Source organism: Sturnira hondurensis, unplaced genomic scaffold, assembly GCF_014824575.4.
Source record: "Sturnira hondurensis isolate 20B ecotype Veracruz unplaced genomic scaffold, ASM1482457v3 Scaffold0011568, whole genome shotgun sequence".
In the NCBI taxonomy this organism is placed as follows: Eukaryota; Metazoa; Chordata; class Mammalia; order Chiroptera; family Phyllostomidae; genus Sturnira; species Sturnira hondurensis.
The window spans coordinates 1-130,737 of record NW_028084199.1 but is presented as its reverse complement, the minus strand read 5'-3'; the positions used below and the strand labels follow the sequence as shown (position 1 = coordinate 130,737).

Genomic DNA, 130,737 nt, shown 5'->3' with positions numbered 1-130,737 from the left:
GGGGAGGGCTGGGGTCACATCAGTGGGGAAATGTCACAGCTTTGTTCGGGGGCCAAAAGGCCCTCTGCTTAGTGAGCATCAGCTGACCAAGGCAGGTTCTAGACCCCTGTGGTCATAGCGGGTCCTTTACAAAAGTTATATCCTCTGCCTTCTACCCCGGGCTCCAAAATGCTGCTTTAAATAGCACCAGATGAGTCTGGAGAGGGGCCCCACCTCCTTGGCGGTGAAATGCTGACATTTCCCCAAAGGTACACACAATAGGAGATGCCTGCTGCAGCAGAGAGGTTGGTTTGACAGAGCAAGGGCCAAGTTAGCAGCAGAGAACTGAGTCAGGACTATGGCAAGGAAAAGCTGGCCTGCCAGCTCCTGGTGACCCCAGAAAGCATTAACCACTCAGGAGAAAATGGTGGGAGGTGAGCCCAGTGGATACTGCAGTGTGCAGCACGGGGTGGCAGTCACCCCTACAGCTTTCTGAAGAAAGGAGGTGTGCTCAGATCACATGTTTATGACATGGTTGATTTTATTGCAACTTGTGGGGAGAAGCCCGAAGAAGTGCTGTCTCACCCTGGCAGGTGTGGCTCAGTAGATTGGGTGCTGGCCTATGAACCAAAGGGTTGCTGGTTTAATTCACAATTAGGGCACCTGCCTGGGTTTGGGGCCAGATGCCCAGTAGGGGGCGCGTGAGAGGCAACCATACATTGATGTTTCTCTCCCTCTCTTTCTCCCTCCCTTCCCCTCTCTCTAAAAAATAAATAAATACATTTTTTAAAAGAATTTTTTTTTAAAAGTGCTGTCTTGCCCTGGCTGGCGTAGCTCAGTGGATTGAGCGTGGGCCTGCGAACCACACGATCGCGGTTTGATTCCCAGTCAGGGCACATGCCTGGGTTGCAGGCCAGGTCCCAGCAGGGGACGCACAAGAGGCAACCACACATTGATATTTCTCTCCCTCTCTCCTTCTCTTCCCCTCTAAAGATAAATAAATAAAATCTTTTTAAAAAAGTGCTGTCTTAATTAAAGTCAAGAGCAATGAGTGAATGAGCTATCCCGATGTGTATGGGCTGGACCACACCAAAGACGATGAGCCTTACCAGGTTGTGGTGCTTTACAGTTGGCAGCGCACTTCCTTTCACACATTCTGTTCACTGGAAGGCAGCCTGTCCGAAGGGAGGCTCCCGAGTGCTCTGTGGGCTCGAGGGAAATCCTGCCAAAGGGGCGAAGAGCTGGCCTGTAGCCACGCTATGTTGAGATCCTCCACAGCTGCTGTCCCTCCTAGAGGCGGTGCAGCTGAAGGAAATCCAGCCCCCAGCAACTTGGGAACATAGAGGTGGGACACCCCCTGACCCTAAGCTCTGCTGTGACCTCATGTCTGGAGCCCTGTCCCCACCCGTGGTCAACACTGGGCTCTGTCCCAGTTCTGCTGCTGAGAACACAGCTCACAGCACCTTGGCTTCTTCACCTATAATGAACCTTAAGTTATTAATGAAACATTCATACGGTGATGCTTGTGACTATATAAAATATTTGTTCACGTACAAATGACCAACTTTATCTTAAGATGAAAGTACTTCTAGAAATGAGCTAACAAAAGCTAACTCTTTGAGCCCTGACTGGTGTGGCTCAGTTGGGTATTGTCCCGCAGAGCAAAAGCTCACCAGGTCATCGGGACACATACCTGGCTGGGTTGCGGGCCAGGTCCCCAGGAGGGGGTGCTTGAAAAGCAACCACATATTGATGTTTCTCTTCCTTCCCCTCTTTCTAAGAATAAAATAAATAAATAAAATCTTTTTATTAAAGAACCAAAACCTTTTGTGTGGAAGTAGTGCTCAAGAACGAGCCTAATAATGGCCGTAGAGGAAAGTAGGAGTTGAGCTGCAGGCCTGGGAAGAGACTAGAACAAAAAAGGGTGGGGGTTGCAAAGGGCCCAGGCTCCAGCACAGGTGTCAGTACTAAAGGCCAACGGAGCCTGTTCCAACAGGGACGATGAACCACCAGAAGGCCAAGGTGTGAGAAAACCGTGTAGGAATTAGCTGAGTGGGTGTTCAGAGAACCCTTAGGTTTCTCAAGGCCTTTGACAAAAGTGCTGGTTTACTCCCTGGCCACAATGCTCGGTTGGTTGGAGCGTTGTCCCGGAGTCCAAAAGGTTGTGGGTTCAATTCCTGTTCAGGGCACACGCCTGGGCTGCAGGTTTGTTTCCTGGTTGGGGCATGTACGGGAAGCAACTAATTGATGTTTCTCTCTCTGTGTCTGGAATCAACAAATTTAAAAAATAATTTTAAAAAAAAGGAATGCTGGGGTTTGCAGTGCACCTAGGTGCCTGTTGAACCACCTGGGGCTTGGCAGTATTCAGTCAGCCTCAGTCTCCCCAAGTTTTATCCTCTGTCCTTGTTCCCACATAGGATTTTATAGCCTCAATTCCATTAATCCTTTTTATCCATGCAGTCAGTTCCTTGTCTCCTCTCAGCTATTTTATCACCGCAAATAACTTTCTGAAGCTCAAAATCCAATTTCCTCAAAAGCCTCTCTCTTCCCTCATCACTTCCTAGAAATAGCTGAACAGGCTGCTGTGCACTCAGTCCCGCCGCCCCAGTGAACAGAGTGTGGGCGTGCGTGCCCTGTCAGAGCACAGAAGGGCTTCAGCGGACCGCAGCAGGACTAGGTCGGCAGAGCTGGGCCGAGTCAGCATGACGCCCACCAGTGCTTTCTGCATTCGGCCTGGTGAACTAGCAGCGTGTCCTAGACCTTCCATCTCCCTGGCACTCTAACCAGAAGGATCCAGCACAATTCCAGGGACCAGAAAGGGGGTGGTTTGAGAAGAACGATTCACACCTGTTAGCTTGCAGTGAAGAGTTCGTACAATAGGATATTCTTCTGACTGGCCTTCCTGTGCCACAATCATCCTGATTTCATCCTGATTAGCTGCTGATTAGCCGACAGAACTTGCCATCTAAAGCTCTGTTCCCCTCCCGTGGGGCCCTGTTACCTACAAAAGTCCAATCTCCTTATCCTGTCCTGCATCATCTTTGGCTGTGACCCCACTGTGGTTCTCTGACTGTTTTTGTGTTTTGTTTTGTTTTGTTTTTTTAGAGAAAGAGGAAGGGAGGGAGAAGGAAAGAAACATTCACTGGTTGCCTCTCCTACATACCCCAACCGGGGGGCCAAACCCACAACCTGGGCATGTGCCCTGACTGGGATTTGAACCCGTGACCTTTCACTTTGTGGGCCAACACCCAACCCACTGAGCCACGGCTGCTCACACTTCTTTTTCTGCCCATAAAATGCCGTTGTTGTTCATGGACGGAACTGGAAAGCATTATGCTGAGGAAAATAAGCCAGGCGGTGAAAGACAAATACCATATGATCTCACCTTTAACAGGAATCTAAACAACAAAACAAGCAAGCAAAATATGACCAAAGACACTGAAATACAGAACAGGCTGACAGGGACCAGAGGGGAGAGGGGAGAGAATCACAGGGGAAAAGGGGAAGGACTCACATGAACAAGTATAAAGGACACATGGACAATAACTAAGGTGGGGGGCGGAAATGGGAGGGAGGTGGGGAGCACTGAGGGGGCAGGGCTGGGCATATAAGACAGAAAACTGTACTTGAACAAGAATTAAATTTTAAAAATTATAAAAAATAAAAAATAAAATGCCGTTGTTGCCACCCTATCTTGCTTACCTGGAAGACTACTTAATATTTTAACACTCAATTCAAGAATTCCCCTCTTTCTATTCTGCCTTTCCTGAAGCACCTCCTCTTCTTCCCTCCCATCTCTGGGTCGAACTGGCGGTTCTGTTCTTTGTGCTCTATTAGACCATAGAAGAACACTTGTACCCCAGCTGCTGTAGCTCAGTGGAGTGAGCGCGGGCCTACAAACCAAGGGGTTGCTGGTTTGATTCCCAGTCAGGGCACATGCCTGGGCTGCAAGCTAGATCCCCAGTAGGGGGCACTCGAGAGGCAATCTCACATGGATGTTTCCCTCTCTTTTTTCCTCTCTCTCTAAAAATTAAATAAATAAAATCTTAAAAAGAAAAAAGAACGCTTGTCATTGTAACGTGCTTACCACATTGACAGGCAATACTAAGTGCTTCATGCATTTTAATTTTCTTGACAAAACAGTCAAGTAAACAGTCCTATGAGGTAAGTGCTCTTATCCTCATGTTCCAGATGAAGAAACTGAGGCACAAAGGGGTCCCACAGCTAACAGCAGGCTCTCCGTCAAACACATGCTGTTTGGCTGCAGTAGCTGTGCTCCTAATGGCTACCCTGTGCTGTCTGTCACTTTGCCACACTTGGAACATTTTATTGCTGCCATCTCTTTACGTGTCTTCTCCTTGACTCCAGCCTTTAGCACAATATCTGTCCCATAGTAGGTGCCCAGGAAAAGGGAACGGATGCACTAGTCCTGGGCACCAGCTTGGACGGCAGAGATTGGACTAGGCCCAAACCCATGGGAAATATGACTTTTTGTTGCTTTTATGAAGAGCTTCCAGTCTGGAGTCCTCCGGGAGCTCTCCATCAATGAGGACTCCTCATCGCCACCCACGTCCACACCTTTAGCTCCTCTCCCTTCTTCTCACTCTGCTGTCTTCTCACCAAGAACTGCTCTCTAGCCACACTCACTGACCATCCATGGACATGTTTATTCAACACAAGTTCACTGACTGCCCACAGCTCTCAGGGGCAGCCCCGCCCTCCCACAGATGGCATTCCCAGAGCCCTCTCTCAGCCTTAATGGCACAAACACATGAAAAGGCCATGTCCCCGCTCTCAGCTGTGACTTCTCTTTGGGCCACTTCCGCTTTTCCTTGACTCCTTCCTTCCCTCTTCCACCTCCCAAGTGCCACCATTTTCCTAGTCACCCAGGCCCCAAACCTGATTCCTCTCCTTTGATCATCATATCCAATCTCTTGCCAAAACTTGTTGATTCTTTCTAAGGGCTCTGCACCTTCATCCTTTGTTTTCCTTATCACCGCCCCTACCCACAGGTAGGTGAGCACTTGGCAATGGGCATTGTGCTTGGTGCACATCTGGTGAAGACAGTGCTGCTCTCGGGGACCTTCCAGTCTAGTGGCGGGGTGGGGCAACAGACAAATAAAGCACTGAGGATGTAGTTACACATTCTACTACCCTCTGTGAAGGAAAAAATAGGAGGCAATGACAGAGGGTGACACAGTGAGAGGTCCTGCTTGCAGAAGGTGTCCAGAGAAGGCTGCTGTGAGGAGTGGACATTCAGGATGAGACCTGGAAGGTCAGTGAGATCAGCCTGGTGGCGGGGGGGGGGGGGGCAGCAAGGGCCGTGGAAGAGGGAAAGGGAGATCACCCTCTGCCGGCCCCACTCTCCTTTTCAGGACTTCTTGCCTTTTCAGCTCTGGCCGAGGCCTCTGGCAGGAACGTTGCAGGCCTCGTCTCTGTGAGCCACTTCAAGCTCCAGCTCAAATGCCACTTTCCATGATGTCACTGGTCATTGCCTTCCCTTCTTATGTACCACTCCAGCAGGTCAGACTGCACTTTCTCTGTTCTTGTTTTCTTGCATAGATGCTATTTGCTCGAAATGTACTTCTTCAACTGAAGAAAAACTTCTACAAGCCTGTGACTGCATCCAGTGCACCTTGGAATCCCTCAAAGCAGCTAATACATGCCAGATGCTCACTAAGTGATTGTTGAAATGACCTTCCCCTTCCTGGATTTCACAGTCTTTTTTTAAAAGATTTTATTTATTTATTTTTAGAGAGAGGGGAAGGGAGGGAGAAAGAGAGGGAGAGAAACATCCGTGTGTGGTTGCCTCTTGCATGCCCCCTACTGGGGACCTGGCCCACAACCCAGGCGTGTGTCCAGACTGAGAATCGAGCCTTTGGTTTGCAGGCCCGAGCTCAATCCACTGAGTCGCACCAGCCAGGGCTGGATTTCACAGTCTTAACCTAAAACATGAGGAACTTGCACAGAATGTCTAAGACCTCTCTGATGACAAAACTGATGATAAAATAGAATTCTAAAGGACATGTATGCTGTCAATGCCCTGCCCGAGACAGCTCATGCCTTTTGCAGACTTTACACTCAAGACAACACATAAACAGTGACGCCGATGATATAAAAGGCTTAAACACAGCTGTCAGAGAACACGGCATGTGAGCACATGCAGTTGATACACAATGAAACATTACAGACACACAGGGGCTAGGCACGTGATGTGCAGAAGCACAGGATCCACAGGACATGGGTGGAAGAGGCCAGTTGGGCAGACAAGTAGAATTCTATGAGAGTTTGTTTGAAAAACAGAAAATGCCCTGGCTGGTGTAGCTCAGTGGATTGAGCACTGGCCTGCAAACTGAAAGGTCACCGGTTCAATTCCCAGTCAGGGCACATGCCTGGGTTGTGGGCCAGGCCCCCAGTTGGGGATGTGTGAGAGGCAATCACACATTGATGTTTCTCTGTTTCTCTTTCCCCTCCCTTTCCCTCTCTCTAAAAATAAGTAAATAAAATCTTTAAAAAAAAACAGAAAATTTTCTAATAGAAAAGGGTGCTGATCCTGATGACTTACATTTGAACAAAGACAGTGCTAGGGAAATATGGGAACGGACATGGGAAACGTACCACCAGATGCTCTCAGAAGGAGGGTCCAGGGGCAAATAGTAATTCCTGGTGGTAGTTCCCAGCAAGAGCTATTTGAGGAGACTGTGAGGGCAGAGGGGCCACAGAATGGCAGCCAGCAGTGGGGACACAAACCGGGAAGCAGCAAGCTGTCCTCGCGCCCTGCAGGGCACGATGTACCAGGTTTGTCCTGTAGTCAAAGCAATTGCTAGCTTTGTGTTTGTTAAATGAAATTCAAGCTTTTTGACCTTTTCAAATTTTTCTTGAGGAAGTACAAAGGTTCTTGAAGTACCTCTTTATTCTGGTTCATCAGAGATATTGAGGTATTATTCCTAAGCAGAATAAGGGGGGAAATGAAAGAAAAATAAAGACAAAAGAAAGCAGGAGAGAAAAGAATCCTTAAAAGGTCAAAGGGGAAAGCTGGCTGCTGTTAAGTACAGCAATGTCAAAGGAGGAGACAAAAAGGCCCCCTCCCTGTACGCGCTGCCAGACTGCAGTCCAGTAGTGGTGACTGGGTCACTGCAGAGAAGAAATAACAAGAAACAACAGGGAAGGTGAAAGGGAATAAAAACTAGGCTCATGACTGTGATGAGTAGAAGAACGCACGACAGCAACAAAAATGGTAGAAAGCCCTGCTTCTCTGTAGCTACCCTATAACAGGAACCTTTCTGGGGGAAATCCAGATCTCAAGGAGGATGACAACATGAGTCAAGACTTTGCATGCCTGGCTGGTGTGGCTCAGTGGGTTGGGTGTTGGCCTACAAAGCGAAAGGTCACCGGTTCAAATCCTGATCAGGGCCCATGCCTGGGTTACAGGTTTGATCCCTGTCAGGGCACATATGAGAGGTAATCAATAGATGTATCTCTCACACATTGTTGTTTCTTTCCCTTTTTGTCTCTTCTCTCTAAAACTAAATAAATAAAATATGACAAAGAAAAAGGAAAAAATATTAAAACAAAAAGACTCAGTGCATGCAGGAAGGAAACATATAACTCTCCTGGAGAGCAGGAGCTGAATAATAACAGACTTTCCAAAAGCCCTTACAACGTGTCAGACATCGCTCTCAGAGCTTTGCATGTATTTACTTGTTTACTCTTTACATCTCTGTGACTGTTGTTCCTAGCATTTTGTAGATGAAGAAACCAAAGCAGGGAGAGGTTAAATACCTTAGCCAAAGTTGTACAGCTCAGTGAAAAGAGCAAATACTTGAATCCAGGCCATTTGGCTCCAGGGTGTTTGTCACCGTGCTGCACTGCCTCCCTTAGTTCCCAATTCCCTCCGGGGGCATTGCTTTGCAGCCTGGCTTTTGCCATGGGTACTCCATTGAAACTGTGCTCTCAGTATGGCTTCCAATTCACCAGACTTGATACTTTCACAGACGTCAGCCTCAGCAACCTGTCAGCCACATCTGACACTGTTAAAACACCTCCCCACCGAGGCTTGAAACCTGTGCATCATCTTGGATTATGTCTCTACAATGATCCTCATTTTCACCATCACTGTTTTCACTGCTATTATCCTAATTCAGTTCTTTGTTATTTTCATTCATTTGACAAACACACACAGTATTCTCTGTGTCAGCCCCTGGGCATATAATAGTGGGCAAAAACAGATCTCTGCCCTTATGAAGCTGACTATTGAGGAAATAGTCATTAAACACATAATTACACAAATAAGTATAGCTTTACAAACTGATAAGTGTTGTAGATAAAAATGTAGGGCCTTATAAAAGGGCGAAATACGGAAATTATAATGGCCTCCAAATTACTCTTCTTTCTTCTAGACTCTCCCTTCTTACCCGCTGCTGTGTAGATTAAAGTTCCTGGAGTCTGTCTTCTGACCTCACCACTCCCCACCTCAAATTCCTTCAATGCTTTACAGATTGAAGCAAAACTTCTTAGCCAGATGTCTGAGATCCTCTGGGATCTGATTCCAACCAACCATTTCCAGCTCCCACGCCCCCCTTCCCTTCAAGCACTCTATCTGCAAATTGGCTGAACTGATCAGTCACACTGATCCTTGTCCTCAGAGACAGTGTGACTTTGTCTTGCTGATTTATTATTATTATTATTATTACTTTCAGCCTGGAATACCCTTTTCTTCGTACTTTATGTTTAGATCCTACACACTGTGAAAATCCAACCCTCCCTGCACAGCATGCCCAGATCCCCTGCTCTGGCATCTCAGCACTCCCTCCCCTTTTATAGCCTTCATGTTCTATCTTTAATATTGTAATCACTCTAACACAATCCATGTAAACCTCACCTCTTCCTTTTTAGATTATAAATTCATTGAGGATAGGATCTGGGTTAACCAGTTATTCACTGGCTGGCTGGCTGGCTGGATGAATGAATGAATGAATGAATGAACAACATGCATAAAGATGAATGGATGGTTGGTAGCTTTGTAACTGACGACATGGAGGGGACCTCAGTACGCAGATGTAATATGAGTGCATTAATCATGGATTTTCATGGCAGTTTAACAGAGAGCCATTGGAAAGCTATCAAAACAAACAAAGGCTGCCCATTTCCACCTTCCCCCACCTCTCTTTCTACCAGATGTATCTCTGTAGGGATGATGTCCTTCACCCCAAGAGACATGGAAGTCATCTCCAAGGACTGTGACTTTATGGGCAGAAAATTAGAGGACTTGGGGGACCAGTTGGTGTTTTCTTCTTACAGAAGAAAGCTGGTGCTGTGGAAGAGAAAGTAATGGGAAAGATGAAATGGTTGCCTATAGACATGGGATTTCTGAATAGATTTTGTCTGTCTGGACTGTAGTTTCAAATCATGGATTGCTGGGCCCTAGGCTAGGGACAGAGTTCTCTCTGATAACTGGGGAAAGTGTGTTTCCTCCCAGAGTCTTGCTGATCCAATAAAGAGACCTTTAAATTGGAAGTGGAAGGGAAAGGGGAAAATGCCTTGATAATATTATAAAATCAATTACTATGGGTGGGATCAGATATGACAACAAGAACGGCCCTTGAAGAGGTGCTCATTCAGTCATAGAAGAATACATCTGGGGAAAGAGTCAGAAATAGAACTCATGGCCCTGGCTGGTGTGGCTCAGTGGATTGAGTGCTGGCTTGTGAACTGAAGGGTTGCCAGATCGATTTCCAGTCAGGGCACGTGCCTGGGTTGTGGGTCAGGTCCCCAGCAGGGGACGCTTGAGAGGCAACCATACATTGATGTTTGTCTCCCTCTTTTTCTTCTTCCTTTTCCCTCTCTCTAAAAATAAATAGTTGAAATCTTTTAGAAAAACAGAAATAGAACTTATGGCTTAAGCTGCTTCTACATCAATGTACAGCACATGCATTGTGTTGAATCATACAAAATTGCAATATTCAACTATTTTGGTGCAAAAAAAATAGCAACTTCACTTGGTTCAACCTAATATTATGGGGCAAACTGGAAATCTTAGCTCAAGGTAATAAATCGGCCCAAGGGATCATTAAGATCAGAAGAAATGAAACTTAGAACTAGAATTTGGCATCGGGAAGAGCACATGGTGAAGAAGAAAGGTGCTCTTGAGAATGGGAGGGGACATTGAGCTATGGGATAGAAATGCACAAGTGTGAGGATGGAGCCCCCTGCAGAGTTCTGGCGAAGTGGAAAGGAGAAAGAAACGGGAGCGATGGAGCACCAGTACATCACACAGCACCCACACGAGGGGGGTGATGGGCAGCATATTCCTGATGCAGATCACAGAAGCAGCACAGGGCAGCTGGAGCCGTAGGGAAGGGCTGACTCTGTGCAGGGCTCAGTTTCATTTGCCTAAAAGCAGAATATTTAGAAATGCTTTACTTGTCTGGCGGACAGTATTACCCCTCAGCAAGTAAAGAAATCAACAAGAGGGACTGTTGGCTCTTTGTGACCTAATTCCAACCAATAGTGAAGAACAGATTGGTCAAGTGGAAACTTGAAGAGGCACCCTATTAGCTCAGAGTTTCTGAGAGCTTAAGGCCCTAGAGTTCAAGAAAGCGCACTTCAAATGGTCTAGAGAAAAGAGATATAAGCATGAGGACAATGAAAAAAGAGGGGTTGCATAGATGTAGCTTTATTTTTTTTTAATTTTTCAATTATGGTTTACAGTCAGTAGTATTTTGTATTGGTTTCAGGTGTACAGCATAGTGGTCAGACAATCATACACTTTGGGAAATATTCCTCCTGATAATTCCAGTACCCACCTGGCACCATACAGAGTTATTATGATATCATTGGCCGTATTCCCTATGCTGTGCTTTACATCCCCGTGACTTATGTAACTGACATTTGTACTTCTCAATCCCTTCATATACAGCTTTAAATCATGGCTCCGCCACTTTCCAGCTGGGTGGCCTTGTTTAAGTTACTTAAACTCTCTGAGCGTCAGTTTCTCACAGAAATGACAAGAGAAAAGAAGGAGAAAGAAGGAAGGGAAGGAGTGGGGAGGAAGAAAGGAAGGAAAGGCAGACAATAGAATGATACCACCTACTTCCCGGGTTTGTCAAGACAATTAAATGAGAGCGCACATGTGAACTGCTTAGCACTTAGTAGGTGTGTATTAATTATTAATTTTCTGCCCTGGCTGGTGTAGCTCAGTGGATTGAGTGCCAGCCTGCAAACCAAAGGGTCAGTGGTTTGATTCTGTCATGGCACATACCTGGGTTGTGGACCGGGTCCCCAGTAGGGGGCGTGCGAGAGGCAACCACACATTGATATTTCTCTCCCTCTCTCTTCCCCTTCCTTCTCCTCTCTCTAAAAATAAATAAATAAAATCTCTTAAAATTACTGGTTTTCTTGCACTTTGTATTTGACCATCCTCCCAAAGGATTGAAAGGCTCTTAGAAACTAAATTCTGATCATTTAATTGTGAAGTGCTGTAATGAAGTAAAAGGAAATTTATCTAAAGAAAGTGATATAAATACACAGAGTTCTTTGACAACAAGACATTAAAAAGGTGGAAATAAGGGCACCTGACCAAGGGTGAATATAAAATAGTAACATGGAATGGCCAGAAGCCTATCAGGAAGGCCTGACCCCAAATGAGCTAATTCTAGGGGTAAAAAAATAAAGGCTTTCAGTTTTGTTTGTATCAAGAAACAAATGAAGGAAGTCCTAATGTCTGCATGTTGGGGCAGATAGTTTTCTTTAAATTAAAATTAGTTTTCAAGCCCTGACTGGTATAGCTCAGTGGATTGAGCGCAGGCTGCCAACCAAAGTGTCACTGGTTCGATTCCCAGTCAGGACACATGCCTGGGTAGCAGGCCAGGTCCCCAGTAGAGGCACGCAAGAGGCAACCACACATTGATGTTTCTCTCCTTCCCTTCCTCTCTCTCTAAATATAAATTTAAAAAAATTAAAAATAATTAAAAATAAAAAAATAAAAAATAACATTAAAAAATTACTTTTCAGCCTTGGCTGGTGTGGCTTAGTGTATTGAGTGCCGGCCTGTGAACTAAAGGGTCGCCAGTTTGATTCTCAGTCAGGGCACATGCCTGGGTTGTGGACCGGGTTCCCAGTTGCGGGTGCGCAAGAGGCAACCACACATTGATGTTTCTCTCCTCTCTTTCCCTTGCCCTCTGTAAAAATAAATAAATAAAATCTTTTTAAAAATAATTTTCAAACATAATATAAGTGCATGTAAAAAGAATTCCAGTAGTACTACAATATATAAAAGGAAAGATGAAATGAGATAATTGCAGGACAATGAAGATAAAAAGGACCTCTTTAATTTCTTACTTTGTTTTAGTCTTCTCTGCTATCACACTGTAATGGGCCAAGCAAGCTAGATGGAACTGAGGGTCATAGTAAATAAGAAGTTATAAGAAATCATCAAGGTGCTTTGAATGATTTTGTCTCCTGACTCAAATTATATTTCTGGATGTTGGGAGAAGCTGTAGATGAGGTCTCTGCACTGTTGTCTGTAGTCTTTGGGGAACCACAGGGAATAAGAGACATGCTGGAAGCCTAGAGAAAGACATATGCTCCTTTTTATTTATTTCTTTTTATTGTTTTTCAAAAACATTTTATGTATTCATTTTTTAAAGATTTTATGTTATTTATTTTAGACAGAAGGGAAAGGGGTGATGAATAGAGGGAGAGAAACATCAATGTGTGGTTGCTTCTCACACACCCCTTGCTAGGGACCTGGCCCGCAACCTAGGTATGTGCCATGACTGAGAATCGAACCGATATCCTTTGGTTCACAGCCCACACCCCATCTACTGAGGCACACCAGCCAGAGAGCTATTTATTTATTTTTAGAGAGAGGGGAAGGGAGGGAGACAGAGAGAAACATCGATGTGAGAGAGAAACATTGATCAGTTGCCTATGGTATGCATCCCAACTAGGGACCACATCCAGAACCCAGGCATGTGCCCTGAGGGCAAACTGATCCTGTGCCCTTTTGTTTTGCAGAACAGTGACCAACCAACTGAGCCACAGCAGTTTGGGCCAGATGCTCCTTTTGAAAGGGAAGATGATAGGTATCACACGATTCAGACAGGTAGACCTCATCTTACTTACGGGCAACCTTCCTGAATACGTTATGGGATGAAATGGTTTGCATGAGACCTAAAAGGGAAGTAGTGATCACAAAGGGTTTATAAAACCCTTTACCTAAGAATAGTTTGAGACAACCTAAGCTCATTTTCATTTGTGAAATAACCTTAGTAAATGTACATGGGTAAAGCAAGAAAATGGATTCCAAGAAGGTATTGACAAAGACAAGTATGCTGTCCTTGTGAAAAAGTTGGAAAAATAGATAGTACAGTTACTGAATGGGTGAATGAATGATTGGCCCCAAATCTGCTATGTAAAGGATCATGCTCAATTTATCTGTGTTGTTGTTTATTATTGTCACCGTCACTCAACTGTAAGCTCTTCAAAAGAGACTTTGTCCTCTGTTTTGCTCATGACTTTATCCCCAGTGTGTATAACAGTGTCCAGTACATAATAGAAAGCACTCAAGAATTTTCTGTTGCATGAATGAATGAATTTGGAGGTAGAACTTGGCATGTTACCAAGCTTTTTTTCAGGCTTCTTTTATTCAGTGTGTTTTATCATTTATTTGGATAGAGACATGACTTGGCATGCTGACCAAATATGCAGATAATGAGGGTCTGAGAGGGATAACAACATAATAGAGTCTATCTAAAAAGAACAACTGTCAAGAGCAACTTAATGGTGATAAATGCACTTAGATGAGAAAAAATGGAGTCTGGCCATGCAGAATGGAGTGGCCAATGGCCTGCGGAGAAGCATGCCAGAGTTTTATTGTACTACTGCGATGCATCCCTCCCCCATGACTCTCTGTTGGCGAGACAGCGGTAGGAAACACAAAGAGGATGGGAAAGACCGGTACCAGAAGTGGATGGAAGAGCAGGCTCGGAGCCTGACTGGCACCACAACACTAGCATTACAAGAAATGTTAAAGGGATTTCTTTAAGAAGAAGAAAAGAAAAAAGATAGCTCTAAAGAATAAGATGGCAAGAAATACGTACCTATCAATACTCACTTTAAATGGAAATGGCTTAAATACTCCCTCCAATCAGAAGGCATAGGGTAAAGATGGAGGCGTAGGTAGACACACTGCGCCTCTTCACACAACCAAAAGGAGGAAAACAACAAGTTTAAAAACCAAAAACAACCAGAACTGACAGAAAATTGAGCTGTATGGAAGTCTGACAACCAAGGAGTTAAAGAAGAAACATTCATCCAAACTGGTAGGAGGGGTGGAGATGGGCAGCCAGGTGGAGAGGACTCAAGGCAAGGTGGTGGCTGGCAGAGTGGGCAGTCCCACATCTGTGTGCAAATACATCAGGAGAAACATCTGGGGAGCAGGACAGACCATGCAACCCAAGGTCCCAGTGCCGGGAAATAAAGCCTCATAACCTCTGACTGAAAACGCCCGTGAGGGTTCAAGCAGAAGAAAAAACTCCCAGTCTCACATTTTGTTTGTTGGAGAGTTTGTTGGAGAGTTTGTTGGAGAGACCCACAGGCTCCTAGAAGGTAAACAAACCCACCCACCCAAGAATCAGCACCAGAAGAGCACAGTTTGCTTGTGGGCAGTGGGGGAGTGACTGAAAACCAGTAAGAGCTGGACAAGCAGCACTGTTCCCTCTTGGACTCCTTCCCCACATACAGCATCACAACACAGCAATATGGGTTGCCCTGCCCTGGTGAACACCTAAGGCTCTGCCCCTCACTATGTAACAGGCGCATCGAGATAAAAAGATGCCCCAAGTTAAAGGACAGATCAAAGCTCCAGAAAAAAAATACAACTAACTGATGAGGAGATAGCCACTTTATCAGATGCAGAGTTCAAAACACTAGTAATCAGGATGCTCACAGAATTGGTTGACTATGGTCATAGAATAGAGAAAAACCTGGAAGCTATGAAAAGTAAAATAAAGGGAACCAACAGTGACAGGAAGAAAACTGGGACCCAAATCAACAGTTTGGAGCAGAAGGAAGAAATAAGCATTAAATGAGAACAAAATGAAGAAATAATAATTCAAAGAAATGAAGAGAGGTTTAGAAACCTCCAGGACAACTTTAAATGTTCCAACATCTGAATCATAGGGCTGTCAGAAGAAGAAGAGGAAGAGCAAGGAATGGAAAACTTATTTGAAAAAATAATGAAGGAGAACTTCCCCAATCTGTCAAAGGACTTCCTGGACTTCCTGGAAGTCCAGGAAGCTCAGAGAGTCCCAAAGAAGGTAGACCCAAGGAGGAACACACCACACCTAGGCACATCATAATTACATTAGCCAAGACTAAAATGAAGGAGAGAATCCTAGAAGCAGCAAGAGAAAAGGAGACAATTACATACAAAGGAGTTCCCATCAGACTGTCAGCTGATTCCTAAAAAGAGACCTTGCAGGCAAGAAGGGGCTGGAAAGAAGTATTCCAAGTCATGCAAGGCAAGGACCTATATCCAAAATTGCTCTATCCGGCAAAGCTTCCATTTAGAATGGAAGGGCAGATAAAGTGCTTCTCAGATAAGGTCAAGTTGAAGGAGTTCATCATAACCCAGCCTTTATTATATGAAATGTTAAAGGTACTTATCTAAAAAAGATCAAAAGTATGAACAGTAAAATGACAACAAACTTACAACTATTACCAACCTAACCTAGAAAAAACACAGAAAAACCAAAAAGGGTTTTCAGGAACATGTATGAAGAACACACGGGCAAAATTGAAGGGGTACAGGATCAAGTATGGGAAGTGGAGATAGCTAGGGTTTGGGGGAGAGCGGTGGGGAAATGGAGACAACTATACTTGAACAACAATAAAATAACTAAGCAAACAACTAGAACAGGAACAGAATCACAGAAATGGAGGTCACATGGGGGCTTATCAGTAGGGAAGGGGGAGGAGGAGAAAGGGGAAAAATGTACAGAGAATAAGTAGCATAAATGGTAGGTAGAAAATAGGTTAGGGGAGGTTAAGAATAGTATAGTATAGAAAACATAGAAGCCAAAGAACGTATATGTACAAGCCATGGACATGAACTAAAGTGGGAGGAATGTGGATGGGAGGGGGGTGCATGGCAGAGGGGAATAGTGGGGAAAATGGGGCAACTGTAATAGCATAATCAATAAAATATATTAAAATAATTAAAAAGAAATAAACAAAAGGCATAGGGTACATGAATGCATAAAAAACAAAGACCCATATTTATGGTATGTACACAAGACTTCTCAGGATGGAAGACAGACACAGACTGAAAGTAAAGGGATAGAAAAAGATATTTAATGCAAATGGAAATAAAAATAAATGATGGATAGCAATACTTATATCAGATGAAACAGACTTTAAAACAAAGCCTATAGTAAGAGACAAAGAGGAACACTACAAAATCCAACAAGAGGATATAAGCTTTGTAAATATTTATGCACCCAACATAAGAGTACCTATATGTGTAAACCAAATCTTTTTAAAATATTTATTTATTTATTTATTTATTTATTTATTTATTTAGAGGGGAAGGGAAGGAGAAAGAGTGGGAGAGAAACATCAATGTGTGGTTGCCTCTCATGTATCCCCTACTGGGGACCTGACCCGCAACCCAGGCATGTGCCCTGACTGGGAATTGAACCGGTGACCCTTTGCCCCACAGGCCCGTGCTCAATCCACTGAGCTACACCAGTCAGGGCGCAAATCTTAAATGACATAAAGGGAGAGACTGAGAGACTACCAATAATACAGTCAGTAAAAGATTTTTAATACCCCATCAATGTTGATAGATAGATTTTCTATACAGAGAATTAATGAGGAAACAGCAGCCTTAAATAACACACCAGACCAGATGGATTTAATTGATATTTTCAGATCATTTCACTCCCTAGCTGCTGAGTATACAAGTTCTGTCCAGCAAGTCCAGCCATTGTTAATATAATGACATTTTCCATGACGTCAATGTAACCAAGCAGCCAAGGAGAGTGGACTGGAATGTGCATGTGTGAACAATGACAACTTCACTGTACTGGTCAGTGGGAGCAGTAGATGTTGTTGAGTTAGTATGTATACTGTGTGGCTGTCGCATTCAAAATGACTCAGTAAGTAGAGCAACAGATCTGCATCAAATTTCACATGAAGCTTGAACATTTCTCTGTGGAAACTATTCAGATGATTCAGAAGGCTGCAGCTGTGGGCAACTGGTGACTCGCACCTTCATCTCAACAACATGCTATTCATGCCTCATGTCTCATGCAGAGATTTTTTTTAGATGTTATGTATTTACTTTTGGAGCAAAGAAGAGGAAAAGAGAAAGAAAAAGAAAGAAAGAGGCCCTGGCTGGTGTAGCTCAGTGGATTGAGCACGGGCCTGCGAACCATGCGATCGCGGTTCAATTCCCAGTCAGGGCACATGCCTGGGTTGCAGGCCAGTTCCCAGTGGGTGACGCACGAGAGGAAACCATGCACTGATATTTCTCTCCTTCTCTCCTTCCCTTCCCCTCTAAAGATAAATAAATAAAATCTTAAAAAAAGAGAGAGAAGGAAAGCAGGAAAGAAATGAAGGAAGGAAGAAAGAAAAAGAACAACACCGATGTGTGAGAGACACATTGATCAGTTGCCTCTTGCACGCCCCAACTGGGGACATGGCCTGCGACCCAGGCGTATGCCCTGACCAAGAATCAAACTGGCGACACTTCCATTAGCAGGCTGGCACTGAATCCACTGAGCCACACCTGCCAGGGTTCGCGCAGGTTCTTTTAATGTTAACATTTTTAAAAAATGGTTTTTATTTACTTAGTTTTTTAGAGAGAGGGGAAGGGAGGGAGAAAAAGGACACAGGGTGTGAGAGATATGTTGATCAGTTGCCTCTCACACGCCCCCAAGACAAGCGGTGACCTTTCAGATTTCAGTCTGGCACTCAATCCACTGAGCCACACCAGCCAGGGCCCCTGCAGAGCTGTTTTTTTTTTTTTGTTGCTGTTGTTTTGTTTGTTTGGGGTTTTTTTGCAAAACATCAAATCACCCAGGTGACTCAACCCCCTACATCCCTTATTTGGTGCCCTGTGACTTCTGGTTTTCCCCAAACTAAAATCACCTTTGAAAAGGAAGAGGTTTCAGGCCTTTAATGAGATTCAGTAAAATACGACGGCAGCTGATGGTGATTGGAGAACTGTGTGAAGTCTCAAAGTGCCTACTATGAAGGGGACTGAGGTGTCATTGTCCTCTGTACAATGTTTCTTGTATCTTGCATCTGTTTCAGTAAATGTCCCTATTTTTCAGTTATATGGCTGGATACCTTCTGGACAGGCCTTGTGTGTGTGTGTGTGTGTGTGTGTGTGTACATACATACATGTATTTCCTAGTTCTGTCCACTGAGAGGACCTAGAAACAATGGCACTCCTATAACAATGAGGATCCCTAGCACTCAGACCTTGGGCACTACCATTTTCCATTAAAAGGATTCCAGTGCTGGGGCAGGGAAAATACATTTTTGTTTTTTTCAAGATTGTATTTATTTATTTTTAGAGAGAGGGGTAGGGAGAGAGGGAGAGAAATGTCACTGTGTGGTTGCCTCTTGGGCGCCCCCGACTGGGGACCTGGCCCACAACCCACTCACGTGCTCTGACTGGGAATCAAACTGGTGACCCTTTTGTTCGCAGGCTGGCACTCAATCCACTGAGCCACACCAGCCAGGGCAGAAAATACATCTTATTGTGTCACAAAGGAAGAGTTCAAAGAGTGAGGGAAGCATGTGTAAAAGGACGTAAGAGCCAGCTTTGAGAAATAAAATAATGATAATAGTAGATAACTCATTAAATAAAATAGAAATCCATGAGTCTGTACTGAAATATTTTAAAAACAAATAATTAAGTGGGAGAGTAGAAATTGCTGTAGCTAACGTGCCAACCAATAAATAAAAAGGGAATGACAGAAATTTGAGGCCAAGATGGAGGCATAGGTGGAAACACTGTGCCTTCTCCCACAACCAAGTTTGAATAGAACAAAGGTTTGGAGAAACAAAGACACAACCAAAGGACAGAAAATTGAATTATACAGAAGTCCGACTACATCTAACCGTTCAACGGGGACGGTAAGAGGGGCGGAGCCAGCAGCGAGCNCTCTGAAGGCGGAACCCAGAATTTAAATAAGCTCTCCTGGTGGTTCTGAGGCATGCTCATATTCGAAGACTATTGTTCTGGAGATTACGGCATCAGAATAGATCTTGAAACTTGTGCACATTAGTAAATGGCTCAGTGCTCCCAATTCTGACATTCTGATATATTCTTCAGGTATATTAACAAATATTGGAGAAACACATTGGAACAAAGATATTACCGACACTTTGCTTCAAAGCAGAATCAAGTTGAGAAAACGAAGGCTGGCATGAGGTTCAGTGCATCAGATATGCTTAGTGACCTGGGTGATCCCAACCCTGTGCACAGCCTAGTTTTGACCAGGAGGATGGGTTAGTTAGAGGATTTGTGCGGGGTTGGAAAAGATAGGATAGTTCAGGCATTATATAGAGAACAGCCTTTTCCTAGAGCATAGTTAAAGGAGCTGAGACTCCTCCCAGAACCTTAAGGCTTAGGAAAGTTTTGCAGCATTTCCCAGCAGCACCCTGAATGTTCAGGGGAAGCGGATTCAGCCCTGGGGTACGCGGTCCTATTAACACGGGAGCCTAGAAGCCCACATGGTCAGCTTCTCATTTGACCAAGAGCCACCCTTTCATTCTTAAATCAAAAGAACTGTAAGGAATAAATGCTGTGCAGCCCCTGCTTTTCCCTGGGGCACAGCAGGAGACCCTCATGAAAGTGCTTAATCCCCAGGGCAGATTCTTACTTACCTGGATGAAAATAAGAAAGGAAAGCCTATGCGGTTTGAATTCTCTTGTCTGACCCTTCTGTCGGCACTTTCTTGCACCCAGAGTGTGCGGCTCATAAATAACCCCACCCTCCAGGATGGCCCCTATTTGCGTCCTATCAAGGGAGGAAAGTTGAGATTTCATGGATCAGCTGGGAAAATCTGAAGGCCTAACCTCTAGGTCAGGTAGATTGCAAATGTGTTTTCCTGCTTGCCTTGTGTTTCGTGCTTAGTTCGAAGAGCTGCTCTCTCTTGGGTAAAATGATCTCTCACTTTCTGTCGTCTGCACGGACTGAGACCAGGTGGGCAGCCATTTAGAGAGATGTTGGCACGAGGGCCCACACAGCCTGAGAGGAAAAGATAGGGGGAGGGCGAGAATAGTGGGGGAAATATAGAACCTAAAGAAATTGAGACACGTGGTTATAAACTAAGGGGGGGAGAATAGTGGGGGAGGGAGTGTGCGGGTGGAGGGGATTGAAGGGGGGGAATAGAACAACTGTAATGGTATAATCAATAAAATATATTTTAAAAAAAAAGAAATTTGAAAGTCAACATTTAGCAACCCATCACAGTAAAAATTAATTCAGGCAAGAATCATCAATGGATGCTAAAACTAGCGAGTGCAAGTTTATTAAGAGACAGAATATTTGGTCTCAAATATGTTCCAGAAAGTAGTTCATATTTACTTATCAATTGCTAGATACATGGCAGACACCATGTTTCCTTTAATCAGTGGTGGAACACATTGGCCTCGTGTGTCTGTTGGTATGTTGCACTGAGAATATATCTCTTCTGTGGTATGCTTACCCAAAATGCATCAACTCAGTCTAATCATTAGGGAACATCAGACACATCCAAGTTGCGGTTCATGCTACAAAGTGGTTCGTTAGCCTGTGCTCTTCAAAAATCTCATGGTCGTGTGTAGGGTAAGGAAAGACTGAGGAACTTTTGTTTTGCAGCAGATAAGACATGACAACTAAATGCAACTTAGGAAGGTCATTAGGACAAGCAGTGAACTTTGAATGAGGTATATGGATGAGTGGTATACCTGTATTGTTTATTTCCTAATTTTGATGGTTGCACTGTGGTCACATAGAAGACTACCCCTGTTTTTTGGAAATAAACACTGAGGTATTAAAGGGTAATGGGAAAAATGACTCCATGGTGGTTCTGAAAGAAACACACAAAGAGAATGATAAAATGTTAACAACAAGGGAAGCTGAGGGAAGGATGTATGGCAATTTTTGGTGCTTACTTGCAACTTCTCTGTAAATGTGAAAGTATTTCAAAAATCAAAAATTTGAAAATGTTAATACAAGTGGACTAGCGGGGGGGTGGGGGAAGCCAATGTGATCTCACAGTGCAAATCTAGCCAGAGTGAGGCTCTGAACTGTGTGTGGGTCAAACCTCACTGGAACGTGGGATTTAGCTCTTAGATGGTGAGGTGACTACATCATATGAGGAACAGCTGAAGGGTCCGACTTCTGTCTTCAGTTCTCCAAAGGGCACCTGGGACGGGGAAGCAGACTTGGTAGAGGGAGACAGATTTTTGTTCAGTATGAGGAAGGGCTTTTTGCCAAGGAGACAGGCAGTAAGGTGGATTGAGCCATCTTGGGAGTTCCCTGTCATAGGACATGTTCTAACAGACTGGACAATCAATTCTCAAGAGCGTCATGAAGACATTTCATGAATCCAGTCAATGCTGGGCCCAGGAACCACTAAGGGCTTTCCAATGAAAGAGTGGTTCTCTTTCGTCTTCATGTATTGGGAATAGAGCACTTCTGGGATAAAAATGCAACTTGTGTTGGACTGGGATGAACATTCTTTTTTGTTCACATGGGGCAAGAGTCTCCTAACTTTTTAAAAACTATTTTGTTTATTTATTTTCAGGGAGAGAAGAAGGGAGGGAGAAAGAGAGGGAGAGAAACATCAGTGTGTGGTTGCCTCTCTCGTGCCCCCTAGTGGGGACCTGGCCAGCAACCCAGGCTTGTGCCCTGACTGGGAATCCAACCAGCGACCTTTTGGTTCACAGGACGGCACTCAATCCACTGAGCCACACCAGCCAGCTGAGAGCCCCCTAACTCTTGCAGTTCTATGGAACTACTGAGAGGACCAATGTGCAAGGTCCTTTCCTAGACAATCATCTTGCTTTCCCATGGGGACTTCCATAAATAATTCTTAGCACTTTGGAAAATGAGCTGGTCACAACAGTAAGTTATTTTTGATGCTTTTATTCTAGAACATGCAATTTAACTACATGAAAATGGGGCCTGAGAAAACAGATACAAAAACTGAAAAGAAAGTTTAACTATAATTGAAACATTGAACGTCTCAGGCCATGCTCCTCCTTCCAGCAGTCCTCAGTTCTTCTTCATGAAATAGTGAGACCTTTTCTTTTTCTCCAGTGCTTGCACCAGCTCACCATACAGAACATGAATCTGGGAAAGAGATTAGCAAATAGATTTCTTCAGGGGAAAGGATATGTGGGAAAGCCTCCCCAACCCATGGTGATGGCACAGGAGTCTAACCTATACCCAAGCCACACTGGGACGAAAATACAGTACTCTCTCAGGGAAGGGCGGTCCCATCACACTAGGTCCATTTTTTAGGGACAGGCAGCTATCACATGGGAGAAGGTACTTAAAGTATAAATGATTCTTTTTTTAAAAGATTTTATTTATTTATTTTTAGAGAAAGGGGAAGGGAGGAAGAAAGGGAGAGAAACATTGATGTGTGGATGTCTCTCCTGTGCCCCTAACTGGGGACCTGGCCCAAAACCCAGGCATACGCCCTGACTGGGAATGAAACCAGTGACCCTTTGGTTGCCAGGCCAGTGCTCAATTCACTGAGCTACACCAGTCAAGGTGCATAACCGATCCTTTGCTCCTACTTGGCAACAAGTCTTTTTCTCCACCAGGCCTCTCCTGGTTAGCTTAATGGCCCAAGGAGCCTACAACTCAGAAAAGCTCCTGGAGAAAATACCTTTCCAGACAGTCACAGAGACCAGCACTGCCCCGAATGCACTGGCACGGAGAGGGATGCATCTTTCCGGTGCTCACTCTGGGCATTCGTCTTAATTAGACTCCACCCACTGTCCCTAAGTTTCTGACCATTCTTCATCCTTCCTGGTTTTCACTCTAAGAAATGACTGGCTACAGTCCCCCAACTCTTGCAGTCCCATGGAACCAATGACAGGAACAAAGATCAAGATCCTTTTCCAGCCTAGGAAGGTAGCACCAAGGCCTTACTGAGAGGCCAGAGAGAAGCTCTCTGCCCTGGGTCACGCTGCCCCCGCCCCAGCCCTCTCCTTCCTTACCTGAGTTTCATAGACTCTCTTGAGGGAGCCAAGGTGGTCAACAAAACGCAGTGACAGGCCACACCACTTTTCAGCAGACAGATACTTTTCGTTGCTGAACATGAATATTCCAGTATTCCAGGATATGATCATCAGCCAGAGAACTTCCATTTCCGGGTAGCCTTTCTGAAATCCAAGAAAAGTGTCTTTACTGTCACGATCAGGGACTGTATGGGTGCTGCATCCCACTGTTGGGAAATAATGGGTGCTCTGCTAACACCAAGGAGGGAGGCACAACCTCCACAAGCAATCCTGTGCTCCTGGAGCACAGGAAAAGAGCACTTAGGAGCTTTGTCAGCTGTAGAATGGTCTGGATCAGACCTCATGAAGCAACATAAACTGAAGATGCAATGAGGCCTTCTTGGACTGAGCCCTGCTCTCCCTGAGCAGGAGAAAAACCTGAGTCCTGTTTGGGGCTTCCCTTGGTGCTGTCCTCAGTCAATGATCTCCCTAGTACCTTACCTCTGATTTTCAAAGAAGGCTGTCAAGAGGTACTTTTATTGAATCTCTTAATTTCCTTGACCTGAATCAGTCTATGTTTGGAGTAGGAATTATATTAATGTTTATTTTTACCCTTTTTAGAGAGAGGGAAGCAGAAGGAGAGACAGCGGAAGAGAAATATTCATGTGCAAGAGAAACGTTGATAGGTTGCCCTCCTACACACCCAATAGACCCACAGCCCAGGCCTGTGCCCTGACCAGGAATCAAACCTGTGACCTTTTGCTTTGCAGGATGACAACCAACCCACTGAGCCATGCTGGTCAGGTTTTAATGTTTATTTTTTGAACAGAGAGAGAGAGAGAAAGAGACACAGAGAGAGATTTATTTTAAGGAATTGGTTCACACAATTGTAGGGGCTGGCAAGTTTGAAATTTGTAGGGTAGGCCAACAGACTGGAAATTTAGCTCTCTGTTATAATCTTTTTTAAAAAAATAAGTTATTTATTTTAGGGGAAGGGAGGGAGAAAGAGAGGGAGAAGGAAAGAGAGAAAAACATGGATGGGCTGCCTCTTGCATGTAGCCCAAGCAAGGACCAAACCCACAACGCAACCTTGTACCATGATTGAGAGACCCTTCACCTTGTGGAATGATGCCCAACCAATTGAGCCACACTGGCTGGGGCTCTACATTACAGTCTTGAGGCAGATTTCCTCTCCAGGAAACTCAGTTCTTGCCATAACCAAGGCAAAAATTGGTTATGAAGGGTGATCTACTTTGCTAATATCAACGGATTGTAATTTTTAAAAAGATTTTATTTATTTTAGACAGAGAGGAAGGGATAAAAGAGAAACATCAATGCGTGGTTGTGTCTCGTGCATGACCCCTACAGGGAACCTGGATGTGCCCTGACTGGGAATCAAACTGGCAGTCCTTTGGTTCACAGGCTGGTGCTCAATCCACTGAGCCACACCAGCCAGAGCTGATTGTACATTTTAATAAATATTAATCTTTGGTATTGATAAAATATACCTGGCTATGAACAAAGGGTACATTTCTAATATGGTCCCTTTGCCTTATGAGTGTCTTTAATATGGCTGGTGAAAAGATTTTGCACTAGTGAAAAGGATTAGTTTAGAGAGTAACTTTCTCAGTTCTTGTATAGGAAATACACACAAAGGGAACATCCATGTGCTCATTCCATGTTAAGGCCTTCATCTACACTCTGGGTCTCAGGTCCCTGGAAAGGGGAAATGCAATAGATAGGTGACTTGGCATCTCAGCTGTAATTCACTCATTGGGATGTATAAAAAAATTCCTATGCAGAAAACACTATGAGAATGAGGGAGCTGAGAGGAACAAGACAAAGCTCTTATCCTAAAGGACACATAGTACCTTTGGGCGGGGGAGACAAGACATCCACGTGTGATGAGGACTACAAAGCAGTGTGTGACTAAGGGCTAATCAGAGCAACACAGGCATTAGGTGTTTCCGTTCAGTAAAAGAAATGAGCATTAGGTCAGCACGGTCAGAAGAGGTCTAGTTTCTCTACTTGAAATGCCACCCCCATACCTATTCACTTGGTAAACTTCTATTTTTTTCTTCGACTTACAAGCAGAGTTAATTACTCTTGTCTCTGTTCCCATAGCAAGTGTTACATTCTTCTAACACAACTTAGCAGGGTTGTTTTTTATCCTAATCAGAGGCCGTGCTTTACTGATTTTAGAGACAGAGGAAGGGAGGCAGAGAGGGAGAGAAAACATCAATTGTGAGGGAGAAACATTGATCAGTTGCCTCTCCTATGTGCTGCAACCAGGGTAGGAACCCACAACTGAGGTATGTACCCGGACCAGAAATCCAACCCGCAGCCTTTTGTTGAACAGGATGACACTCCAACTGGTCACACCGGCCAGAGCACAACTGATCAGGTTGTTCTGAAACTGTTTATATATTTATCTCCTGCAGACTGTTGATCTCCTCGAGGTGCAGAAATTTTGTGTGTCCATCTTTGTATCCTCAGAACCTAACACTGTTCGTGGCACATGACAGGGGCACAGTAGTTGTTTGCTGAATGCATGCATCAATGAATGAACAAATGAATCGATAGCTAGTCACATGCAACCTATTCTGTGAGGCTTTCCCCGACTCTCTGCAATTTATCATTCCCACCACTTCGTTCCTCTGGCACTTTGTTCACGGTACTACAGTACAACAGCACTTATAACTCGATGTGGTCTGTCTCCTCCACTAGGCTGAGAGTTCCTTCACGGCACAGTGTCATCTACCTTTCTATACTCACAGGCTGGCACAGGGTCCAACAATGAGATTTTAAAGGAATGAACAAATGACTGAACACACAAACATGGTCTTTGGGTAAATAAGATCTAGATATACAGAGGTTGTAGGAAATGTCCAGAATAGGCAGATAGAGATAGAAAGCAGATTGGTGGTTGCCAGGGGTTTGGGGAGGGAGTAATGGAGAATCACTACTAATGGTTATGGGCTTTCTTTCTGGGCTGATGAAAATGTTCTGGAGTTAGATACTGGCGATAGTTGCACAATTTTGTGAATGTGAATGGACTTGTATACTTTAAAATGGTAAATTTTATAGTATATGAATTCTTTGGTATTGAAAGAATACCAAAGAATTAGAATAAAAATTACATTTTTGTAATTTTACATATTACATATTTGTAATTTTTAGTCAATAAAAATTACAAATATATAGACACACAGAGCAAGAGAAGGGCATTCCATATAGGCAGAACAGAATAAATTAAAACTTGGATTGTGCCTGAGACTGAGCATATCTCAGGGAGACTAATAGCTATTTGGCCTAAGCAGACAATTATGTAGGGAAGTTAATTGGAAATAGGACTAGAAATGTAAGAGGGGGTGACTTCAGCATTTCCTAAATGCTTTTTCTCACAACATGAGCATTATGTAAAATGCTAACAGATGGTCATAAAATTAGGGTTCTTGAGTCAAATTATGTTTTAGAAATATTGCATTCTGTATATACCCCTTTGGAGCACTGTAATGCATGTTAGTTCATTAAAAGTTTTGGGAAATATTACAGCAAAGCAACTATATAACTTTGTTTAATCCAGAGTACTGACATCTTTAATATAATTTGTGAAATATTGGGCTGGAATATAAAGGGTTTTGTATTATAAGTCACAGATCTTGGAATTTCTTCTGCTGGTAATGAGAAGTCACTGAAACTTTATGAGAAGGTAAGCGATACGATGAAACTGAAGCTTTAATGAGATTGAAATGCCAGTGGTGTTTAGAATACACGCAGGTGAGAGAAAACACAGGCAGCAAGATCTGCTTAAATGTTATAAGTCTAAAGATGAAGTGATGAGGTTCAGAGCTAAAACAATGACCATGGAAAGTGAAACATGCAGGAAACAAGACAACCTGGTAACTTACTTGATAGGAAGAATGTGAGTTTAGATCAATGACAAACACCATATAATCTCACTTATATGTAGAGTCTCATGAACAACATAAACTGACAAACAAATAGAAACAGGCATGGACACATGGAACAGACTGACAGCTGTCAGAGGGGAGGGGAGGGGATGGGGGACTGGATGAAAGAAGGGGAAAGGATCAGCCAAACAACATACATGCATGACCCATAGACATAGACAGCAGTGTGGGGATGGCCAGGGGGAAGGGGGTGGGGCTGGGCAAAGGGGAGGGATGGGGACATCTGTAATAGCATGAACAATGAAACAATAAAAAAGAAAATGGCTTTAAAGTACATAGTTTGAATGGCTGAGAGAATGCTCATACTGGTGAAGAAGAAACTGGAAATCAATGTTTCTGGGGATCGGGCTCTTCTTAGGGTTCCTTAAGTGAATATTGTGTACATCAGCTTTACTGAGATATAATTCACATACCACATACTTTACCTAGTTAAAGTGTACAATTCAGTGTGTTTTTTTTTATATTCACACAGTTCTGCAACCATCACCACAATCAGTTCTAGAACATTAACATCCCCTGAAAGGAAACCCTGGGACCATTAGCAGTCACTCTTTACTTCTCCCAGAAATAAAGAATGCAAAATCTGAGATAAATAATACACTGGAAGGAATAAACAGAAGGCTACATGAAGCATAGGATTGAATCAGTGTTTTGGAAGACAAGGTAGAAAAAAATCAATCAGGCAGAGCAGCAAAAAGAAAAAAAGAATTAGAAAAAATGAGGAGAGCTTAAGAAACATCTTGGACAACATGAAGTGTAACAACCTCCATATCATGGGAATACCAAGAGAAGATAGAGAGCAAGGGATCAAGATCATCCATTAAGTGAGTGGATAAAACAACTATGGGACATTTACACATTGGAATTCTACTCTGTGGTAAAAAAGAAGAAAATTTTACCCTTTGCAACAGTATGCATGGAGCTGGAGAACATTGTGCTAAATGAAACAAGCCAGTCAGAGAAAGAGAAACACCGTAGGATCTCACTCATATATGGAATCTAACGAACAAACTGAACTAACAAGTGAAACTGAGACAGACTCATAGATGGAGAGCAGATGACAGCTATTTGTTAAGGGAGAGGGAAGGGGGTGGAGGGATTGAGCAAGAAAGAAAAAGGATTCATGGACATGGACAACAGGGGAGTGACTGCTGGGAGGAGAGTATTATAAGGGGACAAATGGCAATAGAAAAAATATAATAACATTATATATTAAAAAGAAAAAGTATAAATGACCCATGGAAAACAGGGTGGGGATTGACTGTGGGGGTGGAGGGTGGGTGGGGCAGGGAAGAGCAATGGGGAGAAATTGGGACAAATCTAATAGAACAATAAAAATTTTTAAAAATAAAACTACAAAATAACCCCAAATGCCAGGTAGTACTGCCATTTTGACCTAATCCATAGTATACCTATATGTATTAGAAAATTTCTACTATCAACTATTTACATTTCATAAACCCAGGAAAATTTGGTAATGTATAATTTAATTTATTTACCTTAAAAGTCATATCAGAAAGCACTATTCTATGTAACTTCTTTTTAAAGTATATTGTATTGATTATGTTATTACAGCTGTCCCAAATTTTCACCCTGTGCTCCCCTCTGCCTAGTACCTGTCCTCCCTCTGGCATTCCTCCCCCACTTGGTTCATATCCATAGTAGGTATACAAGTTTTCTGGCTTCTCCATTTCCTGTACTATTCTTAATGCCCCCCTGTCTATTCTATACCTACCAATTATGCTTTTTAATCCCTGCATCTTTTCCCCCATTTTCCCTCTCCCTCCTCCCAGCTGATAACCCTCCCAATGATCACCATACCTATGATTCTGTTCCTGTGCTGGTCATTTGCTTATTTTTTTAAAAAATTTAGTTGTTGATAGTTGTGAATTTGTTACCTTTTTAACTTTAACTCCCTGTCTTAGTAGTATGGCCTAATGTAGAAAAGGCGTCTGAAAATTATCTGGGGTGGAGCCTTAGGTAATCTCCAGGGTAGGGCAACCCACTTCAATGCTTTGTCGCTTTGTGTGTGTGTGGGGAGGGCTCAAAAAAGGGACAGTGACCCTGCCTGGCTGCCGAAGGTTGGCCTGGCATTTGCCCTTGTTTCCAGTCACTTCACCCACTCCCCGTATGGGACTGACGCTTTTGCAGCTGTTGCCCTGGTGTTGAATCCCAGAGTGGGTGGGTTTTTGTCTGTTTTAAGACCATGTGGGCCCTTTAAATGGTTTCCTGAAAATCCAGCAGTTTCTTCCACCACTCCAACCCCCACTGGTTTTCACAGCCAGAGTTATAGGGATTTATCTTCCTGGCACTGGCCCCTGGGCCGTGTGGTCTGGCCTGGGGCTGGGATCGCTTGTTCCCAAGGCATCCCTCCTGATTTTTATCTACCACATGTGGATGTGGGACCACCCACGCCCGTTTTACCACCGCTGCCACCTCTCCGTGCCACACCCTGTGCCCTCGCCTCTCCACCTGTTTCCATGTCTCTGCTCTTCCTATCCATCTGCGATGTTTGTGGCTTCCTTAAATCTTTGGTTGTCGGACTTCCATACAGTTAGGTTTTCTAACAGTTCTGGGTGTTATTTGTTTTGAGATTTAGTTGTAATTCTTTTTGTGGATGTACAAGAAGGTGAAGTGCGTCTATTTATGCCTCCATCTTGACCCTGTAGCCTCTTTGTAATTTCTAATATATAACACAGTTCATATCCTTAAAATTAGCGGGAAGTGTAATATCACTGCTTGACTTACGGTGTAGCTAAGAAAGCTCAAAGTGTCATCAAAAAAGCTCCAGAGTTCTTCTATGGGACAGATATCTTCCTTTGGCACCCCTTCTGGCACCAGCAGGTTAACCAACTTGCGCATGCAGTTGCTGAAATCAAAAAGAGAAAATTCATCCCATAAGGAAAGAAATCATTGGTTCCATGGCTAAGGGAAGAAAAATCTGGATCCCATCCCAGACTAAGAGCTTCAAAACATGTCTGATCTTCACCCAATTTGATCTGGCCTCCAACCTCAGAAGATAGATTTTTGAAGCTGTCAAAGGGGCTGGCCAACCCTTCCTTTTGTTATGGTTGTCCTTCACTTTTTTTGGAGTTTGCTACACTATGGAGTTGTGGCTGTTTATTTTATGAGCTGGTTGAATCTATAAGTACTTTAAAGTATCTTGTTACATTTTCAAATAGGCAAGGCCACTGGGATTGAAATTGGAAATAATTCCAGGAGCACTGTCTCGCAAATCTCAGAAGAGGAAGAAGACTTGAATGATATTTTCCAGAGAAAAATCAAATACAATCTATTTTCTTCCCCATTCCTAAGCATAGAAAACACAAAATCTCCAATAAATAACAGGTCATATTATGCGTAGCATTTACTGGCCCTTAAAGAAAAGTGCTTTAAAAATTCTGTGGCAAAGAAAGCAAAATGTTCGTGAACATTTGTTAAACTTTGGCGGGGATGCATTGGTGTCTGTTATATTAATCTCTGTCTGCATTTGGCATATTTTAAGTAATTTTAGTATATGCATACTCATACAAAGAAGCAACTTTCTGTCTCTTTTTCTCCTTGGGAAAAACCAGACTCCTTGCCTTGGCTAATTAAGTCTTAGTCCATAACACAGCCCTGAATATGGAGCTGTTCTGAAGGCTTTTCAGTTCAGGAGTTACAGGAGCGCCCCAGTCCTCTTTTTACATGGACCAGTGGAGTATGATCGATGATCCCTGCTCATTTGGCTATCAGAAGGCCTGCATGCAGTGCTGAATTACAATTACTAACCTGTATTTCATAACATCCAGTGTTTCCTTCTTTCTGTATATCCACAAAGCCCGCTTCAAGGCATTTACAGCGATGGAAGGATAGTAGGCAGGTGTTTCCAATGCTAAAGCTACAGGAAGGGAAGAAAAAAGGTTGTGAATACAATAATCCCATCCATTACAGTTTCCGTCCCAGGCTACAACTTCCTTTGTCTAACAGAGAAACAAATTCTCACACACACACACACACACACACACACACACACACACACACATCTTATAAAATGATGAGTCCATGGTGGCTTTCAGAAATAGCTTCTACTTTCTAGACAGAGTAACATAGTAGAATGACCAGGTTATATCTTTTATTCAGCAAACACCACCAGAAAATCTACTGTTTCTCTGACCCTGCCCATAGTAATACAGGTGAAGCAATAATCTCATGAACCAGAGTCAAGGAGGGACACAGTATGACAGAAACAGAAGGCACATCAGTAAAAGGGCACTAATCAAAAATGGATTTATACTACAATCTACTGCTCTTTGTCTGATACTAAAAACAGGAAACAGCCCTGGCTGGCGTAGCTCAGTGGATTGAGCACAAGCCTGCGAACCAGAGGATCGCGGTTCGATTCCCAGTCAGGGCACATGCCTGGGTTGCAGGCTGGTTCCCTGCAGGCCAACTCCCAGCAGGGGATGCACTAAAGGCAACCATACGCTGATGTTTCTCTCCCTCTCCCCTACCCCTCTAAAGATAAATAAATTTTAAAAAAATAAAAATAAAAACAGGAAACAGTTGACGTGAGAGTGACTATCCAAGATAACAGACCCTAAAACTTCCAGATGCATTTACCAGGCCTCTGGAATTGGAATTCCTTTATACAATGAGCACTGGCAACCATCACATGACCCATAAAGAATATACCATCCGCCCCATGTCTCTAGGACTTCTGCCTTCGGAAGATAAGGAAAGGCAAATGTGACTCTTGCTCATTCAGAGCTACCTATGAACCACACATGGGCTCCCATGGAGGATGAGAGATAAAAAGGAGATAATTAGGCCGTTTCTTGCAGTATATCCCTATAGAGGTTTGAGGCCCCCAAATACCACTTACGGCCCAATCAGAAATTTGGGAGTGGCAATTGTGTTAACAATATTACCAATATTCCTCAGTATACTTTAATAAATTGCTTCAATTCCAATACCTTTGATTAATGAAGCAGTCATTTATCATTTCTAGCTAGCTGAGTGGAATTAAGTTTGAGCCCCCTCCCTTTGTATAGTTATAGACATCAATTCCACATGTAGAATAAATAGGAGCACCTATTATAAGCAATGCACTTAGTAAGGGTTTATAATAAGTATTGTACAACAAATCTAAGTAATTATTCTTTATGATTCTAAGGAGCTTATAATCTTATATAAAGAACAAGGTAATGCTCAAATGATTATAATACAAAATGGTTCAAGAATGCCATTAGAGGAAGAAAAGCAGAGTGCTATAAGGAAATGTAGAGCGAACAGAGAAGAGAAATAAAAATTTAGTGCAATTTAAAGGGGCACTAGCCTTCCAAAAATCATAACTATAGCTCTTACCTGCAATTGTTTCTAGGGTTCTGCTTCCCAAATGAGGCAATTCCCACACTGGTTCCAGGAAGCTTTCCAGTGATGGATCATTCCTTTTGGCTTTAATTTCAAACTCATATAGCAGAAGCAATGTCTCACATGGATCATTGGAGAAGTCCCCTATGAAAGAGGCAAAAATGCATTTCATTATTCTCTCCTATTCTAATCTCTCTTCTGGGGAGATTTCCTTGTTGAGGAAAATGAATTTTACTCACAATTTGAAGGTTATTCCAACTTCTGTGGACATATTTTTTTTTTACATTTTTAAGTCTGTAAACTCATCAATATTTTACACACCCTGTATTGTGATCATTAGCACTGCCCATATTTTCCCAAAAGATTGCCGTGATATTCTTAAGCAGCCTGAAAATGTCCTGCTGTTGTCTAATTCAAATCCATTGTTAACTTGTCTCACTTTAATGACTTAAGTAACCAGAAGATACAGGGTTGTACAAACTAACTGTGGTTTTATTTAAAGCAAAGGAAAGCTTGCAAATTGTTCCATTTAGTCAGTCAACGATATTTCCTGGGTATCACCATGGATAGAATTTTGTATCAGGGGGCATGTACCATACTATGTAGGATGGTTTTCATTCACCCTGTTACACTGAACTTTTTAAAAAAGCATTGAGGTCTAGCATACATATGATAAACTGAATGAGGCACATTGATCTGAAACAGCCTGATAAATTTTTATATATGTTCCAGTCCATATAACCGCTACCCAGATCGTGATATAGAGAGTACTTCAAAACTTGTGTTTCTTTCCAGTCAATACTACCTTAGTAGAAGAAACAACTATTTTGACAGTATGGAATGGCTATAATCCAAAAGACAATTATGTGGCAAGTGTGGAAGGAGGTGGAGAAATGAGAACTCTCATTCAGTGCCTTGGGAATGTAAAACGGTGCAGCTACTGTGGAAAACAGTGCACATTTCTGCAATAAATGAAATGTATAATTATTGTATGACCCAATAATTCTATTCCTAGATATAGACCCCCAAAATTGAAAGCAGGGGCTCTTGTACACCAATATTCACAGCAGTGTTATTCACAATAGCAAAAAGATGGAAGCAGACCAAGTGTCTATCAACAGATGAATCGATGAGCAAAATGTGGTATATACAATGAAATATTATTCAGCCATAAAAAAGAATGAGGTACTGATACGTCACCACATGGATACACCTTGAGAACATTATGCTAAGTGAAATAAGCCAGTCACCCAAGGACTAATATTGTGTGGTTCCACTTAAATGAAATTATCTAGAAGAGGCAAAATCATAGAGACAAAAAAGTACATTAGAGGTTAATAGGGGCGAGAAAGGGAAAGGGAGAAAGGGAACGAGAAGTCACTTTCTTAAAAAAACTTATTGCTGACACTATTACAGCTGTCTCCATTTCCCACCCCTGTTTGCCCACTTCTACCCAGGCCCCGCTGCCCCTTCCTTGTGGCCATCCCTACACTGCTGTCTGTGTCTATGGGTCATTATGCATGTAAGTTATTTGGCTGATCCCTTCACCTCCTTTCATCCCCACTCCCCTCTTCCCACTGAGATCTGTCACTCTGTTCCAAGTATTCATGCCTCTGTTTTTATTTTGTTCATTAGATTCCACATATAAGTGAGATCATATGGCATTTGTCTTTCACCATCTGGCTTACTTCACTTAGCATAATCATCTCCAGGTCCATCCATGCTGTGGCAAAAGAAAAGATTTTCTTCCTTTTTATGGCTGTGTAGTATTGTATTGTGTAAACATACCATAGCCTTTTTATCTACTCATCTACTAATGGGTACTTGGGCTATTTCCAGGTCCTGGTGGCTATTGTAAATAAAGCTACTGAAAGGGGTTAATCTCCAAAATATATAAAGAACTTACACAACTCCACACCAGGAAAACCAACAATCCAATTTAAAAAATGGGCAAAGGATCTGAATAGACACTCTCCAAAGAGGACATACAGACGAAAAGATGCTCAATGTCACTAATCATTACAGGGACACAAATTAAAAGCACAAAGAGATACCATCTTACAGCTGTCAGAATGCCTGCCATGAATAAATCAACAAGTGCTGGCGAGGTTGTGGAGAAAAGGGAAGGCACCCTGATGCACTGCTGATGGGGATGCAGACTGGTGCAGCCACTGTGGAACACAGTATGGAATTTCCTCAGAAAACTAAAAATGGAACTGCTTTTTGACCCAGTGATCTCACTTCTGGAAATTTATCCAAAGAAACCCGAAACATTAATTCAAAAGAATGTATGCACCCCTATGTTCATTGCAGTGTTATTTACAACAGCCAAGATATGGAAGCAGCCCAAGTGTCTATCAATAGATGAGCAGATATAAAAGCTGTGGTACATTTACCCAAAGTAATCCTATTTGGCTGTAAAAAAGAAGAAAACGTTATCCTTTTTGACAGCATAGATGAACCCGGGGAAAATTATGCTAGGAGAAATAAGCTAGTCAGAGAAAGACTAATACCATATGACTTCACTCATATGTGAAATCTCATGAACAAATTGAACTAACAAGCAAAATAGAGACAGACTCAGAGGGAGCAAGCTGACAGCTCTGGATGGTGGCAGGGGCTGAAAGGATGGAGGGATTGAGCAAAAATGAAAAAGAGCTCATGGACACAGACAACAGTGTGCTGACTGTGGTGGGGAGGGGTGGAGGTAGAAGAGGGTATAAGAGAGATAAATGGTAATGAAAAAACAATAAAAATGAACTATTTTAAAAAAAGAAAATGACAGACCAATAATTTTAAATTATTAGGAAACAAAATGCATCAACATTTAAAAAATAAAAACACTATGACTAAATAGGGTTTGTTCAAGAAATGCAATGATGACTTAATTTTAGGAAATCTACTATAATTCAAAATATTAATCCTTAAAGAGAAAAACATATGATCATAGAATCTGAAAAGACATGTAATTCATTATCTATTGATTGTTTTAAATTCTAACTAAAACAGGAACAGATGGACACAATATCAAAAAATCTACCTAAACCTAATAGCCATACCATCCTCAGTGAAGAAACAAGAATAAACTACTATGTAGCTTCAAAATGTTTACTACTATTTTGATTACTATTCTATAACAAAATGTTAGCAGTATCTGATGTCAGGATTGTGGTTTGGAAAACTGTTTAGCCTATATTTAGTCGGCATTAAAAGTTGATTGAATTAGACAATTAGAGCAATAATGTCATATAGATATTCAATACCATATTTGTATAAAGAGCAAAGTAAAAAATATTTCTACTCCAAGCAGTGTGCCAGGGAGTCAAAATACAGACATACAGTGGGGGGAAATTAGTTCTAAAGAATAATTTTGACTGTTTATCAAGTTCTGCAGTGGCACAAATTTCTGCTGATAAGAGACTAAGTTCTTCAGGTTTCAAACACCCTTTATATAACTGCATTACCACACTCCCGGTTCCCACTATACCTTTTTGTTTCAGGATAGTCCAGATGTCTCTGCATTCATGGATCTGTTCAAGTGCACGATTCAGAAATCTGGCCTATTTGGCAAAAATGAACAACAAAATCAGTTTCAACAAAACTGAACTTTAACCAAATTAATATAATCTTGACATCATTTTCATGAAAAACAGTTAAAAATAGAATGATAGTTTAAACTGAACATTTTAGAATTTCTATAGAAACATTAGCCTCTATTTGTACTTTTTCTTAATGTCCCAAGAAAATGAGGATTAAATAGAAAATCTGAGCATTGTCAATTTTTTTAAATAATCTAGGAGAGAAGAGAAGCACTTCCGGGATGGTGGTGTGAGGAGCTCCATGAAGCCTCTCCCCAACAAAACAACTATAACTGAAAATTACAAAACACGATCGTGTAAAGTCTCAGGAAGTTGGCCTAAGGGCATATAGCAAATCTATTCCAAGAATCTACTAAGTCTCAGTAAGAACAGTGAGCACCTGTGGCAGTTTAGTCATGATCTGCTCACCAGCACCCCCCTCAGTGTGATGTAAGTACTACGGCAAGTGGGTGTGGCCAAGAAGATGGGGCTCTCTCTATCCTCAGTCTCTACGCTAAGGAGCATGCTGTCATTACTTCTCATCTCTCTTTCTCAGGTGTGTACTGCAGAAGCTCTATTATAAAACAAGCCCAACTGAGAGCCTGGAGCTCTGTTCCTCTACCCAGTGCCTACTGCAGGCATAGCATCCTGAGAATACTAGGTCTCAACTTCCCTTTACCTCAGCTTGCTTATAGGATAGGGTTTCCATGCTGGAGAGGTAAGCCAAGAATGTCAGGGACTATGACTCCTGCCCAGCCTTCCACTCACAGAGCTGGATTGTCACTTTGATAGAAATGAGCCACTGTCCCTGCCTCCAATGACAAAGTAAGAGGTACAGTTTCTTCTCAGGAGGCAGGCCAGGCCATTAGAAGAGTGAGCTTTGTAGTTCTCCCTAAAAAGATTGACTTTAATTGGAACAGAGCATGGAAATGTTCCAGTCTAAGGGCACTATTAAAAAAACCATAGAGATCTTAGTTTTGAACATTTAAGAGGTGGCTGATAGCTCTATGATATCAACAAGCAAAACAGTAGACCAGCTCACAGTTTACAGAGAGAACCAGGGGAAGAAAAAAAGCTAAGAAGATCCCTTCTTCAATTTCTGCTGAAGAGCATTTTCAAACACACAGACAAAGTCAGGACTAATATCTGGGCGTGCTACCAATGGAAGAAGGACATTTAGAAGCTTAACAGGCCCTGGCTGGTGTGGCTCAGTGGATTGAGCACGGGCCTGCGAACCACACACGATCGCGGTTTGATTCCCAGTCGGGGCACACGCCTGGGTTGCAGGCCAGTTCCCAGCAGGGGACTCACAGGAGGCAACCGTACATTGATATTTCTCTCCTTCTCTTCTTCCCTTTTTCTCTAAAGATAGATAAATAAATAAAATCTTTTAAAAAGAAGCTTAATAGGTGGGTTAGGGAAAGAGATAGTAAAAAATGTCCTCGCTAAAAACCACTTTCATCCCTTTGGGGAAGAGGGGCAAGGGCAACTATGCAGGCAGAGACTGCGCCCTCTGAGGAGTGATACAGCTGCAGGGAAAACAGACTTCAATGGATTAGCTCACACAAGTCACGAAACAAGTTAACAAGCACATATTAACAACGACAAGCCCCAGAGGGGAATCAGTGTTCAAAGATGCTCCAATATATCATCTAAAATGTCCACTTTTCTACAAAAATGATGAGATATGCAAAGACAGGAACGTGTGACTCATATGCAGGAAAAGAAAACCAGGCAACAGGAACTTACTTTGAAAAGGTGCAGATGTTGAACATAGCAGACACCGATTTCAAAGAATCTATTTTATTTTTTTCAAAGAATGTATTTGAAATATGTTCAGACAACTAAAGGAAACCACACAAAGAAAGAAGGTCTGATGACACTGCCTCAGCAAATATACTGTCTCAGTAAAGAAGGCAATGGGATAACACATTTAATGTGATTAAAGAAAATAACAGTAAGCAAGAATCTAATGTCCAGCAAAGCTATCTTTCAGAACTGAAAGCAAAATAAGGAAATTCCCAGATAAACAAAAGCTGAGAGAATTTGTTGTTAGCAGAACCATTAAAAAAAAAAAAACTAAGAGAAGTTCTTCAGGCTGAAAGCAAGTGACATCAGATAGTAATTTGAATTTTTAAAAAGTCCACCAGTAAAAGTAATTGTTTAACTCTAAAAGATAATATAAATACATATTTCTTCTGTCCTCTCTTAACTTTTATTTTTTTAAAGATTTTATTCATTTATTTTTAGAGAGAGGAGAAGGGAGAGAGAAAGAGAGGGAGAGAAACATCAGTGTGTGGTTGCCTCTCCTGGGGTCCTTACTCTGGGGACCTGGACCACAACCCAGGCACATGTCTTGACTGGGAATCGAAACAGCGACCCTTTGCTTTGCGGGCCAGTGCTCAATCCACTGAGCCACACCAGACAGGACTGTCCTCTCTTAACTTTTAAAAGGCAATTGTATAAAACTATATAGAAGGTTTTACACCTAGGAGATATCCATAGACTCCCACCAACCCAAGAAGAATACACATTCTTCCAAAGCACATAGAGCACTTTCTTCAGGATAGACCATATGCTAGGCCACCAAAGACACTTCAAGTAAACTTAAAATATCACGAAGTATGTACTCTAACTACAGGGGGAAAAGATTAGAACAAGAAGAGAATAAACAATAGATTCTTAAATAAACAACAAGTCAAACAATCAAAATTAAAAGTATAAAATATTTTGAGATGAATAAAATGAAAAATGCAACATGCCAAAACTAACGAGTGCTGCTTACGCACTGTGCTATGGTCTGAATGTGTCCCTCCCAAATGGATATGTTAAAATCATAGCCCCCAAAGGTGAAGGTATTGGTAGGTCACAAATTAGGTTAGTGGATTTTATAAGAGATCTCTATGCCCTGGCTGGTGTGACTCAGTGGGTTGGGCGTAGTCCAACTGGTTCGATTCCTGGCCAGGGCACATGCCTGGGTTGTGGGCTAGGTCCCTGGTTGGGGGAGTGTGAGAGGCCACTGATCTCTGTTTCTCTTGCACATTGGTGTATCTCTCCCTCCCTTCCCCTCTCTCTAAAGTAAATAAATATTTTTTTTAAATCCAAATAGACATTTCCCAAAGATATATAAATGGCAAGTGAGCACACGAAGAGATGCTCAGCATACTTTTGTCATTAGTCACGCAGCATTATTCATAATATCTGAACACTGGGAAAACCTCAATATTCATCAATGAATAAATAGCTAAACAAACTGTGATATATTCATACCATGGAATATTATTCGGTCATAAAAAAGAAATGATGTATTGATTCAACTTACAACACAGAGAACCTAAAAAAATTACTGAAAAATTATAAAAGTAGCCAATTATAAAAGACTATAAATAGTATGATGACATTTACATGAGATATCCCAAACAGGCAAATCTATAGACAGAAAGTAGATGGTTGCTTACAGCTGGTGGTAGGGATGGAAAGTCACTGCTAATTGGTTAGGGATTTTTTATAGTGAAGGAAAAGTTCTAAAATTAGATTGTGTTAACAGCTGCACAACTCTGTCAGTATTCTGAAAAACATTAAATTGTATACTTTAAATAAGTGAATTATAAGGTATGTGAATTTTACCACAAAAAGTCTGTTAAAAAATATTCTAGGACAGGGGGTCAGGATAGTTTTCTGTAAAAGGCTATACAGTAAATATTTTAGGCTTTGCCAGACACATAAACTCTCATATATTTTTCTGTATTTTAATTTATAACCTTTTCCAAATGTAAAAACCATTCTTAACTCGCAGGGTATAGAAAAGCAGTCCACAGGCCTGATTTAGCCAGTTAGCAGTACTTTATCTACCCCTGTCCTAGGGAAAAAATGTAGTTCCTTGATAAATTACAATTACTCTACTTGTATATTTTTTAAAGCACCCTTTACTTCCCCTGACCTCATGCTCAAGAGAGTAGAGACAATGTTGATAAGATTATGAAGGATATCGGTAGTCCTTCATCATCCATTTATTTAAAAAATATTCCAATTTATGAGGACTTAAGAGAACAAAGAGTGGATGTATTTGTAGAATTCAACAAGTCCTCATTAGAGAGATAGAGCATCATTCATAGGGACTGAATGTAGATGGGAAAAGGCAGAAGTGCATCTTCAATTACCTGAATAGACATCCTTTCAAAAGCAAAGAAAGTTACATAAGGGTTACTAAGTGAGAGAGTTCTTATGGAACATAAGGATGTGTAAGAGAAAGAACAGGAAGAAAAAAGAATAGCTGTTAGAAACAAAGAAAATCATTAAGAATAGTACTTAAGAGTTTGTGAAATTGCTCTCAGGTCAATTTGGTCTCTATTCGCTGAGATACAAAATTTAACAAAGTTAGGACTACTGGCTTAAAAGGAAAACTTTAAAAAAGTTAAAAGCACAATGCAAAAACAAGATGCTATCGTTACTCTCAAGTAAGGCATAAAAATATTATCAAAAATAAAATTACATCTGCCCTTCCTTGTTAAGAAGCAAAAATGGTTTTTTGTTATTGTTGTTTTGTTTTGCTCTGGAGCATGCAGATACTTTTCTCATTTTGTACGATGTAAAGATTTTTAAAAAGAGGACACTTTGCTCCTTATGGATGAGGACTTTGTCTTCTTAACGTCCAGGATTTAGCAGAGTACTTGGTACTCATGATTTTTTTAAGTTGTACTCAGTAAGGGAAGAGAAAGGAAGGAAAATGTATCAGCAGAGATCTGTTAAGAGTTTGTTGCAGATCTGAAGAACCCTATTAAAAAAAAAAGATTAACAGAAGGAAGTGAATAGCCAGCAAGAAGCATGTACATCAAGTAGAAAAAAAAAGAAGCTGGTAAATATAGGAAATTGGGAAGGCTTCTTCTCCCCCTAGATAAGAGGAAAATGGTAGGTATCAAGACCTTAAAATCATACAAAAATGATAGTGGTCCAACTCGGAGAGAATTTTCATAGCTTGAGAGGAGGGTAAGAAACTACAGGCAAAGGGAGACTGAGATGTACGGGAGACTGAGATGTTGATGCTGGTATCTCCCCAAGAGGGTAAAGTTTAAGAAGGTCAGAGTGGAACTCAGGCAAAGGTAGGAATTCTGTCTTTCTGTTAAAATTGAGTTAATGATAAAATATTTAAAGACGTGGGCCAAATGCAACTGAGTGAAGAACAACAGGCCATGTAAATAATTTCAGATGGCTTATCAAAGCTGTGGGGGTAGTAAAATATGTGATCCTATTTTCCTTAGAAAATATGTAAAATGAAACAAAAGAGAAAAAACTCCTATGGACCACATATGATCACAGGGAGATGATGAAGACAGAGAATATTTAAAAAGAGATTCAGAAAGAGTGGTCCATGGGAAGGGGCATTTTAGACATTCAATCTTTTTGAAAGAAGAAGCCAAGCCAAAGGTAACCTTTCCTTAGGAAGGAATTAGCCATTAAAAACCTTTGCAAATCAAGATGCTTGCTGGAAGGGAGGAAAGAATTTTCTAAAGAGAATCAAAAGAACTGCATCAGGGAAGGCAAACGTATCAAACAGTACAACTGGACGCTTTTGTCTTATTTGAAGGTTACGCATTACCTGTTCAAAAGGCGTTAGAGCTCTTCTCGCTTGCTCAAGATCAACTGAAGTTGCCATCAGTAAACATGTTTTCTGTGCAATCATAACCACTTCATCAGAAGGACAAAACAGGGACAGCTGATAAGAAATAACCAAAACATCAATGAATAGTGAGAATTCTGCCAGGTGAACACCAACAATCAGAATGAAAATCAGCAATATTCTGCCTGAATGAGAAAACTCAGCTGGAAAAGCACATCCCACCTTACAAATGATATAGACTATAACATTAATTTATGGTTTCAATTTTATATTACTTTCCATTGTTTTTAAGCACCTTACTAGACATAAAATGCTTCGTTTCTTCACAGTTTTCCTAGCCTTCCCCATATAAGTACTGTCATTTGGCCCTGTATTTCTATCTAGTGATCTCCTTCTTGGTTTATGTTGTAATTTCTACGCTTTTTTCCCTCCCAGCAAATAGATTTCCCCTTTGCACTGAATACAGCTGAAATTAATACATATATTGTCATGGCTGAAAAAGACAATGCCAAATCTTGACAGGCATTAGACATAACCTCATCATTAAAATTTGTTCTCTAGTTTTGGGGGGAAAAAGTCCCTGCTTTATATTAAAATAAAACTTTGGGCCATTTGGGATTACCACATGGAATCCTACTTGTGCTATCAAAAATGTCGAAACAAAAAGTAATTTATTTCACTTAATTAATTAAAATTATACCTCAACTTCCAAAGACTATTTCTTAATCTTTCCAAATGTTTAGTAATTATAACCATCACCACCACTGAATTAATAGCATTTCAAGATACCCAGTCTCTCTCGGTATCAGGTTACTTGTATACAAGATGAGGCAGTGGTGCTAGATTATCTCTATAGTTCTTTTCAGTTTGAAAACTCTTGCCATTTAATCTATCTCACTATATCAAACTGTATTCTCCTGAATGTGTGAGCAATATTCTTTAGCACTTCCTTTATTTTTCATGAATACTATACTGGCTTTCTTTCTGGATTTAACCTCTACCTTGGAGGCCAATGACCATGTACAAATGCTTATAATTACAAAACAAGCTCACAAATCTTTACACACAGAACACGCTCTAGGAAAAATTATGAAGTTGGCCCAGGCTTCTTAGCATCCTTTTTACTCCCTGTTGTCCCCATATTACTATTCTATATTCCTCTAGACTTACACCCATAAACCTTCCTAATGTTAGTAACTGATAATTTTTTAGAGGATCCCCCCTCTTAAAGGTGGTTACATGTTGGCCCTGGCTGGCGTAGCTCAGTGGATTGAGCACGGGCCTGCGAACCAGAGGATCTCGGTTCGATTCTCAGTCAGGGCACATGCCTGGGTTGCAGGCCGGTTCCCTGCAGGCCAACTCCCAGCAGGGGATGCACAAAAGGCAACCATACATTGATGTTTCTCTCCCTCTCTCCTTCCCCTCTAAAGATAAATAAATAAATAAATAAATAAATAAATCTTAAAAAAAAAAAAAAAAGATGGTTACATGTTAATATAGGCCTCTGGGAGACTGAAATTCCTTCAAAGGCAAGGAAGTCAGTCTCTTATGGTAGAACTTCAAGCTCCATGAAAGTTGTTAGTGATGGAGAAACCTGCTTCATGTTCTCATATTATACCCTCTAGGGTTCACATTCTCTCTAGGTCATTCCTGCTTAGAAATATATCAAAAGTTCCTACATTAAAAGCCAATGCCACTCTATATTTAGCCATCATTGTTATATCCTTGTGTTACATTCATGAGATAGTTATCAGAAGAGACTCACCTTGTAAGAAAGCATGAAAAACTCTCTCATTAGCAGTGGCTCTTTATTGGATTGCACAGCCGAATTCCAAGCTGAAAGTAAATGTGAAATAATATGGTTATGAAGATCTACTCTTTAATATGTACCATTATCAGGGTTAAAAAAAAAAAAAGCTAACTGCAGCCCTGGCTGGTGTAGCTCAGATCTAGCGCAGGCCTGCGAACCAAAGGATTGCGGTTCGATTCCCAGTCAGGGCACATGCCTGGGTTGCAGGCCATTTCCCAGTAGGGGATGTATGAAAGGCAACCATACATTGTATTTCTCTCCCTCTCTCTTCCCCCTCCCCTTTAAAGATAAATAAATAAAATCTTTTTAAAAAAAGCTAATTGCAGCTTTTAGAGAAATTTTTTTCAGGTAAATTTAGAGGCTTCTATTCCTTCCAATCTTCAATTCTACGCCAATGACCAATGGAGATAGTGCTGCTTTCATAAAAAATTGGAGGACCCTGGCTGATGTAGCTCAGTGGATTGAGCGCTGGCCTGTGAACCAAAGTGTCACCAGTTCGATTCTCAGTCAGGGCACATGTGTGGGTTGTGGGCCAGGTCCCCAGTTGGGGGAGGTGTGTGAGAGGCAGCCACACATTGCTGTTTATCTCCTTCTCTATCTCTCTCCCCTCCCCTGTCTAAAAATAGATAAATAAAATCTTTTTAAAAATTGGAGGATATACAATAAATTCTTAGCACAAATCCATCTTAAAAAATGAGGCTCACCAAGGAGCTCAGCAATTGGCATTGGTGAAAAGAAGTTAAAATTTAGCAAAGAACATGGTATACTATAATCAAGGGTTGAAGAAAGCTGCTATAAAGTTTGACATTGTCGACAGAGCAGTGGAAACCCCCATTAGGCAACATTCAGCATGAGCTTCACCTTGAAATTTCAAAATGAAAACTCACTAAAAAAAAGTATTGGAAAGTAACTTTTCAAACTTTCAAATGAGTCACTAAACCTTTATTTGCATAGGTTTCTCAGAAGCCAGATTGCTGTATTTATTCCCCTTTCTCCTACGTTAGAGCCCTAGTAAACTCCGTAACACAGAAAAGGGTCCATGTAGAATCGGTCCACTTTGTGATATTGTTGCTGAATTGTTCCTGTTTACTTATCACTGTAGTAACTGCTTCCACAAAATTCATAACTGTACAGCTTGATGGATTTTCACAAAGTGAATATATATTCATGTAACCAATACAAATCAAGAACAATCTTGATCTTAATCAGACACCCAGAAGCAACCCCATCAACCCTCTTCAAAGTCTAACCCTCCTCAAAGGGTAACCACTACCCTGAGTTCTAACATCATACATTAGTTTTGCCTATTGTTATTTTTTTACCATATATAAATGGAATCATACAATATGTACTCAATGCCTGGCTTCTTTGAGTACATACAGTATGTACTCAATATTATGTTTGTAAGATTCATCCATATTGTTGCCTATAGTTTATTTTGATGAATCATGTTCAGAGATAAATTGGGCATTATAGACCAAGTTTAGGAGCATAACCTTGGGGATGTGCAGTTATAATTCATCATTTTATTTTTAGACCCATTTTTATAGAAAAGAAAGAAAACTAATATTGATTACCTATGATGTTCTAGGTACATACAATGTTTCATTAATAATCTTGTGAAGTATATATAATTGTTCTCATCTTACAAATAATTAACCTGAGATTAAGCAGGTTACTCTCGTACCCAGATACAAATGAAAGAGCTAGCACTTGAATCCACGTCTGTTGATTCTACTGCCCCGTAATGTTGCCCACAGCCACAAAATTTTTCATTTACCTATTTTTCTGAACCAGTGAGCTTCATTAATCCTTGTTTGTGAGATGGAAGTTCTTGTAACAGAAGCCTGGGAAAATGTCACGAGTGCTGCATGAAACAAGAAAATTTGATATGGAGGTCTTTTGCTCTAGCAAAGTTGTTAATCCTGCTTTAAAAACAGTGGAACATGAGTTTGAATTTAGAGAGTTCTTTTTGTGTGTGCGCATGCACAGTGGTGCATATCAAAAGTAATTATAGTGACAGAAAGCATTACCAAGCTCCAAGAAGCTGTTAATTCAAACATTGGGAAATAAACACATCTTTGGAAAGATTTATAATTTTAATTAAAGCGATCAGTCACCACCTGAGGTAGAAAGATATGATTTACATGTAAGGAAATAAATAATTGGAACAATCATACTAGTGTACACAATAAAAACAAAGTTAAAAAGAAGACTGAAGTGGAGACTGAGAATTAGAAGAGTATCGATAGGCTGGCATAATATCTACTGAGCTCCCACTGCAAGCGCGTTACAGATCCAAGAACACGATGCCATCAGAAAGCATTTACTACACACCTGCATGCTCTTCTGAAAGACAAGGGTACCAACCAGCAGAGTCATTCTCTTTTGCAAAGCTTTGGTTTCTAAACCACTTTGCCACATTTAACACCTTGCTGACAAGTATTGGAGGTATAAAATCAAACTACTACAATATATAGAGTTTCTAAGAGGTGGAGCTGGTATGTTTTGGACATAAAGAAATAGGTATGTGAGCAGCAGATGTGAGTAGACCTGTTAGGCAAAAGGGAGACACCACGGAAGAAAGCATGGAGTTGGAAAAGGAGTGAGATGGAGCTAGAAGTGTAGCTTGAATGAAGGAGACACAGGAATTATTAGTAGGTAGGGGAGATAACATAGACGTGGGTAGATAAACGGATAGCTTCAAAATGACAATAAGCAATCTGAATTTGATTCAGAGGACATGAACACTAACTAGCAGGGGAGGAAGGGAGGAAATGCTCTTCACACACGTTGGAATAGAAACAAGCTGAATCACATTTGGGGATGAATGGTAGGGATGACAAACTTGTCTTTGCTTGTGAAAAAAAGAAACCAAGGTAGACTGCTGTGACCAGTGTTAACAAAAGCATGAAGCTTATCTGACACATGAAGTTTGAGTCAGTGTGCTCAACGTAACTGGAGAATGTAACAAAAGATAGAGGCAAGATGAAGGACTGAAAATAGCAGGAGATACTTACCTTTATTCAAGGCACTCAGAAGTCTATCAACTTCCCTTTTTCTGAAAAATAAAGAAAAGAGTATTTTCTTACCGTTCCGAGGCTTTACTATAGGAAAGTACCACAATGAGACCCTATTTGTGCCTGAGAGCTGTGCAAAAGTGCAAAATTGTGAAGTGCACTGTTCAAGCCTCTAACATGTCATTTTAACACTATTTTCCCCCACCACAGAATCCCGTTCCTCATCCCCAGTGCCCTTGTGATTTTTCTCTCTTCTTCTACACCTTCTTCCAGCAAAGAATTTTAATGACTGATAAGGTTTTACATGACAGGGTCCTAGAATACAATAGTAGATAACGATCTCTGTGATTTTCAAGGTTTTTTTGAAAAGGGGAAATTAAAACCCTTGTTTCAAATAAAATTTTATAAAACTCTAATATACCAGAAAAGATCAAAGCATAGCAGGCTCTGGTTGAACCAGTGGTGGATGGAGGCCTAGAGCCTCAGCTTCCTGAAAGTCTGTGAGTTCGTGCCCTGGAATTCCCAGGGTTCTGAGAAATCTAGTTTAAAAACCACTTATTCCGTCCAGAGAAAACAAATCTGGAAATGGGGGGATGATGTGTCCAAGGTCATAAAACTAATGACAATGTCAAGACTAGTACCCAGGTCGGTTGACCCTTAGTCAAACTTCTTTCAGAGGTATATAATTTCTAACAGAGGAAAACATTCCACTTAAACAAAAGAATGAATATGGAAGTATTGGCAAACTCAATAAAGAAAGGTTAGAGGAAGCGGGGTAGGGCATACTATAAGACTGGCTTCATCAGGAGAAGGTCTAGTATTATATAATAATACTGCTCTTTAGGAACGGTAACAGCTTTCTCAGGGATAAAAATTAGAATTCTGGTTTACATAAAGTAACTTCTTCCAGTAAATTTTATTAATTTGAATTACAGCTGGGCTACTTTCTTTCCTATTTAATTTGGTGAGCATATAAAATAATCTAGGAAGGGTCCATTAATGCAAATAAATAATGCAAATAAGTATGAGTATATGAAAAAGGGATGTGTGGTTTATTTAAGAGACAAAGTGCTTTTAAAATTTTAGCCCACAAATTTATCAATACTTAGGTAGGTACTGCTAATTAAAAAAAAACAGAATTTTTAGAAGAGAAAGAAACTTTAGTAATTCTAAAGTCCAGCTTTTCATTAATTAACAGATGAAGAAAATATATCTTAGAGAGGTTAAATAAGTTGCTATTGCCTAAGGTAAAGCAGAAGTTAGTGAAACAGCTGAAACTAGAATTCAATTCTCTGTCTCCTCCCATTGAATTAGGCTTTAAAAAGTTAGTATATTAGATTTGTTAAATCAGGTCCTGACTGCTACCTGAAATCACTGCTAGCAAATGTTCTTTTTTACTATATTTTTTAAAAACAATAAGGGTATAAAGTCTTCTGCAATTTAAGTTGATCTTTAATTCAAACAGGATCCCTTTCCTTTTCCCCATCTCCAAACTGGTTTCAATCAGTGGGATTTCACAGTATGCTACAATTACATGGGCTCCGAAGCATCTTGTAAGTCTAGCGATAAGGATCTTCTTTTAAAGAACCAATATTCAGTAATTTAAATAAATTGAGTGGCTATTATGTGTCAAATACTACCTGAGGTTCCAGGTAAATACAAATATTCCTAGCCTTCAAGGAGCTCTTACAATCTAGTAACTATCAAGGTTTAGTCTCTCAGTTTCCTTTTTTATTTTTTAACTTTTTAAATAGAATTTACTAAGTAAATTTACTAAGTAAACCTATATAATACAATTACATAGGTTTTATGTTTACAATTCTATAACATATCATCTGTATATTGTATTCTGTGCTCACCACCCCAAGTCAAGTTTCCCTCCATCACTATTTATCCCCTAACACCCCCTTCTACCTCTCCTTACCCCCTTTTCCCTCTGGTCATCACCATACTGCTGTGTCTATGAGTGTTTTTTTGTTGTTTAATCCCTTCACCTTTTCACTCAGCCCCCCAACTCCCCTCCCCTCTGACAGCTGTTAGTCTTTTCTCTGTATCTATGAGTCTATTTCTATTTTGTTAGTTCATTTACTTTTTGCATAAAATTTCAAAGATACTTGTATGTTAACATACATGTGAATTCCCATGTACCCATCATTCAGCTTCAATAATTATTAACTCATCATCAATCTTACTTCAATGATGTGCTCCATGCCTTCCCCTCCCATATTATTTTGAAGCAAATTCCAGACATCACATTATTTCATCCATAAATATTTTAGGATATGTCTCTAACAGCCAAGGATTTTTTTAAAAAGAAATATAACCACCACACCATTATATGCCTAAAAATTAGTAATTTCTTAATATAATCAAATATTTGGTCATTATTCAAATTTCCAATTGTCTCAATATCTTTTGTTGTTGGTGTTGATTGAGTTGCCTTGTAATGGATTCACAGGGCTTGTAAAGAAGTAAAACTTATCATACATGCTTGGGGAAAATTTACATTATGAAAAGACTTGTCATCAGTGCAATATTATCTCAGTCACAGATATTTCCCAAACAATTTAGCTGAAAAATATATTATCTCCAGGTCCAAATGTATAAAGCAAAAGTGACGTAGAGGTACACAAAAAGCAGAGTTTTGTCCGATTAGAGAATGCAAAGATGGTAATAGTTCTCTGAAAGCTCTCCCAAATCAAGCCCTTGAATAGAGTTTTCTTTCAAATCATTAGGATGTCGTAAATTTTGTGAATGGAAAATACCAGTGACCCAATTCTTCCACATACTGTTAATTTCTTAATATCTTATGCCATGGAAACTATGAGCAGAGAGGTATTTGAATAGTCTCAGCTGAACTGATACAGAATCAGAATCAGCATGAACAAGTCAACAAGGTCATATGTTTCTGTGGGATATATTGATATTTAAGTCTCCTCTTAAGAAAGAAGGAAACAGATGCAATATCATAATGAAACAATAGCTAACATTGTTGAAGGCTTAGTAAGTGCCTAGTAATCTTCTTCTAAATGTTTTACACGTATTTACGCATCTAGTCATTACAGCAATCCCACAGAGTAGGCACTATAATTATTCCCTTTGTGTGGACAGGGAAACAAGCCCAGGTCACACATGTAATAAGTGGCAGAGCCAGGATATAAAGCCAGAAGACTAGCCCCACAGCCTATAATGGTCTTACCCACTATACCGTACCTCTCTCGATATAAAGTTTCTATTGAAAGCTACTACTATGATTTTTCTAATGATGAACACATTGCTTCTGTCAAAAGAACTTACCTGTTTTCAGATTCCTGCACATCAGAAATTTTTGGAGCAATAAGACGGCACAAGCACCTATATGATAAAGTAATATACAGTGATACTTAAGAAGAGACATGTGAAAGAATACACACCAAATTACTAACCTTGTTTACCTCAGAAGGCAGAAAGGAGATTAATTCTACTATATTTATGGATCTTTGTATTGTTTTTAATGGTTATAATGAAAATATACCAATTTGTAATTTGGGAAGGGTAAATTGAATAATTTAAAAACAAAAGTGATGTTTATGACAAATTCTCAAATTGTTCCACAGTGTATATCATTGTCCCAAATCACCTGCTAGAACATCAAGTATCATATACACGTAAGTGTTCATGTGTTATTTCTTCCCATAAAGGAACCTGGAACAGCATTTGGGTTCCACACAAACTAGGATGACTATTCTTTGAACAAATCCAGCAGCATAATGATACTCAAATAAAATAACGTCAGTTTGTAAAGTTTCGAACCCCAAAAAACTTTAAAAAAAGATTTTCTTTATTTTTAGAGAGAGGGGAAGGGAGGGAGAAAGAGAGGGAGAAAAACAGCAATGTGGAAGAAATACCAATCAGCTGCCTCTCACAGATCCCCAACTGAGGACCTGGTGCGCAACCTATGCATGTGCCCTGACCAGGAATCAAACTGGTGTCCTTTTGATTTGCAGATGGGTGCTCAGTCTACTGAGCCTCACCAACCAGGGCCAAACCCTAAAAATCTTTCAAAAATACCATCTATTTTGAATGATTTTAGATATTTATCTGACTGAAGGCATGCAAGTATCTCAAGACTCCTTCTGATACTTGTATTTCTGGGACTCCACTTCCCTTTGGCAGCGTGGCCTCAAGTATTTTTTCTGGTTTCCAATTTTTCTCACTGGCATATTCTCAGTCACATCACTTTCCTAACCTCACTTTCCTCTGCCTCACTACTGTAGAAGTTCCCTTTTGATAAACTATTTTCCCTCATAAAAAGAAAAGGGGGGAAATCAGGTTCAACAGTTATCTTTTTTTAATCCTTACCCGAGGATATCTTTTCATTGCGTTTACAGAAAAAGGGAGTCTCAGAGGTAGAGATAGATAGACAGACAGAGACAGAGAGAGAGAAACATATCTAGGTTGAACCCCCAACCTTGGTATGTTCCCTGACTGGGAATTGAACCTGCAACCTTTCAGTGTATCAGACAACAATCCAATCAACTGAACCACATCAGCCAGGGATTTTTATAAAAATTAAGCATCCCTATCAAATTTCTGATGGTATTTTTTACAGGAATAGAAAATATATCCTAAAATTTCTATGGAACTACAAAAGACCCCAAGGAGCCAAAGCAATCTTGAGAAACAGCAAAGCTGAAGGGATCACTCATCCTGACTTAAAGTTATACCACAAAGCTATAGTAATCAGCATGGTACTGGCACAAAAATAGTCATATAGACCAAGGTAATAAAATAATAGAGTCCAGAAATAAGTCCACATATATATAAAATCAGCTAATATTGGACAAGGGAGCCAAGAATACTCAATAGATGAAAGATAGTTTTTTTCAATAAATGGTGTTGGGGAAACTGGATATTCACACATAAAAAAAGGAAACTGAGTCCCATATCTTGTATTACTCTCAAAAAATTAACTTGAGCCCTGGCTGGTGTAGCTCAGTGGATTGAGCGCGGGCCTGCGAACCACACAATCACAGTTCAATTCCCAGTCAGGGCACATGCCTGGGTTGCAGGCCAGTTTCCAACAGGGGACTCATGAAAGGCAACCATACATTGATACTTCTCTCCTTCCCTTCCCCTCTAAAGATAAATAAATAAAATTTTTAAAAAATTAACTTGAAATGGACTAAAGACTTAAATGTAAAACCCGAAACCACAAAACCCCTAGAAGAAACCACAGGGAAAGAACTCCTTGACAATGGTTTTTTGGATATGACAGCCAAAGCATAAACAAGAAAAGCAAAAATTAAGTGGGACTACACCAAACTAAAAAGCTTCTGTACAGCAAAAAAGAAAAAACATTATCAACAAAATGAAAATGCAACGTACAGAATGGGAGAAAATATTTGCAAACCATGTATCTGATAAGTGTAAATATCCACAATATATAAGAAACTTGTATATGCCTTGAATGGTGTGGCTCAGTGGGTTAGGCACCATCCCACAAACCAAAAGGTCAGTGGTTCGATTCCCAGTCAGGGAACATGCCTGGGTTGCAGGCCAGGTCCCCAATTGGGGGTGTGCAAGAGGCAACTGATTGATTGATGTTTCTGTCACACATCAATGTTTCTTTCTCTCTCTCTCCCTCTTCTCTAAAATAAATAAATCTTTAAATAAAGAAACTCATATGACTCAATAGAAAAACAAAGGCACAAAAAGCCAACCAATCTGATTCTAAAATGGGCAAAGGACCTGAATAGATATTTTTCCAAAGAAGATATACAGATGGCCAAGTGGTACATGAAAAGATGCTCAACATCACTAATCATCAGAGAAATGCAAATCAAAACCACAGTGAGTTATCACCTCACACCTGTTAGAATGGCTAACATAAAAAACATAAGAGCTAAGTATTTGTGAGGGTATAAAAAAGGGGAACTTTTGCACTGTTAGTGGGATTATAAATTGGTATAGCCACTATGGAAAACAGTAAGGAGGTTTCTCAAAAATTAAAAATATTAACTACCAAATGAGACAGCAGTTCCCACTTCTGGTTATATATCCGAAGGAAAGACAATCACTGCCTTGAGGAGATATCTGTGCTTTCATGTTCACTGCAGCATTATTCACAATGGTCAAGATTATGAAAACAATCTAAGTGTCTGGATGAACAGATAAAGAAAATGTGGCATGCACACACGCAGGAAATCCTTTCCTCTCTATAGGATATGAATTACTTACTTTACAGCTACCAAGACTTCTTCTGGGTCTTCTGAACATATAGCTAAATATTCCAAAGCTTTTTCTCCCACAGCTTGTTGTCCATTCTAAAAAGGACAAAATAGAATATGTTAAATCACATCTCAAAGTGATATTTACAAAATGTTATCTATATTCCTGCCCATTAAGGACAAGAAAAATATATCAATTTGTTCATTTTGTATTCTCAAAAGAGGTCCTGCAAGATGGTAGAATGATATAGCTCATTGACAGAAACAGAAGAAGTTCATATTGGTGTCAGAAACCCACTCCTCCCTATGCAGAAACACTAAGAGCCTTGCCAACCTTGCTATACTTGGAACCTCACCATAGGGTCTCTGTAATGGCTTTCGATTCTGCCTAGAACACTCTGCCTTTACTGCCCATCCCTACACATTTGCAAGGGCTAACTCCCTTACCAATTTCAAGTCTTTGCACAAATGTCATCTTCTCAATGAGACCTACCCTCACTACCCTATTTAAAATGATAACTCACACCAATCCACCCCACTATCACTCCTGATCCTTTTTTATTCTGCTCTATTTTTTGTATGACCCATCAACTTCTAACATATTATACAAACTTGCTTATTTATTATCTGCTTTCCTTCTGCTTGAATGTAAGCTTCAAAAAAGCCTAGCACTGTTTCATTTACTTAGTTATCCCAAGACACTAGAACAGGTGCCTGGCACATAGGAGTTACTCAACAAATATTTGCCAAGTGAATGATATTCTCACTAGCATTTCAAATGCCATTTATAAAGCAACTGTAGTGAGTGAAAACTGGATACTACACTTATTCCTTTGTGGGTATATATTCAATTTCTTGGGTTTGGTCACCCATCCTCTAATTCAAACTACTTTTAGGTATTTTTTCCTGATTTTTTTCCTCCCCATTAAAGCCATTTTTCTTTTCAGAAGTACAATAATAGGGTGAAATTCTTCTGCTTTCCATATAAAATATAAATTTATAAACCTTCACTTAAAAAGGTATTTGCCTTTGACTTCCCCACTACCAAATTCCTCTAATTTCCTCCTCTTTACCATCCTACACAAACATATCCTGTATCTGCACCTGCCAAATATTTTTCCTCCTCTAAGAGTTCTATTACCCTATTTATTAACATTAAGACATATATCATTCAAACCATATTCAGTAACTACTATGAGCAAGATATTGGGCTAGGTGCTAAAAATACAGTCCTCAAAGATTTCACAAGTCGACTTGGGTAGACAAGCCATACATTAGCAATATAAGGCCATAACTACCATACATGTTACAAATTACCGAAATTCAGAATAGATAGAGAACATGAGGATGGAAATGAGAACATGAGGATGGAAATGATTTGGGAAGTCTCCACAGTGGAAAGAAACCTTAGGTTGGGCTTTGAAAAGGGTAGCATTTAAATAAGCTAGAATGCTTTTTAAAAGATGGTATAAACAAGACATATAAAAAGGAATGTGATTGGCCTGTTTGAGAGACACTATGTTTGGTTGGAGTGATAGAGGACTTATGTCTCTACCATCCTGGATCTTGTGGCTAATGTAATGGTAGCTTATATTACTGTGATGTCTAGAAGTGGATGTGAACAAAACCAACCCCATCTTTACATCCCAGATTTCATTTGAAGTTTCATGCTGTGATCTTTGACCAACATCATTGCTCTTAGAAAGCATATCAAAGCCTTCTAATTGATGATTATCTGTATTTCTTAAAACATAGCCATAAATATTATTGTTATAACACCCAGAATGGCATCAACTGAGATAAATATCAAAGTGGCAATAGCACCAATTATAATCAATCATGTCACAAGACCATTAGGAGGTATGACCCCTGGCACTACTTCATTATTTGTCCCTTTGTTCTGTCAGTCATTAGCACCAAAGTTATACTATAAAACTGTAACAGGGGTCTAGTAGTGGAGAATAATCTGTGCACAAATAGCTGGGTCATCTGTTCGACTCTGACCTAATCTTCCCATGAGTAAACTGTTTTATAGTAAATTCTGTTATGTTCTATGGAGTTGCCTGCTTCATTTTTCAGTCTTAAGATACCTTCTCACTCACCCCAGCACTGAACATATGATGATGACGTAGGGGAGTAACATGAGATAAAGTAGAAGAAACAGCTGCTGTGGCCAGGATGCACAGGTGTTAATAATAACAGAAATACTATATTCATAGCCCAAGCTTCAAATCACATTTTTAGCTACCTTCTCAGTTAATTTCCACAATTCTCTAGCTAGGTATTACCTTTATTTTTACAAATGATTAAATTAAGAACCTAGTCCATCATTAGGTCTAAGAGCTCCACAGTTGCTATGATGCTTTTCCTAATTTTATATATTACTAAGGACTAGAATTCTGCAGGTGAAAAACAGGGCGCAAATACTTATTACTTCTGAAGCAAAAGCACTTTGTGGTCAAGAACTGACGAGGTCCATGGAAATTTAAACCAGTTTTATTTTTTTCAAATTGATGAGAAAAATAAATTTCTTAATAGATAACCACTGAATTTGTTTTCATGGCATAGCATTTTAAATTAGGTGTTTCTTTCTAAACTTAATGTTTTCTTATATTTATTTTTCTATAGTCTTAAGCACAAATGTGTTACCTCATTTTGTTTCATTTACAGTATAAAAAAATGAAGAGAAATAAAACAATTCTACAGTCAAGCTTGGTGTGAAAATATGAGACCAAATACTAAAAGGAGTAAGCACAGGTCTCTCTTGTGCCTAAATTGTCTCTCAAAATGAAAAATAGGTAAAAACTTCATAAATGATGCATAAGAGTTACCTCTAGAGCAAACTGGGCAGCTAAGCCTAAAAGCCTGCCATGTGAATGAACATCTGTAAATAAGTCCGTCTCTGCCAGCTCTTTAGACATTAGTGTATCCTTGAAAGCAGTAATTGCTTGGAAAGCTGAAAAACAAGAAAACAATTCAAAACATGAGATACTCTTATAAAAGATAATAGTTATCAATGGTTAATTATATCACAATGATTTTGGAACACATTTTATGAGCACTAATATCTCTAAAATATAATTTCCATAGTCATCTAAATTGCTAAACTTTCAAGGAAGACTTAAATGTCAGAAAAATGCCCAACTGAACAATTCACCTCTGTGAATTTATCCCATAGACATACATGCAAAAGCAAGCAAAAACATACAAATATGTTCATCCAGCAATATTTATAAGAGTAAAATATGAAAGCAACCTAAATTCCAACAACAATGGATAGGCTAAATGCATTTTGGTATATCCATAAAGTGGAAGATAATACAGAATGAAGTAAAATAAATGAATGATAGGATAAAAATACTATGGTAAAAGTAATGAAAAGAAAGCTAGAGGATTATATTAATATCAGATAAAATAAATTTCATAGGAAATAATATTAATAGTGATTGAAGGTTATTTCATGATGATAAAAGAATCAATTCACTATGAGAGCATAACAATCTGAAATATTTATGTACCCAATAACAAAATTTCAAAATTTGAGAAGCAAAAACTGATTGAACCGCAAGGAGAAATGAACAAATCCACAACTGTAGTTAAAGACTTCAAAACTCTCCTTCAATAATTAATAGAACAAATGGAAACTCAGCAAGGATATAGTACATTTAACAATATTAATCAACTTGACCATCACTAGCCATCAGAGAAATGCAAATTAAAACTACAGTGAGGTATCACCCCACACCTGTCAGAATGGCCATCATAAGCAAAGCAACAACAAGTGCTAGCAAGGATGTGGAGAAAAGGGAATCCTCATGCACTGTTGGTGGGAATGCAGACTGGTGCAGCCCCTGTGGGAAACAGTATGGAATTTCCTCAAAAAAACTAAAAATGAAACTGCATTTTGACCCAGCAATTCTGCTTCCAAGTCTAAAAAAGAATATATTATGAGCAAGTGTTTATTCTAAGAATGTAGCGTTTAACAGTTGAAAATCCATGTAACTGATCATATTAACAAACTTAAAAAATCAGTAACTTCAGTAGATGAAGAAAAATCGTATGTTCAAATTAAACATCCATTCCCATTAAAAAAAAAAACACCAACTCACAGAAAACTGGAACTAGAAGGGAACTTCCTCAACCTGACAAAAGGTATCTGTGAAAAGCCTATACCTAACATCATAAAACTTAATAGATAAAGACTCAATAAATACCTTCCCTCTCAGACAAGGATGTCTGTTCTCACCAATTTTATTCAACACTGAACCGGAGATACTAACAAATACAATAAAACCAAAAAAAATTGTATCCAGATTGGACAAGAACAAGTAAGATTATTTTTATACACAGACAACATGATCATCTCAGTAGAGAAATCTGAGAGAATATACAAGTAAGCTACTGGAACTAATAAGTGAATTTAGCAAGTTTGTAAGATATAAGGTCAATATATAAAATCATTTGTATTTCTACATTCTAGCAATGAGCAATCAGAAACAAAAGTTTTTTTAAAACACTATTTCAAATAGAATAAAATATTATATTCTTAGGAAGAAATCTCAATAGATGCATAAGACCTATACACTGAAAGAAGAGATCTCTGAGAGAAGTTAAAGACTTAAATAAATGGAGTTTTATAACTTGTTCGTAGATTGGAACATGACGATTCTCTCCAAACCAATATATAGGTTCAGTATCCCATTCAATATTCACTTTTGTAGAAATTGAACAACAAATTATAAAATTCATAGAGATATACAAAAGACTTCAGTATAGCCAAAATAATTTGAAAGACAAGAACAAAGTTGAAGGACTAACACTGCATGATTTCAAATTTGTTACATAGCTATGGTAATCAATATAGTGTGGGAATGATGTAAAGATGGATGAAGAGTTTAATGGAACAGAATGAAGAGGCCAGTAAGAGACCCATACACATACGATAAGTGATTTTTCAATAAAGGTGCAAATGTAATGCTGTTCAGAAAGGATAGTTTTCAAATAAATGATGCTGGAATGACTGGATAGATATGTGTAAAAGAATGAACTTCAATCCGAATCTTAGATCAAATAAAAAATTAATGCAAAATGAATCACAGACCTAACCCTATTCTTGAACCTAAAAGGATAAAGGCCTTCTTAGATAAGAAAAAGCTAAAGGAGTTCATCACCACCAAATCGGTATTATATGAAATGTTAAAAGGTCTCCTTCGAGAGGAAAAAAAAGATTAAAAATATGAACAATAAAATGGCAATAAATATATAGCCATCAACAATTACTTGAAATGCAAAAGGATTATATGCTCCAATCAAAAAAAGAGGTGTGGCTGACTGGATAACAAAACAAGACCCTTACATGCGCTGTCTACAAGAGACTCACTTCAGATGGAAAGACACATAGACTAGAAGCAGAGGGATGGAAAGAGATATTTGATGGAAAGAGATATTTGACGGAAAGAAAACAAAACGAAAAGCTGGGTAGCAACACTTAGTCCAGGCAAAATAGACTTTAAAGGACAAACTGACAGTAACCAGAGGAGAGGGGGGAGTGGTATAACAGAGGAACAAAGGGGAAGGGGCAAGTCAAGGAACATACAGTATATAAAGGACCTATGAGCATGGACAATGGGATGGTGATTGACTGTGGGAGCAGGGGGTCGAGGGCAAGGAAAAACAAAAGGGAAAAAAGTGGGATAACTGTAACTGAACAAAAATAAAAAAAGGAATACAAATTGGTAGTTATAGAATAGTCATGAGGATATAAAATACAGCACAGAAAATATACTCAATAATATTATAATAATTTATATATGGTATCAGATGGGTACTAGGTTTATAGAGGTGATTACTTTGGACTTAGCAGTGAAAAAGAGCAAACTATGGAAGCACAGAAGTATAAATGAGTTGCAAATGCAATATGCTAAGTGAGAGAAGCCAGGCTCAAAAATGCATAATTAAATTTATATGACATTCTGGAAAAGGCAAAACTATAGAGATACAAACGAGATTAGTAGTTTCCAAGGCTGGAAGTGATAGGAAGGAGTTTCAACAACGCGGCCTGAATTAATTTTTTTGTTCTATATCTTGATCATACTAATGGTTACATGACTAAATGCATTTGTTAAAACTCATAGAATTATTAATATAAATAAACCTCATAAAATCACACAGCACTAGCAGGAGTAAATTTTATGTATCTTCAATAAATATGACTTTAAAAATACTGAGCTGATGCTATGTTTAAAAGTAAAATTATTTTAATAGAATGTTAAAATAAAAGGTTTAACAGGAAATCTGAAGGGTTTTTTGCAATTTCTGCTGGCAAAAACTTTCAAGTTCTTTTATGCTTCAACATAATACATCAAATAAAGCAAATGCCCAGAAGTGTCTAATGAAAACATCAATGATGGACATGACACCAGTATTAACCCTGATAAAGAGTTGACTTCAATTTGCTACTGCTTAATTAATACACAGGTATTGTTACTATTCTAGGCAATTTCTTTTTCAGTGTAGAATAAGTCATCTTCCTTTCTCCTATGGATTGAGTAATGGAGTTCCGATGCACATAATAGGTATTCATAAATAGTTACTTAATTGAATTAGTGTAAATTCTGTTTGGATTCAAGTTTCTCAATTCATCAACCTTGTGCCCTTCACAAAGAGCAACCAGATTGGAGCTCATGCTGCTCCAAAATATGCTCAGCTACTCTGAGAGCTGAACAGGAATAACATCACAGCATATCCTAACCAAGTCAAGATACATGTGTTTGCAGGCACACAGGCTAGGAAACTATGCTTATCTTAATGGAAAAGACAGAGCACTAATGGGATGAGATTCGTGTGAGTAATTCCAACACTGTCAACATTACGGAAACTGCTTTTCAAAGCTTGATCTCTCACCAATCATTTCCCAAATAAGTGAAAACAGTCCAAAGGTACCCTGAAGACTTCCTTTCAATAAAGACAATTTTAAACTGACAGATGTTTGCAGTATACTGTCCCCTGCCTCCACAGCTTTGTAAACTTAATTTTTGAATAGGTTGGTCCAAATAACATAACATACAAAAAAAAGTATACCATGAAAAGACTTTCCCCCCTATTTTTGTCCCACACCTGCCTAGATCCTACCCCCTTGAGGTAGCCCCTGTACTTTTATTCTTAAGTAAGTATTCATATCTCTTTTTTGCATGGTTATATTATCTTTATGTAGAAAAGCTAGAATATATATATTTCATTGTCTTGCAAACAATATTTTTCCTATTATGGTCAAAGAGGATTATTTGTATTCTTTGTGTTAATAATCAAATGCATCTCATAAATAACATTTATACCTGCTTCGCAGTTGCCTTCCAAGACTGCAACCTTGAATACATAAAACTGAGTGAAAATATTTCCAGGATCAAGTTTTTCAGCTTCTTCCATTGCTTCTTTAGCCTGAAAAAAAAAAATGTTGGGTCTCTTTTACAAAAGCTTTAAGGAAGATCTTACTGGATTTTGTTAATATTATTAACATAATCACAATGGCTAACTTATACTTATAATGAAAAGACCTTTTCAACTTGTTTCATATGCAGGTAACAGGAAGCCATGTTCCTCTTCAGTTTAGGAAATTCCTCATCCATTTGATCTGATTCATAGACTCTCAAGGAATAGTAGTACCAGTTTAGGGCCTCAAGATAATTTTGGATCTAAAGTTTGAAAAGAAATAACAAAATCACACAGATATCTCTACATTTGGCTCTAATATTTCCAAGTTACCTCTAGAAACAGAGAGATGATATTGTTTTCTTTCTTTCTTTTAATGAAAGAACCTAAGAAACTTCCATCGTTTATTGTTTAAATACTTTTCATTTATTTTTTATTTTTATTGTTGACACTATTATTACAGATGTCCCCAATCCCTGCCCCCCTGCTTTGCCCATCTCCACCAGCCCCCACCCCTCTTCCCTCTGGCCATCATGTCTGTGTCTGTGGTTCATTCGTATCTGTTCTTTGGCTGATCCCTTCCTCTTCTTTCATCCAGTCCCCCTCCCCTCTGACAGCTGTCAGTCTGCTCCATGGACTGTCCATGCCTCTGTTTCTATTTTGTTCATCGGTTTATTTTGTTCATTAGATTTCACATATAAGTGAGATCATATGGTATTTGTCTTTGACTGGCTGGTGTGGCTCAATCCACTGAGCCACACCAGCGAGGGCTGTTTTTACTTTTGAGGCACTAAAATTTTCAATGGTAACAAGCTAATGGGAAAAATCTAATAGAAATAACTTGGATGACTTTTAAGCTAAGAAAATTCAGGTTGCTCGTGCACACCAAGGTAAGGTATAGAAACGAGTCCCTTGTAGATGTGAAACAAGAAGTTTCACATTTTTCAGGGAATAACAGGTGTCATTAGGATCTAAAAGGAATAAGACACTCTTCAACTAGAAACAACTATGCTGAGTAAGTACAGCGGTGCCTTTGACTATTTAGAGTTAAGATTACATTCTACTCTGGCTGTTAAAAGTGGGAGTTTAAAAATTATTCTGCAAGACTGGAAAATGAGGGAAAAGAAAAAGACTCAATAGGAGAAGGGATTCTAAAGTAGTTTTTTCATCAACTCAGTGAGGAAATACAGGATATAAAGAAAGAAAATAATTCTTGCTCTCAAAGAAAAGCAAGAATGCTATTCTATTTTGTAGTAGCTAACCTTAAGGTATAAAGTAAGACATTTTGATATACATATACATTGTGAAATGTTCACCACAATCAAGCCAATTAACATATTCATCATCTCACCTAGTTATCTTTTTGTGGTGAAAACACAAGATTTACCCCCTGAGCAAACTTCAATTATATAATACATTACATAACTACAGATGCCATACATTATATTAGGTCTCTGAAAATTTTTCATGTCATAACTTTCAAGTTTGTATTCTTGGACCAATATATACCCAATTTCCCCAACCACCAGACCCTGGTAACCACCATTCTACACTCTATTTCTATTAGTTTGACCCTCGCAAATTCCATGTAGACCTGCGATCATGCAATATTTGTCTTTCTGTGTCTGGCTTACTTCACTTAGCATGTCTTCCAAGTTCATTCATGTTGCCACAGATGGCAGGTGTTCCTGTTTAGATTATTGTGGGTAGTATGGTCATTTTAACAACATTAACTTTTCCAATCCAGTCACATGGGATATCTTTCCACTTTTTGTGCCTTCTTCAACTTCTCTCATCAATGTCATAATTTTCATTGTACAAATATTTTATCTTCTGGGTTAAGTTTATTCCTAACTAGTTGTTTTAGATACTATTATAAATGGGGTTGTTTATTTAGTTTCTTTTTTGGATAGTTCACTGTTAGCGTATAAAAATACAACTGATTTCTGTATGTTGATGCTGTATCCTATAACTTGACTGAATTTCTATGTCTGCTCTAACAGAATTTTTGGTGGGGTCTTAAGGTGTTCTATATATACAATCATGTCATTTGCAAACAGAGACAATTCTGTTACTGCTTCCTTTCTGATCTGGATGCCTAATTGCTCTGGCTAGAACGTTCAGTACTTTTGTTGACTAGAAGGGTGAGAAAAAGCATCCTTGTTTTCTTCTCAATCTTTCAGCAAAAGCTTTCATTTTTTTACTATTGACTATGATATTTTCATTCCATGTTGTCCAGATGAGTACTCTGCTAAAAACTGGAGGAGGACTTGCGGATTGCTGGGGTTTTCTTTCTGTGCTATGCTCTCCCCTCTGTGATTCTGTTCTATAAGCTTTAGCTGCTTCGGTCTCCAGACTCTCAGCACCATCTCCTCAAATTAGAAAGCCTGCCAGAATCCCTTTCAGTTCCTCTTCTTACACTACAGCTTGGAAACTCAAGGTAGTAAGCGGCACAACTACAGTGCTCACCTTGTTTGTTTCCTGTCTCCCAGAGATCACTCTCTACTGTCAGATAGCCAATGTCTTAAAAAAATCTTTTTTTTCAAATTGGGGGGTGAGTGTTTAGGCAAAGACATAAATCTGGTCTCTGTTACTTCCTGAAGTGCAAATCTAATATAACTTTTTAAAAACAGTACCTCCCCTTTTTTCCACACACATACACACACACACACACACACACACACACACACACATACACACACAAAGATTAGAAGGAAGTACATGAAAATTTGACAAGTGATTAGATTACAAATAACTATACTTAAAAAACTTATCTGTTATTTAAAATGTTTCTACTATAAACCTGGATTGGTTTGGAAATAGAAAATATATTACTACTTTTTTGTATCTTTTTAATTGCACCAGAAGGTTTGGAAGGTTTCCTTTGGAGCAGTTTTCGATTCACAGCAAAATTGAGAGGAATGTATAGAGATTAGCTATGAACCCCCTGCCCCTACACATGCATAGCCTCTCCCACTATCAAAAACCTGCACTGGAGCAGTACATTTGAACTTAAAATGACACATCACAATCACCCAAAGTCTCTAGTTTTCATCAGGACTCACAACTGACGTTGCATTTTTCTATAGATTTAGACAAATGTGTAATGATATATATCTGCCATTATAATATCATTCAAAGTATTTTTCACTACCCTAAAAATACTATGCTCCACACCACAATTTTTAAAGGGAATGAAACCGCCTCAGAGTTTCTCATTCCCCATGTTAAAATAAATTACTTTCCTATAGTTTAATATCCATGGTGTCAGTTTTCTACATTGTAAGGCCTCAGTGGGGACAAATCATGTGTTAGTATTTTAAAAAATTCTTGTCTGTAAAGTACAGCATTAGGAAATGGAGTAGCCAAAGAACTTACACGTATGACCCATGGACATGAACAATGGTGGGGGGACTGCCTGAGGGAATAGAGGGTGCTAGGTGGAGGGGAACAAAGGGAGAAAATTGGGACAACTGTAAAATAGCATAATTAATAAAATATAATTTATAAAAACTAAAATAAATTCTTCAATCCCCATTAACATGCTACATTATGAATATTTAATAAATAGATTATTAAAGTATTTGATGTTCTATGATTTTTATAGTCGACACACTGTTTTCTTTGTTGGGGTTGAGGGAGAATATAAAGAATAAAAAGACATTATTCCCAAACCTGAAAAGAATGGGAACCTTTCTTCCACAGAAGGTTGTGTAAATATCCTATTGATTCTGTCGAAATTTTTCTTCCTATTTGCAGACCTGAAAAAAGAAAAAAAAAAACTCTCAAGATCTAGAAGCAAGAATCAAGATATATTACATTAAATAAAACAGCTAAGTATATTCAGAACCTGTAATATTTAAGTAATGGCTACAAACACAATCACATTCAGACAGCCTGTCATCATCAATTTTAGGTTTACTAGCAAAATTGATTATACGATACAGTCAGAGTTTGGTAGAATCACAGTGATTCACCAATCAATCTGCAATAGTTTTCCAGCCTAGTCTCTCTTTAATGTCTTTACCATGTTCCAGATTTGATCATCATCTGGTGCCTTAATGTTATTGTGAATGAATAGGCAGCAATGCTAGAAATCATTAATAAGAAATGTTTATTGTGTACTAACCAGATCAGATCAAGTTCACAAGAAAGGCCAATTATACCTTAAAGCCTTTGTAGAATACTTTAAGATGATTTTTACACATAAACTTGATTACTTTAAATTGTAACTTGTGCCTGATTGTTTCTGGTCTAGACACTTACAGAGTTCAAATATATCAGCACACATTAAGGAAAAGTTTAAAATAATAATATAATTCTATACCCACTTCTCTTTCACCCCTTTAGCACTATCAATTGCCACAAAGACTTGATTAGGAGGCAGAGTTTCCGACTCTCAAGCCCAGTCAGCAGATGTAGTTTGTTCCAGGGTTTAGTTCAAAATACCCACAGGAGAGTACAAAGCCACTTCATGTATCTACTTAAAATGTTAAACTATTTTGAAAGTATAAGTGTATAATCAGATATCACAATGAAACTAAGATTCCCTAACTATAATCTAAGGAAATTAGTTATGCTGGATAACCAAGTTTTCTAGTTGACTATTTAATTAAACATAAAACATTTTTCTTTTGAAAAGTCTAAATCATTTCATTAAGTTCTTAATTTTTCTAAAATTATGCTTTACCCATTATATTTTTCTAAATATACTTTCTAGTGTTCTAAAGCACATTTTAACCTTTAACATTTTAACCATTCAAAGTCAACAACACTAACAAGTACTGCACTTTATTGTACTATTAATAAATCACAGTGATGCCTTTGGTACCTATTATAGAGTATAGTACACATTACTGTATTTTTTTAATGTTTGAAACTTGGAAATAAAATTTGTAGAGTTTTCCTTCTTCCCTTGTTGTCAGCTTAGCCATATAATTCCCTGTACGCCCTTTCACTCTTTTAAATATACTACCATTAAAATGTTAAGTGTTGAAAAAAACCAGATGACCAAGCTTATTAAATTGTGTCCATGGACATGGACAATGGTGTGGGGATTGACTGTGGGAGTGGGGGGGTGGGCTGGGCGGAGGAGGGCAAAGGGGGAAAAATTGGGACAACTGTAATAGAACAATAAAAATAAAAAAAACATCTAGTAACTATATATATATATATATATATACACATATATATATTTGCAGAGTTGGAAGAGATTTGGGCGAGAATTTTCTAAGAAAGGGATCATACTATCTGTGCTATTCAGGATATAGTGTTCCACAGAGAGGTGGGGGATTGGGGAATGCTAAGATTTGGCTCTACAGCAGCTGGCTCTGCCTTAACCAGAGCAACTACAGAGTATGTTATGTGAGACAGGGGTTCACGTAACAGTGCATCACAAAAGGATGCTACTGCTAAAAAAAGTCAAAAACCAGGAATTGTAGTTCACAACCTTCATTTCATAGTTGGAAAAAACAAGATCTAGTAATACTATTGACTTGCCCGAAAGTGCACAGCAAATTTGAGATCAAACTGGAAATATGAAATTGGATTTCTAACATTACAATTTTCCACCATACATGAGTTTTAAGTTCAAAGGTTTGGTTTTGTTGATGCCTTTGTTATTTTTGCTGATTGTCTCATTCTAGCTTGCCAAACAAGTGGAATCTGGATAGGTGAGGTGTTATAGTTAAAGGTTATTAGGGAGAATAAAGAGGAGTGAGAAAAAGGGGAAAAAATCTGTTGACCTGAGTATTTCGCTACTGTTCCTTGGAATTACATGCATATTAACACCTTTCTAAAACATCTGTAGAAATCCCACTGACCTATGATGATTTCTTCAATCTTCTCCCTGGCGAGCTCTTCTTCCTTCCTTTGTAGAAGTACTTCAATTTGGAACAGTAGAGCTCTTCCGACTTCTTCCGATGACTTAAAATGTTCACAGACGATCTTCAGGAAACTGAACCCAACAAATTCTCTGTTTAATGAAACAAAATTATAAGTGGTATGAATAGAACAGCTATTTTTTAAATCGGTAGGACTAAACTTTATTTGAATATGAGTAAAAGAGGCAAGAGAAATTATACCTGAGCCTAGGTAATATTACTAAATGTCCAAACATGCCTATTTGACAAAATAAAGCTTTTAATTCAATTTGTTTAATTTATTAAGCCACAAATGTTTTCTTTTCATGAACACCTACAGTCAGATAATCATCTCTTTCCTAATGTCTTATTTGTCTATTTTCACCAAAAATGATGCTAATTTATAACAATTGCTTTATGAGCAATGTAAAAAGACACATGAACTAACATTAGAAATTCACCAGTCACTTTGTGATAAGAACTTTTAGAATCTACTCTCTTAGCAACTTTCAAATACACCATACAGCCCTGTTAATTATAGTCACCATGTTGTACACTACATCTCTAGTATTTATTTATTTATCTTGTAACTGGAAGTTTGTACCTTTTGACCACCTTCTTGGGTCATTATGAAAAGAAACTTAAGAAAACAATTCACATAAAATGATATCAAAAATATTTAACCAAGGAGCCGGAAGACTTAGTAAAAATTGTAAGACAGTTTTCAACAAAATTAATGAAGACATAAATAAATGACAAGACATTTGATTCCATACTCATACTCATGGATCGGAAGACTTAAAATTATTAAGATGGGAATACTATAAAAAGTGATCTACAGATTTCATGCAATCCTTATCAAAATCCCAATGATGATTTCTGTAGAAAAAGAAAAACTCATCCTAAAATTTACATGGAATCTCAAGGGACTCTGAATAGCTAAAATGGTTCTGAAAAAAGAACAAAACTGGAGGACTCACATTACCTTATTCCAAAACTTACTCTAAAGACGTAGTAATCAAACCAATGTGGTACTAGCACAAAAAAAGATATACAGGGCAGTGAACTAGAGAACCCAGTCATAAACTCTTGCATATATGGTCAAATGATTTTCGACAAGAATATCAAGACCTTCAGTGGGGAAAGTCAGTCTTCTCAACAAATAATGCTAGGAAAATAAGATATCACACACAAAAGAATAAAGTTGGACTTCTACCTTCACACCATATATAAAAAAATAACTCAAAGTGGTCCATAACAAAAACATAAGACCTAAAACTATAAAACACCTAGAAGAAAAAGTGGGAAATCTTTATGACATTAGACTTGGCAATGATTTCTTAGATGTGACACCAAAAGAACAGAAAACAAAAGAAAAAATACATAAACTGGATTTCCTGCAAAAATTTTAAATGTGCATCAGAAGACGCCATCAACAAAGTAAAAAGGTGATCCACAATATTGGGTAAAATAGCTGTAAATCATATATATGATAAGGGATTAATATCCAGGATAGATAGAGAACCACATAAAATCAAAAACAAGAAGGCAAGCAATGAATTTAAAAATGGGCAGAGGACTTGAATAGACATTTCCCCAAACAAGCTATACAAATGGCCAAACTCACATGAAAAGATGACCAATCACTAGTCATTAGGGAAATACATATCAAAACTGCATGTGACACTACCTCACACCCATTAGAATATAAAAAAAATTTTTAAAGACCCAGAAAAGAACAAGAGTTGGCAAGGACATGGAAAAACTGGAACCTTTGTGCACTGTTGGTAAGAATGTAAAATGATACATTCACTGTGAAAACAGTAGGACAGTTCCTGAAAAAACCAGTAATACAATTATCATGGTATCTAGCAAGTCCACTTCTAGGTATTTAGCCACCACAACTGAAAGCAGGTTCACAAAGAGATTTTTTTACACCCAGTTCATAGCAGCATTATTCACAATAGCTAAAATTCACATGTATTATCATCTACTGGCTGTTGAATGGATAAGCATTATGTTGTGTATACATAGAATGGAATGTTCTTCAGCCTTTAAAGGGAAGGAAATTCTGACACATGCTACAACATGGATAAACCTTGAAAACATCATGCTAAGTGAAATAAGCCAGTCACAAAAATACAAATACTGTATGATTCCACTTATATGAGGTACCTAGACTAGTCAAATTCATAGAGGCAGAAAGCAGAATGGTAGTTGCCAGGGCTGGAAGAAGGGGGAAATAGGGAGTTACTGTACAATGGGTACACAGTTTCAGAAATGCATTGTGGTGATGTTTTCTGAATATGAATGTACTTAATATCACTGAAGTATATTTTATGGTGTGTATTTTACCACAAAAAAAAACTGAAAAGAAGTTTTCATGGAAAACAGGCATGCATGTTTATTGATATATTATATGTGGCTGCTTTTTCACTATAACAGCAGAGCTGAGGAATTGTGACAGAAACTGTGCAGCCCCCAAATCTAAAATATATACTATTGCCCTGGCTGGTATGGCTCAGTGGGTTGAGTTCTGGGGGTTGACAGTTTGATTCCCAGTCAGGGCACATGCCTGGATTGCGAGCCAGGTCCCCAGTAGGGGGTATGTGAGAGGCAACTACACATTCATGTTTCTCTCCCTTTCTTTCCTCCCCTCCTTCCCCTCTGTCTAAAAATAAATAAATAACATCTTTAAAAAATAAAATATATACTATCTTGTCCTTTAAGAAGTTTGTCACTGTGAATTAGATGCAGACAGGTGGCAGGCCTACAAAGTCTGAAGATAAGATGAACTAAAAGGAGCAGTTAACACATTGCATGATAGAACTAAAATTCACAAAGATCAGAACATCTGAAAAAATAAGCTAAAAAATTAAGTTGAAATTTAATAGCTTAATATGTGTGAGATAATCGAAAACATATATAGGTCTATACCTCACAGGTCCTGGCACAGAACTCCTAAAACCCTTGTAAATGCCAAAGTGATAAGAGCACTAGGAGCATCTTTTCTCCTACTGAGGTGACTCTGGGTGGGCTCCTGGGTGGAGGCTAGTCACTAGGAAAGACCAAGATGTACATAAGTAGAAACTGGGAATTTCAACTCCACCCCCACATCCTCCAGAGAGAAGGACTGGAAATGGAATTAACAATTGCTCACACCTACATAAGGAAGCCTCCATAAATACCAATAGTGTGGGGTTCAAAGAGCTTCCAGGCTAGTGAACACATTCACACTGGGAGGACTATGCACCCCAACTCCATAAGGACAGAAGTTCCTGCATTTGGAACCCTCCCAGACCTCGCCCTATGTATGTTTTCACCTGGCTGTTTACCTGAATCCTTTATCATGTTCTTTAATGAACTGGTAAATGTGTTTCCCTGAGTTCTGTAAGTCACTCTAGCAAATTACTTGAACCCAAGCAGGGGGTTGTTGGAACCCAAGCAGGGGGTTGTTGATCTATATAGCCAGTAGGCCAGAAACCTGGGCTTGTGACTGGTGTCTGAAGTATGTTGGGGTGGTGGTGGTGGGGAGATGGTCTTGTGGGACTGAACCCTTAACCTGTGGGATCTGACATTATATCCAGGTAGACAGTGTCAGAATAGAGTCAAATTGTAGAATACCCAGTTGGTGTCACATAAAATTGCTTGGTGTGCACAAAAACCTCCACACATTTGGTGACCAGAAGTAAAACATTTTGTGTAAGCAGTAAGGGAGACTCACAGGGAAAAATACGTATATAGGAGAAAAACACACAGGGAAGAACTAGGTTTTCCCCTACTGTGTAATATGTATAAATACATAGAGACTACTGGAAATACATATAAATACATAGAGATTACTGGAAATATGTATAAATCCTATGTGAAGAATAATTTTGTATTCCAGCTTTCTTAAAAATATAATAATGAAATCTCTTCCACCGGTATTCCAGAAGAGGCTGAGTGGCTTTTCACCCAAAAAGCCATGTACAAGTAGGAGACTGGTTTACAATAACGGTTGGCAAGCTATAGCCTGCAGACCTAATTCAACCAGCCATCTGTTTTTATAAGCAAAGTTTTCTTTTGTAAATAAAGCCACTTGTATTCATTTATAGATTGTTTATGGCTGCTTTCACATTACAACAACAGATTAAGTAGGTGTGACAGACTTGACAATATTTATTACCTGGCCCTTTACAGAAAATGTTTTACTGATCCCTGGTCTAAAATAGTGGCTTTCAGAACTACCTGGAGATCTAGTAAGAATACAGAGACCTGGGCTTGTTGGCGTAAGGTAGAGCCTGGCCTCTTTATTTTTATAAAGTTCCTTAGGGATTATATTTTTAACAGCTTTATTGAGGTATAAGCCACATATAATTTATCCATTTAAAGTATACAATTCATTGGTTTTTAGTATACCCACAGTTATGCAACCACCACCCAATCAATTTTAGAACATTTCCATCACACCAAAAAGAAACCCTAAGCCCATTAGCAGTCACTCCCCATTTCCCCCAATCTCTTGCAGCCCTAGGCAAGCACTAATCTAGTTTGTGTCTGTATAAATGTACCTATTCTAAAAATATCATATAAGTGAAATAATATAATATAGGGTCTTCATAGCTGGCTTCTTCCACTTAGCATAATGTTTTTAAGGTTCGTCTATGTTACAGAGGTGTTCAACCTGTGGCCCACAGGCCGCATGCAGCTCAGGATGGCTATAAATGTGGCCCAACACAAAATCATAAATTTGCTCCAATCATTATGAGACTTTTTTTGTGATTACCTATTGAAATGTACTTAATGTGTGGCACAAGGCAACTCTTCTTCCCGTGTAGCCCAGAGACATCAGAAGGTTGGACACCCCTGTCATTACTCTGTTTATTTTTATTGCCAACCAATGTTCCACGGTATGGATAAACTGTATTTTGTTTATTCACCAGTTAATAGAAATTTCGGTTGATTCCACATTTTAGTATTAAGAATAATATTGCTAAAAGTCATGGGGTAAGTAACTCTCTATCTAACTTACTGATGAACTAACAGACTGTTTCCAAAGCCACTGCACCATTTTACATTCCCACCAGCAGTGTTAGGAGGGTTCCAATTTCTCCACATCCTTGCTAGTGTCTGTTATTACCTGTCTTGTTGATTCTAGCCATCCTAGCAGGTGTGAAGTGGTTTCTCATTGTGGTTTTGATTTGCATTTCCCTGATGGCTAATGATGCTGAGCATCTTTTAAAGTGCTTACTTCCCAGAAATTCTGATGCAAACTGATGTTTGAGAAACATTAAGAGGTCTGTAAGTACTTTAAGGTCCCTTTTGACATTAATGATCCCATAAAGATAGTGCTGGAGAGGTATATCACTTGAGGACTATACTTTGCTCACACCTTCCTATTCCACCTGACACTAACCTGCAGGTTAACCTCATCTAACTCCTATTTGATAAAGCCATGCCTATCTTATTCTTTTTTCACTTTATTTTTAAAAAATTTATTTTAAATTTTATTTAAAATTTAAATTTATTATAAATAATAATTTTTAAAAAATTAAATTTAAAATAAATTTTTAAATTACCTGACTATTCATTGTTTAAAGCAACCAAACAGTTCCATTTTCTAATCTGATCAGCACAATGGCAAATATTGTGCTCTGTGAATATGGATGGAAATAGATAGGTAGATATAGATTCAATCCATGTACATGGAAACCTTAGAAACATGTTAGTCTTTAAAGAAAATCAATTCTTCTGTACCTTCCATGATCCATCAGCAGTTTAGCAATGCTCAGAGAGAAGTCTACAGTCACGTCAAGATGCAGTATGCTTTTGACAGCTAACAAAGAGAAAAAATAATTATGACAGTTTCATTTTGAAGCAAGCTTACCTATTTTCAATAACTTTCTCTGTTCAAAATCTACTTTCTAAATGTTTGCCACATACCACGTCTTGCCTAAAAATATATCACCATCTTTTTATGACATAGAAAATACAATGCTAGAGTGTGATCAAACAGCCACCCTTAAATAGATGACAAAGTAACCCGGTACCATTGTTTTGAAAAGCAATTTGGCAATATTATATGCTAAGAACACAGTGGTTAAAAGTTTGGGATATGAAATCAGAAAAACGTACACTTGAAATCACTTGCAACCTGTATCACCATAAGCAAGTTACTTAGATTTTGCTGTACCTTAATTTTGTCATCTGTAAAATGGGGACTATATCACTCATCTGTTGGGGTGATTGAGAGGGTTACATGAGATTATATATGTAAACTACATAGCAAAGCACCTGGTACTTAGTAAGCGTTCAATAAGTGATAGATGCTATTATTATTATTCCCTGTACCTCAGAAATTATATTTCTGAAAAGTCATCTGGAATAAATATAGGCAAATGTTTATGAACAAAGATATTAAAAGCAGTGTAGATTATAACAAAAGGAAATATACTGAGTCCACACTATAGGGCCATGCACTGTGTGCTTAGTGCTGGCCGACAGTGGACAAAACACAAAATCTCTGCTGTCAAGGCATTTATATTCCAGTAAATGGTGGATGGCAGACATTTTTAGTATTTAACAAAAACTTCCTTAATTGGAATGTGCTATCTTTTCATAATTTAAAGAACTGTATGTATTTTTAATTTTTTTCTCTACAATAAAAAAATACCAGTGAAATTCTAATGCCAGCACTTAGGTTGCTTATTCTGAAAATAAAGTACTTTCACTAGCAAAGAAATAAATAAAGACAATAAATATGCAAGTTTCATACACTCTCTCAGTGCAACAAAGTAAAAGATAATTTTATTATTTTAAAGTATGGAAAACTTAGAGTCAGGGAAGCCTCCTAATTTATAATCTGACAGTGCAACCTTATTACTCTGAGTATTAACAATATCTAGACTGAGTTAAGTAAAACAATCTGGGAATAAAGAATAATTTCACTTTAAACTTGGCTTCTTATATGCATTTTGATAAAAACTGTAATGGGAAAATCTAGTCCAAAATGAACCAACTTTACAACAGGTAACTCCAATAATCACTCTGGTCTTTCCACATTGCACTAGTTTGAGTAAGTCTGTTCCTTTAATTGGTTAGTTGGTTTGTTTATTCCCCTAGTGTAAAAAAAGTGGAGTTGTCTTCCTCATTGCTAGCATTTTTAAAACTTTGCATACTGAGATGATCTGTACCTCAGGTTGTTACCTAGAGATGGTAACAACCTAGAGATGCAGAATCCTGTGTACATCTCAGCTTCTGAGGTCTCTTAGTGACTGGGTAAGATTCAAGATGTCACAGAAAGTTTCAGTAGTACTAAATTATCACTAAATTTAGAGACACACACACATACAAATTTGATTATTGTCCTACTTATTGCAAATTGTTGTAATAAGTAGGTTGTAATTATTGTCATAAGTAGATTCAATGCCCCACTGGGGATTGAACCCACAACCTAGGTATGTGACCTGACAGGGGTGATCGAACCCGAAACCTTTTAGTGTACAGGACGATACTCCAAGCAACTGAGCTACCTGGCCAGGGCCTAATAGCTTTTATTCAGTTTCTTTACTACCTATTAAATTTGCTATTATTCCCTCCTTTCTCTTTTTCTTCCTGGATAACAATCTTCTCCCTTTCTTATGTAATCAGTTTCCTTTTCGATCACCATCGAATTATACTACTAAAGATGTCATGTTCAACAAATTGGTGGTTAAATTTCAAAATTGCACTTTACACACAGAGACAGTACCTTCCATGAGTTCTTCATTAATTATTTTGCTCTTCATGAGGATTTTGATCTTCAAGTAAATCCCAGCTGAGTTTAAATGTTCCTATTTTAAACAGAGAAATCATGATTATTTTAAAACTGTGGAATGTAAAAGACAATTTTGAAGTAATTGCCTGTTTTACTCAACCACAGCAGGATGACTCATGATCAAAGGAAATCAAAATTACAAAAGATCAGGTCATAACATTCAGTCTATCCCTGAGGACATTTTCTGATATTTTATTCAATCTAAATGAAATGAAACAAGAAAAAGAACATGTAAACATTTCCACTGAGTGGCAAGCATTTAAATGGCAAGGTCAATACTTCAACTGTGTGAATATAAGGCCATATTCTTGTCTTGGTAAGCAAAACCTTAAACATCAATTAAAATTGGGTTTGTTTTTGAGATTTTAATAAGTGACCATACTCTGCAAACAATGGTTGAAAAAACAGAAAACATATTGTCTTTCCTATAGGATATGCCTGTCATATTTACTATTCATAACAATGTACTCTGAATGGTTTTTCCAAGTCCTGTTAGCTGGCCTTAAGCCATCTGTGATCTCTAGCCTGGTTCCACTTTTGCCTGACAGGGTACATCTTTAAACAGCTGGCTAAGATTAAAAGTGCAGTATAGATCCACAGAACTTTTCTCTCTACAAAGCCAATTATCCTGTACATGAACAGTGTACTCATTAAATCTAAACTCTGAAAATGATTATAGCTATTCATGTATGAGATGTCTTAAGAATGGAAAGTTAGAGAAAGTAAACACTGGTATTAAAAGGTTTTGCAAATACAGATGACATTAATACAAAGAATAAACTAAGGTTGCAAATGTGAATCTATTCCATTACTGCTTTTCCTAATGTACACGGTGAAATATGTCTTAGGCTCAATTCCCCCTCACCTTCAGAGATATACAGGTCTTCCAGACCTTGGTAGGATCTGTTTTCCTTCAGTCTATGATACTCCCACAAGTTAAAACTATGTTTTTCTCTTTTATTTCATTATCAAACAACTTCAGAGAATGGAGAGTACTTGGCCTTTATCGTATCATCTATTCACTTCCATGAATATTCACACTGCATTGTCTATCCTTACTGTGTCTTGAAACTAAGCTTTCAAAACACGTGACTAAGTACCCGTTAAATCCATCAGCTTTCTCCCCACAATCAGTCTCCTTGTGCTATCTGTTCATTTTTTCTCACTATTGTTTCTCACTCTTCTTCCTTAGATTTGTTTGCTTTTTTTCTTTCTACCAAATAGTAATTGGAAAACAGGATTCAGGTGTAATAAATTTTAAGGCAAGTGCTGTGAATGTTGTTTTGCAGATGAGGAACCTGAGGCCTACATGGAGTAACTCACCCATAGATAGACACACAATTGCTAAGCACTAGTGATGAAATTTGAATTGGGGTCTCTCTGAGTCTAAAGACTGTAATTGGCTGCCTCCCTTGAGGCTCTTTCTATCCTTGACCTTCCCATCACTATCCTGTTTGGTTCTCTTGCAAGCTCTAAAGAGAACTTTTCCATATTTTAGTGTGAAGTGTATCACAAACACACACAATTATAGAAAATATGTATGTATAATTTACAGAATAATGATGAAACGAACATCCATGGTATTCACCACATAAGAAACAGAACACTATCAGCACATTAGAGGCCTCCAATCTATGCTTGCCTATTTGCATCCTCCTCACTTCATCACAGGATAAACACCACCTTGAATTGTGTGCAGTTAATTTCCTTGCTCTTCTTTTTTAAAAATATTTTATTTATTTATTTTTAGAGAGAGGAGAAGGGAAGGAGAAAGAGTGGGAGAGAAACATCAGTGTGTGGTTGCCTGTCATGTGTTCCCCACTGGGGACCTGGCCTGCAACCCAGGCATGTGCCCTGACTGGGAATTGAACTGGTGACCCTTTGCTTCACAGGCCCGTGTTCAATCCACTGAGCTACACCAGCCAGGGCCTTGCTCTTCTTTATATATCAATATATTGTTTAGTTTTGCCTGCATTTGAAATTCATTCAAACAATCATAATGTACACACATGTTTCTGTGACTTGTTTCTTTCATTCAGTACCATGATTTTAAAATTCATTTATGTTGATGCATGAAACTAATGTATTTGTTTTCATTACTCTGTAATGTGGTCCTCAATGTGTATTCCCTTTGTCTACATCACCTGGAAACGTGTTAGATATGCAGACCTCACCAGTCCTACTGAATCAACAGTGTGGTGATTGCTGGGGGGAGTGATATAAGGGGACTAAAAGATAATGTAAAAAAAATACAATAAAGATTAAGTAAAATGAAAAAAATTAAAAAAAGAAACTCTGCAGGTGGGGCCCAGCAAATAAAGTGTGTGTGGGGAGTGGTTAGAAAAATGTGTAAAATCATTCATTACTATTGATTTGCATTATGGAAAGTTTACATTTCAACATAAATTCCAGTACTTATTTAGTAAGGTAATAAGGAAATTGTGTTTTAACAGGCATTCTAGTTAATACTTATGAATGCTAAAGTTTGCAAATGACTATTCTATACTATTCCATTGTATGACAGTTTATTTACCAGGTCTACTTTGGACACATGAGCTGCTTTCAACCCAATTGCTATTATGAACAATCCAGGCATCAGCTTTATGTACATTTCTCCTAGTATTCAGCATATTTAATTCCCTTATTAAGTAAAACATATTGATCCTAATTGAATCTCTTTAAATGGTCATGGGCCTAACTATCAATGTTCCTCATCAGGGAGTGTAGGGGTATGTATGCATGTACATTCATATATATATGTATATACATAGGTACGCATGTTCGTATGAGCATGAGGTGAAAGAAAACAACTGTTGTTGGTTATTTTCAGGTTCTGTCCAATTCACTCTGCTTAAGAAGGCAAGATAGTGTTCATAACATTAATTTGAAATATTTCCAATAACAAAGAAAAAAACAGTTTGGGGCACATGGAAGGCTCAGTTTCAGTGATCTGGAAAGTTTCCATTTATATGTGACAGCTGCTCAGCCTTTTCCCCAGATACTACGGTAGTGACCTGGAGTCCCATCTCTTTGCAAATGAATTTCTGAATTTTGTATTGGCTGAGACAGAAAAGAGAAAGGAACCTTAGGGGGAGCTCCTTGGTAAGGTACAGAGGACTTTCACCAACCAACTCCAAGTCTGCCTTTTGGCCTCCCTCCCTCCCTCTGACTGCAGGCATCAGCAGGGAGCCTGTTACAAATACAGGGTATCAGGTCCAAGACACTGAGTCAGAATCTGCACATGAACAATATTCCCAATGCACACTGAAGTGTGAGAAGTGTTGCTCAAGTCTAGACCATGACCAGGGACCACATACTCAGCTCTTTATAATTTGAAAAAAAATCTGCCCTTTGAACAGGTCCAAGGTGGACCCTCCTTATATTGAACTCAGTGCTGCAGTGCATAGTGCTCAGAAAAAAATCAAATTTATTCATTCATTCAATTAATATTAGGATGGACCATATTAAAGTATCATTCTATAGGTCACAGATGATTAATATTGTCCTTTGGATATGGTCTAGCTTCTTATATCTATTGAGCTCCTCTTACGTGCCAGGCAAAAGGCAAGTACTGGGGATATAGCAGTGGGCAAAACCAGCCTTGGTTGCTGCCCTCATTGGGCTTACAGTCTACCAGGAGAGATGGTCATTAATTTTCTTAAAACTCCAAACAAACACATATAATATCACAACTGTGGTAATAGCCACAAGCTGAAGTCCTTGGTGCATGGGCTGTCCTTGAGTTAATGAATTACAGGACAGGTGTTGTTCAGAAGAGCATCATGAGGAAGTGTGGCCAGAACCGCATTCTGAAGGGCGGGGATGGGGAATGAGGAGCATGCTCACTCGGGGGACAAGAATTCCAGGTAGAGGGCACAACAGGTGCCAAGGCCTCCTGTAAAAGATTTCATGAATGGTAGAGACCCCCCTGACTGCAGGACCCAGCTAGCCAGGTCTAGAGTCTCTCCTCTCTCAAATGACCTTGCCAACAAGGCAGATGGGTTTGCCCACAGCAGCTCCCCAGAGTCTCTGCTTCTTCTGCAGCCTCTGTGTTTAAGAAGCCTACCAGTGCCTTCTCTTTCCCATGGGAAGAGACTGGCTGGCTACTGTTTAATGATCCTGCTAGTCCAATCTACTCACTTCACATTTGTGTGCTCTGCTTTTGATCTTTCTTGTCTGAATAAACTTTGGTGGCCTCAGGGAATTTGTTCCAATTTCCCAAATGCCTGTGTTAATCTCTCTTGCTGCAAAGTCTTTGCACATGCTGTTCCCTCTGCCTGGAACCACATGGGCAGCCTCCCCACTTCCCTCCACTCCAAATACCTAGCTTATTCCTACTCATTGCCAGCACCCATCCAGGAAGTTTTCTTTATCCCCTCCCCCTAAACTTTGATGCTGCTCCCACAACCACCTACAATAAAGCATTCATTGTCCCCTCTAGCACCAAGTCTGATTTTCTCCATAAATCATCTCCAACACTCAGCTCAGGGCACAGGAGGTGTTCAATATTCACTTGTTGAAGGAATAAATAAAATATTATATTTAACCTGATGCACAGTGGTGGTCTACACAGTGTGTTGCCTTACTCAACTATTTCCTCCTTCCTTCTTTCTTCCTTGCCTGCCTTCACTCTCATGGTGTTGGTTTTTAAACTAAATTCCATTGTCTGCCTATTTGATCATTATTTTCTTCTTTATCCTAAAAATTCACAGCAGATAGAAAAGGCTTTATGTTTCATACAAAAGCCTTTATTTAAAAAAATCTGTTGTCAATGAGGTATATTTTATTTCTCCTTTCTGTGCTGTAAAAAAGATTCTTACCATCTGTTGTCTTAAAAAAAAAAACTAGGGATACTAAAGCAAGTGTCTAAACTGAATTTCAAAATGTGAATCAAAGCTTTAAAAAGTTCATTAATCTAATATTTAAAAGTAAAAACATTTCATACCTCGTTTGCTAGGTTTATAGCGTTGAGAGCCTTGTCGTAATTATCTCCACCTCCCCAATCGAAATAAACAATGGCCAGTAACCGTAGAATTTTAGCCTATAATTAAAAATATTTTTTAAAGCACACAGCTAAGGGTTAAATTGCAATACAACAGCTGATTAGCACTTACACATAAACAGTCATCTTCTCCAATGTAAGTCATCATTTCCTAAGTATCCATATAGTCTTGGGATATATGTCTCCTCATTATGCTACCCACACCCAATACTGTCTAAGGAATTTATAGTAATAGCTTATTCGAACTTAATATAGTTATATTAATCTAATTATTTTCTTAACAGTGTTTTAGCATTAGAGTACTTTATCATCCCCACTTTACAAATAAAGGAAACTAAGGCTAAATCACAGAAATATTCAATTTAATCATCTTACCACCTACTGCATAGGTAGCATTGTATTAAGTCTGTATAAAGAGGTAAATCCAGGCCTGGCTGGCGTAGCTCAGTGGATAGAGCACAGGCCTGCGAACCAGAGGATCGCGGTTCAATTCCCAGTCAGGGCACATGCGTGGGCTGCAGGCCAGTTCCCTGCAGGCCAACTCCCAGCAGGGGACACACGAAAGGCAACCATACATTGATGTTTCTCTCCCTCTCTCCTTCCCCTCTAAAGATAAATAAATAAATAAAATCTTTAAAAAAAAAAGAGGTAAATCCAAGCCCTGTCTGGTGTAGCTCAGTGGATAGAGCTTGGGCTGCGAATCAAAGGGTCGCCAGTTCGATTCCCAGTCAGGGAACATGCCTGGGTTGCAGACCAGGCCCCCAGTGGGGGACATATGAGAGGCAACCACACATTGATGTTTCTCTCCCTCTCTTTCTTCATCCCTTCCCACTCTCTAAAAATAAATTAATTAATTTTAAAAAGAATATATAAAAAAAGAGGTAAATCCATAAGAAGACATAATTCCTTTCTCAGATTTTATAGCTTAGTTGAGAACAACAACGAAGTGCACCAAGGCACACACCACCATCTCAGTAGAGACAGATATACTTTCCTACAGAGAAGACTTCTCCCAACTCGGCTAAGTTTTCAAGTTGATAATGCATTGCTGAATGAAGTCAGTTTTTTCCAGCCAGTTCTACACTGATAAGGGGAGTAACTATACAGTATGAACATATTTAACCAAAGATTCACATTTTGAAAGAAGGAGCCCCATTTCAGTAAAGAATCTGTCTCTAAGTATAAGTAAGACAGGGCAAAAATGATGTTCTAACATTTAAAATATATATGTTAAGCACATTAAGGCTCTGTGAACCTAGAGAAATGACATTTAGGGTATTATATCTTTGAGTTTTTTAATTCAGTAACTAATATGGATCAAATAAGATGTATATATGTACTTAATATCAGTATCATCATTGTGGAATGACTCTCAACTTATAAATCACTGAGCCATACCAGCGAGGGTGATATTCGGTCCCATTTTGACTGATATACTATAACGGTAAGAAGCAGAAATGGATACTCAAAACATTCCATTTTGCTATAGCATGTATTAAATTAGTTTTACATCAGATTTGTTTACATATCACATTTTGCTTGATTTAATATTAAAATTAACTCCCATACCAAGCACATCCTATCTGTGTGGCTAGAGGAAAACCCAGAATTTTTTAATACGCAATAATGAAAACTGAAATTTACATAAGCAAACTTTGTTTAAGCACTTCACATATATTAACTAATGGGTGCAGGAATCTACCCTACAGGTATTAGTATATCGAATTTTACAGAAACTAATGTAATGAGGTATTAAATGATGTGCCCAATAGATAATTTATTCACAACTAGGGGTATAGATTATTATAATTTTATAATAATATAAACTTCATTTCTTCTACCTAATTCTGCAATACATAATAATACGATCCTTACCATCATTTCAGGGTCAACGAAAACCTCATCCATCCTCGCAATATCATAGCTTTGGCTAATCATCAAAAAAAGAGAGAAAAGAATATATATTCATTTTAGATTATATTTTTCAAGATTATATATTACTAAGCAGACATGGTATAAATTATACTTTATTCCAACTGTTTTGCACTACAAGAGATTATTAGACAATTAATCCATGAAAGTCAATTTTATAAAGCATTACTTTCTAACTACAAAAAGCCACAATTTTCTGAGGATATTTGTCAAATAAATCAATGCTATATACATATATGTGTGTGTGTGTGTATATATAACCAAATGAAATATATATTTATGAAATATATAACCATATATATACACATACATACTGCACTGAACTAGTTTACATATGTATACAAACTCTTAATAGGCATATTTTAAAGTTTAAGAAATAGAAATATATTTTAAAATAAAACAAATATAGCATTTCCATGAAAACAAATGCTTAGCAATATTTATTAAGCTTCACAACACCCTTGTGAAGCACTATTAGTTCCATTTTGTAGCTGAAAGAACCAATTTAGCAGTTAAGCGATTTCTAATATTTCCTGGATTGATATTGAAAATGAGAATGAGGGGATGGGGAGTAGAGAAATTTGACTTTCAGTTTTCTGCTTTAATTACAAAACCATGTTATCTATGGGACATGCTGATAACCACAAGCAATATATTAATATGAGCATCAGGATTTCGAAACTTAAAAAACACAAAACAAAGATCACTCACCATAAAATTGATATTACAGGGGAGGATGTCAATAAAATTTTGTTAAACTGAATTAAATTGAAGACATTACTTTAAAATATTCCTTTTTTAAAACTCTAAAAAGACCTAGAACTACCAAACTGAGTTTTCCTCTTGCTAACAAGGATACTATAATGCTGGCCTAGTCCTTGTAAGTCTACCTCATAGATGCCTCTTTTGGTACGGTAAACCTTCTACATCCAGTTTTTAAAATAACCAGTGAGGGTGGAACTTTTGTAATAGTGGTATATGGAGTTCTCAGACCCTCTCCCCAGTGAAACAACCACTTTCCTGGGGAAATTGTTAAAATAAATGGCCATTTAAAGTCTCTGGAAATTTTCTTAAAGGGCCTATAGCAAATGAAAAAATATTTATCCAAAACAACTAAATCTCAAAACAGTGCAAGTCTGTGGTATTTGAGCTCCTGTCTCCTCTCCTATCCACAACTGCTGCTCTCCAACCCAGCTCCATGTGACAGAAGCTACGCAGAGGAGTGCTGTAGAGAAGGTGGGAATTCACTGTTCCTCCAGCTCCTAGACTCCTAGGCTACAGTTTCACCTTGGGAGGGGTCACAGTGAAAGAACTGGGTCTTTCTCTATCCAATTCTCACTCTTAGGGTAAGGGCTCTAACCTCAAGTGTAACAGATTAAGAATACTAGACCCTAATTGCCTTCACCCAGGCTGGCTCAAGTGGCAGAGCTTCCATGCCTGCAGGGCATGCTAATAAGATATGGGGCAACCATCTCCTCAGCATCCACTCAAACAGCAGGGGTGTCACTCCAGAAGCATGCCATTTCCAGCCCCCAACTCCCATAGTGTGGCACAGGGGTTCTTCCCCTTTATTGCATGCTTATTAAAACATGCAATAAAGTGGGAAAGTTCAGCATCTCTGCATGAAGGGACTGACTTTATTTAGAACACAGGAGGAGATGTTCCCGCCTAAGGGGCATTGTCAAAAACAATAGACATCTTGGTGGTGAGTAATTAAGAGGGGGCGAGCAGCTCCACCATAGTAGTAGCAACAAGTGAAATGAAAAACACAAGTTTCACAGAGACATGGCCAACAACAATCCTGGGGTCACACTCATCCCTGAGGATACAGAATGTTATGCATATGTGCGTGGCTACACCCACTCAGGCGTAATCAGAGGGTGGTCTGAGGAAGACTAAAAAGCATTATTCAAGAAATACACAGATCCATCAGTGAAGAGCCAAGGGCCGGAATGGCTCAAATGGCTCCAGGAGAACCTCTTACAATACAATAACTAAAAATTAAGGTACTCTGATCCAGGGGTGATGGTATGAACCCAAAGGAAAAATGATTCATTGCATGTACCTCAAGAAGGAATTAATCTGCTGAGATGGACTCTACATGGTCAACCAAGGGCCCAAACACTGTAAATAACAAGGGCCTAGTGGCCATTAGCAAATACTAATTAGTTTCCATTAGCAAATGGCCACTAATGACAGGCTTCTGGCTATCTGTATTCCTGGAAGAACCTTAGACTGAGATCTCAGCTTCCTTCAGGCTCTATGCCTGTGTGTTTGAGTCTGACTCAACTTAAACAAAAAAAGAAGCTGGGCCAAAACTTTTTTCATTGGATTTATTGGAGTGACACTGGTTCACAAAACCACACAAGTTTCGAGTGTACAACTCAACAAAACATCAATTGCACACTGCATCATGAACCCATCGCTCAAAGCAAAGTCTCCTTCTGTCCCCTGGGTGAAAAGTTTTGCAATAAAAGAGGACCTCCTCTTTATCTCGATGGAACACAATTTAAGTTGCTACCTGAATCTGTACCTCCCAGACAGCAGCCCCTTTTTTGCTCAAATAAATGCCTTTTATTCTCTTTTATAGTCTAAAATTAATGTTGGTTTACAAAGGTAAGGAAGCCGAGCTTGAAAAGCAAATCACACCTTTGGCTTCAGGTTCCACCTGTAAGGAGCTTGGAAGTCACTACCCCATTCTAAGAACAAGCAAAAAGCTGAAAAGACTAAAACAAAACAAAACAAAACAAAACACAACTCTTCTTGGATCCAGAAAAGAAGGGAAGACACAGGGTAAACCACTGCCCTTTAGACTGGAGAGCGAACAGGCAAACACAAGGAGTTGTGGCTTACCACAGGAAAGACTCAAAAGCAGAAACTGCCAAGGGAACCGGTGCTGGAACAGGAAATTGTGAACTATGAAATTGATAGGCTGCTGAAAGCTCAATGTGGACAAGTGTGAGAGTTAAAAACTCCAGGGGAACAGAGACATAGAGAGGAACCCACAACACTGTCAGGATGATCTACAGGAACTCAACCAGATTCCCACAGAAAAATAGTCCCCTGGGGCCTTAGCAGGAGGAGGCTAAAAGAAACTATGTTGAAATGACCCAGAGCACTCTTCATCTTAGCAAGGTCTGCCCTCAGGGGAAACCAGTTAACCAGAGCCTGACCTCTTGAGATATTTGTCAGAGCCTAACTGACCTGGGGAAGAGAAATACTCACCCCCCTCTACTCTAGCCAATCTATACCACCTAAGAGGAGAGAAAAAAAACTGAGAAAAACTTGTGACACTCATAGTTCAAAGGTGTAGGCTCACCAAAAAAATGAGAAATATTCATAGGACTACAGAACGCTTCCATTCCCCCCAAACCTAACCACCACATTACTAAAGGCCTATTTACAACAGTTACTTTTACTCAGTGCAACATGTTCACCTATAAAGAAACATTACAAGACATAACAAAAGGCACCCCCTCAATTTGAAGAGACAGAGCAAGCATCAGCACCAGACACAGCAGAGATGTTGAGATTATCAAGCTGGGAATATAAAATAGCTCTGGTTAACATTACAAGGACTCTAATGCATAAAGTAGACAGATGGGCAATGTAAACAAAGAGATGGAAATCCTAAGAAAGAACCAAAAAAAGAAGAAGAAGAAGAAATGCTAGAGATTTCAAAAAAACACTGTAACAGACACAGGGAATGTCTCTCATGGGCTTTTTAATAAACTGGACATGGCTGAGGAAACAATCTATGGGCTGGAGACTATTTCAACAGCATCCTTGAAAAGCAAAGAAAACAACGACTAAAAAGGCGAGCAGAATAGCCAAGGACTGTGGGAGAACTAACAAAAGGAGTAAACTAAGTGGAATGGAAAAAGTGAGAAAGGAACAGGAGAAATACTTGAAAGAATGACTAAGAATTCCCACCAAAATGAATGTCCAATACCAAACCATATGTCCAAGAAACTTAGGGAACACAAAGCAGGATAAATACCAATTAACTACACCTAGGCATATCATTTCCAAATGATAGAAAATCAAAGATAAATGAAAAAATCCTGAAGCAAGCCAGAGGGGGGAAAAACTCACCAATAAAGGTGCCAAGAATTCAATTCAACACTTCAGAAACTGTGTAAGAAGAGAGTGCAGTGAAATATTTAAAGTGTTAACAGAAAAATACCACCAACCTAAAATTCTGTACCTGGTGAGAATAGTCAAAAGTAAAAAAATAAAGACTTTCTCCTGTTGAGGGAATTTGTTTCCAGTAGGCCAGCCTTACAGAAAGTTCTTTAGAGAAAAGAAAATAACAGAGGTCAAAAACTCAAATATACTTCCAGTAAGCAACAGCATAGAAGTGGTGCCCTGGCCAGGCGGCTCAGCTGGTTGAAGTGTCATCTGTACACCAAAAAGAGGTTTTAGGTTCAATTCCAGATCAGGGCACACACCTAAATTGTGGGTGTAATCTCCAGTCAGGGATCATATGGGAGGCAACAGATTAATGTCTGTCTGTCTGTCTCTCTCTCTAAAATCAATAAACATATCCTCAACCTTCCACCTTAGGAAAATGAAAGAGCACACCAAATAAAGCAAGCACAGAGGGAAAGGATCATAAAGAGTACAGAAGAAATAAATGAAACAGATAACTGGACAACTACAGAGAAAATCAAGAAAACCAAAGGTTGGCGCTTTGAAAGATCCAACAAATCGATGGACCTTTGGCTAGACTGACCATGAAAAGGAATTACAAAAATCAGCAATCAAAGAGGGGACATCACTCCTAACATTTGGAAAGACTATTCCTGAAACACTGGAGATCTAGTGCCACAGCTAGGTGCCCTCGTATACATCTCTTAATCTCTCTAAATTTCCATTTCCGTATCTGTACAAAATGAAGTTGATGTGTTATCAACCATTTTCATACTATAAAGCAGGGGAGTCATTTATTTCTCAAGCAAAATCTTACAAGGACACACTACACAGAAAACTGATAAAAGCCTAACTTCTCTGTAGCAAGATGGGAATCACAGAGAATTGTGGGTAAGTGTCCTCATCCTCTTAAAGGAGACTCTGGAGCTCTTCTGGCAAAAACCTAGGGTTATCATACTCTGATTTCTCTTCAGATCATATAAATCTTTCATCTTTTATAAAAACCTAGGGTATTACAGAACATAGGTTCTAAATTACTGAACTACATGATCTGTAAGGATTCTTGTCACTCTAAAGTGTTATTATAGTAAATTAACTTATTAAAATGGACACTATACAATTCATTCTATTTCCACAAGATGGTGCTAATACTTCCATTTTTCCTGAAAACAGGTGTTGCATATGATATTTTACAGTTAAGAACTTTATCATAGTCTATGATTAGATAATACCCTTAATTACTCCAAGTACTATTATGTTACTTTTGTTTTCTTCATTACAAGCCTGTGACACAGATAACAGACATCCCAGCATGTAGCAGTAGTTAGGTGAGTGACACAAAGTCACACAGTTGACTAGTAACAGATTTTCTACTACTAGCTCTGTAATCTTTCCCTAAATCTCACTGCCTATGAATAATATTGTCCAATTCTCAAGGAAACAGAAGGGAAAATAGAGGAATGAACATTAAGTAACAATTAAAACAGACACAAACTTCTCTTGGGCCCATGTATTGAATGATTAATGTTTGTGCACATAAATACACTTGTATTTGTTATTTCCTTTACTTCTTATTAGAAGACATCTGGGGATACACTGTCCAGCACAAATAATGCCTCTTTTCTTACAAAATCATAAGCATATCATTCCGTAACATAATAACATCACACTCAAGCACACCATAGGACATTTTAGGTGAAATGTTCAAATTAAAACTATAAATTATTACACCCATATTACTACCCTACCAACCACACTCAAGCAGGCCCTACTTCTCATGGACCCTGTACATTCCTATATAACCCTAGTAAAGGCTAAACATTCATGAATAAAAAATCTCATAAATACTCTCCTTATTGTAAATATAACAGCCATTTTTAAATCCAGCATGGAAATTATATAATCTGGGTTCACTAACACTAAGCACTATGAATTTAGAAAACCAAAGTGTAATTTTTGCTGAATTCTTCTCTTCTGATTCCAAGAGAGATATAAAAAGTTTTATAGAAGCAGAGAAGAGACATACTTCTTTTCCGTTTGAGGATACTACAGCCATAGTAAAAACTATTCCCAACTAATAGACAGCAATTCACATTAGCTACCAAGTGAGAAAGGTTTAAATTACTTTCAGAGAAATTAAAAATAATGTTAGAAAGGGAGCTCAAAAATTACTCTTCCTCTGACAGACTGCCAGCCAATCCAATTATTTTATTCACACCCCAAAACAACATCTAGCAATTCTAAGTTTAGGTTGTTGTTTCTTTTAAGATAACGTAAACTGTAACCATGGTCTCAAAAAGGCTGAAGAAATCATGCTTTCTTTGGATCCTGAGAAAAGAAAGGCAGCACAGACAGAAATCCCACACAAGGGGTTGAGAAATACTCTCATTTTTTTATTTTTTAAAGATTTTATTTATTTATTTATCTATAGAGGGGAAGGAGAGGGAGAGAAACATCAATGTATGGTTGCCTTTCGTGCGTCCCCTGCTGGGAGTCGGCCTGCAGGGAACCAGTCTGCAACCCAGGCATGTGCCCTGACTGGGAATCAAACTGTGATCCTCTGGTTCACAGGCCCGCACTCAATCCACTGAGCTACACCAGCCAGGGCTTTCATTTTTTTTAAACTACAAAAAACTCTCATCTTCAGGAATTTATAAGCAGTCAGTCTCCGACATGTAGGTTAAAGAAGTTGGGTCATTTCAATTTCATTTATTAAGATCAATGGTAGATTATCTTTTACAGAACACCCTCAGGGTTTTATCCAACTCTCAATCCAGTGTGGGGAGATAAAGCCTCGAAACTCTGAAAAAACTTGTGGGGGTTGCGGTGGTGGGATAAACTCCCAGCCTCGTGGGAGAGTTTGTTGGAGAGACACACAGGGTCCTAGAATGTACACAAATCACCCATCAGAAATCAGCACCAGAAGGGCCCAATTTGATTGTGGGTAGTGGGGGAAGTGACTGAAATCTGGCAGAGAGCTGAGCAAGCAGCACTGTTTCCTCTTGAACCCCTCCTCACATACAGCACAACAGCCACGTAAGTTGCCCCACCCTGGTGAATACCTAAGGCCCCATCCCTTACTATGTAACAGGTGCAATGAGACAAAAAAATATGCCCCAAATGAAAGAACAGATCAAAACCCCCAAAATAGAACTAAGCAATGAAGAGACATCCAACTTATCACACACAGAGTTCAAAACACTGATAATCAGGATGCTCACAGAAATGGTTGACTATGGTTGCAAAACAGAGGAAAAGGTGAAGGCCACGCAAAGTGAAATGAAGAAAAACATGCAGGGAACCAACAATGAAGGGAAGGAAACTGGGGCTCAAATCAATGGTTTGCACCAGAAGGAAGAAATAAACATTCAACCAGAACACAATGAAGAAACAAGAATTCAAAAATATGAGGAGAGGCTTAGGAACCTCCAACTTTAAACATTCCAACACCTGCACCATAGGGCTGCTGGAAGGAGAAGAGGAAGAGCAAGAAATTGAAAACTTATTTGAAAACATGATGAAGGAGAACTTCCCCAATTTTATGAAGGAAATAGATTTCCAGGAAGTCCAGGAAGCTCAGAGAGTCCCAAAGAAGGTGGACCCAAGAAAGCACACAACAAAACACATCATAATGACATTACCCAAGATGAAAGACAAAAAGAGAATCTTAAAAGCAGCAAAAGGAAAGAAGACAATTACCTACAAAGGAGTTCCCATCAGACTAACAGCTGATTTCTCAAAAGAAACCTTGTAGGCAAGAAGGGGTTGGAAAGAAGTATTCCAAGTCATGAAAGGCGAAGACCTACATCCAAGATGACTCTCTCCAGCAAAGTTATCATTTAGAATGAAAGGGCAGGTAAAGTGCTTCCCAGATAAGGTTAAGTTAAAGGAGTTCATCATCACCAAGCCCTTATTATATGAAATGTTAAAGGGACTTACCTAAGAAAAAGATGACCAAAAATATGAACAATAAAATGACAACAAATTCACAATAGTCAACAACTGAATCTGAAAAACAAAAATAAACTAAGCAAACAACTAGAACAGGAACAGAATCACAGAAATGGAGATCACATGGAGGGTTATCAGTGGGGAGGGGGTGGGAGGAGAATGGGGGAAAAGGCACAGGGAATAAGAAGCATAAATGGTATGTACAGAATAGACAGGGAGAGGGTAAGAATAGTACAGGAAATGGAGAAGCCACACAATTTATATGTACAACCCATGGACATGAACTAAGGGGGAGAAATGCTGGTGGGAGAAGGGGTACAGGACAGAGGGGAATAAAGGGGAGAAAAATGGGACAATTCTAATAGCATAATAAATAAAATATACTTTTAAAAATTATATTGATAATTATTTTGACTTTCTAAAACACATTAAAATATAACTGTTTCAAAGTATTTGAAAATAATTCGCCAAGTTATTTTGATATCTCAAAAAATGTGGAAAAATAATCAGGCAAAGAAATTATAATTGTATATAATAACTAGGGCTAGAATTCAAGTGCTGCCTGTGTTCCCCAAGCCCATTCTAGTGACAAGAACACAAAATACTCACACAGAGAGGGGACTGGCAGTTCCCCAAGGGGAACGGGTTTGGGGTTCCATGTGAAAGAGGTGAAGAAATTAAGAACTACAGATTGGTAGTTACAAAACAGTCCCAGGGACATAAAGTACAGCACAGGGAATATAATCAGCAATACTGTGATAACTGTGTATTATGGTACAAGTTATGCACTGGAAATATTGAGGGGAACACTATGTAAAGTATGATTGTCTAACTATTAAGCTATACACCTGGAACCAATACAAAATCAAATTAAAAGGAAAAGAAAGAATACAAGAGACTCAAAATATAGTAGTGCTCTACAAAGATTTTGATGAAAATATGACTGCAGGTTAAATTATATTTTTAAAAATATACCCACTAGGCCCTGGCTGGCATAGCTCAGTGGATTGAGCACGGGCCTGCGAACCACTCGATCGCGGTTCGATTCCCAGTCAGGGCACATGCCTGGGTTGCAGGCCAGTTCCCAGCGGGGGACTCACGAGAGGCAACCATACATTGATACTTCTCTCCTTCCCTTCCCCTCTAAAGATAAATAAATAAAATATTTAAAATAAATAAATATACCCACTAATATATAGTAAAAATTTGATGCAGTTAGCTTATGATATGGATGTCAGTCATATCCTGTCATTGTTGTTTTTTTTCTGTAAGGTCTTCTAAAAAATAATGACAGGTGAGGAGTGGGGGATGGGGCAGGGGAGAGCAACAAGGAAAAAGGCGGTACAACTGTAACTGCACCACAATAAAAAATAAGGAGTCAACAATCCATGGTATAGGTGAAAATAACCTACATGTTATGCCACCTCAAGCCTCAGCCTACTCTTATGACCAGTTCCCTAAGAACAGTCTCCCTCATTCTTAGTATAAACTTTGAGTTCATCTCCATTGTCTTAATCCATCTATGGCACTAACAAGCTACTTTTTTTATCCTTCCCATTCCTGTCTCCTTGGCATACTAGTGTTTTGATAAGTGTGTGCCATAAACTCTGTAAGTGCACTACCCTTAAGTCCTGCCAAAGCCTGCCAAATAGGACTCACTGATTATTTACTTTTTAAAAGGGAGACTGACAGTGACCATAAGGGAGAGGGGGATAAGGGTGAAAAGAAGGGGAATGGACTAGTTGAAGAACATGTATGAGTGACCCATGGACATGGGCAACAGGGTGGGGATTGACTGTGGGAACAGGGGATGGGCTGGGCTGAGGAGGGCAAAGGGGGAAAAATTGGGATTTTTCCCAATTTTTATTCAAGTGTAATGGATTGTTATTCAAGTGTAATAGAATAACAACAAAAAAAAGATGCCTCTTTAAAGGAAAACTGTTGTAAAAGCTATGTTAAACTACTTAGCTCCTTTGGTATATTTTAAATAATTCAACTTATAAAAATGTGATTGATTAAAATTTCAGGTATATTGCACTTGCATGAAGCATTCTAAATTAAGAGAAGTACGGCCCTTATAACTGCATAAACCTGTTCTGTCAACCACGACCTACATTCAATGCCATCCATACCAATTTCAGAGGTACAACAAAGTGGAAGCATAGTTCTTTACAGAATTTGATCAATATTTGAGCTCTAAAGTCCTTTATATAAACAAGTTATTTGCATAAATAGTTTCTTAGAGATATATATGCCTACAAGTGCTGTAAAATTATCATCTTTGTATTTATTTCATTCATGGCAAATACAAATTTCACAATAGTTAAACTAATCATGGAGGTATCCAAGCAACCAGAAATAACCTTGAACTAAGAAAGAGAAAATATTTGGTGAATTCATTTGATGTATTTTACTCTGTGATCCCCTAATATTCATAGCGCCTTATGTAGCATCTCCAGAAGAATACATTTTCACATAAAATTATAGAAATAGAAATAAATTAGCATCTACTGTGTGTCAGAATCTGTGCTGTGCCCAGGTATTCAGTAAAAGACAGAGTTTGTGTATATAGCTGATACATTTTTGCATTATTCCCTTGATATTTCTGTAGTCAACACAACAGTACAAATTTTAGCACAGTACGTGCTAAATATATACTTACTTGACTGATAGTAAAATACCAAAATTCATTTAAAACTAATAATTTTAGTTGATTCCACTCTTGCCCACCCCTCCCACACTTATATTGTGGGATTAGCAGACAGTAATATCTCCCATGGCAAAACAAAAACAAAAACAAAAACAGAAAAAGAATTCTACATTCTTCATGAAGATACAAAGAATGGAAAGAGAACATGCTCTTATGTTATGAGTATAATACATTTTCCTGTCACTGGCAACATATAATAAAAATAAGCAATACATGTTAAAGGAGTAAATAAATTTAGCATGCTGGCTTTTGAAGTCAGAAAATGTTTAAACTGCCAAAGTACCATATAGTAAGTATTAACTAAACTTTATGATAATATTCTTAAAGTTACATTATTTTTGGTTATATTACCTGAGCCAGAAACAGCTTTGATCATATTTATGCACCATGTGGGATTCTACTCCAAAGTTGTAACAGAGAACAAGAAGATAGTTGACCTGCAATAAAAAATATATATGTCAGATTTATAATTTCCTTAACATTAAAATATCTGTAGAATCCTGACTGGTGTGGCTTAGTGGGTTGGATGTTGTCTTGCAAACTGAAAGTAGCTGGTTCAATTACTGGTCAGGGTACATGCCTGGGTTGCAGGCCAGGTCCCCATTTGGGGGCACATTCAAGAGGCAACCAATCAATGTTTCTCTCACACATCAATGGTTCTTGCCCTCTCTCTCTCCTTCCCTTCTTTGCACTCTAAAAATAAATAAATAAAATCTTTAAAATATATATCTATAGAGATCATACTGGGCTTCTGGTAAAGATGGTGACAAAGGTTTACCTTTGCAGTACTTGCATCCTTCTACAACAATATCAAAATTAAAATTTAACTACAGAACAACCATCATTCAGAATCACCTGAAATCTAGCTGAACAGAAGTCCAATAACTAAAGATGTACAAAAGAAGCCACACTGAAACTGGTGGGTGGGGCAGAGTCATGAACAGGCTGGTCCCACCGCCACCTATGGCAGTTAAAAATTGGGAGGAATATCTTGGCTGTTGAGGTCCTCCTAGAGGAGGGAGGCATCCCAGCCCCACTCCAGGCCCCCATGACCAGGGTTCCAGTGCCAGGAAGAGAATTCCCCACATCTTCTGGCTGTGAAAACCAGTGGGGATTCCTTTGCTTATTCCTCCTCCCACAGAGCCAGAAGGCAGGCACACTACCTGCATCTCCATTAAGCTGGTTCACAGTGTTCACACGGCCCTGGTGATTCCCTGACACCTCACCCCACTCAACTTCCAGGCTCTCCCAAGCCATTTCCAGTGACTGTGCCATACAAACAGCCTATATTGGCTTATGCTACAGACTTTCTGAACATCTCTCAAAGGTCCAAAACCCCAAACAACAGCATCTGGCCTCAGTGTTACCCATATCTCTCGCTAAGCAGCCCCAAGCCCAGCACTAGTGGCAGCCAGCCTTGGTTTACAGCTTGGCTTCCCCTGGGCACCTCCAATTCCAGCACAAGCGGCAGCCTTCTGCATATCACTCCGTAGGTCACGCCAGGATGCTCCAGGCAGGGCAAAGGTAGTGGCTGATCTTGGCCTGTACCACCTGGGAGATACCAGACCCAGCACACCTGGTAGACAGCTTCGCACCGTGCAGAGAACTACCAAACCACTCCCATGAGCAACACACTAAAGGGACAAACTCAGTGGACACCAGAGTCTCACTGAAGGATTCTGCTCCCTGGGGTCAGCACCTACACAGCAGTTGCAGTCAGGGCAAGTCCTTGCAACTGATTGATGGGGGGGGCGGGGCAAATCCTTCTTAATTACATGCCAATGGCAATCAAGGCTCAACTACAAGAGGAGTGTGCACATAGCCCACATGGAGGAATGCACCTGGAATGTCCAGTTTGAGTGACTAAGGAGGCTGTGCCACCCGGCCCTACAAGACACCTACTATACATATGGCCACTCAACCAAGACTGGGAGAAATAGCACCTCTACCTAATACACAGAAATAAGCACATGGAGACAACTAACCTAAGGAGACAAAGAAACATATCCCGAATAAAAGAACAGAACAAAACTCAAGAAAAAGAACTAAATAAAATGGAGACAAGCAATCTACCAGATACAGAGTTCAAAACACTGGTTACAAGGATGCTCAGTGAACTTAAGGGAAGAGTAGAGAGTCTTTGAATACACTAACTGAAATGAAGAATATATCATAGGGAATCAACAGCAGAGTAGATGAAGCAGAGGATCAAATCAGCAATTTGGAGAGTAAGAAAGCAGAAAACATCCCAGCACAACAGCAAAAAGAACCTAAAAACTGAGTATAGTTTAAGGAACCCCTAGGAAAGCTTTAAGAATACCAATGTTTGTATCATGGGGGTGCCAAAAGGTGAAGAGAAAGAGTAAGAAATTGAAAACTTATTTGACAAAAATAATAATGAAAATTTTCTCTAACCTGGTGAAGGATATAAATATACAAATCAGGAAAGCACAGAAAGTCCCAAATGAGATGGACCCAAAGAGGCCTACACCAAGACACATCATAATTGAAATGCCACAGGTTAAATGACAAAGAGAGAAACTAAAAAGCAGCAAGAGAGACGCAGTTAGTTACCAACCAAGGAGTTCCCATAAGACTGTCAACTGATTTCTCAACAGAAACTCTGCAGACTAGAAGGGACTGGCAAGAAGTATTCAAAGTGATGAAAAGCAGGGACCTACAGCCAAGACTGCTCTACCCAGCAAAGCTATCATTTAGAATGGAAGGATAAAGAACTTCCCAGGCAAGAAAAAGCTAAAGGAATTTATCAGCACCAAACCGGTACTTCAATAAATGTGAAAGGATCACCTTTGAAAACAAGGAATAAAGAATAAAAATATGAATAATAAGCCCTAGCCAAGTGGTTCAGTTTGTTGAAGCATTATCCTGTACACCAAAAGGTTGCAGGGTTGGTCCCTGGTCGGGTGCATACAGGAGGCAACCAATTGGTGTTTCTCTCACATCAATGTTTTTTTCTCTCTCTCCTTCCTTCCCTTCCTCCCTGCCTCCCCCCTCTCTCTCACCATTCCTCTCTTCCTAAAATCAATAAACATATCCTCAGGTGAGGATTTAAAAAATATATGAACAATAAAATGTGACATTTATTAATAAAGCCACGTGACATGACATCTACAAAGCATCCAATAAAAAAAGAGAAGCCAAAAAAGTCATATGGAGACACTTAGACACACAGGGGAGATTGCCTTGTGAAGACAGAGGCAGAGATTGGAGTGATACATCAGTAAACCAAGGAGTGCCAAAGATTGCCCAGATGCTGGAAGAGAAAAAGAATAATTCTTTCCTAGAGCCATTAGAAGGTGCATGGCCCTACGGACACCTTGACTTCAGTCTGCAAGCCTCCAGAACTGGAAGAGAATAGATTTCTATTTTTTTAAGCAAAGAGAAATCCAGTATGGCCACATAATTAGTGTGTCCAATTATAATGGCAGTTCAGTCTTTAAGACATACTTCAAGTGTTCTGTACATCAAAATAACCCATTCTTCCTTATCAAGCTGTCTCAATCTGTTTAAAAAGGAACTATAAAATACTCAGGATGGGACATTAGTTATATATGAAAAAGTAATATGATATGTTACTAATAAGCTGAAAGATCCTTTAATAACAGAAACTGGAAAATCTAATCATTTCTCAGCAAAAGGACAGGCTAAAATGCTTCTTAGGTTGTCAGACTCAGAAAAAGGCTTTAGATTAGAGAGTATATTCAAAGCCAAAAAAGTTCACCTTGAGAGGGAAAAATGATTTTTTCCCCAAAATTAAGGCAACTTCAAAAAATTCTAACATTCTGAAATGTGACCAATGCACTTTTTTAGTCATAAGACTTATTTAGAAAGAATTCGTTTTAATGGGACCTCTTTAACAACAAATATTTTCTTTACAGAAACTACCATTGAGATAAAACTAGGAATAAGCATGTGAATGATGCAACAGGGAAATACTCCTTTTATGAGTTAATCAGTATCTCAGTCTCTGCCTCAACGCCATACCTTCCAGGGTTTTCATCTGTCAAAATACCAGCAAATGGCATAAGAGAAAAAAAATTGTAATTCTAATAATTTATCCAAGTATCCCCTTCAGGAGCCCTCTATCCAGAATCTGATTACACCCATATAAAGGAGTCCTTTGTACGTTTTACTTCAGTGAGACTACAGAAGCAGATCGCCAGTTAGGATTCTGAATTCTGAGGCCAGTTATTCATAACTACTATGTAAAGACCTGTCTTGCTTCAAAAAAAAAGGTTCCCCTTTGAATTACAGTACACTCAGAAGTCCAGTATGCATGACTGAGCATATCAGATCTACTGTATATTTAAATCTAAAATAAAGGATAGTCTTGGTAGTGATGTATGCCAAAAACCCAGAAGTACTTCAATGCATTCTTGGCATTTCAGTGGAAAAAGCTGAACTCATTATATGCCCCAGAACCCATAGGTTCACACAGGGACACACCAATTATGTAGTTATACTGGAATTATGTAGCCAACACCCACTTGCTGCAGAAAGGCATGCAACTAATTGTACAGAGCAAAATGGAAAATAAAGCTTTTGATGAACATTTAAGCGCACTGCATTTTTGTTCAATTTCCCCAGTATTTGTCTCTGCCCTCAGAATCCCTACAAACATACTTACATTAAATGCTAGTTCCTAGGGTAGAAAACAATACACAATAATAAACTTATGAGAACCTCCAAAATCCTAAAATATGTTTCAAGAGACTCATGGCATATTTTTTAAAGATTTTATTTATTTATCTTTAGAGGAGAAGGGAAGGAGAGAAATATCAATGTATGGTTGCCTTTCCCGAGTCCCCTGCTGAGAAATGGCCTGCAACCCACGCATGTGCCCTGACTGGGAACGGAACTGTTGATCGTGTGGTTCGCAGGCCCGTGCTCAATCCACTGAGCTACACCAGCCAGGGCACCATGGCATATTTTTAATGTAATGACAAAAATAATCTTTTGACTACCAATACTCCCCATTCACTCATTCATTTATGCATTCAATAATAAATATTTACTAAGCATTTCCTAACTATTAGGCATCAGAGATACATCAATAAACAAAACAAAAATCTGTCCTCGTGAAACATTTCTAATGGGGTATGAAGTACTAAATTCATAAAAATATCCCTTTCAAAAATACGTTCCTATTCTTCTGTAGAGTGCTAACATCTCATTTGCAAGCAATATACAATGGAAATAAAAATACAAAGGTAGATCTCGAAGTCTATCGAATATTGGATTTTAGTAGTGCATTATGGGATCCCCAGGACTCATGGGATCTCTAGAACCTCCACTACTGCTACATCTCCAGGCCCAGAAATTTCAGCTCCGACTGAACACCTACTTTACAATGCCAAAATGAGATTATATAGAAGATTGAGCACTAACTTTCCACTATGTTACAAAGCTTTTTATTTTTAATTAACCAGATAAATTCATTTTCTGCAAATTATTTTGTAAATTGTTTTTTTTAATCTAGTAAAAACCAACCTATTATTTTTCCAGTTCCAAACTCTAAACTGTTTTGTGTGATTTTGTTGTCTTTTAAACATTTATAGGTTCAATTACTGTATACTAATCATTCAATTATTATACAGTAGTATACTAATAATTGAATGATAATTGCCCGGCTTTCTTTTTTAATGGCTTTCAGACATTTACCTTCTAATCCCTCCATTATTCAGCTTTCTCTAATTCTCAGATTATCTCAGTAATAATCAACAATAAGTCATTAGTTATTTCTCCTGGTACTCTAAAATACAGTTTTCAAAACACTTTACTTACCTCTGAACAATAAGCAATACCTCTGCCTTCAAGTCAACATCTTACAGAATTTCCTAATCTAGTCTTGGGATACAGGAAGGATGTCTCAGGGGGAAAAAAGCTGGCTTACTTAACTAATTAATTCCTTGTAAAACATTGTGTTAGGCCCTGGCCGGGTAGCTCAGTTGGTTAGAGTGCCATCCCATATGCCAAGGTCACAGATCCGACCCCTGGTCAGGGCACATACAAGAAGCAACCAATGAATGCATAAATGGGTAGAACAACAAAATCCATCTCTCTCTCTCTCTCTCTCTCTCTTAAAAACCCCGACTATGTTAGCTCTTCTCCAACCTTTAACTGATCATTTCCTTTCATTATCAGATTTCCTGTTCTAGATTTTCGAGTCCCTTGTCTAAACCTTAAGCACATAAAAAAAACACCCTAAATACTTTCACTGACCTTTAGAATTAAAATGACTTTGCTAACAGTTTAGTCCTATCAACCAAATAAAACAACTATTAACTCTCTGGACTTAAAGGTCTTTTACTAGTAGCCCCATCTTGACGAAGGCATACTCTTCTGTTATACATGCTATGTTCTCTAATTTATCTCTTTCTTTTCTCTGTGCATTTCTTTTTTCTCTTCATCAGCTCTAACACTGCATGAGATATCAAAAGCTTTCTTTCCCTACACACCATCTAAGAATCTCCTATCATATCTTTCAATACACAATTCAATATCTATTAACTCTACAAAGTATATTAAAGAAGGTTCTCTGTCCTCTAGTAATTTATAATGTGAAATAGATAGCAACAGAGATTAAAGAGATGGTAGAAACATGAAAGTGCAAACAATCTAAGAAATTGTACAGATAAAATTATTAGAATTAGTAAGGGAACTCAGAGAAGTTACTGGATATTAAATAAGCATTTATAAAAACTGCATCCTTATACAGCAATGACAAAAAATTCAAAAATATCATCTTTAAGCCCTGGCTGGGTGGCTCAGTTGGTTGGAGCATTGTCCTGTACACCAAAAAGTTTTTGAGTTCGATCCCCAGTCAGAACATATACCTAGGCTATGGGTTTGGTCCCCAGTTGGGGTACAGTGGGAGGCAATCGAGTGATATTTCTTTCTCTCTCTCTTTCTCCTTTTCTCTCTCTCCAAAATCAATAAAAAACATATCCTTAAATATGGATTTTTTAAAAGTTAAAAAATAAAAAATCTTTAGTATATCACTTATGCTAACGATCAAATGTGAAAATTACAAAACTATGTTGAAATACTTTAAAGATTATATGAATTAAGATATATCAAACTCATAGATAGGATGACTCATTACAAAGATAATGAACCTCTCCAAATTAATCAATAAATCCAATGGCAATTCAATCAATATCCTAATAGTTTTTCACCAAACTTGACAAGCTAACTCAAAAAATTAATGTGAAAGAATAAAAGGTCAAGAACAGCTAAGACAATATTGAAGAAGAACAAAGTAGAAGGACTTGTCTGTGAAGTTTGTTGGATACTAATCTAATGTTGTATGAATGCGGTCACTTGGCGTGTTGGTTTTGGGCCCCTTGGGATGGACTCCAGCACAGACCCATGTCAGACACTGTCCATGCCTGGTCCTTGGCATCTGCTCGAAGCTACAAGCAATCCACATTTGTGGCTGCTTCTGCTGGGCCTGGCTGCATGTGGAAAGATCCAAGGTAAATTTCAAGGCTGACTTTTACCAGGACTGGGCCTGGAAGTGGGCCCGCAAATGTCCCAAGGCACCCCAGGATTCGTCTCCACCTAACACTTCTGTGATTTTCTGGCCCAAATCTATAACATGGTCTAATCACAAGGAAACTCTGAACACCCAAATTAAGGGTGGCGAAGTTGAAGAAATATTATTTAAGGGAACAAATGTGAAACCAGTAGATAAATAAGTTATGGAGATCTAATATACAACACAGTCAATGGTCCTGTATTATAGATTTCAAAATTGCTGAGAGACCAGAGATTAGCTATTCTCAATACACACCAGAAAATGACCTGTGACCTGGTAAAGGTGTTAGTTAGCTAATGCCATTGCAGTAATCATATTATGGCATATAACTGTATCAAACCAACACATCATACACCTCAATCTTACACAATGTTATATGGCTGATTATATCTCAATAAATTTTTTTAATTAAAAAAATTAAGTCACGTTATATAAAATGCCTGGTCTCTAATCTTCTAAACTGCCAAGATTATGAAAGTGAATCCAAGAATGAGGAAGTGTTCCAGATAAAAAGAAACTAGGGACCAGGTACAATCCCAGACTGAAGCCATTCTGTATAAAGGACAATACTGGGAAACTGGAATGGGTTCTCTGGGCAAAGGGTATATGGCAGTTCCTTAAATATTCTTGGAACATTTTTGTAAATATGAAATTGCTTTAAAATTTTTACTGCTGAGAAGAATACCCAGCATCTAATTGGCAATATATAAATATTTACTGAATTAAGTTCTACATGATAACATGGAATTAGGGGTAAAATAAGACCAGTCTCACAAGCAAGCACAATTTATGGAGCCCTGGGAACATTCTCCTTAACATCCAAATATATCTTTGTTACCAATTTCCTCTGTGATAGTAAATATGAAGTAGACATGGGCACTGAAATAGGGGAGAAAGAATAGAAAAGGCAGATAAAGTGGAAAAATAAAAACTTTTAACTCTGGAAATTTGATGAGATATAGTCTGGAAAGCAGGTTTTATTTATCCTATCAAATATCTCACACCTCCAAATCCCAATATAGTAAAATACTATAGCAGTGATATCATCAACTGCTTGTTACACTTGCCAGCAGAGAAATAAACTTATTTTTTTCTTTTCTTAATCACATACCACATAATATGAAGGAAATACTATCAAAGTGATTTGATAATAACAGGAAAAGCAAAGAAATTTTAAGAAATACCCCTTATTTATTTTAAAACACCTTTTCTAGTATAAGGATCCCCCAAAACTGGAATTATCTTCTAGAGGGTGGGCCCCTTATAGTACAGACTTCCCCAAAAAGGTGAGTGTTCTAGGAACCCATTTGTATCAGTGCACTAGCTGGTGTTATTGTGAGAGGCTGTGAGAGGCTTCAGTAAAAATTTTTTTTGAAGACTCAACACATCTGCCCATTTCATGGTGTGATTATGAGCACACCTGCCCACACTGCTGAGTGTTCAGCAGTTTCTGACCAAAAACAACATGATCCCCATGCTCCGCCCTCCCTATTCATCCAATCTCGCCTTGAGCAACTTTTTTTGGCTCCCCAGATGAAAAAAGTCCTGAAAGGGAAATATTTTGCCAATGTGGAAGAGGTGAACAAAAAACAGTAGAAGCACTAAAAGGCATCAAAACTGATGAATTCAAAAACTGTTTTGAGCAGAGAAAAAAATGTCTTAATAGGTGTACTGCACCAAATGGAGAGCACTCTGAAGGTGCCTGAAGCTCAAACATGTAAGAATGAATGTACAACTGTTTTGTGGGGTCCTCTCTTGTACAACAAGCGAAGCAAAATATTTCAAAGATCAGCTAAGTAGAACTGATTTCAATATAATCTCTAAAGGGTTGCATAAAATAGCAATAAGTCTTCCTAAAACTTGACATATTTTCAAACTCTTCAAGATTAAATGCAGAAATTTCACTCACCATTTTAGGGACCCTCATCAACATATCTTTGCAGCGCAGTATACATGCAGATGCTCTTGGAAAATCCCCTTGAATAACTGCCTGGGAAAGTGAAAAATGTCAATAATTAGTTTAAATGAAATAACAAGCTATTTGTCTACAAGTCAATTTTAACATATTTTAAATGTTATTTATAAGTCTTAATTTGTTTTCTAATTCTTTAGTCTAGCTAAAAATAATAACTGGCTCAAAATACAGAGAAATAAAAGGCAAGAGTCTTGGGTAACTCAAAATTGACACTGAATGACTGGAAGTCATTTACTTTTCTGTGGAAATGTCAAAATTGGTGTACAATTCTATGTTATTATGATATAATGCCACGTCTAACAGATACTTCCCGGGATTGAATAGGTCTTGTATTAGAGGAATTTTTAATGTTGAATAGCAGTCTTTTGTCCTAAAACAGGCTTACAATAACCTCACAGTCTGAATTGCTCTGAATGTCTGCTATTACCATAAAGGCAGTTTAGTACAACCTAATCTTGGAGCCAGAGGAGTTACTCTGATATTTATTATGAATAGCCTTGAACCTTATGCTCTCATGGCTTCAATTTCCTCATCTATAAAATTAGTACACCATACTAGCTTATCTCTAAATTCTCTCAACATTTTTGTAATTTTCAGTGCACTAGTCTTGCACCTCTCCTGTGAAATTTATTTGTAGTATAATTTCTAAATAAAATTATCCTTATTTTCAAATGACATGATCTTGTATACAAAACATCCAAAGTCCACAAAATTTGAATAAACAAGTTCAACCAGGATACAGGGTACAATACACAAAAATCCATTGTATGTCTCTCCATTAGCAATGAGTGAACCAAAAATGATACTAAGTATTTATTCCACTTAAATTAGTATAAAAAACCAAAATAATTGGGAATAAATTTAACAAAAGAACTGTTAGGGCTTGTACACTGACAAAAAACTGTTGGAAGAGATTAAAGAAGATCTAAATAAATGGAAACACATCCCATGTTCACAGATCAGAAGACTTAATTCTCTTAGGATGGCAATATTCCCTAAGTTGAACTACAGATTCAATATAATTGCCACCAAAATTCTAGCTAGCTTTCTTTGCAGAAATGGATTTGCTGATCCTAAAATTCATGTGGAAATTGAAGGGACACAGAATAAGCAAAACCATTTTGATAAGAACAAGGATGCAGGGCTCACACTTTCCTATTTTGAAACTCACTACAAAGCTAGAGTGAGTAATCAAACCTGTGGTACTGACATATAGATCAATAGAACAGAATAGAGAGCCCAGAAATAAACCCACACCTTTTTGGTCAACGTTTGACAGAGGAAGCAAGTACATACAATGGGCTAAAGATATTTTATTCAATAAATGGTACGAGGAAAATTGGACAGATGGGTGCAGAAAAATGAAACTAGATCGCCTTCTTACACCACACACAAGAATAACTTCAAAATGGATTAAAGACTTAAATATTAGACCCAAAACCATAAAAATCCTAGAAGAAAACATAGGCAGTAAAATCTCAGACATTGCTTGTAGCAATATTTTTCTGATATACCTCTCGAGGCAAAGGAACAAAAGAATAAATTAACAAATGGGACTATGTCAAACTAAAAAGGTCTTGCACAGCAAAGGAGACCAACAAAATAAAAATACAACCCACTGAATGGGAGAATATATTCACCAATACATCTGATAAGGTTAATACCCAAAATTCATGAAGAACTCACAAAACTCAATACCAAAATAACCTAATTTTATTTTATTTTTTAAAAAATTTTTTAAAGATTTTATTTATTTATCTTTAGAGGGGAAAGGAAGGAGAGAAGGACAGAAACATCAATGTATGGTTGCCTCTCGTGAGTCCTCTGCTGGGAACTGGCCTGCAACCCAGGCATGTGCCCTGACTGGGAATCGAACCGCGATTGTGTGGTTCGCAGGCCCGTGCTCAATCCACTGAGCTACACCAGCCAGGACAAAAAGAACCTAATTTTAAGATGGGCAGAGGACCTGATTAGACAGTTCTCCAAAGAGGACATACAGATGGCCAGTAGATACATGAAAAAATGTTCAATTTCACCATGTGGAATTCACACGGTGAAATTCACAATATGAAATTTTATGTCACAAAAACTCCTGTATACAAATGTTCATGCCAACTCTATTTGCAATAGGCAAAAACTTCAAACAACCCGAAGTCTTTCAATAGTGAATGGCTCAACAAACTGTGGTAAATCTATACCACTATAGAATATTACTTACAAATACAGAACAAACTATTGATATGCAAAACTTGGGTGACTGTCAAAGGAATTATGCCACGTTAAAGAGGCCAATACCAAAAGGTTACATACATTACATTTATATAACATTCCCAAGTGACAAAATTTATAGAGGTGGAGAATAGGTTATTGGTTGCCTGGTACTGAGGTTGAGGGAATGCATATAACTACAAGGGAAAGCACAAGGAATCTTTTTGGCTAGGGAACTGTTCTGTATTTTGATTGTGCTGGTTACATAAATCTATCCAGGTGATGAAGCTACACAGAACTATAGAAACACACACAAGATCATGTAAAACTGGTGAAATATGAATAAGGTTCATGGATTGTACCAATGCCAATTTACTAGTTTGACAATGCACTATATTTATACAAGATGTTAATACTGAGGAAAACTGGGCAACAGGTACACCAGACTTCTCTTTACTATTTCTGCAACTTCCTGTGAATCTCTAATTTTTTCAAAATAAAAGTATTTAAAAATCACATTAGTTAATATCACCATCATTTTTTAAGTATCTGGACCTTGCTAGTGTGGCTCAGTGGATTGAGCATGGGCTATGAACCAAAGGGTCGCTGGTTCGACTCCCTGTCAGGGCACATGCCTGGGTTGCGGGCCAGGTCCCCAGTGGGGGTCAGGTGACAGGCAACCACACATTGATGTTTCTCTCCCTCTCTTTCTCCCTCCCTTCCCCTCTCTCTAAAAGTAAATAAATTTAAAAAAATTTTAAAGTTTAAGTATCTGGAGGCTGTCAAGTTCATGGTGGAGGTACAAGTTTTCCAAAATTCTAATTGTTACTTAAAAATTAAATTTTATCACTGACAAGAAATACTGTCGGTGCTTTCCTTGACATCACATTCTCACTTCATTCATTTTTGTGAAAATGTCTGCTAGATACCCAAGTCTGAATGAACAAATTTACCTGCCATTCTTTCAAGTAAAAATGGTATTCTGTCAAGACAGAAGTAGTTAATTCAGCTCACAAGTCAAACAATCACATAAGGTCCTTTCCTGAAGACAACTATTTGGACTGCTGTGCCAAAGTGCTCTCTTCCCTTTTCTTTATGTAGAATATTAAAACAATATGTACTGAAATTTCAAGATTTAGTAAAATCAATTATTTTTACTAAATCACAAAGGGTATTTTTAAGTTAAAACTGGTGTTCTTTTTACTGTAAGTGTGTAGTGGTGAAGAACACAATGACTAGGAAAGAGTGTACCACTGTCTTGGTTCATGTTAAAAGGGACAGAAATTTTACCTACCGTTGCTTTTGCACCCCCAGTACAAATGTCAACATAGCAAAAGAGAAAGGCAAATAATGTCTTAGAATTCTTAAGAAAATAGTTTTGACCTCACAGTGACAACATGAATGGACCAGGAGAGTACTAATTTCTTGAATTGCTTCACTATCCACTGAGCCTTTAAACTCTTCCAGTCCGTCTTCCAATTTTATCTTGCTACTAAAACTGCTTTGTGTGACCACTATCATCTTCATAAATGCCAGTTCCAATAGCCCTTTCTTCCACCTCATTTTCCTTTATTTCTCTGAAACACTAGCCAGCACCGATCATTCCATTTTCCTTGAAATGTTTTTTCTCTTCTCGCTGTTCTACTCCTCCTTCGTCTCTCATATGTCATCTTGTCCTTTTTGTTTGCTCTACTTTTCACTATACCCCCCCCAACACATAACTACAGAATGAATCAGCTTTCTTATTATCCCCCCTTTCCTGCCTCCAAGAACAGAGTGATTCAGACCTTCTCATGGAGTGTAAATGCTTGCTTGCTTCCGTTAAAATTTCTTCTACATCTACTCCCTTCCTTCCCATTGTTATTGCTACTACTGTACTCCGGGCTCTCATTACTTCACGCTTATACCATGCTTCCAATCTATTCACTTTTTTCACCCATCCTAAACTCTATGGCCAGATTACTTTTCAATTTACGCCACCTTACTTCTTCCCTAAAACCTTCAACCATTCCAGGTCCTTTAGGAAAACAAAAAAAGTATTTTTTCCCAAGAGATACATTGGGGCTTCTCAACTTGGCCCAACTTATTTCTCAAAGCTTAATCCTTGTACAAATACCTTCCTTCAAATAAACTGGTCATTCAACATGCCTTAAGTAAGACATGCATATTCCTGCCTATAAACTTTGCTCTTGCTCAAGCCTTTGTTCTGCCTAGAATACCCTGTGCCCCTTCTCTACTTTTCTAAATCTGTTCCTTCCTTCAAAGTCCAAATCATATCCTAAATCATTTTTATGTGTCTTCCCCTACCAAACTCCAGTCCACAATAATCTCCTTCCCTTTTCTACACTCTTATAGCACTTGTCTAAACCAGTACCTCCCAATATTTCATGTCTCATATGAAATATTGTACTATCACTCTTTTGGGGGGGGAGGGGGCAGGATGTCAGAGAGACATAATAGGAAAGCAGATTCTGCCCTGGCTGGTGTGGCTCAGTGGATTGAGCACAGGCCTGTGAACCAAAGGGTCCCCAGTAGGGGGCATGCGAGAGGCAACCACACATTGATGTTTCTCTTCCTCGCCTTTTCCCTCCCTTCTCCTCTCCATAAAAATAAATAAAATACTTTTTAAAAATTAAAAATTTTTATATTGAAGGAATTAAACAAAACCAAAATAAATTGGAAGCCACCCCATATTCATAAATCAAAATACTTAACATTTTTATGATAGCAAAACTCTTCAAACTGACCAACAGATTTCAGCACTATTCCTATCAAAATCCCAGCTAACTTCTTTGCATAAATCAACAAGTTTATCCTAAAATTCATTTGAAAATGTAACTGACCCAAAACAGTCAAAATAATCATGAAAGCCTTGGCTGATGTGGTTTGGTGGATTGAGCACCAGCCTGCAAACTGAAAGGTCGCCAGTTTGATTCCTGGTCAGGGCACGTGCCTGGGTTGCGGGCCAGGTTGGTCGCATGCAAGAGGCAACCAACTGATGTTTCTCTCCCTCTCTCTCCCCCTCCCTTCCCTCTTTCTAAAAGTAAATAAATAAAATTTAAAAATCAGTAGTGTAAAAAATCATAAAAAATAACAAAATTGGAGAACTCACACTTTCTGATTTCAAAACTTACTACACAGCTACTAGAATTGACACAGTGAGGTATTGGCCTAAGATCAAAATGGAATAGAATCAAGAGTCAAAAAATAAACTCAGGACTTCCGCCAAGATGGAGGCATAGGTGGAAACACTGTGCCTTCTCCCACAACCAAGTTTGAATAAAACAAAGGATTGGAGAAACAAAGACACAACCAAAGGACAGAAAATTGAATTATACGGAAGTCCGACTACATCTAACCGTTCAACGGGGACGGTAAGAGGGGCGGAGCCAGCAGCGAGCAGGGTCGGGCAGGACAGGGCCCCCGACCCAGGCGCGCAGGCGGACGAGAACCAGCTGGGGTGCGGGGCAGACCGCGGGCGCATATTCGCGCACAGTGAGACAAACCACGCAGGCCCCAGGGGGCGAGGGCTGACGGCGGTGGCGCACTCGCGAGCAGTGGGACGAAACGCGTGGGCCAGGTGACGGCAGCAACTGCGGCACCGGTGAGGGCCGTGGCAGCAGGCGGCGGACAGGACGCCATAGTCCCTCTTTGACCCCGCCCCCACATACAGCGTCACAACCCAGCGACTTAGTTGCCCTGCAATACCGGTGAGAGCCATTGTTGCTCTTTGACTCCGCCCCCACATACAACGACACAAACCAGCGATTTAGTTGCCCCGTTCTAGTGAACATTTTAGGGCTCTGATCCTGCTATGGAACAGGCAAGAACAACCCGAAAGATGGCACAAGAACTCAAAGTCCAAGAGCCAATAACTCTCAGCGACCAAGAAATTGCCAGCCTCTCAGAAGCACAATTCAGGACACTATTTATCAGGATGCTCACAGAACTGGTAGATTATAGTCACAAATTAGAGGAACAAAGTCACAAATTAGTGAAACAAAGTCACAAATTAGTGGAATATATGGCTAAACTAAATGAAAAGAAGGGAGATGCACAGGAAACCAATAGTGATGGAAAGGAAACTGGGACGCAAATCAAGGGGGTGGGCCAGAAGGAAGAACAAAACATCCCACCAGAAAGGAATGAAGAAATGAGAATTCAAAAAAATGAGGAGAGGCTTAGGAACCTCCAGGACATCTTGAAACGTTCCAACATCCGAATTATAGGGGTACCAGAAGGGGGAAAGAAACAACCACGAGTGGAAAACATATTTGAACAAATAATAAAGGAGAACTTCCCCAGTCTGGCAAAGGAAATAGACTTCCAGGAAATCCAGGAAGCTCAGAGAGTGCCAAAGAAGTTGGACCCAAGAAGGAACACACCAAGGCACATCATAATTACATTAGCCAAGACCAAAATGAAGGAGAGAATCCTAGAAGCATCAAGGGATAAGGGGACAGTCACCTACAAAGGAGTACCCATCAGACTGTCAGCGGATTTCTCAAAAGAGACCTTCCAGGCAAGAAGGGGCTGGAAAGAAGTATTCCAAGTCATGAAATCCAAAGACCTACAGCCAAGAATGCTTTATCCAGCAAAACTTTCATTTAGAATGGAAGGACAGATAAAGTGCTTCTCAGATAAGGTCAAGTTCAAGGAGTTCATTATTACCAAGCCCTTATTATATGAAATGCTAAAGGGACTTATTTAAGAAAAAGAAGATGAAAAATATGAACAGTGAAAGGACAGCAAACTCACAGCTATTAACAACCACACCTAAAACAAAAGCAAACCAAGAGGACAGCTAGATCAGGAGTGGAACCATAGAAATGAAGAACACATGGAGGGTTAGAAACAGGGGAGTGGGAGGGGGAGAAGGGGGGAGAAGGCACAGAAAATAGCATAGATGGTAGGTAGAAAATAGGTAGTGGGGAGGGTGAGAATAGTGGGGGAAATATAGAATCCAAAGAACTTGAGACACGTGGTTATAAACTAAGGGGGGCAGAATGGTGGGGGAGGGAGGGTGCGGGTGGAAGGGATTGAAGGGGGGAATAGAACAACTGTAATGGTATAATCAATAAAATATATTTAAAAAAAAAAAAAAAAAAAAAAAATAAACTCAAATTTATGATAAACTGATTTTTGACAAGGGTGCCAAGGCCATTCAATGGGAATAGTCTTTTCAGTAAATGGTGCTGAGACAACTGGATAACCACAGACAAAAAAATGAAGTTGGACCCCCACCTCACACCATACCTGAAAATTATCTTGAAATTGATCATAGATCTAAATGTAAGTGCTGAAACTATAAAATTCTCAGATGTGGAGAAACTGAAGCCATCATATACTACTGGTGGAAGTGTAAAATGGTACAGTCACTGTGAAAAACAGTTGTAAAGTTTCATAAAAAGTTAAACACAGAATTATTGTGTTATTCAGCAATTCTACTCCTGGGTATGTATGTAAGAGAAATGAAAACATGTACACACAAAAATTTGTACATGAATGTTCACAGTACAGTTATTCACAATAGCTCAAAATTGAAAACAACCCAAATGTTCATCAATGGATGAATGGGTAAACAAAATATGGTATGACCATAGAATGGAACATTATTTGGTAATAAGATGAAATATTAATAAATGTTACAACATGGATTAACCTTGAAACATGCTAAGTGAAAGGATCTAATCACAAAAGAGTACTTATAGTATGATTGCATTTATATGAAATGGCCATAAGAGGTAAATCTATACAGACTGTAGATTAGTGATTGCTAGACTGAGATCAGGAGGAATGGGGAGTGACTGGTAATACATAGGGGGTTGCATTTTGGGGTGATAAAAGTGCTTCAATCTTAGATTGTGACAAAGACTGCATAATTCTGTGAATATACTAAATCCATTCAATTATACATTCTGAATGTGTGAATTTTATAGCACATGAATTGCATCTCAATAAATATGTTAAAAATAAAATAAGAGAATTATACTAGATGATATTTAAGGTCTCTTTCATTTCTAGAATTACATAATTACAGAGCACAAACTCATCCTGGCTTATATTTTGACAACTGAAAATGCACAACTAACTGATGGTGACTAAAGGAGGGAATCAGAAGCTAAACAAACGTAAAGTACAACTTTGAACACTGATAACAGCAGACTTTAGTACTTTTTTAAAGATTTTAATTACTACTTAGAGTGAGAGGAAAGGAGAGAGAAAGGGAGAGAAACATCAATGTGCTAGAGAAACATCATTCAGTTGCCTCTTGCACACCAGCAACCAGGGACCTGGTCCGCAACCCAGGAACATGCCCCCAACCAGGAATCAAACCAGTGAGTGACCTTTGGGTTTGTAGTCTGTCACTCACTCACTGAGCTACACCAGCCAGGGTGACAGCAGTGGACTTTGCAAAAACCACCAGAACAATCACAAATGAGAAGGCTGTTATTAGGCACATATTTTAGGCACATTCTGGATGTAAAAGAGTCACAGAGTTGAGTGTTTCAAGTAGAGGCTACTGCCATAAATAAATGATAGATATACATACAGTGGTTAAAATGATGTTTAGTTATGTATCAGTCTTTCCAACCTCGTCTACCCTGACATAGACACCAATTGCCATCACTAATGTTACCTTCAGATAAAAAGGGTCAAATATATTCTTATGAAAGGCCAATGACACCTTACCTTCTTCTAATAGGTTACACATCATCACTTTTTCATTTACATATACAAAATGCCATGCTGTGAGGTCATGGAAACTATGATACTTACTGACTCTGCTTGGTAAGAAAGCACTTTGAAAAGATCCTTCTCCACAGCACACTTCTGTACAGCCACTGAGGGCTCAGTAGGGCAATTTTCTATTAATTTGGCATACAGTTTCTCCAGACCCTTAAAAATAAAACCACAATATTATATAATAATGAGAAACACTGCAACTGTTATTGATCATTGCTATGACTTAAAAATCAGTGGTAACTTACATTTGTGGCAACTTCAAAAAACATATCAGCCATCATACCATTTCCAATATCTATCCATTCTTTTCCTGTTTTCATATTCATCTGGAAGAGAGAAATTAGAAAAGATTTTTATTTTTTATTTTGTTACAGAAATAATGGATCTGGGAACAAAAATTATCAAAGGTCACTAAGATAAGAAAGAAGGGAGAAGCAGACATTAGTGCTTTCTGATGGAAGGATACCATACAGTCTATGAATTATTCTTGACAAAATTGAACCTGAATCAGATCAAGCTTCTAAATCCACCACTACAGGAAAAACAGGATATAGAGAATTATATTACATAATGCTGAAGATGCAATCATCAGAATACAGAATTTTAGCCCTGGCTGGTGTAGCTTAGTGGATCGAACACAGGCCTGCGAACCAAAGGATCACGGTTCGATTCCCAGTCAGGGCACATGCCTGGGTTGCAGGCCAGTTTCCAGAAGGGGAAACGTGAGAGGCAACCATACATTGATATTTCTCTCCCTCTCTCTTTCCCTTCCCCTCTAAAGATAAATAAATAAATTCTTTTTAAAAAGACTACAGAATTTAGAAAACTATAAACAACTTAGTTTCTCCGATAAATACATTTATTAAACAGATTTTTTAAGGTGGGGAGAAAGATGTAGATTTACAAAAAGAGCCCTGCCTGGTGGAGCTCAGTGGATTGAGTGCTGGCCTGCAAACCAAAGGGTCGCCGGTTTGATTCCCAGTCAGGACATATGCCTGGGTTGCAGGCCAGGTCCCCAGTAGGGGGCACGTAAGAGGCAACCACACATTGATGTTTCTCTCCTTCTCTTTCTCCTTCCCTTTCCCTCTCTCTAAAAAGTAAATAAATAAAATCTTTTTAGAAAATAAAATAATAAATAAATGAATAAAAAGAGAGCTATTAATAAAATATATGGTATGGACTTTCCCTAATTCTGATTGTAAGAAACAAAGTGGAGGTGGGGAGAAGGAGAGGGCAGACAGAGTAGGGGATACTGGATATTTTTAATTTTAGAAAATCTCTGTTAAATTTTATTAGGTGTGACAATGGGTATTGGGTTAGTTTGAATAAAAAAGATACCTTGTCTTTTGGAGACATATATTAGAGACATTTATGGGTGAAATGATGTATTTTGGATTTGTTTCAAAATAATCCATGAGAGTTTGTTGTTGGAGGAGATATAGGAGAAACAAAAGCTGTCATGTGCTGATGATTCCTTTAGTTGAATAATGAGTAAATGGGTGGATCAGTCAATTTTGTGTGTACATTTGATATTTTCAATAAAATATTGTTTTATTTTTTATTTTGTTTTATTTTTTAAAGATTTTTTTAATTTATCTTTAGAGGGGAAGGGAAGGAGAGAGGGAGAGAAATATCAATGTATGGTTGCCTCTCGTGCGTCCCCTGCTGGGAACTGGCCTGCAACCCAGGCATGTGCCCTGACTGGGAATCGAACCGCAATCATGTGGTTTGCAGGCCCGTGCTCAATCCACTAAGCTACACCAGCCAGGGCTATAAAATATTGTTTTAAAACACTGGAGAAATACTTTCCACTGGAAATACATACTTGCCTCTAGGGAGTGAAATACAGGGTAGGGAGGGATGGATCGGAAAACAATGACTTTTCATTACTTTCATTACATTTCACAAATCCTGAATTATAAATTCAACATTTAGTCCACTGAATCACTCTAATAACAATGATAGCCCTGCTTAGACCTTTCATTTTAATACACAGAATTATCCTAAAAGGAACATGGATACACTAAAGGCTATAACTTGCTTCTAGGTTCACCCCAACTTCAACCATCTTCACAGGAGTCGTGACTATCTCATTGCATCTACACATTGTCCTCACTTCATTAGGACTTACCAAAATCCGTCTGTGAATAATTTCCTGCGGAGCATCTGGGTCTTCACACATGCACATCATCTTGCAAGCCACGTGCCGTACTGCAAAACAGTAATTAGACACCCATGAACACAAAGCATTCGTTCTCCTCTTATCTAAACCTACAGAGAGAACGGGGATGTGAAGTGAAACAAGTACTGTTGTTAAAAAAGAAGAACTTTAAAGGCTTTTTAAAAATCAGTTATCAAAAGCAAATGATCTGCAATTTATCAGATGAATCATTTGCTTAAGGCTCTAGTCAGACAAAGACTGAATTTTCAGTTTAATTTCTGCAGGTCTTAAGCCCAAAGACTCACTGAAAATACTTGGTTCCACATGATGCTCTTGTGTGTATGGGCAGCAAAATAATCCTAAGTGGAACTGGAATCTAAAGCTGTTCAACATCTCACAAAATTTCTGAACAGGGTAATTGTGGATTACTCTCCTAAAACTGAAACTTTCTAAATATATTCTTTGCTGTAGATGACATAAACATTCTTAAAATATAATTTATAAAACACAGATATCTTCATGATACAGTTCAGTTTCCCTGAAAACAGGAAAGTTTGAATAACTGTAACCTCCTTATTTGTGTAGTTTCTTTTACCATAAAACATAATCAGTTTTTAAAGGATGCCTTCCCAATATAAGTAAACTAGCTGCCTTGATGTTAGGTCTCAGCAGCCACACTACCTATGGTAAAAACACTTTTAATTCATATTCAGTTGAAAAGAGATTTCCAGCTGAAATTGCAGGGTAACTGAAGTAGAAAGATCGTTTTATGATCCATCATGAAATGTAAAATCTATTCATCCCTTAATGAGGTTAATTTATTCCTGAAAAAAATCTTGCAGTATAATAACTAATGATCATATGTACACTGTCTTGCATTTCCAGTTTTTAAAATGTTTCATTTTTCTCCAAAGTTCACTAATTCTTCAGTATTCTTAAGGACCCTGATCTCTTAATTATTTCCCATCTCCCAAAATACCATTAGCACCGCCCTTTCAATGCATTCCTTTCTATGTTCAAATATATCCATCTCCATTCCTTGAAACAAAAAAATCAACCCCACAGTGCTTCAAGCTTCCATCCCATTTCTCCCCTTCCTTTCATTGCCACGCTTCTTGATTTGAATAGTCTACCTACTACCTCTATTTTCTTGCTGCTCACTCATCTCCTTAAGCCCCTATAATGTTTTTGCAGCTGTACTAACTACTCTGCTTAAAACTGCACTCCTAAAGACCGCCTTCCCTGACCTCGCAAGCAACATTTCACAGTGATCATAGCCCTTCTGAAAAATACTACTTCCTTGACCTCACAGCTTTGAGCAGTGTCCCTCTGTGGGAACTGTCTTATAGCGTAAGAACTTTGCTCCCATCCCCACATTCTTGATCCAGATCTTTATAGTTATCGCCAACCAGTCTTCAGCCAAAGGCAGCTAAAGCTGAGACAGAATGCTCCTTCAGTATAAAGATGTGTTCTTTGTGGCTATTGTTCTATCCTTGTCCTCTTCTCAGCCTGTCCTTGGCCCCTCTATATCATAAACATCTTGGATAGGTGCCTGCTGATTGACTCCTTACATCTGCCTTACTCTGCTCCACCAGTGCCCACAGCTTGACATTTGAACAGACTTGAGACAACACCTCTGGTATTCGTGAATTCTTTGTTTTTCTTGTTCACTGACTCATTCCCTCCCAGATCCTCAAGCATAATGTATGCCTGGTAGTTTTGTTCTCAAGCCTTATCTTGTCCCTTTCACCTACGGCCTCACATAACATGGTATGACAAACCCTATCGGAACTATGTATTCAATAAATGGGTAGTGAGTCTCCTCTGGAGAATGAGTACTGAGAATGTTTTGACTATCTTTTGGTCTCGTACCCTTGTTCTTTTTCTTCCCAGACTTGGAAGACTCAAGGTTAAAAATGTCACTACTCTGTTTTCTCCACACTATTGGTTCTGAAACTTTGGCAGGCATGAGAATTCCTGAGATATTTTTTCACCAATGGCAGGGCCTAGGCATCTATAGGTAAATAAGCTCCACAGGTGATCTTTAGTTATACCAATATTTAGGAACTGTTGCTCTCCCCTGGCCAGGTAGCTCAGTTGGTTAAAGCAACATCCCCATACACCAAGTGTGCAGGTTCAATCCATGATCAGGGCAATATGAGTCAACCGATGAATGTACAAATACATGGAACAACAAATGGGTGTCTCATGCACTCTTTGTCTCTCTCTCTCTCTTTAAAAATCAATTTTAAAAAAGAACTGTTGCTCTTTATTTTCTCCCTTAGATGATTCAACTACATCTATGATTTCAAAAATCACTTCCATGTGAACAACTACCAAATCTACAGGCAGCCTGACCTTTCTCATATCTCCAACCTTACTGTAACCTTAAATGCAACACGTCTAAAATGAAAATTTACAAGTCATTCTTCTATTCTGGCTTTCCTCTTTCTTGTCACTGTTCAGTAAGTCTTCCCTGTAATAAAAATGATAGTCTATAAATCTTGATGCCTTTTTTTCATCATATAACATAAACCAGGCTCACTGAACTTGTTTTTAAGGAGACAAAATATCTTACAACATAATACTTTTGAAATAAAACTCTTTTAAATCAGAGGCTTCCTGCATTATGTCCTGTTTTCCACTGTATCTTAAAAGTACTATGTATATACATACATATGTGTGTGTGTGTGTGTGTGTATACCCAAATATCTGATTAAGAACTGCAACATGCACAGAGTCAGTACACTGGGAGAAGTCCTAGGCCTACAGCTCCCACTTCATCTGCCAAATCCCTACTACATGACAAGCAGTGAAAATCTGCCACAGCAACATTCCTTAATATTCAGAATAGTGGGAATTTAGAATTAATGCATTTTGCTATTACACGGTTTACCTGTGTAAAAAGTTTCTCCACGGATAAATTTCTAACTCTTCCTTCCCCATAACTACAGGATCTAAGGCTCCTAGGAGCAATGATCTGAACAATTTTTCTAAGTTAAAGAGGTGGAAATTGTTTTCTAAAAACATCCTAATAGAGGAGTGGACTAATGAGTAAATATATAATTGACTTTATTAACCACTAATTACCCTATACCTATACTCAAGTTGTATATACTTTGGTTTATATTCATAAAGATAAATACTTGATAATAAACTCTATTTGTCACATACCAATAAAATTTGTCTTTACAAAGTAAACCAGTCCAGAGATTCCCCTTTTGGGTTCTTCCCTCAATGTATCCTTTATAATTGGGCAATAGGATTTCCAAAACTGCATTTAATGTCGCTATCCTTGCTGGCAATCAGCACCTGTGAGCACATTAGACCCTGGCCATTTAGCTTAAGCACTAGAACTTTGCCAGTGAACCACATTTAATGCACCCAAGCAGACGAGTTTCGTTGTGGGTTTTTGCTTTGTTGTTGCTCTTGTTATTTGCTCTCACAGGTAGAAAAGAACTTGTCTGGTGTTTCTCAGTAACTCAGTCCAATGTTCATCAACCAACCTCATGAGGAAACTAACCATTACAGAGTTTTCCATCTAAATCCCTCACATAGCAACATTTTCCTTTCTATTTTTAATGGAGAGAGGAAACTACTATTTGATAGTACTTCAGAATCCAGATCATATCTTCTCCAAGGAAAATAATCTGTGTCTTTTAATGCTTCCTCAAGTCCTCATTTTCCCACCCTTTAATCATCTTTGTTGTTCACTACCAGACGATTTCTTGCAGTAGTGCTATTAAACTCTTATTAATACAGAGCTAATTTCTGAAAAATCATAAAACTGAAAAAGGGTCTTTGCTCGAGAAATCTCTGTTAATAGTTGTCTTTTAACCAATTTCCATCTAAGAACTGGTCAAAATTTTATTTAAACTACAGGAACATAATCTGATAATACTCCTCACAATGAATCACAAAATACATACGTACATTTAGCTCTCTGCTCTCCAGTTACATCCAAACCGACTTTCTTGGAAAGTGCCCAGTTCCACAGGCTTATTGCCATTTCTTCAATCTAGACAAGAGAAACATTTTCTTAGCCAGTCAAAATACTGTTCACCTCCAATATTATTTCTTGAATGTTTTATGATCATGTGACTACTGCGAGTCATGTATAGGCCCTTCATAATCTAATCATATTCTGCCTCCCCCCACCAAATTTACCCACTGTTACAGTAACCGTCTCACTGTCCCATGAACACAACTTGTTCGTTCCTATTTATTCACTTTTATTCATGCCATTGACTTCACTTGATATAATTCCCTCCATTCTTTCTACATAACTCGAATCCAGTTTCAGTCTCACCAGGAATATTTGAAAACTGAAATAAATTCTGCTCTGTGGGGTGGGCTCCTGCAAAGCTGATCCTCCACAGCCAGTTCTGGCAGCTGACTAGCCTGGGTAAACCCCTCCCATTGACCTGCCAACAGCAATCCAGGCTCAACAACAGAGGAGGGTGTACTCAGGGTACATGATAGATGCACCTCGAGTACCCAGCTTGGGTGATAGGGGAGGCTGTGCCACTGGACACTATAGGACACCTATTACATTAGGCCACACTAAAAAGACATGGAGTCAAAGCACCTCTACCTAATACATAGAAAGAAACACAGGGAGGCTGCCAAAATGAGGAGACAAAGCAACATAGCTCAAATGAAAGAACAGACCAAAACTCTAGAAAAAGAGCTAAGTGAAATGGAGATGAGCAATCTATCAGATGCAGAGTTCAAAACACCAGGTATGAGGAGGCTCAAGGAACTTAGTGAGGACTTCAGGAGCATAAAAAAGCTCCAGTCAGAAACAAAGGATACATGAATTGAAATAAAGAACAATGTACAGGGAAACAACAGTAGAGCAGATGAAGCCAAGAATCAAATCAATGATTTGGAATACAAGGAAGAAAAAACAACCAATCGAACAAGAAGACAATTGAATCCCCAAAAAGCAACCTCTGGGACAACTTCAAGTGTTGTACCATTCACATCATAAGGGTGCCAGAAGGAGGAGAGAAAGACAAGAAATTGGAAACCTATCTGAAAGAATAATGACAGAAAAGTTCCCTAATTTGGTGAAGGAAATAGACATGCAAGTACAGGAAGCACAGAGAGTCCCAAACAAGTTGTACTCAAAGAGGACCACACCAAGACACATCATAATTAAAATTCCAAAGGTTAAAGATAAAGAGAGAATCTTAAAAGCAGCAAAAGACAAGAAGTTAGTTACCTACCTACAGGGAGTTCCGATAAGACAATTAGCTGATTTCTCAACAGAAACTTTGCAGACAAGAAGGGACTGGCAAGAAGTATTCCAAGTGATGAAAAGCAAAGATTACTCTATCTTACAGCCAAGATTGCTCTATCCAGCAGAGCAATCATTTAGAATGGAAGGGCGGATAAAGAGCTTCCCAGATAAGGTCAAGTCAAAGGAGTTCATCATTACCAAACCATTATTATATAAAATGTTAAAGGGACTTATTTAAGAAAAAGAAGATCAAAACTATGAACAATAACTTGGCAATAAGTACATATCTATCAACAATTGAATCTAAAAAGGAACCAAGAACAGAGGCAGAATCATGGATACAGAGAGTGTTTTGATGGTTGCCAGATGGGAGGGGATGTGGGGAAATGGGTGAAGAGGTGATGGGGATTAAGAAGTACAAATAGGTAGTTACAGAATAGCCACGGAGATGCAAAGTACAGTATAGGAAATGGGGTAGCCAAAAAACTTACATGCATGATTCATGGACATGAACAATGGTGGTGGGATTGCCTGAGGGAGGGGGGTTGCTGGGCAGAGGGGGCAAAGGGGGAAACATTGGGACAACTATAATAGCATAATCAGTAGAATATAATTAAAAGAAAAAAAAAGTAATGAAGTACATGTGCTGATTGGTGTTACTCAGTGGGTTGGGCATCGACCTGCAAACCGATAGGTGGCCAGTTCGATTCCCAGCCAGGGCACATGCCTGGGTTTCAGGCCAGGTCCCCAGTTGCAGGTGTAAAAGAGGCAACCAATCTATTTTTCTCTCACACATCAATGTTTCACTCCCTCTCTTCATCCCTCCCTTCCCCTCTCTAAAAAAAAATTAAAAAATATTTTTAAAAAGTAATGAGGTACAGATACACACGCTATAACACTGAAGAACCTTGAAAACATGGTAAGTGAAATAAATGAGTCACAAAAGACCAAATGGTGTATTGTTCCATTTATAGAAAATGCCCTGAATATACAAACCCATAGACACACATTGTAGATTAGAGGTTGTCCAGGGCTGGGAAAGGGAGGAAATGGAGAGTGTCTCTGAACAGATGCAAGATTTCTTTTGGAGATGATGAAAAGGTTCTAAAATTCATTGTGGTGATGGGTACAGAACTCTGTGTAATACTAAAAATCACTGAATTGTATACTTGAAATGGGTCAATTATATGGTTTGTGATTATATCTAAATAAATCTATTATATATAAAAAGAGAAAGAGATATTTAGAATGAACTTTACTCTCCCCTTTCCATATGTGCAATCACCAAAGTGGAAGAATTAGCCCAAAGTAAACATTCCCAAAAGTGTCCCACAACCTCAAGACAATTTCCAAATTAAATGGCAGACCCTCATTTAAACACTATAAAAAATATCCCAAACAAATTACTCCTGAAGGCTTATATTCAACTGAGTTCCCCACTACCATATAGTTTATTACTGTAGTACAAAGGTAAGGAAAAGAGAACTATTATTTAGTGACTAAGTGCTGTGTAGCCAGGACCTTAAATATGTTATTTTGTTTACTATTTACAACACTAGGAGGTGGGTTTTGTTATTCTCCTTTAATAGATGAGAAAACTGAAGCCTGGAGAGGTTACCCATTAAATATTAAACTTAAGCACATATTTTTCCATTGGTTTCTAAAACTATTTTCTCTTGATTTCCTTGTATTTAGCAAGAGTTGTTTTTACTTACACATTAATTTTAAGATCATCAAAAGCTATCAAACAAAAATTTTTTTTCAAAAATTTTAAGGATTTCATTTACTTACTTTAAGAGAGAAGGGAAGGGAGGGAGAGAGGGAGAGAAATATCAATGTGTGAGAGATACATCAACTGGTTGCCTATCACACACCTTTAACTGAGGACCTGGCCCCCAACCCAGCCATGTGCCCTGACTGGGCTGCTGGCACTCAATCCACTGAGCTATACCAGCCAGGTCTCAAACAAAATTATTTTTATACCAACCTGATCATCCGGTAGGCCAGCCATTGATTTTCTGTTGATATTTCCTATGTCCATGAAGATTTTATCAATTGCTTCAGATATGCCAGGTGAATTATCTCTTCTGATCAGGGTTTGAATAGTTTCTGAAATAACAATGAATGGTAAATGTGCTATGAGCTATCACCATTGGCTAAAAACAGCAAATCACTTTAAAATCTGTCCTTAGATATTTGGTCAAATGAATATAACATGAAGAAACTGTGAATAATCCTTAGAGTAAAACCAAACTAAAGAAAAAGTTTCTTTTAGCTAAAGGTAGAGTATAATTTTCAAATAAAATTTATATTCTCTGGGAGTCATTTGCCCATAACAATCGTTATTTTCATTCTCAAGAAATAAAAATGCATTAACTTCACAAATAGTAACGTTATTATAGGTCATCTTAAAACCATAAAATAGAAATAAATAATGTCTACAAAACTAGAAAATGTAGAGATTCTGAAGGGAGAGTTAGATATGTGCCCTGTAAAACTGAAATACTTTTTAATATTTGCAAGCATTAGGTGGACATAGGTAATTTATCCTGTCTCTGAAGTCTTAACCTAACACTGTGGGAAAAAAATGACATGTCCAATTACAGACATTAGCCAGTTACTGAATCTGTACAAATGATGTCACCATTTTCTAAACAGTCTGAACTCAACATTTTATAGTGCTGAATCTTACTTGGACACAGAATTCTATAAATGCAAGCATGATATAGAATTATAACTGATACTTTTCATATTATCAAAATTGAGGATTTTCCAAACTCATGTAACAGAAGTGTTCATAACCTAGATGTCTGTAATTTTTGAAACATATCTGAGCATCAACTAGCAAGATGTTAATATTCATAAATTCATAAAATACTTTAAAAGCAACTTCTGGAAGATATTTTAAGCTGCTATTTAACCTGATAGAATTAACAATAAATCTGCTAAGTGAAAAATTTTCAGTTAAACATCAAAAAATAGATTCACATAAAGATTTCACAAAACAAATTATGTTCAAATATACTCAAAAATGTTATACAGCTCATGGAATCTTTATTACCCATGAGCAGTAGTATTAGGGAACATACTACAATTTATACACCTCAAGTGATAAGATATATACAAAAAGAAAAATCTCCAGCCTCCTTACTCCCATAACTCTGTGAAAAGGCATACTGTATCTTGATTCTTATAAGATTAGGTAAGCAGTAGGCTGAAAGGCATATGTATTACAGCCCTTACTCAAAATACAGGGTGGGACATGAAGTAAGTTTACAGTTGTTCATCTAGAAAATAATACAACAATTAATAAATAATACAGGAATAAATTATGTTTCATGTACTCACAAACTCACTTTTGCCCCGCCCTGTATTGATAAGAGAATTAAGAAAGTTTAGAATGGGAAAAATATTTGTGAATCATCTGCCTGGTAATGGGATAATATCCAAAATATAGAAAGAACTCATACAACTCAATAGCAAATTTTTTAAAAATCCAATTTAAAAAATGAGCAGAGGATATCTCTAGAGATTTTTCCAAAGAAAAAATAAAGGGCCAACAGGTACATGAAAAGATGCTCAACATTACTAATCATCAGAGAAATGCAAATCAAAACAGGATCTCACCTCACACTAGTTAGAACGACTATTACCAATAGTAATTACAAAAGAAATGTGGTGAATATATACAATAGGATATTATTCAGCCATAAAAAATAATGAAATCTTGCCATTAGTAACAATATGATGGACCTTAAGGGTTCTGCTAGTGAAATGAGTCAGAGAAAGACAAACACCATATGATCTCAATTATATGTGGAATCTTAAAACAAGTAAACAAACACCAAGCCCATAGAGACAGAGAACAGATTGATTGTAGCCAGGGGACAGGGTTAGGTGATAGACAAAAATGGGTGAAGGGAGTCAAAGATACAAACTTCCAGGAATAAAATAAATAATTCACTGGACATAATGTATAAAATGGCAACTACAGTTAATACTGTACTGCAACCCTGAAACACCAATCCAAAAGAACCTATGCACCCCGATGTTCGTAGCAGCACAATTTACGATAGCCAAGAGTTGAAAGCAACCTAGATGCCCATCGGTAAATGACTGGATCACAAAACTATGGTACATTTACACAATGGAATTCTATGCTGCAGAAAGGAAGAAGGAACTCCTACCCTTTGCAACATCATGGATGGAACTAGAAAGCATTATGCTGAGCGAAATAAGCCAGGCGGTGAAAGACAAATACCATATGATATCACCGTTCACAGGGATCCAAACAAAACAAACAAGCAAGCAAAATATGACCAATGACACTCAAATATGGAACAGGCTGACAGGGTCCAGAGGGGAGAGGGGAGAGAATCATAGGGGAAAAGAGGATGGACTCACATGAACAAGTATAAAGGACACATGGACAATAACTAAGGGTGGGGGGCGGAAATGGGAGGGAGGCGGGGAGCATGGGGCGGGGGGGCGGGCAGGGTTGGGAATATAAGACAGAAAGCTGTACTTGAACAAGAATTAAAAAAATACTGTACTGCATATTATTTTAAAAAATTATTTTAAAAAATACTGTACTGCATATTTGAAAGTTGCTAAGATAGTAAATCTTAAAAAGTTCTCATCACAAGAAAAAAAACCTTTGTAAATATGTATGCTGATGGATGTTAACTAGACTTGGTATAATGATCATTTTATAATATATACAAACATCAAATCATGTTGTGCACCTGAAAGTGATGTAATGTTGCATGTCAATTACACCTCAATTTTAAAAAATTAGGGAAACTTTGAAATGTGTTTTGAAAGCCAACCATTGTGTAAAAAAAGATGTCTTTAAATGATTTTNTATATATATATATATATATATATATATATATATATATATAAGTGTTTAATTTGAGTTGCTTCAAAAAATTCCAAAAATAGTTTAGTACAATACCAATTATAACTTGTGCTCACATGGTATGACTGTGAAGACATTAATTTTGATTTGTGCGTGTCCTCTTAGCATTTAATATAATTCATTCTTTGTCAAAATAATTCTGGAACTTTCAAAACATATTTGCAATTTCATTTACTTGAGCAATTTGATTGACACTAGCTGAGGCAATGACAGCACTGCAGATCTTTAATAAAATGCAGTCAGCAACGCTGGGTAACTAGTAGAGATCACATAGCTAAATGGTTGAGTTACACTATGCAGGATACTTGTTTCTGGCAGAAACTAAGAAAGGAGCTCCCATAAATACAGTCTATTCTTGAGATTTGAAGATAACATGCTATATTAAGGTTATGTCAAGCAAGGTTGTACATTCTGAAAGAAAATAATCAAATCATCTTCCTGGCTACTGAAGTGAACTATGATTTACAACATGATTTCAGTCAATATAATTTAAATGAGATCCATTCTAGTTAAAACAGGGGGTGGGGAGGTGGTCACACCATTTAGACAACTGTGTTAATCAATACCAATTCATTGTGATTAGGCAGACAGCATTGTAGATATAGTATTAATAAAAAATAAACATTTTCCCTGTCCTTGAGGAAGTAAGCTTCTGCTACTTCCTCAAGGCAAAAAAAAATCTATCAACAGTCCTGCCAAGTCTCTTCCTGTGACTCCCATCAGCTCAACCAGTCATTTCAAAGGCCAAAACACCTACCAGGGTCAATTCAAGATTTGAGTTCTAGTCACAATTATCTGCAACTTTGTCACTGAGAAAAGAACCAAAAAATGACAATAAAATTAACATTTGCATAGTGGTTTATGCTCTCAAAGCTTTTCATATGCATCTTCATTTAATCATCAACCTACTCTGTAAGGCAGATATTTTTATTTTATAAGATGTGGAAACTCGCCCTGGCTTGTGTACCTCAGTGGATTGAGCACGGGCCTGTGAACCACACAATCACGGTTCGATTCCCAGTCAGGGCATATGCCTGGGTGGCGGGCCAGGTCCCAGTGGGGGCCCATGTGAGAGGCAACCACATATTGATATTTCTCTCCCTCCCTTTCTCCCTCCCTTCTCCTCTCTCTAAAAATAAATAAAATCTTTTTTTAAAAAAAGTATGAACTTGAATATTTTGATAGACCATAAGAGTATTTATATAACAGCAAATACAAAGATATTAGAAACCTAGAAAAAGGAAAATTATCTCCAAATTAACCATTGGAAAGGAGATTCCAAAGCTTAATAAACTGTTGCCATACTTTAAGAAGAAATAACCCTCATGCTGAGAAGGAAAACTAGACCAAATTATCTCAGTGTGAATTTTTTTTAATTAAAAAAAATGTATTGCTTTTGGAGAGAGAGAATCATGGAGAGAGAAACATAGATCTGTTTTCTACTCATTTACGCATTCATTACTTGATTCCTATATGTGCCCTGACCAGGAATCAAACCTACAACCTTGGCATACTGGAGACACTCCAACCAGCTGAGCTACCCAGTCAGGGCAGTATGAATATTCTGTTAACCCCACTCAACTGTTTGCTATTCCCTTGTTAAGTCACCTTCTATTATGGATGGTTCTTGGTGCTTGCCAAAATGAAAACCTTTTTTCTGAATCAGAAGAGACACTTTTAGGTAACTTTCCAGCACAGTTGTTATTGTTTCTTAAGTTAAGAATTTGGGCCTTTCAAAACCTGTCCTCTAGGAAAGAAATACTCTAGACAAGTCTGTTGAAACCTGATTACAAAGGCACTTTACATCTCAGCAAATTCACTTCTAAGTATTTCCCCCAAGAAAAATGAAAACCTAAGTCATTTAAATATATATATACATGAATATTCATAGCAACTTTATTCATGATAGCCAAAAATGTCCATCAACTGATAAATGGAGAAATTGTGATGTATTCATTCAGTGGAACAGTACTAAGCAAAATAAAGGAAGTAACCACTCTTATGCAACCATGTGGATGACTCTCAAAATAATTATGCTTAGTGAAAGACACTACAAAAAAAAAGAGTATGTACAGTACTGTTTCATACACAAACTCATCTGCAGTGATAGAAATAAGAACAGTGAATGCCTGGGGTGAAATGTGAAGTGTAGATTGACCACAAAGGGGCATGATGGAATTTTCTGAGATAAGAATATTCTATTTATCAGAATGATGGTCATACAGGTTACATTTGTTCCCCCCTCAAAATAAGGTATCAACCTGCACACTTAAAATGTGTGTATTTTATTATATGTGTAAATTATACCTCAATAAAGTTGATTTCTTTTTTTTAAAGATTTTATTTATTCATCTTTAGAAAGGGAAGGGAAGGAAAGGAGAGAGGGAGAGAAACATCAATGTATGGTTGCCTCTCCTGCATTCCCTGCTGGGAACTGGCTTGCAACCCAGGCATGTGCCCTGACTGGGAATCGAACTGCAATCCCTTGGTTCAGAGGCTCTCGCTCAATCTACTGAGCTACACCAGCCAGGGCTAAAGTTGATTTCTAAGAAAGAAAAGAAAGAGGGGAAGAAAAAGTACCATCGATCTGAAATCCTAGAGGTTGCAGGTCAGGAGCAGGGTAGCACAGTGTGGTATCAATCTTTGTTCATCAAGAAGGCAGCCTCAAAGGTAAACGGCAGAGCCCTGACCAGTGTGACTCAGTTGGTTGGGCGTTGTCCCACACAGCAAAAGGTCTCCACTTCAATCCCTGGATTAGTCAGGGCACATACCAGAGACAGCTGATAAATGTTTCTCTCCCTCTCTTCCTCTCTCCCTTCCCCTCTCTCTAAAAAATATAAGTAAATAAAATCTTTTAGCCCTGGCTGGTGTAGCTCAGTGGATTGAGCATGGGCCTGCAAACCAAAGGATCTCGGTTCAATTCCCAGTCGGGGCATATGCCTGGGTTGCAGGCCAGTTCCCACCAGGGGACACATGAGAGGCAACCATACATTGATATACCTCTCCCTCTCTCCTTCCCTTCTTCTCTAAAGGCAAGTAAATAAAATCTTTTAAATAAAATAAAATCTTCTTTTAAAAAAAAGTAAACAAGTGATCTGTCCCCTTTGCCCACCTTCACCCATTTTCCTCACCCCACTGCAAAAATCCTGTAACTACATGAGGTAATGAATGTGTTCATTAACATTCTTGTAGTAATCACTTTATAATATATACATACATAAAATCACTACACCATATACCTTAAACTTACAGAATGCTATGTCAATTATATCTCAAAAAAGCTGGGAGCGGGGTGAACAGAAGAGTTGGTAACAGAAGTGCATATACATAGAACCTCAAGAGCCTTTCAAAGGGATAAAGAGGTGTGGCTCAGTGAGTTGAGTGCTGGCCTGCAAACCAAAGGGTTGCTGGTTTGATTCCTGGTCAGGGCACCTACCTGAGTTGCAGGCCAGGTCCCCTGTTGGGGGTGCACGAGAGGCAACCACACATTGGTGTTTCTCTCCCTCTCTTTCTCCCTCCCTTCCTCTCTCTAAAAATAAATGAATAAAATTTTTAAAAAAAGCAGGTTAAACCAGCATACCCAAACATGCTGCTTAATGGAATGATGCCAATCTGAAGTGAGGTTTTTAATGGCATAACATTCTGTCCTTGGCCCTGTCCTATTTAACTGCCTTATCAATGATTTGGATGAAGAAGCTGAGAGAGAACAAAGATGATATAACCAGGAACAAAAGTTAAATCTCTAGTTGCAGCAATGGGATTAATGTAATAAAAATCTTAGTCCTGCATTTAAGTCTTCAAAACTAACTTCACCCATATATGCCAGGCAAGATGTAGCTTAACAGCAGAGTGTATTTTGTAAAAACAAGAGTGTTTTAGAAGGAAAATGGTCAAAATAAGTCATCAGTGTGGTATGACTGCCCTATTCCAAAAATTTCAATCTTAGCTAAAGAGAATGATGATCACTCCCAAATCTAAAGAGGAAGATTATTTTGTGATGATCATTTTAAACCCAGAGAACTGTGTTCTGTTCTGCGTACCACACTTTAAGGAATAACATGGAAAGAAAAGAGCATGTTTGGAGAACAGCACACAAAATGATGAGGGGACTAGAAACCATGTAATATGAGGAATGGGTAAGCAAACTGAGAATGGTTCATTTGAAGAAGAAACTTTTCAGGGGACGTAAGTATCTTTAAATAGTTGAAGAGCTGGCATGCGGAAAAAGAGATACACTTATTTAGCCCCAATGGGTATAACTTAAAACAAATTTTGATTCCTTCTTGCCCATGAAACTGATTGGAATTGTTGGTACAAGAAGGTGGACATTATGTCAATTCTCCCTATGAAGAAAAAGAAAATGAGCTAGGGCCATCAAACGAACCTTTTGTGGTCCATTTTTTAAAAACTTGACTGAAGGTCATGTGTACAAAAAAGAAAACTCAAATTGCTATGAAAATACACCCAACTTCACCCTGGCCAGTGTGCTCAGTGGTCACAGGGGTGCTGTCCTGTGACCAAAAGGTTGTGGGCCTGATTCCCAGTCAGGGTGCGTAGGATCCTGCCTGGCACACACTGGATGGAGACAGCCCAATGTTTTTCTCTTACATCAATGTTTCTCCCCCTTCATTTCTCTCTAAAAGGAATGAAAAAACATCCTTCAGTGAGGATTAAAAAAACGTAAAAAGAAAATATACCCAACTTCAATAGTTACTAGGGAAATAGAAATTAAAACAACACCCATGTCAGATGATAACATCAGGAAAAATAAAACTGGCTGGAGGGTATATGTGAATTCTATACTATCTCTGAAACTTTTCTGTAAATCTAAAATCATTCCAAAATAAAATGTTAATTAAAAACAATGACACCTTTCATATCTGCAAAACCTTTGAAGTGTGACAATACTAGATATTAGCAAGATTATGAGGAAAACAAAAAGGGAGAATATAAGTTGTTAAAACTACTTTGGACAGCAATTTGGCAATATTTATAAATTTAAAGATGCTGACAGCTTTTGACCCGGCAGTTCCACATTCAGCAGTTCAACCGAAATGTATGCCCTACAGCAGCACTGCCTCTATAGGGGAGCCACTAGCCACATACATGTGACCACTGAGCACTTGAATTATGACAAGTCCCAAAAAAGATGTGCTTAAAGTATATATAAAACACAAAGCAGACTTCAAGCTTTGTATAAAAAATGTAAACTTCTCGCATTAATAACTTTAATTACATGCTAAAATGATAATATTTTGGATATACTATGCTAAATAATTTGTATTACTAAAAAGTAATATAAAGTATTATATTACTAAATATTATATTAATATTACTATTATATTATTAAATTATTATATTAAATTATATTATTATATATTTAGTAATCGTTATGTATTATGTATTTAGTAAAATATCATATTATATTTAGTAATGAGTTATAACATTACTAAATATTATAATACTATTATATTTAGTAATTACTAAGATTACTATATTAATTTCATCTTACTAACCTTTTTAATGTGATTACTGCGAAATATGAATTTGTGTTTGCACATTGTTTCAATTGGACAGCACTGACCTAAAGCCTCAACACGCAGTGCTCAAGAAATAAATCAACCTAGTGCATTACAACCAGAATATTTTAACCAAAAAAAAAAGAATAAAATAGAAAATATGGTGGTACACTGCATATAATACAGATAAAACCATTTCATTAAACTTTTGATGTACTGTATTTCCTTGTCATGGGTGGTGGTCAAAACTATTTGAAAGCTCCCACTAAATTCTCTGAAGCACAATGTTCATTGTTATCTGTAACAGCAACTACTTAAAATGCTCATATATCCAATAAGAGAAATTGAATAAATGATTTGTGGTACACTTATATTCAATGTAATGGTACAAGTCAGCAGTGGAAATAAATGAATTAGAGCTAAAATATCCATAGGGGTAAATATCCAAAAAATAATGTTGAGTGAAAAAAGACAAATCGCAGGGGGAAAGGAAACATAATGTAAAATGACACAACTTATGTAAAACTTTAAAAGATGAAAAACTAATATATGTAATCTTTCAGTTCTTTCAAACATGAAATATCTGAAATACATGGCAAACTGTTAAGATTCAACAAAACTTAGTGATAGGTATACTAGCAATCACTATATTTTTCTATATACTTGTTTGTGTTTCAAATATTTATATAAATAAGGTCTCAAATACCATACACACTTAAAAATCATAATCCCTATTTTATGTTTATATCTTTAAGATATTATATCCTAAATTAAAAATTAAAGCAGGTGGTAAAGGGGTTTGTTTTTGTTGTTTTAAAATGACAAGCACTACTCTGAAGGGCATGGGTCAATTGGTTGAACAGTCCCAGGTTCATTCCTGGTCAGCACACATGCCTGGGTTGCCAGGCTGGTCCACTTGGGGTGCATGCAAGAGGCAACCTACCAGTGTATCTCTCACACATCGACATTTTTCTCCCTGTCTCTCCTTTTCCCCTCTTTCTAAGAATTAAAATAAAAAAAATCTTCTAAAAAAAAACATTGACCCGAACTTTTAAAAATCATAGATCTATAGCCACCCTAGATATGACATAGTTCCTTTTTATAAATATCATAAATTCTACCATATGTGATATAGCTGAGGAATCTGGTGTGACTACTCAAATTGCTTGTTTCTTAAGAATTCCCATAAATATCCTACAAAGATTACCAATTTTCAATACAATAAAGATACAATAAAATGTACTTAAACCTAAAACACACAGGATATAATTTATTTTTCATTAATAATTCTGCAAAGGCTTAGGATCTTGCAGTAAGTTTTTCAGGTATTTTTAAATGCTTTTTAAAAGATTTTATTTATTTATTTATCTTTAGAGGGGAAGGGAAGGAGAGAGGGAGAGAAATATTAATGTACGGTTGCCTCTCATGTGTCCCCTGCTGAGAACTGGCCTGCAACCCAGGCATGCGCCCTGACTGGGAATCGAACCGCAATCGTGTGGTTCGCAGGCCCATGCTCAATCCACTGAGCCACACCACCCAGGGCAGTTTTTAACGTATTTTTAATGCAACAATTTCTATTTCAGTTTAAACCAATGTCATTTTCAATGCCATAAACACCTTGAGAAAATGAGCTATAAATTGCGAATTATGTTTCCTTATACTAGTTTATTAAAGCATTCCACTTTTTTAAAACTCCACATTGTTTTTATGATACACTGATGACAAAAGGTGGAGCTCTGGCTACTGCAAAGAAATGAAATTCAGAAATAAATTACAATTAGAAGATCTTTGATAATGCAGCAAATAGTTCGACATTTTCTTTACTACCATGTAAAGCTATATACCTTCAAAGTCCAAGAAACGAAAATCCACTTGGTCCATTTTTTAATCTCTGGATCACACCTATGAATTAAGATAATACGTTAATATTAGATCCTTTATACTCCTCTTTCACAATAAATTGCTTCCTAGTCAAACTTTCCAAGTCATTTCCTATTCATAGGGGGAATGGCTGAGGAAAGTCAAAATCTCGGAAAAAGTAGTTAATAGGAGATGGAAACAGGCTGTCTAGCAACCCAAGCCCGGCTTGGAGAAAATTCTCATCAAATATTAGCATAATGTGGCCAGCAAAGCAGGCAATCACGAAGCAAGATACACTGTGATTACATTGGCTGGTATCCATTCCCACATTCTGATTTCTTGAAAATCCCAAGCATGATGATTAAAGCATCCAATCACACCAGTTTCTCCAGTCCGACCGCCAAAATACTCCGACCCAGCAGAGGCAGTTAGCAGGAATTCAGCTTCCTGCCAACCAAAGGTCACAAACTGCTCCTGAAGAGACACTAACTGTATGGCTACCACGGATTTTAAGTCTTTAGCATACAAACTACCATTACTATATCCTCAAGATTTCAGTGGTCCCCAAAGGGGCCACACACACTTAAAAAAAATAGAATTTATTTCCCTGACAATGGGGCTCACTAATTTCACCTTCGACCCTTCAGACAACAGAAAGGTCGCTGAACCTACCTCAAATGAAGTACTTCTGAAACAACCTCACGATGTTTCCCTTACTAATCAATATTTGTAATCTGAGTTTTCCATCTCAAATTTCCCTACAAAATAACGACATAAAGTCTTTTTCTCTCATTTTGGTACCCGTTTTGGAACTATTTTATTTATTTAGTTTTAAAATGAGGACAGGAAGAAAAACAACACGAGAGAAATATCGCCCGGGGAGAGAAGCACTGAAGGCTGCCTCTCAAAGCATCGCCGACCGTAGACGG

The 130,737-nt window shown here is 38.5% G+C and overlaps 1 protein-coding gene across 1 annotated transcript; it reads right to left on the bottom strand.

Moving 5' to 3' along the window:
• Window positions 1-22,261: 22,261 nt before the first annotated feature.
• Window positions 22,262-119,617, bottom strand: TEX11 (testis expressed 11; the record flags this gene model as incomplete). Its single annotated transcript, XM_037060266.1, has 27 exons — window positions 22,262-22,339; window positions 23,218-23,382; window positions 29,940-30,060; window positions 30,963-31,071; window positions 32,538-32,687; window positions 36,031-36,103; window positions 41,718-41,834; window positions 43,504-43,574; window positions 46,569-46,609; window positions 49,866-49,922; window positions 52,788-52,873; window positions 55,609-55,733; window positions 60,112-60,214; window positions 60,331-60,468; window positions 63,881-63,966; window positions 66,028-66,179; window positions 71,806-71,884; window positions 73,799-73,880; window positions 78,810-78,905; window positions 80,742-80,796; window positions 91,963-92,048; window positions 101,082-101,162; window positions 110,136-110,255; window positions 110,348-110,428; window positions 112,234-112,313; window positions 116,197-116,281; window positions 119,496-119,617. Coding segments are annotated over 27 exons (2,639 nt in total), but the record flags the coding sequence as incomplete, so codon positions are not given.
• Window positions 119,618-130,737: the final 11,120 nt, after the last annotated feature.